The sequence below is a fragment of the Schistocerca cancellata genome, chromosome 11 (genome assembly GCF_023864275.1).
Source record: "Schistocerca cancellata isolate TAMUIC-IGC-003103 chromosome 11, iqSchCanc2.1, whole genome shotgun sequence".
In the NCBI taxonomy this organism is placed as follows: Eukaryota; Metazoa; Arthropoda; class Insecta; order Orthoptera; family Acrididae; genus Schistocerca; species Schistocerca cancellata.
The window spans coordinates 93,502,492-93,646,670 of NC_064636.1; the positions used below are offsets into that span (position 1 = coordinate 93,502,492).

A 144,179-nucleotide genomic window follows, 5' to 3' on the forward strand; every position below is an offset into this window, starting at 1 on the left:
TACTCTAAACCAAATTTATCTGTTGTTCTTATTTAATTGAATTTAACTTGGTTTCTGATAGTCTCAAAGAGTATTGTATTACATGGCCATTATATCGAAGCTTGTTAGCTACTAACTGGCAGTCTCTGGCAGTCCTCTGTTTGAGAACTGAGTCTGTTGACTGTAATCTTCTACTGTCTGTTTTGGCAGAAGGTAAACAAATACCTCTCTATCTTTGCAGCCATTTTTTAAATATAATGAGCAGTTTCGGGTTTTACCCCTTGAGAGTGGAGTGGCATTCACGCACTATCTGACATGTTAAATTTTCTGACAGAATTCCGTATACAAATTCCTCATTCAGTTGCACACTTCCCGCAGACCATAGTTGGGCAGACAGATGCCTGAGGCAGTGGAGATGCTTCCGGCAGGGGCGGCTGTCTGGCCAGGGCTGCTGTGCAGCTGGTAGCAGGGCGGCCCCTGCAGACGCGTTGTAGACGTAATGACTGACAGAGGAAAATGCACTGAAGATGGGCAGAAGGAAAGTGTGGGAAAAAGGGAAAAATTTCTGTAACTTTTTGTAATTTGATAGTGGAGATCAATGTTACATGATACATGCTAATACATCTCCTAAGCAGAGTATTACTGCTCTGTGTTCTACTTGTGATTATATTTCTACAATTCTTTCTTCATTAAAATAAGCTACTACACTTTTCAAATGATTAGCACATAACCTCGTTTGATTATTGCTACAGATGGCACACTGCAGTTATACAGATTAATCACTGAGCTATCTGTTACGCACATACATGAGTCAATTAGTTCCAGTGTTAAAGTCAAGAGCTGGCACGCCAGTCGGGAACTTTAGAGCAGAGAGGGCTGTGAGGAAGACGTCTGCAAATAGCACGCTGACTGACACCTCTCTAAGACGACAACGCGACAGCAGCGGCCTCTGGGCGAAGAGAACTTAAGGGTAGGTCCCGACTGGTCGCGGCCACAGCGTCAAGATTAGGCACTTCAAGACCAGCGACTTAGGAATTGTATATACTGAAGAGATTTTTTTGTTTGCGAGTCGCCCTTTCCTTGCAATACTTCTGTGTTATTGTCAAAGTTAAGTATTGCCATTGGTTCATTTCGTAGTAAAATACTTTAATACTATTTGCTTGAACTGCTGTCTAGCGATCCGAGAAGCAGGTTCCCTAGGCACAATATATTGGGCATCTAGGCATGATACAACATTGGCGATGAGTATTAAGAAGAACTCAGTCCCTGACGGCCACGGATTTCCTTTTCTATTTTACTAGCGCCTTAATTCTGTGTTGGCTTTTCTTTGCAAGGGCGTGTTTACTTGCTTTAACCCTGTGGCGCATAGCGTCCTCTACAGTGGACAGCTGTTAATTGTCGCTTCTTTGGCATTGTCAATCAGTCCTGAGGCTGCTAATGCATCCAGTTCACTGCAGTCGGCAGTCCCTACTGGTGTTGTGCGCTGCATGCATTTGCAGCCGCATGACTGATTGAAAATGCCAGAAAATTGACCATTATAAGTTGTCCACTGCAGTGAAATTCATGCACCACAGGATTAATAGTTTCTCTCATATTGTTTTCGCTAATCAGAGTTTCCAGGTGGGCATTGCAGAGAATTTCTTTGCTTCTGCACTTATTTTTATTGCCTGCCTTGTCTGTTTATTGCAGTTCTCTCTTTCAAATCGAACAACCCACTTCTCCCACCCCTTGGTCCAGCGGCACAGCTGCTAGCGATATCTGCAACGCAGCTGACACAGATGTTTCAGTTTCGGATTCAGCAAATTGCAATTCTACTGAGTACAGTACAGCAGCTATTCACCGCTCAAGCCACTAATGAAGCGCAAAATACCACACCTCTAGCTCCGAGGGCCGTACTGCCTTTCGCCCGCATCTCGTGGTCGTGCGGTAGCGTTCTCGCTTCCCACGCCCGGGTTCGATTCCCGGCGGGGTCAGGGATTTTCTTGCCTCGTGATGGCTGGGTTTTGTGTGCTGTCCTTAGGTTAGTTAGGTTTAAGTAGTTCTAAGTTCTAGGGGACTGATCACCATAGATGTTAAGTCCCATAGTGCTCAGAGCCATTTGAGCTGTACTGCCTTTCCGCCAGTTTAATTAACTAGAGGAATGGCTTGAGTGGTTGCAACAGTTTGAAGCCCACATAATTGGTCACAACATACCAGGTACTCTGCAACCTCATTATTTCTTATCAACAGTAGGAAGTGCAGTCTTTTGCCTCATTCAGAGATTATTCCCTACCGCAACTCGAGTGAGCTTTCCCATGGTAAGGTTGTAGATTCGCCAATTAACTCTTATGACCAACAAGTGAATGTGGTAGTAGCTAGGTATCAACTCTTTCATTGCAGGAAACGGTCAGAACAAACTTATCATGAGTGGATAAGGGATTAGCAGGGTGTGACGAGGAAATGCAAATTCAAATGTGTATGTGGTGCTTTATATTCAGATGTTATGTTGCCTGATGCGATTGTGTACAATGTAACTGATGTCATATTTAGAGAACAGATTTTGAAACAGTCTGATCCAACATTTCGGCAAGTAGTGCAAATACTAGATTAGGGAAATTCAGGTGCCATGTCGGCTGATAAATTTAAGCAACCACCAGTCTGTCAGGTAGAGTCCCTTGCTCTCGACAGGCAGCATCCACTTGCGAGCGCCATGCCAAATAAACAGTTCTCTATGCAGCGTAACCAGCTCTCCACAGAAGCAAACAGAGTTAAGTCATGCCGTTGGTGCTATTCACAAACGCCAAGACTGCTTGTCTAGACAAGCACAGTGTTATGCTTGTGGACAGAAAGGCCACATACAATACATATGTATGCAACAGAAATAACATAAACCAAATTGTAGTCACAAGGCCCATGTGATCAATGCAGTGTACTAAAGCCTGCTGCAGGCATCAGGATAACTAGCAAGCGAACAGTTTCTTCAGTGCAAACAAACAGTTTGTGGGCAAATTTATTGTTCATTTGCACATAAGTGGAAAACATGTGAAATTTCAGTTGTACACAGGTGCCTTAGTTACATCGCTGAATCGTAACTTTTAGGTTCCCCATGCCTGTATATACCTAGCATGTACCTGATGGCTTATAATAGACAAGACATACCCGTTCTCAGAAAATGTACTTTGCCTACCATGTATCGCTCACATATGTGAACTTTAACTTTCACTGTGGTACAATCATGCGATTGTGAGAACTTATTTGGCCTTGATTCATTTGATTTGTTTGGCTTTGAAATTCAGTACAATGTGTTGGCAGTCAAAGCACTCAATGCTAAAGACAGTGTAGCTAGTTTGCTAAAAGAATTCCCTTTACTCTTTTCTGAACGTTTAGGCAAGGCTAACAGTTTAGTTCCACATATTGGTCTACTATGAATGACAATGGTAAACCAAAATTTTATCGTGCTAGTACTGTTCCTATTGCATTACTGGACGAAATAGCCGCTGGACATAAAGAATTGCAAGCTAGCGGTGCTATTGTTCCCATGCAAGCTAGTCAATGGGCAATTCCATTGGTTTTTCTTCCAAACTGTCAGGTCGCATTCGCCTCTGCCTCGACTTCAAGTGCATGGTCAACCCACAAACTGTGATTGATACATACTCCTTAACTCGCTCAGAGGATCTCTTGGATGGATTAGGCGCTGGTCGCTACTCTTCAAAAATTGATTTGTGCGATGTGTGTCTTCAAAAACACTCGATGAAGAATCTCGAAAAGTGTGTATAGTGAATACTCATTAGGGCTTGTTTAAATATTTGCTTCCACACATGATGTTTTCCAATGCTATTAGGAACAGCTGACTGCTCAAGTGCCAAACTGTTCAAACTATTTAGACGATACTGTTGTAGCAGGTCGTACACCTGAAGAACACACTGCAAATTTGCGTGCTTTGTGTGTTACCTGATGCAGGACTGAAGTGTAGACGGGACTAGTGTGATTTTTTTAAAATCAGAGTTACAGTATGTTGGTCATGCCATAAACAGTCAAGGTTTACATCCTCTTCAGTAGCAGTCATACGAGACCTGCCAGTTCCTCGAAATTTCACGGAATTGCAGTCAGTTTTAGGGAAAAATGAACTATTATTTTCGGTTAATACCGAATGCTGGAGAAATTGGAGCTCTATTCGACCACTTGCGTTGCAAGAATGTCCCCTTTGTTTGAACAGATGAGTGCCAAGTAGCTTTTCGAGAACTTAAAGATGCGTTGCTCAGTGATCGATGCTTAGTTCACTTTGATCCTGGCAAATCAAGTGTGTTGCCAGTTGACTCTTCCTCTTATGGACTCGGTGCAGTTCTTTCACATAGATTTGGTGATAAATACAGGCCTGTTGCACTCGCATCAAAAGTGTTTTCCAAAGCTCAGTGTAATTTTTCACAAATAGAGAGAGGGGCACCGGCTATTGTGCATGGTGTCATCAAATTCCACCACTATTTGTATGGCATGAAATTCTACTTAGTAACGTATCACAAGCCTTTGCAGTCGTTGTAACTACTGGTCGAAAATTTCAATGACGGGCTTTGTTGTTGTCTCAATATCAGTACGAGATTGTAAATTTTATGACAGTTCAACATGGTAATGGGGACGCACTTTCACGTCTTCTGATTGACCCTGATACAGACTTTGACGCTTCTGCAGGATCTCTTTGTGACATCGATGGTCAGGATTCTGAATTGCTTCAACCTTTTCCTCTGAACAACAGGAAAATTGCACAGCCCACGGAAGCTGATTCAGATTTGGACATTCTGCTAAACTACATTCGCACAATTTAGCCTCGCTCATAGTGTAGCATTAAGAACTTCGTAGTGCGCCAATACTTTGCACGTCGACATACCCTCGCTATAAAGCGAGGGGTGATTCTTGTTCAAAATGACAGTGGACTGACACTGGGTGATTATTACGAAACAGTTAGCGCATCGTGACTGTACTTGGAAGGGTACGAACAGCCAAATAGAACAGCGTCACGCATGTGGGGAAATTCGGTCCGCTCCACCATAAAAATTCTCTTCTTGGCCTAAGTCGCAAACACCATGGCAACGTGTGCACGTAGATTTTGTGGGATCTTTTTGGTTGCTTGTGGTATACGCTTATAGCAACGGTTTCTCAACTCCTATCGTTCGCATCCACAAGATGGACCATCGCTGGCGGACACTGCTCCACCTGCTCCACCCTCCTCAATATCCGGCGTCGAAGTATGGACGCAGACGGTGGGCGCGAGACGAGATCGTTCGTCGACTTGGTGCTTGCGTGTATCTCATTTCAGGCCCAGACGGATTGCAGTGCCGACATCAGGATCAAATTCGCCACTGTAATGTGCACAGTGATACTTGTGTATCTCTTCGCCCAGATTCACAGATCCAGGGGGCGGTGTGGCCACAACAGCTGTCAAAGGGTGTCGTCACGACACCACAGGACGACCCTGTGGAGACGGAGGCGTCGCCTCCTCCTCTCGTCCTACCCAAGGAGCTGGACCCGCCAACGCCGCAGCAGCTTGCGGCTTCTCCACCTGGTTATGGGTCTCAGGAGTTGGATGCGTGCCCTTCTGTGCGTTTTCCGGGGGACCTGAGCGCAGACCAGATGGCGGGCTACAACTGGAAGCCTGACGTCCGCTGCAGCCACAGTTTCCAGTCCACCGCTGCCTCCACACTCCTGCCTTCCCTGCCGTTGTCGCGCTCCTTATACGACGACCGTCAGTCGTTTTGGGGGGAGGAATGTTATGGCGTAAAGTCGAGCGCCGGCACCCAGTCGGGAACGATAGAGCAGACAGGGCTGTGAAGAAGACGTCACCCAATACCACGCTGACCGACCTCTGTCCAGGACGACAACGCGACAGCTGCGGCCTTCAGGGGAAGAGAACATGCGCACACTCCCAGCTTGTCACGGCCACTTCTACATCAGAGATTAGTCACATCAAGACCAGTGACTTAGGAATTGTGTATACTGAAGAGATTTCTTTCTTGCATGTCGCCCTTTGCTTGCAGCACTTCTTTGTTATGTCAGAGTTAAGTAATGTCATTGATTCATTTCGTAATAAAACTCTTTATTACGATTTGCTAGAAGTATTGTCTAGTGATCCGAGAAGGAGGTTTCCTAGGCCGCCGGTATTCGAGAGCTTGACAGTATACAACAAAATTCGGTCTCGAATCGGAACTAATGTGTCGTAAGTACTGGTAATAATACCAATTTTTAACTGCAGACACAAGTTGCTCGACTGTCAGCACATTAGGTACAGAAGTAAATTCAGTGAAAGATCTCAAATAAAGATGTATTTTAAGTACAGAGGTTATGTGTCGGCAATCTACATATAAGGAAATTCATCAGAGTTTTATATAAGTTCCACATAGCACCAAACATGCGTCTAAAAAGTATTTTTCAGTAAGAAAATATTGTAGAAAACTGGTGTTCATTAGTAATAGAGAATTATTCAGTTTGTTTTGAATTTTCAGCAAAAGGAAAGTCCCTCCTTGAACTTATGGTAGTCCATAAACACTCTTGGTGTTATGGTACTTGCGTCGTTGTATGTACTATGTAAATTAGTGTGCAAACCAAGACTGGAGGATAAACTTTTCTGTATTCTTTATTTTATAAGTAACAAAGATCACATAGAAGGCTTTTTTTTATTTTACTCCAGAGTCGTTTGCACTATATTTAGCTTGATTCTAGGATGTCTATGAGCCACTCGTGGTTGTTCCACTCGGCTAGGTCCAGCGGCGTGTCCCCATCGTAATTCCTGAGTTCCCTGTCGGCCCCTGCCTCCAGTAGCGCAGTCGCCGCGTCTGCTTGTCCACGCCGTGCCGCATCGTGCAGTGGTGTGTTCCCAGTGTGATCCCTGGCGTTGCAGTCGGCAGAGTATGCCGCCAGCAGCCGCACCACAGTCGCATTGTCATTCCATGCAGCCTGATGCAGAGGCGTGTTCCGCCAGCGGTCCCTGGCGTTGACATCAGCTCCTTCCTCCAACAGACGCCTCACCACCTCCGTGTGTCCCTCGACTGCTGCCAAGTGCAGTGCGTTCTGCTGGTTCTCGTCCATCGCCTCCACGTCCGCCCCCACTGCCAGTAACGTTCGCACCTTGCTCACTGACCCCTCCTTAGCTGCCGCAATCAGCATCTTGCCCTTCTCTTCTCCAGAAAGATCCCTGCAACAAAAGGAGAATACTTACAAATATCTCCAAACACGCACGTCTGAGGATGAAACGCTATGGCAGAAGCAGAACTGTGATGAGTCCCTAAAAGTCAAGAAGGTTACCACAATGCACTGGTGTCCAAAATTAAAGCAGCTAACTGCGATTTCCCGTCCTAATTCACGATGTAATCATGCAAACTGTCAACAGATGTCTGCATAACCGTGTTCTACACGGAAGTTAGCATTCCAGTCAACGGACAACCACGCCCACGACGAAGTCAGTGCAGCTAGCAATGGGGTAGTGTTTGCTGGGTACTTCCACATTCGCAATCGCTGTAGACACAGTCACAGATGGTGCAGTATAGTACAGAGTAGACGCATACCAGGCTCTCCGCAGTGGAGGGCCATTGGAAGAGTGGGAGGAGGACAGTCACAACCTGATGTGGCCCGATGGGTTAATGTGAATCGCACTGTTGTTTATCAGATGTGCTGACTGTTTGTAGAGACGGAAACTGTATCTCGAAGACGAGGGCAGACCACGTATGATACGAGAAAGGGAGGACCATTATTTGGTTAAAAGGGCATCACAGTACTGCCTTACTACTGCACGGCAACTGGCACCTCACCTCGCAGGTGTATCTAGGCAAATGTTATACAGAAGATCTCACCAGAGTGCCATTTATTGTCAGGGGCCCGTTGTTTATGTACCTCTGACACTTCACAGAAATAAATGTGTAGAGTGAAGTCGTCAACATCCCACCGGATGGCCGAACAGTGTGCCAACGTTATCTTCACACGTGAGTCCCAAAATGGTCTGGAGCGTGTTTCTCGACGGATTTTCACATAGTGCTAACGTGGAACAGGATTTCGTTACCCAAATATCGTGCAAAAGAGACTGATATCAGGGAGTTTCTTTAATGGTGTGCTCAGCGATTACGTGGGCTACCTGAACACCTCTTCATGACATTGTATGGGTGAATTGGCAAGGCTTAACTCCTGTAAGGTATCGTGACGAGATCTTGGAACCTCATATGCCGTCGTTGCGAGGTGCTGTGGCGTACACTTCGTATTGATGGACGATAAAGGTACGCCTCATAGAGATCAGCTGATTGAAGGTTTCTTGGAAATTGAAGATATTGATCGCCTGGGATGGTATGCTTCACCTCCCAATTTGAATCCCATAGAGCATGTCGCGGATACACACCTCTACCAGAAAACTTCAGTGAGTTTGTTTTTACTCTGCACGCAGAGTATACGAGAGGATGTGGAAAATCGTACATTCAAGGCAACAGCGAAGAGACAAAAGAGAAATACGAAACGTATTGTGGTCTCTATGACGCCAACCCATTCTCCCCGTGAACAATGGAGAAGAAGTCATAACAACAATGATTGAAAATAGAAGACAGAAGTGGTAACACACTGTAGAAAGCGTTAACATAACTCACAGTAGTCGGAAAGTGTGGAGACTGCTCAAAAATTAGATGGTATACCTACAGGTACACCAGGCTTTGTTGACAGTACAGCAAACCAAATAGCCTTCCAGTAGCTGAAAAACGGTAAAGCGAAAGACAGACTGAAGAAAGGGCATGCGAGTAGACTAGATGCTTTCCATGAAGAAAATAATGACACACTCGATCATACATTTACAATATCAGAAGTGAAAGAAGCAGTCAAAAGTTTAACGACTGGGAAGGCCGCAAGCCTAGATGATATTAAAAATGAACAGATGATACGTCTTGGTGTCGGCTCTAAATTGTGGCTGTGGGAGTTTATGAACTGCTGTTGGGCAACTGGATGAATTCCTGAAATCTGCAGACAGGCAAAAATAACTGCAATTCTTAAGCCTGGTAAGGACCCAGAAGATCCTAAGAGTGATCGGCCAATCTCTCTGTTTTGTACAATATACAAACTGTTTGATACTAAACAGATTCAAAGAGCTGATTGAGGGCACCCTAATAAAAGAGCAAGCAGGATTTTGGCCTGGCAAATCTTGTACCAGTCAAGCTCTAAGCCTAACCCACTATACTGGAGATGGGTTTGAGAAAAGACGAACTACAGGAATGTTGTTTATAGATTTTATGGAAGCATATGATACCATCAGTCTCAGAAATCTCATTGCAAAAGTGCAAAAAAACAACAAAAAACCCTCAATTCACTTCTGTACTCAAATCAGTTCTATTTAACAGAAGGTATTTTGTTGAGTTCCAAGGTAACAAGAGCAGTTGGTGACTACAAAAAGATGAGCTACTGCAGGGCAGTGTTCTTGCCCCCAGGTTATTCAATATTTATACAAATGACCAGCATATTAGTTCCTGGTCAAGATCTTTTATTTATGCTGATGATAGGGCAATAGCAGCTCAGGCATAAAACTACATGGATATTGAGGAAATACTAGCTGAGAACCTGGAAAATCTTACCAACTATTACAAAGAAAACCAGTTGAAACCCAATCCAAGTAGGACCAAAACTTGCATATTCCATCTTAACAACAGAGAGACGAAGCAAGAACTGAATGTTTGGTGGAATGACACAAGATTAAACACTGTCCTCTCCCAGTGTACGTGGGAGTTACTCTTGATAGGACACTGTCATTCAAGAGGCACATTGAGAAGAGCAAGGCAGAAATCCAATCACGGAATAACTTACTTGGCAAGCTAACATCAAAATGTCGAGCTAATCCAAAAGTTTTACGCACCACCGCAATGGCACTCTGTTACTCTGCTGCTGAGTTTTCAAGTACTATTTGGGAGCAATGATGCCACACAAACAAGCAGGACACTGTCCTGAACCAGATGTGTAGACATATTACTGGATGTCTTAAGACAACAAGAGTAGAACACCTACAATCCTTGTCAGGAATTGCTCTGCCAAATGTCCGACGTTCAATACAGAGCAGAACTGAACGAACAAAACAGGTTCAAAATCAACGTCATCCGCTCCATGGGTACCAAATGTTACCTAAATGCCTTACGTCAAGAAGTAGTTTTCTCCGCTCAACCCAACCACTCACAGGTTCACCAAATCTTCTAGAAAAAGATTGTGGCAGGAACAACAAGAATATTCACACGATTCTCAGGAAGTGCTGCCATCAGGTGCGGAACTTGAGTGGGAGAGATGGAAAACCGTGAACAGGCTACGTTCAGAAATGGACAGATGTAACAGAAATCTGCACAAGTGGGGAATTAGTGAAAGTGCTTTGTGTCCGTGTGGGAGCATCAAGACGATGTCCGTTAGTAAACCACCCAAGAGCTTGCACGGCCCAAGACCTGATGGCGTGCACGAAGTAGCGAGGGCATATGTGGACTTCTGGAAGAATGACATGTGAAACAAAGACTGTATAAAATTTTATTATACTGTATATAGGTTTCCATGAATTTTATTTTATAAATTAGAATTGTAATATTGTAAATTTTATAGAGTACAAATTATTCTATAACGTGTGGATTTATTGTAAATTGTTTATAGTATGCATACAAAATATATGTAGTAGTGAGACGGGTTGCATCACTCAAGCATCCACCAACAATTCCATAAGACTTGCGAGTAGCTCTGCAGGAGAAATGGTGTTATTGCCTCCACATGAGATTGATGACATCATTTACAGCTTGCCTTGTCGATGTCGGGGGTTGTATGAGCCAGAGGTGGTCACAGCCTATGCTGAGCACATTATCCAGTTGTTGGATTGTGTTTGCAAATCTGTTAACTTCGAAAAAATGAAGAACATTTTTTTCTACCTTTATGCATATTGTAGTTGTTTATGTTCTTTGTTCTTAACATTTTTCCTACTTCACTATCACCTGTTTGTACCTTTTTATGGCAAAATAAACGCAACCTCGCTAAATTTCCGTTTGTTGCTTTAATTTTGGACACCAGTGTACTTCGAATTTCATGCGCTTTTCGTACCATTCAAATTTCTAGGCAATCTGGATCTAGGCTTCGTGAACACACTAAAGACCTAACAGCATTTATGTACACTGTTGAGGTTCTTACGGTCTTCAGTCCAGAGACAGCTTTGATGCAACTCTCCATGCTACTCTACTGTGTGCAAGTTTCTTCGTCTCCAAGTAACCACTGCAAACTACATCCTTCTGAATCTGTTCTGTGTATTCATTTCTTGCTCTCTGATTACGATTTTTAGCCTCCACACTGCAATCCAGTACTATATTGGTTATCCCTTGATTCCTCAGAACATGTCCTAGCAACCGATCCCTGCTTCAAGTTGTGTCACAAATTCCTCTTCTCCCCAATTCTGTTCGGTACTTTCTCATCAGTTATATTATCTACCCACCTAATCCTCTGCAGTGTTCTGTAGCACCACATTTCGAAAGCTTCTATTCCCTTCTTGTGTAGACTATTTATCGCCCAAGTTTCACTTCCATTCATGGCTACACTGCATACAAATACTTTCAGAAACGATCTCCAGACACTTAAATCTGTACTCACCGTTACCAAATTTCTCTTCTTCAGAAACTCTTTCCTTGTGATTGCCATTCTACAGTTTATATCATCTCTGTTTCGTACATCAGTTATTTTGCTCCCCAAATAGCAAAATTAATTTACTACTCTAAGCGTTTCATTTCGTAATGTAATTCCCTCAGCATGAACTAATTTAACTTGGCTCTATTCCATTACCCTCGTTTTGCTTTTGTTGATGTTCATCTTATATCCTCCTTGCAAGACACTGTCCATTTTGTTCAGCTGCTCTTCTAGGTCCTTTTCTGTCCCTGACAAAATTACAATGTCATCAGACAACGTCAATCTTTTTATTTCTTTTAATTCCTACTGCAAATATTTCTTTTGTTTCCTTCACCGCTTGCTCAATATACGGATTGAATAACATTGGGGACAAGCTACACAATCGGATCAAAACTATCTAGACACCTTTATCTAATGTGTGACTGACCAACAAATGTAATGAAAGGACGATCCGCCAGTATAAAAGGAGGCAGAGACACATGTGTTGTCAGCAGAGAACCAGAAATAGAAGAATGGGTTCATCAGGGAGGTTCAGTAATTTCGAATGTGCACTAGACACTGGATGTCACCTCAGTAACAAATGTACCAGGAATGTTTCGACCATGGATGAGTGGAAACGAATGGTCCGGACATTTGAATCACCGATGGAAGGTTCTGTTTTTGGTTAATGACTGTTACCTGCCAGTTTGTGTAGTGCCAGAAGTGAAGGAGTGAGGAGATGGCGTCACATTATGGGGATATATCCATGGTTATGTTGTCATTCCCCTATTGAGCTTAACACTAAATTCGATAGCATGTAAATCACGTTTTACAGCTTTATGTACTGCATACAATACAGTAACATTGTTTGTATTAGCAAGACATTGCTCCTTGTAATAAATCATTATCTGTTACGCGAGAGTTTGTGGACAACATTCCATGACTGTACTATTCTGCCCTGAATTCCGAGCTGAATCCAATGTAACTGCTTTGGGATGAGTTAGAAGCTGACTTCGCTGCAGATTAAAGAGTCCAACGTTGAGGACTAATGGGTTCTCATTTCTCCACTGAAGTTCAGACGCATTACTGAAAGTTTCCTCAGCAGAGTCAAAGCCTTCATAGAGATGAAACTTTGACACATCCCTTATTAATGTTCACTAATGGGTGTCCAGATACTGTCGATGTAACTGAATGTCTACTGAGAAACGGGCCATGTTATTTGCGTGTGACAGCAACACCTACATTTTGATGTAACAAACTGTGTGTTGCAGCCTCGGAAATAATATGTAAAACTTTCTTTGTGAACTAAAGGCAATTAAGTACAAATATAATCTATTAATCTGTCAAATGAGATTATTTTAACCAGTACTTTTCTAATTGGTTTGATGTGGCCTGACACGAATTCCTCTCTTGCACCACCCTTCATCTCAAATAGCACTTACACACTACATCCTCAATTAACTCCTCGACGTATTCCAACTGTCTTCCGACTGAAGAGAAAGACACTCTTCAGTCTTTACACTCTACATCTCCTTCGTCTTGTCAGTATTTCCCCATGTCACTGATTCTGCAGAGTAACCCCCTCATTCCATATCCAACATGTCCACCTAGTTTTCAACACTTTTCTCTAGCACCACATCTCAGACGCTCGTAGTCTCCTTAGTCACAGTGTTTTGCCACTGTCTACGATTCAGTAACATACAAAGTAGTTCTCCAAACATAGATTCTCATAAATTTCTTCCTCAAATTATGACCTATGTTTCATAGCAGTAGAATTATGTTGGCTAGTTGTACCAATTTTGCCTTTGCTAGTATGCTTTTTATGTCCTTCTTGTTATGTATATCATGGGTTATTTTGCTTACAGATTTCCTTAATATTGTCTACTTCATGACCACCAATTTAAGTGTAAAAAATTCCGATATCTGCTGCTTCTAATTAGAAATTTATTTCCGTGGTTCATTCTCAATTAATATTCCTTACTCATCAGACTCTCCATTCAATTCTACAGATCCAATAATTCTTCACTTTCTCTGAGGACAGCAATGTCATCAACAAAATTTTCATTGGCATTCTTTCACCGTGAATTTGAATCCCATCCTTGAATCTTTATTACATTTCCATCATAGCTTCTTCGATGAATAGATTGAATAGCAGGGGCAAAAGACTGCACCCTGTCTTACACACTTTTAATCTGAGTACTTTATCTTTATTTTCGAGTCTTATTCTTCAATCTTGGTTCTTGTACATGTTGTAACCCACCTGTATTTCCCTGTAACTTACTTATATTTATGTAAGACTTTCGAAGCTCCTGCAGAATTTTATATTGTCGAACGCTTTTTCTAGGTAAAAAACTTTTGACTGTATTTTGACTTTTCGTCAGACTTGGTTCCATCATCAAGTACAACTTACGAACTGCCTCTCTGGCGCCTTTACCTCTCCTAAAGCCAAACTGACCGTCATCTGACAGTTGTTCAATTTTCTCTTCCATTCTTATTTACATCATTCTCATCAGCAGCTCGGATGTATGACTTCCAAAGATGATTGTGCTGTTGTTTTCACAGTTATCTGCCCTTGCTTCCTTTGGAAATATGTGGATGATATTTTTTCTGGAAGTGTGATGGTACATTGCCAGTCTCATAGATTCTACACTCGAACTTGGATAGTCGTTGGGGTGCCACTTTCCCCTATGAACTCAGTAGTCATGATGAAATTTTATGTATCCTTTTAGCTTTATTTGTTATAAAATAGACCAGAGCTCTATTAAATATTGCCTCTAATAGTACATCTTTTATGTCTTCCACGCCAACACAGATTGCTTCCTCTACCATGTCATCAGAAAAGTTCCTCCATCATAGAGGCTGTCAATGTAATTTTTCCATTTATTTGCTCTGTCTTCTGGCGTTGGGGATGGAATTCCCATGGTAATTATTGTTTCCACTTTTCTATATTCTGTGTCAGTCCTTCCTACGACTGTTTGTTTACAGTTTTGTCTTAAGTTTTCTACAGTTTTCTACAGCCTTGGCTACCTAGAACATCGTACATATGTCATTCCTAAATGATTCACATCGAGGTGACAAGTTGAGCAAAAGTGATGTGCACATACACAGATAGCGGTAGTAATGTGTACACAAGATATAAAAGGGCAGTGCATTGGCGGAGCTATCATATGTAATCAGGTGATTCATGTGAAAAGTTTCCGACACACAGCGAGAATTAACACTTTTCACATCGAACTGTAGTTAGAGCTAGAAGCATGAGACATTACATTTCGGATATCGTTAAGGAATTCAATATTCCAAGAGCCATAGTAGCAGGAGTGTGCCGAGAATACAAAATTTGAGGCATTACTTTTCACCACGGTCAGTGCTGTGGCTGACAGCCTTCACATAACGACCTAAAGCAGTGGCGCCTGCATAAATGGGTCAGTGCTAAGACAGAAGCAAAACTGCGTGAAACAACCGCAGAAATCAATGCAGAATGTACTATCGACGTATCTGTTTGGAAGTGCGGTGAAATTTGCGTCAATGGGCTGCGGGAAAAGATTACCAGTGCAAGTGCATTTACTAACAGTATGTTATCATCAGCAAAAGGCCTCTGAGCACTATGCGACTTAACTTCTGAGGTGATCAGTCGCCTAGAACTCAGTACTAATTAAATCTAATTAACCTAAGGACATCACACACATACATGCCCGAGGCAGGATTCGAACCTGCGACCGTAGCGGTCGCTCGGTTCCAGACAGTAGCGCCTAGAACCGCACGGCCACTCCGGCCGGCTATCACCTGCAGCTTCTGGTCTCATAACCATATTGGTTGAATCCTAGGCGAATGCAAAATGGTGGCCTCGTCAGATAAATCTCGGATTGAGTTAGTGAGAGCTGATGGTAGTGTTCGAGTGTGGTATTGACCGCAAGAAGCTACAGACCCGAATTGCCAACAAGGCGCTGTGCAAAATGGTGTTGGCTCGATAACGGCGTGGGTTTTGTTTACACGGAATGGGCAGGGTCCTCTGGTCCAACTGAGCCTATCATTGAATGCAGACGGTTATCTTTAGCTACTTGGATACCATTTTCAGCCATTTGTGGACTTCATGTTCTCAAATAACGATATCATGTCAATGGGCCAGAACTGTTCATGAGTCGTTTGGTGAACATTGTGGACTACTCGAATAAATGATTTGATCACCCAGATAGCGCAACATAAATCCCATGGAACATTTGTGAGACATAATCGAGAGGTCAGTTCGTGCACAAAATCCTGCACCAACAACACTTTAGCAGTTGTGGGTGGCTATAGGGGCAGCATGGCATATTATTTGTACAGGGGACTTCCAACAACTTCTTGGGTCCCCACCACCTCGCTTTCGTGCTCTAGGTTGGGCACAAGGAGGTCTGACATGATATCAGCAGGTATCCCACGACTCTGGCCACGTCAGTGAATGTAGCTGTCTTCCTGTCTTTCGCTGAACACTTTTATACTTTCTTCTTTCATCGATCAGTTGTATTTTTTTTTGTTTGTTACCTAAAGTTTCTTTGAAGTTGGCTTCCCTTTATCTGTGTTCGTCTGTCCACCGTCTGTGATTTTACGTTGTAGAGATGTCCTCTCCTCCTGAACTGAACAGTCCACTGTGATATTCCTTACCGCAATATCCATATCGTTGGTAAACTTTAAGTTTCATTTCTCAGTACTGCAGTATGCTACATCCTTCTACACTGATTCTTCTGGTCGACTCTCTTAAACCTCGCTCTACTCTTCATAATTACTAAATCTATGTTTACATCTGGGTACACCTTACATTCCAATATCTGATTTCGGAATCTCTGTCTCACTATGATGTAATCCAGCTGGAATCTTCCAGTGTCTCTGGGTCTTTTCCAAGCTTATTTTTTCCTCACATGATTGATGAACAGAGTATTTGTTATTACCATCTCAATTTCAATGCAGAAATCAATTAGACTTTCACCCCTCTCATTCCTATGCCAAGCCCTTATACCCCATGACCCTATCTTATTTTCTTTCCCCTGCAACTGCATTTCAATTGCATACTTCCTCTTTTCTCGTTTTGCTCGTGTCGTTACCATGTGTACCTGAACTATCGTTGTTGGCGTTCGTTTGATTTCGAATCTGGTGAGAGAAACTCTGCCATAGAGCTGTTGACAGTAGCCCACTCTCTCTCCTACTTCCTATACATAATGAATCCTACTCCCATTACAGCATTTTCTGCTGCTGTTGATTTTACCCCAATGTGTCTTATGACAAATCCTTAGCCTTCTTCGGTTTCACTTCAATGACCCCCACCGTATCTAGCCTGGGGCCTCTGCACTTCCGTTTTTAGACTTCCTAGCTTTCTAATTACGATCAAACTTCTGAATTCAAAGCTCCAAGTCGTAGAAGGTTAGCCCTTCCTAAATTATTCCGTCTCTTTTCCATTGTCACTTCGACCTTGGTAGTCCACTCCCAGAGACCCAAAAGGGTAACTTGTCCGGAACCTTTTCTCAGTGCAGATTGCATCAAGACAGTTTCCCTGTTAACGACGTATGTCCTATGGATACACGTTATGTGGTTTTAATTTATTCGATTCCATTGCCTTCTGCATCCTCGCGTCATTGATCATTACTGACTCTTCTCCCTTTTAAGGGCAGTTTCCCACCCCAAGGGAAAGGGAGTGCCATGAAGGTCTGTCGTTCCTCCACCCTATTTGGCATGGCATTTGTCAGGAAAATGGCGACTTCTTATGCTGGACGTCTTTGCTGACACTGCTGTTAATTTTTGTTCAGAGGTTAAGCAGTGCCTGTGCTGGAACCTGGGACACAGAAAATTTTGACAACTAGACAATGGCGCACTCCCAAGCCATTGGTATATGAAAGCAGACACTGTCCCAACGTTTATTAGAGTAACGTATAAAAATGTGAAGTATGTCGTTCAAGAACTTTTTGAGATTTTGGTAACATTGTTAACAACGTCTTTTACTTTCGAAATAGTACAGCACCAAGAAGAAGCAGTGCGACATAAACGAAAGCTGGTGGGTGTGTTTCTAAATCTGGAATATTATGTTTTTTTCAAATTTCTATGCAGTTGCTCAAGAGTGGCGTTAGTAGCACCACTACGAAGAAGCCAATCAGGCTTGCTTTAAAAAGACGCTGTAACGGGCTTGAGCGTTAGTTACCTTTGAGTTTGGACGCAGTGAGTTGATGTAGGGCAAAAATGCCTCTGAGACGAGAAAGACGCTCTTAATAACATCTCATAGAGACTAAGCGAAGTCTGTACTAGGGCTACGAGATTCTCGTTGTTCCTTCCGTGATGTAGAAATATTTCACAGTAATGTACCCACTATACATGCCTGTTGGCAGCGGTGATTAGAAGAAAATCCGGTCGCAAGAAGACTGGATTCCAGACGGCCACGTGGCACTACTGAGAGGGAAGACCATCCTGTACGGCGTATTACTCTGGCGGATTGTAATACATCTCCAGCAGCAGTTTGAGCAGCAGTTATCGCCAAGTAACACAAAGAACTCTTACAAATCGGTTACTTTAAAGACAGCTCCGAACCAGATGCCCTGTAGCATGCGTTTCGCTGATCGCAAACCACCAGCCTCGGTGCCAGTAATGGCCATGTTTTGATTAGGCCAGTTGGGGGCCTACAACCAGCCTTTCCGTGTGTTAACACACTGGACCTACACCTGGAGTTATGGTCTGTGGTGCGATTTCGTATGACAGCAGGAACATTCCCATGGTTATCCCACACACCTTGTCTCTTTCAATCTGGTGATTCGACCCGTTCTGCTGCCTTTAACGAACAGGATTCCAGGGTTGATTTTCAACAGGATAACGCTCGCTCACTTACCGTTCTTGTAACCCAACATGTTCTATAGAGTGTTGACAAGTCTCTTGTCATTCTCAATCATCAGGTCTGTTTCCAGTCCAGCAGATATGGGACATCATCATACAGTAACTCCAGCATCATTCACCAACAGCATTAACCGTCCCTGTACTGACCAACCAGCTGCATCAGGCATCGAACTCCATTTCAAATACTGATATCTGATACTTGAGCAAAACAATCCATACATGTTTGCATGCCTACATTCGACCTTTTGGAAGTGCTCCAGCATCTCACGTGTCCAGTGGCTTATCTCGCACTTACGTTAACTTGCGATCCTGCAATGTTAATAAGTTAAATATGTTACCCTGGCAAATCTATTCCCGACGTTTCACTGTTCTATATTAACAAATTTTTGGTTTTGTAATTCTTATAAATCCGTGTATTTATGACTGTAAGCTACACTCCTGGAAATGGAAAAAAGAACACATTGACACCGGTGTGTCAGACCCACCATACTTGCTCCGGACACTGCGAGAGGGCTGTACAAGCAATGATCACACGCACGGCACAGCGGACACACCAGGAACCGCGGTGTTGGCCGTCGAATGGCGCTAGCTGCGCAGCATTTGTGCACCGCCGCTGTCAGTGTCAGCCAGTTTGCCGTGGCATACGGAGCTCCATCGCAGTCTTTAACACTGCTAGCATGCCGCGACAGCGTGGACGTGAACCGTATGTGCAGTTGACGGACTTTGAGCGAGGGCGTATAGTGGGCATGCGGGAGGCCGGGTGGACGTACCGCCGAATTGCTCAACATGTGGGGCGTGAGGTCTCCACAGTACATCGATGTTGTCGCCAGTGGTCGGCGGAAGGTGCACGTGCCCGTCGACCTGGGACCGGACCGCAGCGACACACGGATGCACGCCAAGACCGTAGGATCCTACGCAGTGCCGTAGGGGACCGCACCGCCACTTCCCAGCAAATTAGGCACACTGTTGCTCCTGGGGTATCGGCGAGGACCATTCGCAACCGTCTCCATGAAGCTGGGCTACGGTCCCACACACCGTTAGGCCGTCTTCCGCTCACGCCCCAACATCGTGCAGCCCGCCTCCAGTGGTGTCGCGACAGGCGTGAATGGAGGGACGAATGGAGACGTGTCGTCTTCAGCGATGAGAGTCGCTTCTGCCTTGGTGCCAATGATGGTCGTATGCGTGTTTGGCGCCGTGCAGGTGAGCGCCACAATCAGGACTGCATACGACCGAGGCACACAGGGCCAACACCCAGCATCATGGTGTGGGGAGCGATCTCCTACACTGGCCGTACACCACTGGTGATCGTCGAGGGGACACTGAATAGTGCACGGTACATCCAAACCGTCATCGAACCCATCGTTCTACCATTCCTAGACCGGCAAGGGAACTTGCTGTTCCAACAGGGCAATGCACGTCCGCATGTATCCCGTGCCACCCAACGTGCTCTAGAAGGTGTAAGTCAGCTACCCTGGCCAGCAAGATCTCCGGATCTGACCCCCATTGAGCATGTTTGGGACTGGATGAAGCGTCGTCTCACGCGGTCTGCACGTCCAGCACGAACGCTGGTCCAACTGAGGCGCCAGGTGGAAATGGCATGGCAAGCCGTTCCACAGGACTACATCCAGCATCTCTACGATCGTCTCCATGGGAGAATTGCTGCGAAAGGTGGATGTACACTGTACTAGTGCCGACATTGTGCATGCTCTGTTGCCTGTGTCTATGTGCCTTTGTTTCTGTCAGTGTGATCATGTGATGTATCTGACCCCAGGAATGTGTCAATAAAGTTTCCCCTTCCTGGGACAATGAATTCACGGTGTTCTTATTTCAATTTCCAGGAGTGTATTTTTGTTTAAAGCTGTTCTCGCTTTTAGTCTGCCAAAGCCTATATTTATGTAGGACCTCTTACTAGTCACCACAGAAGTCTGATGCCGAAGAAAAAAGGAAGCGTAGGCTCTCTTTCGCCCTGTACATTGTTATTCATATTACTACCATGTTACGCACGATCTGCTCTCCAGGCTGGTTTTCTTAACTCGCTCTCAACAAACTTTCCACTCCATTATCGAGTATTGTCTTAAAATGTTTCATTTACTGCTCTTAATAGTTTATTTCCTCATGCTGATGTTTCTCTGTCGCTTTTTAGCCAGCTTTCTCCTCTTTTTGTATTAGTCTTTTTATGCAGAAATATTTTTCCCTTTCCATGTCTTGTCTCTTATTCAAGAACAATAATTTATTTTCTAATTTTTTTTCAGCTCCTTTTCTACTGAGATTCTGCTAATTTTTTATCTAGTACGTGTAACATAATTTACAGACTTTGCCTGAGATCATATACATTAATTATTTTTGATTATGCTGCATCATCTTACATTGATGAGTTTCTGGTTTATCTACAAAGTATTATTCGTTGTGCTCTCTATCTTTAGTCTTTGCTGTTACACTTACTTCTCGTTGGTTGTCTTCTTATGTCAAATGGCTGATGCTATTTGTATACGACAAATTGGGTAAATACACATCAGGCTCTCTATCTTATAAAATTTCAGCGTACATTCTCTGTAGCTTTCTATATTATCAGACCCGTGGATGAAGTTTTGTTGACTGCCTGTGTGCATAAAGCTTTTAGACTGGGAAAAGTATTCTGACAAGTATTTGCTCAATTTGTGGACCACTCGAGTAAATGATTCGGCCACCTGGATCGCCAGACATCGTACATCTGTGGCTGACCATAATAGGTAATTAAAGCCCGAAATCCTTGAATCACTGGGAGAGAATAAGTTTTATTAAGTCCACTGAAACATTACTGATCCCATTGTCATTGTTAAAATACCTGGTGGGGTTCCTTGTTTTCTCTTGAATGGATACAGACTCCTCTATTGCCCAATAACTTGTTGGATTCTGCTCCGATTAATTGCAAAGGCACATTGAATACTCTGAATTGCCACTTTTGGGCCCGTTGAATTCAGGCATCAACTGAACTGTGTCTTGCAACAATATCAGTTCACTATCAGATGAACAATGGACCTTGTCGTTGGTGGGGAGGCTTGCGTGCCTCAGCGATACAGATGGCCGTACCGTAGGTGCAACCACAACGGAGGGGTATCTGTTGAGAGGCCAGACAAACGTGTGGTTCCTGAAGATGGGCAGCAGCCTTTTCAGTAGTTGCAGGGGCAACAGTCTGGATGATTGACTGATCTGGCCTTGTAACGTTAACCAAAATGGCCTTGCTGTGCTGGTACTGCGGACGGCTGAAAGCAAGGGGAAACTACAGCTGTAATTTTTCCCGAGGACATGCAGCTTTTCTGTATGATTAAATGATGATGGCGTCCGCTTGGGTAAAATATTCCGGAGGTAAAACAGTCCCCTATTCGGATCTCCGGGCGGGGACTACTCAAGAGGATGTCGTTATCAGGAGAAAGAAAACTGGCGTTCTACGGATCGGAGCGTCGAATGTCAGATCCCTTAATCGGGCAGGTAGGTTAGAAAATTTAAAAAGGGAAATGGATAGGTTAAAGTTAGATATAGTGGGAATTAGTGAAGTTCGGTGGCAGGAGGAACAAGACTTTTGGTCAGGTGATTACAGGGTTATAAATACAAAATCAAATAGGGGTAATGCAGGAGTAGGTTTAATAATGAATAAAAAATAGGAGTGCGGGTCAGCTACTACAAACAGCATTGTGAACGCATTATTGTGGCCAAGATAGACACAAAGCCCATGCCTACTACAGTAGTACAAGTTTATATGCCAAGTAGCTCTGCAGATGATGAAGAAATTGATGAAATGTATGACGAGATAAAAGAAATTATTCAGGTAGTGAAGAGAGACGAAAATTTAATAGTCATGGGTGACTGGAATTCGTCAGTAGGAATAGGGAGAGAAGGAAACATAATAGGTGAATATAGATTGGGGGGGAAGAAATGAAAGAGGAAGCCGCCTTGTAGAATTTTGCACAGAGCATAACTTAATCATAGCTAACACTTTGTTCAAGAATCATAAAAGAAGGTTGTATACCTGGAAGAATCCTGGAGATACTAAAAGGTATCAGATAGATTATATAATGGTAAGACAGAGATTTAGGAACCAGGTTTTAAATTGTAAGACATTTCCAGGGGCAGATGTGGATTCTGACCACAATCTATTGGTTATGAACTGCAGTTTGAAACTGAAGAAACTGCAAAAAGGTGGGAATTTAAGAAGATGGGACCTGGATAAACTGAAAGAACCAGAGGTTGTAGAGAGTTTGAGGGAGAGCATAAGGGAACAATTGACAGGAATGGGGGAAAGAAATACAGTAGAAAAAGAATGGGTAGCTCTGAGGGATGAAGTAGTGAAGGCAGCAGACGATCAAGTAGGTAAAAAGACGAGGGCTAATAGAAATCCTTGGGTAACAGAAGAAATATTGAATTTAATTGATGAAAGGAGAAAATATAAAAATGCAGTAAATGAAGCAGGCAAAAAGGAATAAAAACGTCTCAAAAATGAGATCGACAGGAAGTGCAAAATGGCTAAGCAGGGATGGCTAGAGGACAAATGTAAGGATGTAGAGGCTTATCTCACTAGGGGTAAGATAGATACTGCCTACAGGAAAATTAAAGAGACGTTTGGAGATAAGAGAACCACTTGTATGAATATCAAGAGCTCAGATGGAAACCCAGTTCTAAGCAAAGAAGGGAAAGCAGAAAGGTGGAAGGAGTATATAGAGGGTTTATACAAGGGCGATGTACTTGAGGACAATATTATGGAAATGGAAGAGGATGTAGATGAAGACGAAATGGGAGATAAGATACTGCGTGAAGAGTTTGACAGAGCACTGAAAGACCTGAGTCAAAACAAGGCCCCGAGAATAGATAACATTCCATTAGAACTACTGATGGCCTTGGGAGAGCCAGTCATGACAAAACTCTACCATCTGGTGAGCAAGATGTATGAGACAGGCGAAATACCCTCAGACTTCAAGAAGAATATAATAATTCCAATCCCAAAGAAAGCAGGTGTTGACAGATGTGAAAATTACCGAACTATCAGTTTAATAAGTCACAGCTGCAAAATACTTACGCGAATTCTTTACAGACGAATGGAAAAACTGGTAGAAGCGGACCTCGGGGAAGATCAGTTTGGATTCCGTAGAAATGTTGGAACACGTGAGGCAATACTAACCTTACGTCTTATCTTAGAAGAAAGAGTAAGAAAAGGCAAACCTACGTTTCTAGCATTTGTAGACTTAGAGAAAGCTTTTGACAATGTTGACTGGAATACTCTCTTTCAAATTCTGAAGGTGGCAGGGGTAAAATACAGGGAGCGAAAGGCTATTTACAATTTGTACAGAAACCAGATGGCAGTTATAAGAGTCGAGGGGCATGAAAGGGAAGCAGTGGTTGGGAAAGGAGTGAGACAGGGTTGTAGCCTGTCCCCGATGTTATTCAATCTGTATATTGAGCAAGCAGAAGGAAACAAAAGAAAAATTCGGAGTAGGTATTAAAATTCATGGAGAAGAAGTAAAAACTTTGAGGTTCGACGATGACATTGTAATTCTGTCAGAGACAGCAAAGGACTTGCAAGAGCAGTTGAACGGAATGAACAGTGTCTTGAAAGGAGGATATAAGATGAACAGCAACACAAGCAAAACAAGGACAATGGAATGTAGTCAAATTAAATCGGGTGATGCTGAGGGAATTAGGTTAGGAAATGAGACACTTAAAGTAGTAAAGGAGTTTTGCTATTTGGGGAGTAAAATAACTGATGATGGTCGAAGTAGAGAGGATATAAAAGGTAGACTGGCAATGGCAAGGAAAGCGTTTCTGAAGAAGAGAAATTTGTTAACATCGAGTATAGATTTAAGTGTCAGGAAGTCGTTTCTGAAAGTATTTGTATGGAGTGTAGCCATGTATGGAAGTGAAACATGGACGGTAACTAGTTTGGACAAGAAGAGAATAGAAGCTTTCGAAATGTGGTGCTACAGAAGAATGCTGAAGATAAGGTGGGTAGATCACGTAACTAATGAGGAGGTATTGAATAGGATTGGGGAGAAGAGAAGTTTGTGGCACAACTTGACTAGAAGAAGGGATCGGTTGGTAAGACATGTTTTGAGGCATCAAGGGATCACAAAATTAGCAGTGGAGGGCAGCGTGGAGGGTAAAAATCGTAGAAGGAGACCAAGAGATGAATACACTAAGCAGATTCAGAAGGATGTAGGTTGCAGTAGGTACTGGGAAATGAAGATGCTTGCACAGGATAGAGTAGCATGGAGAGCTGCATCAAACCAGTCTCAGGACTGAAGACCACAACAACAACAACATCTGATAGGGTTTCTATTTCACAAAGCGACAGTAAAACATCGGTGACTACCACTATAGATCAATGATTTCAAAGAAGAAATGTGAAGTGATGACGAATTTACGCTGAAACTGGTCTGCGATGAATAAAAAGAACTGTCACTTCGCCTGTAAAACTCCCTGATCTACAGAAGGTTTTACAGCTGTCGATATACGGCTACTGTGTCCATCTCCACTCAACCATGCCCACACAATAGGATTGACCTGATTTTTATTGATCCAAAATGGCCGCCTTTATCACTTGGACACTGACAGGTCCGACTTTCACTTTCGTAGAAGCTCATGTTGCCACGAATGATTTTCAAAAACTCCCAATAGACGTTGTCACATACGTCTCTCGTAGTAGGATAAGCCACGGATCTCAGCTCATTTAACTCCCCCAGCTACGGTGTTACAACACACTCTGTGAGAGAATTTGTCATTATGCCGTTGGGAGAATAATCGTGGAAATGAAAGTGAAGGGTTCTTCCCTACATGGCTAATTCATGAGATAGGAAACCATGTACGTATACGTCTACGAGATTACTCTGCTATTCACAATAAAGCGCCTGGCGGAGGGTTCAATGAAACACCATCAAGCTGTGTCTCTACCGTTCCGCTCTTAAACGACGCGCGGGAACAATGAATACTTAAATTTTTCTGTGCAAAATCTCTTATTTTATCGTGATGATTATTTCTCCCTATTTAGGTCGGTGCCAACAGAATGTTTTCGCAATCGGAGGAAGGAAACTGGTAGTTGAATTTAATGATAAGATCCCGTCGCAATGAAAAACGCGTTTGTTTTAATGATTGTCAATCCAATTCACGTATCATGTCCGTGGCACTATCTCCACTACTTCGCGGTAATAAAAAATGAGCTGCGCTTCTTTAAACTTTTTCGATGTCATCCGTCAGTCCCACCTGATACGGATCCGATACCGCACAGCAGTACTCCAAAATAGGATGGACAAGAGTGGTGTAAGCAGCCTCTTTAGCAGACCTGTTCCACCTTTTAAGTGTTCTGCCAATGATTCGCAGTCTTTCGTTTGCTCTAGCCACAACAATATCTACGTGATCGGTCCAGTGTAGGTCATTTGTAATTGTAATCCCTAAGTATTTAATTGAATTTACAGCCTTCAGGTTCGTGACGCTTATCACGTAATCGAAATTTTGTGGATTTCTTTTAGTCCTCGTGTGAATAACTTCATACTTTTCTTTGTTCAGGGTCAATTGCCACAAATATAAACCAGGAACGATAGAGGGCCTGTAACAATTCCTTGGGGAACGCCGGATATTACATCTGTTTTACTCGATGTCTTTCTGACAGTAAATCACGAATCCAGTCGCACAACTGAGGCAATATTCAATAGGCACGCAGTTTAGCTAGGAGACGCTTTTGAGGAAATGTGTCGAAAGGCTTCTGTAAATCTAAAAATATGTAATCATTTTGACATCCCCTGTCGATAGCACTCATGACTTCACAAGTATAAAGACCTAGTTATGCTCCACATGAACGATATTTTTTAAGCCCTTGATGATAATGTGTCAATAAATCGCTTTCTTCGAGGTAATTCATGATGTTCAGACACAGCATATGTTCCAAAACCCTACTGTAAATTGACGTTAGTGCTATGAACCAGTAATTCAGCGGATTACTCCTATTTCCCTGTTTGAGTATTGGTGTGACAAGAGCAATTTTCCAGTCTTTAGGTGCGGATATTTCTGTGAGCGAGCTGATGTATATAATTGCTAAATATGGAAGTTTTATGACAGCATATTCTGAAATAAACTTGACAGATATACAATCTGGACCCCAGGCCCTGCCTTTACTAAATGATTTAAGCTACTTTGCTGCACCGAGGATATCTGCTTCTATGTTTCTCACTTTGAAGTTATTCTTGATAGGAATTCAGGAATATTTATTTCTTCTTATTTGGTCAAGGCGTTTCGGAAAACTATGTATAATAACTCTGCTTTAGTGGCACTGTCACCAGTGACTTCACCATTTTTATTACACAGTGAAGGTTATTGACTGCTTATTTCCACTAGTGTGCTTAATGTATTACCAGAACATCGTAGGGCTTTCTGCGAGATTACTAGACAAAGTTTTCGCTGAAAACTGAAATTGCTCCCAACACACCAGCACAGTCGTTATTTTTGGGGAATTATTTAGTATTATCTTACGCAAGTCAGCTGTGTTAGGAACTGAAAACGAGTCATGCAACAAACCTGTAGAAGGGTGTATAGATCCCCTTATATCCTTTCCTCGTCGAACGTCACAATTAATGAAAGGAAAAACTTTATACGAGACCTACAACTTCTGCTTCGTCAAATACGTAAAATAGCCATATTCGATTTCTTGACTTTATCACTTGGCTAACTGCCCAACATGTCGCACTGTGATTGTGGACAGTCTACACGTAAAGTGACTGAACTCACCGCAGGCGAGAGACGGCGGCGTCATCAGGCTCTGGAGTCGTCTGGGGAGAGGTGGGGCGCGCAGCTGTGGCTGGGCTCCAGCCGTCGTCGCTGTGGCCACTGTGCGGCTGCGAGGAGGGGCCGGTCCTGCCCTCTCCAGCGCTTGGCGTGCTGCACAGAAGGAACACTGCTTCGAGAAGGGTTTTCACATCGAGTCCACAGTGGTCAGATTACCGCAGACGGTACAGCTGAGGTACTGTCCACACACAGATAATAGAACACACACTGCCAACGACAGTAGTGGCCCACGTAAGACGAATGACAGCATTAAGGTAATCATACATCTTCCTTCTCCTCATTTTCTCATACCTGTAGCCTAGAATATTACACAATATTTGGTACAAAATAAATATAAGATGTGTACAAAGCTCAGCAACTGTGCTTACAACACCCATTGGTCAACATAATTTCAATAGACAACAGCATAAATCACAAAGAAATTTGAATGACAGTAACCCTTAAATGCACTTAATGTGGTACTACCGTCATGAGATGGTGTTTGTAGCTCGTATGTTAAGGGGGTTGGACGTCAAACGGACCGACTTGGAGCAGAAGAGGCACCACAAGATACTAAATTCTACTGTCTATATTTTTACAAATAAATTCATAGAATTTTGGTCAGCATGACCAGGATTCACAAGCATAGCAGTGGAAGTTCAAAAACATAACGAAATAAATTTTTTTTACATGTGAAATTTTATAATTTTTTCACTTACTATAGGTACACTTTTCTTCATAAGTAAGAGAGATTCTTCGATGAATTTTGCACAGCATACAATCCATACATAAAGGTGTATGAAATTCTAGAATTTATTTAATTTTCAAGATAATGAATGACCTGTTACATTTTGAACTTCATGTTTAGAAAAAACTCAAATTTTATAGTTAATTATCTCAAACTTTACCACAGTTTTTAGTAGAGATGGAAAATTCTAGAGTTTTGCATTAAGGAGTTTGTGTTTAATAAGGATACCAAGTTGGAAAAGGAATGGCATATTTATTTTGGGTGTTACATGTATCTGAGAATAGAAATTTGTGTTTTGCAGAAAATGGCCATTAAAGTTTCTGGCTGCATTTGGCATCTTTTAGAACTGTCCAGCACCACAAATAGGTTTTTTTCCATTTTGTAAATCTGTTTTCGTCTTTTCCACATTCCTATGATTCACTCTTTCCGAATTTATCACTTCCAAAACTGATTTATGTGCTTTCACTGCACGCTCTCTGTTTATTGCATATAAAGCTTTGATGCAGTTCACTTTGCTCTTGATTCCCATTTTCTCTAAAATACATATCCGGCTTTACACTCTATCATTAAAACATGTAACTGCATCATAAACACCAACAGCAAGTACATCTCTTCCACACAAAAATTGGTTTTTGGCAATCTTTTCCATGCACATTCATTAAAGCTTTCATTGGCGTTTGAGTGCCGCCATCAAGACATTTCTTCTATGTCAATAGTCCCTTATTACACGTATGACCATCTCTGGCGCTAATATAAACATTAGAATTCAACACAGCGAAATACACGTATGTATGACAGCAGATGTCTGTGGTAAGGGGTGTAGCGCTTAATCTTGGTACCTGCAGTACCTAATAGCGTGCCTTATAATCACTGAAATATATATGTTTTATACATCAAACTTTTCAGAAAGATGTACTCTACAAAACAGACATATTTTCGAAAAGTCGATTTTTTTTTAATTTTTGACTTCCTACCCGCTTAGGAGACAGGAATCCGACTATAGGGGGAATAAATTGGAGATAGGTATCTAAAAATCTCTTTGGGTTCTCTCGTCTCTGTTGTCTGTCAGAATGATGCGAAAATAAACCCAGAACACGAAGAAATGGGATATAAATCAAGAAGGGGATGAATTATGCCAGTGATATGATGTTGTGCAAGGTTGTTAGTTTGTGGGATGTCGCTTCAGAACATTATTGATGGCCCAAAACAACACAGGGACCGCAACGCTCTCGTGACGCGACAGCACATGGGGAATGGCTCCAGTTCCGCCCTGGGGCCACGACGACGACAGCCTAAGCCGCCAGCCGCCCCAGGCAACGCGTCGCCCCCTGGGTGAACGGCAGACAGCCTGGCGGCTGCATCGGGGGTCACCACTGGGTGAGGCGAATGCCGCGCCGAAAACTGGGGTCGACCTCAATGTCTGTGTACAGCGAGAGAAACACGAAAGCGCCGAACTGCTCCTTTGCCAAGCAGACTACCGTCACAAGGGACGTCATTTCCGTCTCGCCGCTCGCTACTCGCCATCAAAGACAACTGAGGCGTAAGGTATTTATGGTATAATGACAAAGTTGATCTATGAGTACTAGAAGTAGACGTATAACATGTAGGGATTAATTCTTATCACTTTACTGTTCCATCAAGTCGTTAGACTTCCACGAGTCTTAGACAGAGTGCTCGCACGCCATTGCCGAGTAATAGCTGCACTGCGAGTTTTTTTCTGTATGTTGGTATTTTAATGCCTCGCAAGGAGGTGACAAAATAGCCAAATACAGTATGTCTACAAGGCATAATGTCGTTGATAAATGTTGCATAATATGAAACGAATGAGGTACGATAGAAAACAGTTACCGAATTTTCAGATGTTTAAGTGAATATCGCCCACTCATGGGGAATAGAAAGAAACGCTTGTTGCTTACTTTCACGTTCCTTGCATAAAATTGCACGATAGATCGTCATGTTGTCGAATGAGTCATTTTAGATGCAAATTGCCAGTTAATTTATACGTCTGATAATATTCTTCTCGGGTATGCAGCCGGATCATGACGTCTTCAAGACACAATATTTCCGCGGTCCAACTGGCCGCCATCATCAGGTGAGAGCGCTGGTGCACAATCTCGCCGGAACTGACTTCCCAGCGCAAGCGGCAGCCCATATATAGGCCGCAGAAGATCCACAACGCGTGCGCGAGAAGGTGCCGTAGCTGCCCTCTAGTGCAGTAAACATGCCGCGCCGCCAGTGGTGGAAAGAGGCCAAATCGAGATATCGCTGTCAAAAATAAAACAAATTTTAAAAAATTCTATTCCGACGAATGAGACGCAGACCGTTGTTTTTTAATGTCAGATAACACCAGGTCCCAAGTCCTACTTAAAAGATAACCCTTGTCTCTATTAATAAGATTGTCAGATAAACGAATCTCTATGGATTCTTTTAAAACACAGTCCCAAATGCGAGATGCAGGGGCAACCATTTGTGTCGCATCATATTGCATTCTGTGTCCCTCGGCGAGACAGTGCTTCGCCACTGCGGATTCCTCGGGTTGAAGCAGCCGTGTGTGCCGCTGATGCTCGACACATCGGTCCTGAATGGTCCGGATCGTCTGACCAATGTAAGCCTTCTCACAGTGGCAAGGGATCTTATACACACCGGGCTTCCTCAAACCCAAGTCATCCTTAACAGAGCCAAGAAACGCTCTAAGCTTGGCCGGCGGACGAAAAATACTTTTGATCTGATATCTTTTTAGAATTCTTCCTATCTTCGAGGAAATGCTCCCAGCAAAAGGCAGAAAAGCCACCGATTTGCAGGTATCTTCTGGTGATTCAGGCGATGGCCCAAACTGGAAAGCACGACGGATCTGTTTATCTGTATAGCCATTCTGCTTGAACACAATCTTAAGGTGGTCCAATTCTTGCGTCAAGCTTTCTCCATCTGAAATGGCATAAGCTCTTCTCGCCAACGTTCGCAGGACCCCCGTACGCTGGAACGACGCGCACGCGTTGTGGGTCTTCTGCGGCCTATATATGGGCTGCCGCTTGCGCTGGGAAGTCAGTTCCGGCGAGATTGTGCACCAGCGCTCTCACCTGATGATGGCGGCCAGTTGGACAGCGGAAATATTGTGTCTTGAAGACGTCATGATCCGGCTGCATACCCGAGAAGAATATTATCAATTATTACGCCGGGAAAGCCTTCGTAGTCACAATTTATACGTCTATTTGTACTCTAAACATCACCATAAAATTACTATCCTTTTTTCCCAAAATGGTAACAAGAAACACAGATTGAGTTATCAGTTCCCACCCATACCTTTTTACACATTACAAACATAGAAAGTCTTCTACAGAGTAGAAGGAGTTCTCAAGCAGAAAGTTTTTCAATTTATTTCCAAATTTTACCATACTGTCTGTTAGACATTTTATATCACAGGGTAAGTGGTCAAAAGTTTTTGTTCAAACCTTAATGGTAACCTAAAGAAAACCGCAATGTTCTGTAATGAATGTAATTTTTTCTTCTATTATTGTAATCATGTACCTCATGGTTCCTTTTGAACTGTAGTAGATTGTTTACAACAAGCTTCATGAGGGAATAACTATACTGTGAAACGGTAGTCAGTAGGCCCAACTCCTTAATCATATGGCTACAAGACGATCGCGCTTGAGCGCCACATATTATTGTTACAACTCGTTTTTGGGCAATGAAGACCTTCTTTCTTAAAGATGAATTACCCCAGAGCATTATTCCATATGACATTACTGAATAAAAAGAAGCAAAATATGTCAACTTACTGATTTATCTCCTTTCAAAATTTGCTATGATTCTAAGTGAAAATGTAGCGAAACTTAATTATTTTACGAGTTCCCAAATTTATGTTTTTCCAATTAAAATTCTCATCAATATGAACACCTAAGAATTTTAAAAGTTTTCACCTTATGTATTACTTCACCACCATGTGTTACACTTATCACTGATGCAGTACCCCCAGAGGTGCAGAACTGTTTATAATGTGTCTTTGTGAAATTCAGGGTGAGACAATTTGCAGAAAACCAAACAATGATACTTTTGAGAACTTTGTTTACCATTTCTTCCAGTTCTGTATTAATACTGTGAGTGATAACAATACTGTTGTCATCTGCAAAAAGAACTAATTCTGCTTGTTGTACATTAGATGGTAGATTATTAACATATATGAGAAACAGAAGAGCCGGCCGCGGTGGTCTAGCGGTTCTAGGCGCTCAGTCCGGAACCACGCGACTGCTACGGTCGCAGGTTCGAATCCTGCCTCGGGCATGGATGTGTGTGATGTCCTTAGGTTAGTTAGGTTTAAGTAGTTCTAAGTTCTAGGGGACTGATGACCAGAGAAGTTAAGTCCCATAGTGCTCAGAGCCATTTGAACCATTTTTTTGAGAAACAGAAATAGACCTAAGATTGAGCCTTGGGGAACCCCATATGTGATTTCCACCCTGTCATAATTATGTCCCTGAATTCTGTTGGTTGAGTTACTACTAAATACAGCTTTTTGCAACCTTTTGGTTGGATGTGATAAGATGCATTGGTTGACTACACCATCAACCCTACAAAATTTATCTAGCAGTATATTATTATTTTCACCATCAAATGCCTTGGATAGGTCATAGAAAATACCCACCAGTGCTGTTTTGTTATTTAATGCTTGTACTATCTGGTGTGTGAACATTTAAATGGCATTCTCAGTAGAGCACCTCTTCTGAAAGGCAAACTGTGATTTGTTGACAATATTATTGTTGCCAAGGTGTGATAATCTTCTAAAATACATCACCTTCTCAAAAATGTAGGTAAATGGTAGAAGCAGTGAAACAGGTCGGTAGTTGCTGATGTCTCTCTTATCTGTGAAATAAAAGGTGTCACATTCAAATTCAAAGCTGAACACTATTCAGTCTATGAATCCAAAGAAGAGTGAAGAGACCGATTGAAACAAGTATACTGTTACAAGTCACTGTTTCAGAATTAATAATGCGATGCGTGACAGATAAATTGAAGCATACCGAAAAAGCGGTGAGATGTCATTCTGGCTTCTTACACAAACACGCCATCAGCTGCAGTGTAACTGATCAGGGTTTCAAATCTCCATGACAGGTAGACCGGACACCACAGCACGTTTATATAATGCCCGTGAACAGTGTCAGATGTTGCGTGATACTTGTGAAGGATACAGAGACACTTTCTATGCATACGTTATCTGCAACTGACATAATTTGGAAGCTGTTCCACTCTTGATCTCCAGTTGCGTGGCTGGTCTAATTGTGCAGCAATAAGATTTTGGGGCATTTAGATGTTACAATGTAGCAGTGTTGAGTTGCACATGACTACGAGGGCAGGCATTATCGTTGTCAAGGTTACAGTCTGTCAAGTCTGGTCAAGACAAGGGAAGAATGCCATATTGCATACTGGGCTCACAGTGACCCCTTTACAACTATTCCTACCATCTGAGACCAAATAATGGTTTTTTTATCAGCAATGTGTTATCCTGCACTTTGGTTCAGAGATTCATTTATTAGTTTATTTATTTATTTATGTCATTTTCTCAATACCCTCTCGGGTGGAACAGCGATCATGGCAATTTATAAATAACAGACTCATTAGCCAGAACATTATGATCACCTGCCTATCATCGATTAAACGTGTACTGGCAATAGCAGCGTCACTTCACGAGGAATGACTGCCAGTCAGACGCACGCACAGTCGATGTAGGATCAGCAAATGTGCTGTCCATCTGTAGATGGGGAAGGTATGCTATACGTCTCAGTTTGAAGGAGGGAATTTTATGATGACCTGAACTCTCATCACGAGCATTTCGGAATGCACGATTTGTTGAGTGTTCGAGGAGCGCTGTGGTGAGTGCCTTCGACATGTGGCGAAACCAAGGTGAAACTATGTCCAGACGTCATGGGGTTGGGTGGCCAGCCCTCATTACATTCTCGAATGTTGTAGGCCGGGCAGACTGGTAGACCGCGACAGATGGTGCAGGCTACAAGTGTGTCTGAACACACAGTGCCTTCAAGACTCCTAACAGTGTGCCTCTGCAGCTGACAACCCATAAATTTGCCAATGTTAACACCATGACATCAGCAACTATGGCTGAAATGGGCACATTAGCATCTCCTGGGCACCTATGCTGTGGGACAGAGAGAAACTGGCGCTGGTTCCACCTTGACATTCATAGGTCCAGTAGAGATTGTTCAAGGCACCATGATGGCCAACAAGTAATATACACTTGTTTCAGACCACATACTCCTCTTCATGAGGATCATGTTTCACGATGGCAGTGGCGTTTTTCAACAAGGTAATGCACCATATCACAAGGAATGGAAGTGATGGAGTATTTCGAGGATGAGTGTTTTAGTCCTTAGTAGGAGTTTTCATTTAGTCTACTGGTTACTGGTTTTGGTACACAGTACCACCTCAGGTCATCCTCTGCCATTCTCTCGGGAAACTACTAGGTACCTCAAATATGTCAAGCTTGTTTTTCTCTTATTTCTTTCTTATTTTGAACATTATAATATGGTATGTCTAAAATATAAGATTTTCACTGTCCTTACTTCTGTCTACTAGTATGCTCCAACATTTATATGGATATCGATGTGGTGCTCTACATAGTGGCACTCGTTATTTCAAATCATCTTGCCTAATTTTACTATTTCATTTTACATATTGCTATTAACACTACAATGAGAACTGATACTGTAATTGCAGTAATAAACAATATAACTCTTACAACTATTGAAAGCCTCTATTAATACTACATCACCATGAATTTTCTCTAGAAGCTACAACTACTACTGTTACTACTATGTTATTACTGGCATTTGCTACTAATATTAACGCTAATACAAATACTTGTACTGCAGTTACAAAAGATAACATTATATTTACTGACTCAGACAGAAAGGTTACTAGCTTACTGCCTTGTATAGCTTTGCTCTTTCCATGTACAGTAGTCTAAGGGGGACACACATACACACGCAATTTATTAGAAGGTGGGGTCAAATAAAAGCAGCCAGAAATTAGAGTTCTATAGTACAAAGCAATACAAGAGAGGAAAGTAAATGCAGCACTAAGATGACTATATCAGCTGTTGAAAATGCTTTTGGGCCCTGGTCGGTAGGTTGCTGAAGGCGGATCGAAGGTTGGATGCTTGAACTGCTGCAGTCTCATCTGGAGTGTTCTGCTGCTGTTCTTGATGACTGTGAGGGTTGTTGTGATTGACTCTGCTCTTGAGAGCTCTCGTGCAGTGTAATAACACACTGACAGATCAGGTGACAAAGGTGGCCAGGTAGGGCCCCAACCAGGCTGACCTCTGCTAACAACTGTGAATCATGAAATTGTGTATCTGTGATCAAAGGTTCGGCTTGCTGTATGACCAGTTGCTCCATCTTCTTGGAAGTAACTGAACACCTTTCCCTCCTCCATTAATGCTGCCACAAATAGCTCCAAAATGTTGGCAATGTGATGGGCCAAAGTCAGCAGCTGATTGAAGAAGGTGAAACCAGTAATGCTGCGTGCAGACATTGCACACCAAAATCCAACCTTATGATCGTGCAAAGGTGTTTCGTGGAAGTTCTGCTGACTCTCTGCTACCCAGGACCTGTGATTCTGTTAGTTGACGTAACAACTCAGCTGAAATTAGTTTCCATCAGACATAAAGAAAAAATCCATGTCCAAGCCATTCATTGTTATCTCAGTGAATGGCCATTCACAATTGTGGAGGTGCTTAGGAACATCTGCTGGTTTTAATGCATGACCAACAGACATGCGATAGGGATATACAGGGTGGTCCATTGATAGTGATCAGGCCAAATATCTCACGAAATAATCATCAAACACTACAAAGAGAGATACTCGTCTAGCTTGAACAGGGGAAACCACATGGCGCTATGGTGGGCCCGTTAGATGGCGCTGCCATAGGTCAAACGGATATCAACTGCGTATTTTTAAATAGTAATCCACATTTTTTATTACATATTAGTGTAGTACGTAAAGAAATATCAATGTTTTAGGTGGACCACTTTTTTCGTTTTGTGATAGATGGCGCTGTAATAGTCACAAACGTACAAGTACGTGGTATCACGTAACATTCCGCCAGTGCGGACGGTATTTGCTTCATCATGCAGTACCCACCTTAAAATGGACCGTTTACGAATTGCGGAAATGGTCGATATCTTGTTGATATACGGCTATTGTGATCAAAATGCCAAATGGGCGTGTGCTATGAATGCTGCTCGGTATCCTGGACGAAATTATCCAAGTGTCTGGACCGTTCGCCGGATAGTTAGGCTACGTAATTTAAGGAAAATGTTCAGCCACATGTGAAACGTCAACCACGACCTGCAACAAATGATGATGCCCAAGTAGGTGTTTTAGCTGCTGTCGCGGCTAATCCGCAAATCAGTAGCAGACCAATTGCTCGAGAATCGGGAATCTCTAAAACGAGTACCATGCAACGCTACATCAACATCGATTGCACCCGTTTCATATTTCTGTCCACCAGGAATTGCATGGCGACGACTTTGAACGTCTTGTAGAGTTCTGCCACTGGGCACAAGAAAAAATTACGGGATGATACTACAAGATGTTTCACTGCATTACAGAATGGCGATGTACTTCCAACATTATGGATGAAAGTTCCTGGCAGATTAAAACTGTGTGCCCGACCGAGACTCGAACTCGGGACCTTTGCCTTTCGCGGGCAAGTGCTCTACCATTATGGAAACATTATGGATGTCTGGCACATACCTCGCGTACGGTTGAAGCGGTATTGAATAGCATACTTCATGACAGGTGGATTGATCGTCGAAGCACTGTCCCATGGCCCGCACGTTCACCGGATGTGACGTCCCCGGATTTCTTTCTGTGGGGAAAGTTGATGGATATTTGCTATCGTGATCCACCGACAACGCCTAACAACATGCGTCAGCGCATTGTCAATGCATGTGCAAACATTACGGAAGGCGAACTACTCGCTGTTGAGAGGAATGTCGTTACACGTATTGTCAAATGCATTGAGGTGGACGGACATCATTTTGAGCATTTATTGCATTAATGTGGTATTTACAGGTAATCATGCTGTAACAGCATGCGTTTCCAGAAATGATAAGTTCACAAAGGTATATGTATCGCATTGGAGCAACTGCAATAAAATATTTAAACGTACTTACGTTCTGTATTTTAATTTAAAAAAACTACCTGTTGCGAACTGTTCATCTAAAATTGTGAGCCATATGTCTGTGACCATTGTAGCGCTATCTACCATAAAGTGAAAAAAGTGGCCTAACTAAAACGTTCATATTGCTTTGCGTACTACTTGAATATGTAATAGAAAATGGGGGTTCCTATTTAAAAAACACGCAGTTGATATCCGTTTGACCTAAGGCAGAGCCATCTAGCGGACCAACCGTAGCGCCATCTGGTTTCCCCCTTCAAGCTAGATAAGTTTTTTTCATTTGACGCTTATTTCGTGAGATATTTGGCCCAGTCAATCAATGGACCACCCTGATTATGCAGGTCTGCGTAATCAGTGTTTCATCCTGGTCTCTTGTGACAGGTGTTGGATTGATTTGGTAGGTCTCTGGAACATTTTCTGGCGCACTACAGCAATGTTTTGTGATGTGCAGGGGAGTTTAGGCATTTTTTGTTTTTACTGGTTCAAAACAGATCCTGTTTGACATCAATTATGGATTAAGCGTTGCATGGTGCTCGTTGCTCACACTTTAACGCCACTAAATTTCGCAGAAAACAACTGACCATACCGTTTCCATGACTTCGTTCTCACATAACTTTTCACAACGAACGCCTGCTGCTCCACTGTGAGTACCATCGCCCCCTCTGCTCTGCTCCACTCACACTGGCACAGCCTGCACTACAATCTGAACTGATGTGGATCACGTGGAGTATCACATGGCTGTATGCATATATTCACGTGCAATCCTATTCATTCTCCCAGGCCACTTTCATTTGCTCCACCCTGTACTAACAGAAGTATCTAATGTCTCTCTAGGTTTGGAGCCAGATTGGCCACGCTATCATGTCCGGCAATATTCTACTGCCTCGAGACAGCATTGCAACGGATCGAAGTGTATCACTTATATTTCACTCATTTTTCAAATCTTCTTAAATATACTCGTGGTCACCTCCCTTAACACTTTTGTTATTGAACCAGCCAATCGTAGTAATGTATTGTTTTGTTCACAGTCCCTAAGACCATGAGCATGTCTTCCTCGTCCCTGCATTGGTGTCAGAGGCCACTAGCAGATGGGCTATGGAATTATTGAGCCACGTGTAGCTGTCATTACTACCAACACAGAAAAGACTTCAATTGGAGTGGTTCTGTCAATATAATGCATAGACTACTCGCATTACAGCAATGAATCACACTTTGTACTGGCCCAGATGAGCATCGTCAGGCACTATTGCGGCGACCTTGGTCGCATTCCTTCTGTTTTCTGGAGACATGCAGCAGTGTTACTTCTGGGGTCATGGTATGTGGATCCACTGGGTATGACCTCAGCTCAAGACTCATAGTGACTGAGGACACTGTCGGCACAATGGTATGCCACTGCCATCCCATGTCCCTCTTTGCTACCTCTCATGCAACAGTATTGTGACATCAACAATCAACAGGAAAATGCTCACCCACACATGGGATGTATCTCCATAAATTGTCTGCGTGATGTTGAAATACCCCCATGCCCCGAAAGACATCCAGATCTAACATGTCGGGTGTCAATCCATAGCAGTGCTAGTAACTGCGATATCAACGACGAGTTGAAACGGTTAATGCCCACTTTCCCTCAGGAGAGGATAAAATGAAGATTTACTTCCCAACAGAACCAACGCATGTGTCCAGGTAAGTGTGGCTGCAATGCCAAACTGTAAATGGGTTCATACCACTAAGTTCTGTGTAAATTTGACTCGATTTTTCAATGACTGATATAATGTCACATACTGCATCAACATGTGAAATATCATTTCGTTTCGTCAGCCCTTCCGAATACTTCAGTTCTTGTTGATGCAATGTATATTTAAACATAAACTCTACATCAAGCGATGTTCATAGTCCTACGTGGAGGTTATCTTTCCAGTCTTACATGCTTCACTTTCTCCAGACTCTACCTTTCTCTTTTGCAGCTGATAAAGTCCATAAATTTATGTTCATGTATGATACTCATATAGCAATGCACCATCAACCTACTTCCACATCCATTCCCTCCAAGATTAATTTGGGAGATATTTAATCAACAATGAAACTAGAAACTCAATCCACTACATTAAATTATACAGAAACTTTGGAAAAGAATTTTAGCCTAGGAAACAATTCCCATACTACCACACTGAATGAACATATTACAAAGAAAGATGTTGTCATCGATTCAAACAATAAGTTTAATGTTAACCATTGCCATCTCTGCTTTTTAGAAACTAAAATTCGATTTTTTCGCCATAATACTTCGCTAACGCCACCCTCCTCTAATTTGTTTAAATGTATGCTTTGACAGAACTCACAACATGCCACAGACGGAGGCTGAGTTGGGACCTGTGGTCTGCACAGCTGCGACGAGGGTCCGGCCACAGCCGCTGTGCTCACTGTGTGGCTGTATATTGGGGGTTGGTCCTGCTGTGTCCAGTGGCTGGCCCACAGTGCAGAGGTAGACTGTTCCGATACATGTATTCACACAGGGACCACAGGGCAGCTATCCATCCACAGATAATGGGACCATACAGCCAAAGGCAACAGTGGGTCGACTAATCCGCTAAGATAAATAACTTACCTAGTGAGACAATCAGTTTACACTCTGCCTCTCATGAGTTCCTCATACTAGCGGTTAAACATACCAAGTTACAATCACTCAGAAATTATATTGGCTAAACATTTAAATTTACTTCATTTGCTACTGTGTCCTTCAGATGGTGTTTGTAGGCCATATGCTACAGACTGGGCGGTAGGGAGAACATACAGTAAATATGATGACAGATACTTCTGAAATGACTGGGGAAGGAAATTCAGAGAAAAATGGAGCACAGTATTTGTCATATTACGAAGCTACTGCACTAAAAATTTAACTTCCATTAAAACCTTTATCACAGAATTGAAGCTTCGGCCAATAGATTTATTTGATTCACACTGGCCAATGAGCACTCACACGAAACAGGTGAACGTTGAATGGTACCTGACTGGGAGGCTGAACGAGTCTACGAGTATGATCAGCATAATAAGCAGACACATTAATTTTATATATATATATATATACGCCTAAGGGCTGATTACAGGTTATTTCTCACTGAAATCAAGCATTTGGTTTTGTTACTGGCTTCAGTGTAATGATTTTATCAGACTGTATTAGTATATGTCATGATACAAGAATGATTGAATATGATTGAAAACCATGAGAAATAGGTTACGTAAGGCAATGCACCAAATATATCTCAGTAAAGATTCATGAAATCATGCTTTCACATAGAAAGTAGAGAAAGTCCATTGTGCCTTCTTCAAGTTACAAGAAGATACAGGCAAATATCTGGAGACTGCAAGGTAGTCACTGAAGTGTTTGAGTGTGTGTGAGTGAGTGAGTGTGTGTGTGTGTGTGTTTGTGTGTATGTGTGTGTGTGTGTGTGTGTGTGTTTTATATTAGTGCATAATAATTTAAATATAAGTGCAATGCACAGACAAAGGAACTATGCTACATATGCCAGTTGATGGAAATTTGTATATAGTGTGATAACGAGTGCAAAAGTTGTGGCTGGTGTTTGGACGACGTGCAATTTACAAGAGGTGCTTATGAAGCAAGTTTTGTCATGGAAAAAGACAAGCATTTCCAGAGTTCTGCAAACAATGCTACATGTAGCAGCAGTGTTCAATGGCAGTAACTGTTTGGAGATACGTGTATCAAATGAGAACTGTGTTACTGAAGATGTGGCAGTTTCTACTTTTGGCACTTGTAGTTGTGTGTGTGTGTGTGTTGGTTAACGTTTGTGATTTCTCACAAAGAAACTGGGCGATGAATTTACGATTGACATAAGAAGAGAGGCTTCTTGTACATGCAGGTAATGTGGATGGATACTTGTGTGTGAACTGGATGTCATGGTAAGCAGATGAATAGGTACAATGCAGTAGTGTACATAGCTTGAGGCAATGAAGAAGTTACTGGTTAGCTCTTGTGACATTCACGCTATTTAAGTTAAGAAGTAGACTTCCCAACTTTATTTGTAAATAATTCGGATAGAATTACATATTTAAGGGGAGCCGGAGGTGCCTATGCTGCCCATATTAAAATCACTAAGTTTGAGGAACATTAATGAATAAACTACCAAATAGAAAAATTTGAATTTTTTTACATATAGAGTGGTTTAGTATTGCAGTTATGACAGAGGGATTTTGGAGTATCTTTTCTAGTTTCCTTCCAATTATTTTGTTATTAATGATCCAAATTTTTTTACAAATAATTGCTTTATAATTAAAGTGAAATGAAACTACTGCACATATTGCCAAATGGCTGTGTTACAATGTAAGTTTGACCACTAGGAGTGCTGTATAAAAATTTCATCCCTCTAGCTTGTGTGGATTTTGAGCAAATGTTCCTTATATTCGAAAAATTCTAATTTGTGGTAAATGGCTATCAAAGTTTCTCAATACATTCCTGCACTATAGAATGGATTATCAGGGTCTTCTTCTTCATCCTCCAAAAGCTTCCTCTTCTGTCTTCTTTTCTGGCCTGTTGTTCCATCCTACTTCATATGCCTTTCTCTTCTTTCTGCACCTCTTATCCTGTCTCTGTCAATATTTCTTAGTGCTCATACAGTGTTCACCCCAGCTGTAAATCCTAATGCCTTCAGAACTTCACACTGTTCCCTTGGTTGTAGGTTGGTATTGCATCACAAATGCCAAAGTGCAGTGTTTTTATGCTTACAAACACCCTTTTAGGAATCACTTTCCTAATCAAATTGTTTACACTCTCATTAGGATTCTGCGTCTTTCCGTGTAGACATTTGTGTAAAATTTCTGGCTGTGCTAAGTCATTAAAAATTGGTTTTATTGCATTTATCACAGCTGCTGGCAAACCATGTTTGTGATCATAGTCCTTTTTTGCATTATATTTGCACCAGGAATCTTTTGGGCACAGGCTGTGTTGAGGGTATTCATTGGAAGAGGCAGTATGAAGGAAGAATGCCCACACTGCTTTTCGCATGTCACTAACATTACTAGCATTTTGCCTTATACCATACCCATAGTATCTCTGTAGACGTTCAATCACCTCAGCAGTAAGCCTGCCTCTCCCTCCTATTGTCTTTCCATCACTGAGCTTACTTGAACCCAAAGTTTGTTTGAGCCTTCGAAGCCGTGCACCCATACGCTTAAGCACATGCCCAATGCATTCCAACTTTTCAACTACAAATTCATTTCCATATGGTTTCAGTTCCTCTATATTCTTGAAACCTTTGGAGTCACCATCCCCAAGGTAGTATTTGTATCTAACGTTGTATCTGGGAACTGAACGTTCAAAAATTTGTTTCACTTCATCCACTTCCATTGCTTCACTTGATCCACTGAAATTTGCTTCACAGGTTCCACTGTGCTTTCCTTTGATTTTATTTTTGCACCTACAATGTTTTGATAATATTGCAACATCTATCACTTTTGCACTAGAACCACAAGTAGCAGTTACAACCCCATTCAGGGATTTATGACCCCTCTTTTGCCAGGAACCATCTAATGCCACTACCAAATCCCTAGACCCACCGTTCATTTCTACAGATTCCTCCACTGCTTCCTTCATGGTTTTCAAAGCCACTTCTTCAACAGAGGATCCTACCAGTTCACAGTAGTACCCAAATTTGCTTGGAGGCTATGGCAAGTTCATAATACCACAAAACAGTTTACCAGCAGCAGACCCTTTTCCAATGGATCGAAGACCATACACAAGTTGAACATTCACATCAAACACTCCAGATCGTCCATTTTCACCAAGGAGACTGGCATGTAAATTATAGAAAATCACTTGATACTTGCAACATGCACAGATTATCTTCATCTCAACAGCTAAACCAAAGTGCTTTGTCATCTCTAGTCCCACTCCTACACTTGAACACATTTTGCACAGAACACTTTCTTTCTGCACAGAAGATAATAATCCAATATTCAGTACTTCGTTAATATCATCACTGTCACTAACATATTCACGAAATCTGTCACTTATACCAGTCAGCTTCTTGCTAGAAGATGTCACAGGGCTATGGCCAGCCATGTGTTGCTCAGCAGAACACACTGTTTCAGTAATTGTAGTATCGCAACTTGGTATTAGTGTTAATTTTCTTTTCTCAACGTTCTCCCTCTTCTTATATACACGGTTACTAAAACGGGGCATCGTAACCAGAACAACGCTTTACACAAGAAGTATAATACTACCAACAACAGGAGCAACACTGAACTAATTCGAAACGGTAAACAGCAAAGAGACGATGTTCCGTGCGCTTAGCGCTTCATTTGTCACAGAAAACAATGTAACCAACCCTTGCACACTCGCTGTATGCGTAACATAAGCCGCTGTATGCGTAACAGGCCGAGAAAATCCCAAGCAGTTCGCCAGGAAGCATGAGAGGGTGTTAGATGCCTTCAGCGGCCGCCCATTTCCTCTGCAGGCGTGGGGGAAAATGGTAATAACTCAACTTCTAGGGCGAGTAGAACAATAATTCAAAGTTTACATTACAGAGGAATGTTCCAATTAATTTTCGGTAGCAAAAAAAAAATCGTCATTTTTTAGGATTTGACCACCTCTGGCTCCCCTTTGGGTTAATGTGTAAATAATAGACATCTTGAAAACATGGCTATGGCGATAAGCATTTTCATTCAAACATTGATTTTCGTTTGTAATCATGGAATACACTTCTGTAACAATAAAAATAAATGAGAAATGAATTATTGAGTGTATTCTAGCCCGAACATTAGCCTTGATGACAGTTCCTACTCTCGCAGACATACGTTGAATCAGGTGCTGGCAGGTTTCTTGGGGAATGCCAGCCCATACTTCATGGAGTGGTGCACTGAGGAGACGTATCTTTGTCAGTCGGAAAGGCCTGGACGATGTTGGTGTTCCAAAACATCACAAAAAGTTCTGTAGGATTCAGGTCAGCACTCTGCGCAGGCCAGTCCATTACAGGGATGTTACTGAGGTGTAACCACTCTACCCCAGGCCGTGCATTAAGAACAGGTGTTTGATCGGGTTGAAAGATGCAATCACCACGTACGAATTGCTCTTCATCATATCCGCCTCCAAAGTTTACTGTTGGCACTACACACACTGGCAGATGACGTTCAGTAAGCATTCGCCACACCCACTCCCTGCCATCGGATGACAACATTGTGTACCGTGGTTCGTCACTCCACAAACGTTTTTCCACGGTTCAGTCGTACAATGTTTACTCTCCTTAAACCAAGCGAGACATTGTTTGCATTTACTGGCATGATGTGTGGCCTATTAGCAGCCACACGACCATGAAATCCAAGTTCTGTCACCTCCCGCCTAACTGCCATAGTACTTGCAGTGGATCGTGATACAGTTTGGAATTCCTATGTGATCATATGGATAGATGTCTGCCTATCACACATTAAGACCCTCTTCAACTGTCTGCGGTCTCTGTCAGTCAACAGACGAGGTCGGCCTGTATGCTTCTGTGCTGTACGTGTCCCTTCACGTTCCTACTTCACTATCACACCGGAGACAGTGACCTAGGGATGTGCAGGAGTATGGAAATCTCGCGTACACATATATGACACAAGTGACACCCAATCAGCTGACCACGTTCGAAGTCCATGAGTTCCGTGAAGCGCGCCATTGTGCTCTCTCACGATGTCTAATGACTACTGAGGTCACTGATATGGAGTACCTGGCAGTAGGTGGTAGCGCAATGCACCTAATATGAAAAACGTATGTTTTATGGGGAGTCCAGATACTTTTCACCACATAGTGTAGATGTTTCCCTGGTCCTGGTAAGGAGCGACAGACCTGCTCCGCTTCTTCATCTTCACTATACACAGTATAACGCCATTTATAGGTATCTCATTCCCAGAAGCAGGGGAGACAACAAACGAGAACAGAGGGTACTTTGAAGGAAGAGGTTTAGGGTGGCATGTACAGCATAGAGAACAGAGTGGGCTTTCCCTAGCTGCCAACAGCACCTGTCACTGTGGTGTCTGTCTGTGATCTGAGCAGTCCATCATTGTGTCCATCACTAGAACGGAACCTGCAGTGGCCACAGCTAATTTTCCTTTTTCTTCAAACACTTCAGGAGCTAACGTAAATAACAGCTTGTTGTACACATGCAATTCAATAGAAATGTTGACTGCAAATAAGACCTAAGTAATCCACGTAGCTATGGAAATCTTGGCTATTGCATGATTGCTAACTTATCTGCTAACAAAAGATTTGTTGAAAATGTTATTAGAATTGAACGAAAGCATTGTGAGCCATCAGAAAGTGCTATTTCTGTTTCCAGTGTCTGTGTTTATGGCTCTACTGTGCAATGGCCTTCAGACATCCATGCATGTTTGAAGAAACAGGTACTGCTGTGAGCTACAGCTGCATGAAGTACGAGAAATGTATTCACAATCGTGAATACGATGACACTCGAACTGTACAGTTTGCTGGTGATGTCAAAAGCTTGATCTCAGACCTGGACTGGAATCTGAATTTCCCAATGTACAAGTATGATCGCCGAACAACTTCGTCTATGCGAGGATGCTTCAATGACCGACCTAATACTCCACATATCACCGTGAGTTTTCATGTCTTGCTGTAGAACAATCACTGTAACTCTCACACAGGAAGAAACTTACTTATTGTTGCCACGACCTCTGCCTGGGCATATGAATACTATTTACAGTGCCTGTGTTTAAAAACCTCCTATGGCATGTCCTTTAGACAAGGATGCATGTCTGAAGGAACAGACCCTGCTGCAGTTCACAGCTGTATTTAGCATAAGAAATGTGTTTGCAGTTTAAAATACGATGAGATTCTCACTCTACAATTTTCTGGTGACATTAGAAGATTTGTGCCAGACTGGGATCCGAACCTGGATTTCCCACTTTATGCGAGCAGTGGCCTTAACAACTTCCAGGATCCAGGTTAGAGTGTCAGTATGGAAGAAATTTTACTATTTTGCCAATATATAGTGTAAACCACCTAATGCTTCCTCCAGAAATATTGCGGGTATTGAAAGTGCTATTCATCTGCTGTTTTCATACAGTGGTTGGTTGGTTGGTTGTTTGGGGAAGGAGAACAGACAGCGTGGTCATCGGTCTCATCGGATTAAGGAAGGATGGGGAAGGAAGTCGGCCGTGCCCTTTCAGAGGAACCATCCCGGCATTTGCCTGGAGTGATTTAGGAAAATCACGGAAAACCTAAATCAGGGTGGCCGGACGCGGGATTGAACCGTCGTCCTCCCGAATGCGAGTCCAGTGGCTAACCACTGCGCCACCTCGCTCGGTTTATACAGTGGATTGGAGCTCGTATTGTTAGCCAATCCATAGATTGTACTAATACCTAGGAAGTGTATTTGTTGTGCCAAGATACACTTTTCTAAATAGACCAACTCCTATTGACATTAACAAACGAAAAGTAGCGTAGATCAGAATGTCAGTGGTGTTTGTTGCAGGATCCAAGTACGAGTCGTTTACGAGATACCATATTTGAAATGTTCGACATCGGCACTTGTTTGTGGCATTCAACCTGCTTAGTTGCGAAGTACAATGTCTTTATGTTTGCTTACTTCGAGCATGTGTGTTCCTTGAGAGCATTCAGACAAGCTATTCTGTTAGTGTGTGACAATCTAACGCAGACAACGCCGGTATTTGTATGACATACATTATGTGACCAAAGGTATCTGGACACCCACAGAAACATTCGTTTTTCATATTAGGTGCATTATACTGATACCTACTGCCAGGTACTCCATATTGGCGCCCTCAGTGCACATTACACACCGTGATTCAGCAGAATGGGGCGCTCCACGGAACTGAGGGACTTCGAATGTGGTCAGGTGATTGATGTCTCACTTGTCATACGTCTGTACGCGAGATTTCTACACTCCTAAACATGCGTAGGTCCGATGTGATAGCAAGGTGGAAACGCGAAGGGACACATACAGCACAAAAGCATACAGGCCGACCTCGTCTGTCGAATGACAGAGACTGCCGACAGTTGAAGAGGGTCGTAATCTGTAATAGGCACACATCTATCCAGAACATCACACGGGAAATCGAAACTGCATCGGTATCCACTTCAAGTACAATGACATTTAGACGGGAGGTGACAAAACCAGGATTTCATGGTCGAGCGGCTGCTCTTAAGCCACACATCGCAGTGGTAAATGTCAAATGACGCCTCGCCTGGTGTAAGAAACGTAAGCATTGGACGATTGAACAGTGGAAAAACGTTGTGTGGTGTGACTAATCATGGTACACAATGTGCCAATCGGATGGCAAGGTGTGGGTATGGTGAATGCCCTGTGAACGCTCTCTGTCAGCATGTGTAGTGGCAACAGTAAAATTCGGAAGCGGTGGTTTTATGATATGGCCGTATTTGTCATGGAAGGTGCTTGCACCCCTTGTTGTTTTGCGTGGAACTATCACAGCACAGTCCTACATTCATGTTTTAAGCGCCTTCTTGTTTCCAACTGTTCAAGAGCAGTTCGGGGATGGTGATTACATCTTTCAACATGAAAGAGCATCTTTTCATAATGCATGGGCTGTGGCCGAGTGATTGCATGACAGTAACGTCTTTGTGAAGGACTGGCCCGCACAGAGTCCTGACCTGAACGCTACAGAACACATCTGGGATATATTGGAACGCCAGCTTCGTGCCAGGTCTCACCGACCAACATCGATACCTCTCTTCAGTGCAACACTCCTTGTAGAATGAGCTGCCATTCCCCAACAAATCATCCAGCACCTGATTGAACTTGTGGCTGCGAGAGTGGAAGCTGAGGTCAAGGCTAAGGGTGGACCAGCACCACACTGAATTCCAGCATTACCGATGGAGGGCTTCATTGAATTTCTAAGTCATATTCAGCCAGGTGTCTGGATACATTTGATCACATCGTGTATACAAGAAAATGGATATCAGTAGTAGTGTATTTTACTGCGCATGCACATCTAATTAAACTTTGTGGTGGACATTGAAGGCTTGTCACTACACACACTTAGAGCTGTGTAACATAGTTGAGCAGCTTGACTCATGCTTACCTGGTGTCTGTCGGTGTCTCTGCAATCAGGTGAGTCAACTCCACAACAGTTTGTGGGTCGTTGACTACAGCTTCAGCCCAGCCCTGCGTCGCCATCACACAGAGCAAGTGGGCCTTTATGAAGGCGACGGCGGCCTGCTTCAGCCTGTTGGCGGAATGCCTAATAGCGATAACACCTGCAGCTGCCGCAGTCTCGACAGACAGCTGGGCGACCACCTGTTGCTCACAGTGCGCTTTCAGTACCGGCAGGCCGTATACGTCGGCGGCGACCAGCAGCTTTGGGGCCATGTTGGGCAGCTGGGGCACCTGCAGGGTGTAGAGGTATGCCAGCACCTGGCGCAGCACAGGACCATCTGTGTCCGAGAGTACGAGCTGGCTGCTGTTGCACTCTACAGTGACCCGACGGAACATGTCCGCAAACACGGGACTCCTGGCGGCCAAGACAGCCCTGTGAGCCACAAGCCGCGTGTCCCCGGCCAGCAGAGTCACCACAGCGCCGTCCCCGGCGTCCATCAGAGCACCCAGATCCACGGCCGTGGCCTCCTCAGCCTCCTGAACTCGTCCCACTGTGAGGGATTCTGGAACAGTTTCCCAAGGGAAAGGTGGGAGTGGCTGCCAGTGTAGAGTTAATCATTTTATCAATTTAAAGGCATTTATAAAGCTGCCATCAGTATAAAATTCACACACAACATAGATTAAAGTGTGTAGATGAAGGAAATAATACTTTTGAAAATATATTACATCTCCTCTTAAAACTTCCCTATTTGCGTGTACAAAATGCCACAGAAGGAATAGGGGCCTCTTTCTACACTTACCTGCTCAAAGTATCAAAATGAATATCTAGCACAAAACTAAGAGCCTACATTGTTCAACACCCAGTCAAGATTTCTGCAGTTATTTAAGAAAACAATGATATTTTATGCCTGAGATCTGTATCCCTCTGTCCTTAACTGCTATACCAGCATGGTTCTCTCGAGGAACTGATACAGGGGATCAAGTAACTGCTGTCACAGTCTGCAATGACTTTCTAGAAACGTGACATAGAGGTGGCAGGCATAGCTAGATGGCAACTTCTGACATATTCCAATTTGACAACACCCAACATTTTGTAGGGTAGTGGCATAACGCCCCCCCCCTCATAAAATTAAATTTTATGAGGAGTACAAATAACTGTGCCTAATTGCGTTTCGCCCACAATACTACATTATTTCTAAAACATCATGTTTATCATGACTATTTCGCAACAATTTTTAGCTATTACATAATTTATCATCAATAAATTTTTATTTTCAAATAATAGAAGTAATGAATGACACAATATGGTGCATGCTACAGCTTGTCAAACGAATGTATGAACTTCATCTTCCACACATAATCCTCCTGCTGCACACAATAGTTTTCACTTTGTACCATGATGGAGAAATCGAGACATATAGATCACATATGCTTCAATATCTCATAAAATTTCTAGGAAATGACTAGAAATTTCTTCGTCACTCACTTCATAATAATAAATGAAAAAATATTAAACTTCAACTCAACACTTACTATGTAATGGCTACTATTGTAGTGTAAGATGTGTACAGTACTTTATTTTTATTATTATTTCTGGCACCTAGTCAGACACAAAGCGTTGGCAAGTTAAAATCGTTCGATTTCTGACACTGCAGAGGTAAGGAGTCCAGCAATCAAGTGATTCAGAAACAGTAAGTAGAGTGCATGTATTTTCACTTGATTGATTTTAAGTAAAGGTGCAGGGTGAGGGTGATGCAAGTGTCAATAGAGATAGAAGTGGTGTAGAGGAAACAAGTTTTGTAACAAGTGCATAACTTCACTGCAGACAGTTAGTTAACTTCCATTTTTGAGTAGTCTTAGACGCAATGAGAAAGGCTACATCATTACAAATAAGAAGTACCAATTGTATAATTACTTTAGTCTGAGGTTTAATAAAACATCTACAAAAGCTAAGTATCATTTATCTTTCATCACTTTCAAAATAAAAGTTTTCAAAGGAAATATTCTTCTTAGTGGAGTTTAGTTAATCGCTAAGGATGATGACTTGGTGTGTGTGTTTGGGTGTTTGGGTGGCTGGGAGGGGAAGGGGGAAGTGGAGCTCTAGCTAGTGTCTGTTTGCACTCTGGGATAATGCTCTCAGAAAGGTTGGGAGCCATTACTGTAGGGGGATATGTTAAAGCCAGTCATAGAGAATATGCCATCTTTTCAACGCACATTCTTTCCATCATTTCGTAATTGATGTCACCCTACCAAATTGTTGCAGATGGTACTGGTAACTGACCTTTGTTGTTGTAAGTTCTTCGTTACAAGCTGTAATTAGCGCTGAAAATAGTCACAGTTCCCGTTACTACATTAGACGATCAGGTTGATCCTTTAAATGACGTTTTAAATTACTATTATTTATTGCAGCTATTTTATATCAGCTAGCTCTGAAAATCTGAGAAACAAGGAAGCCCTGGGAAAGACCATATTCCAGCTGAATTTGTCGAATCTGGAAGAATTGAAATTAGAAATCTGTTAAATACTCCCTTGTGTAACATACAGGAACAGGGGAAATTGCACTCAGACTCTATAGAAACATTATACGATAGTTATTCTTGTCTAAAAAATAAAAAATTACCGAAGTCTTAGCTTAGTCGTAAATGCCACATCAAATATAAGCTTCCTCTGTCTTCGAACAATTGACACACGATTATCAGAAAGTCAGTTTGGATTCGGAAAAAAACCGAATAATCCAAGAAGGAGTAATATCTTTAAACTTAATTTTAAATTGTAAATAAATAGCTTTTGTAGGTATGCAGGAAATGTTTCATGATGTAAAATGGCCAAATAAAGTTTGAGGTACAGAAGAGAGTAGGAATATGCATAGAGAGTGATATGTGGAAGCTGTATGAAAATGGAGAGGACTTCTATTGGAGTTCACTCTACACAGGTTCTACACGTATTCATGAATGAATCCGGCAAGGTAGTGTACTATAAACAATTATCTTTAATCTATTCAACAAACACGTACTTAGGAAGGGAGAGTAGTGTTACATATAGTATACAGGAGAATAGAGCAGGTATGCATGGCACAGCTGTTTTATCTGAAAGTGAATCCAATCTAGGCCCATGCTAGTGGCCTCTGGCTGCATCAGAACCAGAATGCAGCCCCAAAAGTGCTCCTCCAGGATGAATTTGAATAACGAGATTGAAATCATCTTCCATAACCTTCACATACCGTTCGGTAGTTACCAAAGAAATACCGCACCGATTATTCCATGAGTGGACACTGCACACCACACAGTCTCCCGTTGAGGGTGAAGTGACATCCCGATCGCCAAATGCTGACTCTCAGTCCCTCAAGTGTGCCAATTTCACTTACTAAAGCACCCATCCAAATAAAAGTGGCCGACAACAACCTGGGGTGTTCGATGGGCATTCTAATTCCCATCGTGTCCCGCGGCTGGGGCATTGGACTGGATGAAGAAGACCCATTGACTTCCCTCCACGGTCGCCAGATCTAACAGCTACAGACTTTTACTTGTGGGGACCTGTGAAAGATAACGTCTATCGACGTAAGCCACGCACGCTGGAGGAGATTACAGCGACATGTGCAGCGATCTCCACTGTAATAGTGACTGACGTAGTTGCGACGAGCCGGCCGCTGTGGCCGAGCGGTTCTAGGCGCTTCAGTCCGGAACTCCGCTGCTGCTACGTTCGCAGGTTAGAATACTGCCTCTGGCATGGATGTGTGTAATGTCCTTAGGTTAGTTAGGTCTAAGTAGTTCTAAGTTCTAGGGGACTAAGGACACTACATGTTAAGTCCTATAGTGCTTAGAGAGTTGCGACGACCGCTCGTCGTTCTGCTATGTGTACAGCCGTCGACTGTGAACTTTTTAACACTTGAAGTAACCGTATGCTAAGCTAAAGGTTGTGCAACATCTGTGATCGATTATTAAGTGTAAGACAAACACATAAGTAATACTTTTCGTTCCTTATGGTGTGTCTACATTTTTCTGGCGGACTGTATATGAAGAAGTAAGACGTAAATTAGTTACGGAGTTCGGCGTGTACACATTTTATTCAAAATGTAAACGTCACTACATATTTTCGGATTAAGGTTATGACATCTTCGGTGTGACTGCCGTCATAGGCAATGACGTGGCGCAGACGAATAGCGAAATTCTGCGTGACCTGCTGAAGTGTCGGAACATAGATGCTGTCGATGACCTCCTGAATATCTGTTTTCAGCTCAGAAATAGTCTCGGGGCTATTGCTGCACACCTTGACCTTAATAAGTCGATATATTCCGACCTGGACAATATGGAGGCCAATCGAGGCCCATGCCCGTGCCTCCTGGGTACACCAGAGCCAGAATGCGGTCCCCAGAATGCTCCTCCAGACCATCAATCACTTCCCTGCTTCGAATAGGTCGAGCACTATGTTGTATGAATCACATCTTATCGAAATGATCGTAACTTTGGATAATCGTGATGATATCATCTTCCAAAACCTTTACGTACCGTTCGGTAGTCACCAAAAGAATATTGCACTGATCATTCCGTGACTGGAGACTGCACACCACACAGTGCTCCGTTGAGGGTGAAAGACTTCTCGATCACCGAATGCGCAGTCTCAGTCCACCAAATGCGTCAATTTCGCTCATTGGCGAACACATCCAAGTGGATGTGGGCTTAACCGCGAAACGAAACCATATTCACATAAAAGTCCTGTTCGTCAAATCTGCAGACAACAGTGTAGGCGAAACACGACTGCTGTTCCACGGCCCTCGAGCTTAAAGGTTGAGAAGCTTGAATTTTGTATGGGAAAAGATGCAGGTCTTCAACAACTACATGTCGCAGTGCCTCCCAGTTGATTCCCAGCTGTTGTGCAGCTCGTCTGATAGATTTCCTGGGGCTGGTTTGAAACACAAGACTTGTCATGTCGATATTTTCACTCGTTTTCATCCTTTTTGGACGACCGACATTGCGAAAACTGTCAGCAAGCGAGCTACCCGTTCTCTCAAACTAGCGAATCATATCCTTTATTTTTAGCACACACGGACCGCTCGTCTTCAGCATGATCTCGGTCGCACCACTTCCTTTGAGCCGTATTTGTGCTGCTATTGCTAGCGTAGCAGCCCTCCACAAGTGGTATATGTTCAGGTACATTGTACCGTGACGTTTTCTTGTGCACATGGCCGACAACAACTCAGCGCACGCGCATGCACATACTAATTACCATCATTCCCCGCGGCCAAGCATGCAGTTTGAGCGTCATAAAGCAAACCGTTCAGAATGGATGAGGATTTCATTTCATGTCGGTCAATAATTGCACCCTCAAACTTCCTGGTAGATTAAAACTGTGTGCCGGACCGAGACTCGAAATCGGGACCTTTGCCTATCGCGGGCAAGTGCTCTGTCGACTGAGCTACCCAACCACGACTCACGTCCCGTCCTATGGGCTTCAGTTCTGCCAGTACCTCGTCTCCTACCTTCCAAATTTCACTAGCACTCCTGCCAGGAAATTTCCTATCAGCCCACACACCACTGCAGAGTGAAAATTTCTGTCGGGAAACATGCCCCAGGCTGTGACTGAGTTACGTCTCCGCAATATCCTTTCTTCCAGGAGTGCTAGTCCTGCAAGATTCGCAGAAGAGCTTATGTGAAGTTGGGAAGGTAGGAGACCAGGTACTAGCAGAAGCCCAGAAGACGGGACGTGAGACCTGCTTGGGTGGCTCAGATGGTGAAGCACTTGCCCGCAAAAGGCAAAGGCCCCAAGTTCTTGTCTCAGTCCCGCACACAGTTTTAATCTGCCAGGAAGTTTCATATCAGCGCAGAGTGAAAATTTCAGTCTCGAAGTGTCACCCCGTATGAATAAGTTTCCTTCCTGATTTCGATCGTAACCATGTTGTTGTTGTTGTAACGGTCTTCAGTTCAGAGACTGGTTTGATACTGCTCTATCCTGTGTAAGCTCCTACATCTCAAAGTACCGACTGCAATCTACATCCTTCTGAGTCTGTTTAATGTATTCATATCTTAGTCTCCCTCCAAGGTGCTCTCCAGTACTGAATTGGTGAGTCCTTGATGCCCCTAAACATGTCCTACCAACAGATGCCTTCTTCTAGTCAATTTGTGCCATAAATTTCTCTTCTCCCCAATTCTATTCAGTACCTCCTCATTAGTTACGTGTTATACCCATATAATCTTCAGCATTCTTCTGCAGCACCACATTTTGAAAGCTTCCATTCTCTTCTTGTCCAAACTACTAGTAGTCCATGTTTCACTTCCATACATGGCTGCACTCCATACAAATACTTTCAGAAACGACTTCCTGACACTTAAATCTATACGTGATGTTAACAAATTTCTCTTCTTTTGAAACGCTTTCCTTGTCATTTGCAGTCTACATTTTACATCCTCTCTACTTCCACCATCACCAGTTATTTTTCTCCCCAAATAGCAAAACTCATCTACTACTTTAAGTGTCTCGTTTGCTAATCTAATTCCCTCAGCCACAACTGATTTAATTCGACTACATCCCATTGTCGTAGTTTCACTTTTGTTGATGTTCATCTTTTGTCCGCCTTCTGTCTGTTCTACTCGAGTGCTCTTCCAGGTCCTTTGCTGGCTCTGAGAGAATTCCAATGTCATCGGCCAAACCTCATAGCTTTTATATTTTCTTCGGATTTAAATTCCTACTCTGAACTTTTCTTTTGTTTTATTTACTGCTTGCTCAGTATATAGATTGAATGACATTGGGGATAGGCTAAAACCCTGTCTCACTCCATTCTTAACCACTGTTTCCCTTTCATGCCCCTCGGCTGTTTCAGCTGCCATCTGGTTTCTGCACACATTGTAAATAGCCTTTCACTCGGTGTATTTAACCCCTACCACCTTCAGAATTTGAAATAGAGTATTCCACTAAATATTGTCACAAGCTTTCTCTAAGTCTACAACTGATAGAAACGTAGGATTGCCTTTCCTTAATAAACCAAATAACCGTAAACATACGCCAGTGTATTGACCTTACATCTTTCACCTTAGACAAATACATTTTTTTCAGCTTTGGAAGGCAAGAGTCAATGATGAATGAAAAACAAGCGCAGTACTGTTACGTCGTCCGTCAGTCCCTCCCGATGGGGATCGCACACCACACAGCAATACTCCACAATAGGACGGACAAGCCTGGTGTAAGCAGTCTCTTTAGTAAAACTGTTGCACCTTCTAAGTTGAAACGTCCCCTTAGAACAATTTATACAAAACTGTGCTTAACCTGGCACACAATAATTTTAGCGCAACGCAATCTGACTATCAAAAATCCCTGCAAAAGAATGGCCCTGAGTAACATTAAACTATACCTTTCAGAAATCACTTACCTCACAAAAATCTTCGTTACTCGAACTACTGCAATACAGCGAGCGCCACTACTGCCAGCTAAATAAAAGATTCAAACTACTGAAGGCACTAACTACTGATAGGGATAGTTAGCAAATGAAAGATATTAATAGAGAACAAACAATGTATTTACCTTAATATCATCACAAGTCATAATATATGTAATTTCAAAACTCCGCCATCTGTCTCCTCACATCCACCACTGCTGGCGGCTCACCTCTAACTGCGCAACGCTACGCGCTGTTCACATCCAGCTATAGCAGTTCATGACAACAATGGCAGACAACAATGCAAACTAGCCACAGGCTGCACACAGCACAGCCAGTGATTTTCATACAGAGCGCGCTACGTGGCGGCGGCGTTACCAATATAAGAACCTAAACAGCCTACTTACATAAAGAAAACATAAACAGCCTACTTACATAAAGAAAACATAAACAGCCTACTTACTAGCCACAGGCTGCACACAGCACAGCCAGTGATTTTCATACAGAGAGCGCTACATGGCGGCGGCGTTACCAATATAAGAACCTAAACAGCCTACTTACATAAAGAAAACATAAACAGCCTACTTACATAAAGAAAACATAAACAGCCTACTTACATTTCAGCTTTGGAAGGCAAGAGTCAATGATGAATGAAAAACAAGCGCAGTACTGTTATGTCGTCCGTCAGTCCCTCCCGATGGAGATCGCACACCACACAGCAACACTCCAGAATAGGACGGACAAGCCTGGTGTAAGCAGTCTCTTTAGTAAAACTGTTGCACCTTCTAAGTGTTCTGCCAATGAATTGCAGTCTTTGGTTTGCTCTACCCACAACATTATCTGTGTGATGGTTCCAATTTACGTTATTTGTAATTGTAATCCCCAAGTATTTAGCTGAATTTAGAGTCTTCAGATTTGTGTGACTTACCGCGTAATCGAAATTTAGTGGATTTCTTTTAGTACTCATGTGAATAACTTCACACTTTGCTTTATTTAGGCTCAATTGCCACTTTTCGCACCAAACATATGTTATCTAAATCATTTTACTGTTCGTTTTGGTCATCTGATGACTTAACAAGACGGTAAACGAGAGCATCATTTGCAAACAATCTGAGAGAGCTACTCAGATTGTCTCCTATGTCGTTAATATTCATCAGGAAAAACGGAGGGAAAAATTTGGAAGTTTGTGGTAAGGTCTTATGGGACCAAACTGCTGAGGTCATCCGTCCGTAAGCTTACTCGCTATTCAATCTAACATAAACTAACTTACGCTGAGGGCGACACACAGACTAATGCCCGAGGAAGGACTCGAACCTCCGACGAGGGAGCCGCGCGGAGCGTGACAAGGCGGCCCAAACCGCGCGGCTACCCGGCTCGGGAACTACAGATGGCCTATAACACTTCCTTGGGGAACGCAGGATATTACTTCTGTTTTAATCGATGACTTTCCGTTTATTACTACAGACTGTGATCTTACTGAGAGGAAATAACGAACCCAGCAGCACAATTGAGGCTATTTTCCATAATCATGCAGTTTGGTTAGAAGACGCTTGTGAGGAACGGTGTCGAAAGTCTTCTGGAAATCTAAAGACATGGAATCAATTGGACATCCCCTGCAGATAGCACTCATTACGTCTTGAGTAGTTGTGCTTCGCAACAACGATGTTTTCTGCATCCGTGATGACTATGTGTCAATAAATTGTTTTCTTCGAGGGAAATTGATAATGTTCGAACACAGTATATGTTCCAAAACCCTACTACAAATCGACGTTAGTGACGTGGGCCTGTAATTTAGCGGATTACTCCTAGTTCCATTTTTTGGTGTTGGTGTGACTTGAGCAATTTTCCAGTCTTTAGGTACAGAACTTTCTGTGGGCGGGTGGTTGTTTATAATTCCTAAACATGAAGCTATAGCATCAGCATAATCGGAAGGGATCCTGAGTGGGATACAATCTGGACTGGAGGCCTTACCTTTACTAAGTGATTTAACCTGCTTGCTACACCGTGGATGTCTCTCATCTTGGCAGTTGTTCTTAATTGGAATTCAGGAATATTTACTTTGTCTTCTTCGGTGAATTAGTTTCGGAAAACGTGTTTAATAAGTCTGTTGTGGTGGCACTGTCATCAATGAGTTCACTGTTATCGGGCAGTGGAGTTATTGATTGCGTCTTGGCACAGGTGTGCTTCACGTATGACCTGTAGCTGTCCATTTTCACTGTCAACTGTCCTCAGTGCCAGTGATTGGCCGCAGAGTCGCACTGCTGCAGGAGGAACACCTGTTTCTGGAGGTGAGCGGTGCGCCAAGTCTTAAGACAATGGAAAGGGGTTGCTTGGACGAAAATTGCACTCTCGTCTACCTCTCGCTAATGCGTTAGTAAAGGTGGCGTTTGGACATTTAAGCTGCTGATTCAGAACAGCTGACACCATGAACTTGCCTTTCACATATAGGCAGTATTGAAATTGGTATAGCTACAGTCGCAGGTTCGAATCCTGACTCGGGCATGGATCTGTGTGTTGTTCTAGGTTAGTTAGGTTTAAGTAGTTCTAAGTTCTAGGGGACATATGACCACAGATGTTAAGTCCCATAGTGCTCAGAGCCATTTGAACCATTTTGAAACAGGTATACAGAATCACTGCATACGCATATCCATATCTTTCGTGCATGGCCTGTTGGCTTTCCCCTTCACACATTTGTAACCTCACAGAAAACGTTTATATTTGGTGTTCTGTCAAACATTTCGGTAGTTATGTCACTTTGTACGTACATCCACACACGACTTTCAGTGCTTACTCATTAAATGTTGTTGTCGTATGTCTCCCTGTGGCCGCCACGCCTACAGGAGAGCTGGCAGGCTGATCCCTGCAGAGGACAGAGAGCTGTACCTCACCTAGGTCGTCGTATTCCACGCCAAGACAACTTGGTGGCCAAGGAATCAGGGTTTAAAAGATGTTTTGCTCTAAATGCAAGTCCGTCTGGAGACTACACACCCAGTTCCTCGATGCTCAAAAACTCGGTGATGTTTTCACAATTCTTCTCTTACTTTTGTTTCTGCCCCAGGCCATTGCTTCAGTATCTTTCTTTCGTCACTGTACATTATACTGTTGTGTGTATTTTGTTAATTCACTAGGATTTATCTATAAAGTCTGGTCTCACTTCAGAATAACGAAAGACGTCTCTCCTGTATGCATTTTACATCTGTTTATTACCAGATTTTTCTGACACAAAAATTAAAAATTTCTGAGACACAAATTAAAGATTAATATGATTAACTAAAATTGTATAGGCACTTAAGTATTTAGCAACCACATATACTTTTTTCAGCTTTTATATATTTTGTGTACTTCACCGTCGTAATTGTTCGTAAAAATTGAGTACGCCTGTGACTAGACTTTCATTCTGCTTCTACGCATCCACCCTTCAATACTTTATCTGGCGCCCATAGAAAGGTACATTTTCAATTTCTTGCTTTTTCCGTATGTACTTGCAAATAATAACCGATCTAAAACGTACGACCACTAACAGCCATAATTATTAGTCTGCAAATGACGCAAGTACTGATATAATATTATTTAGTACTCTGTTCTCACTCACCAATAGAAATATTTGCACTTATACCCACTACACCATGCATGTCTACATGCAGGAAGGTGTCCGATCTGTACGTATAACTAACTACACACACTAAGCATTTGAATGTTATACGCTGAAAGGTCTCTGTTGGACTCCTTTCATGTTAATTTCTTAAATCTGTTGTCATTTACAGCATACATTCCACTTCAAAATTTACTGTGGTGTTTCTGACTCTATCTGGGAGCAGACTGAGCAGTGGAATGTGTTACTTTTACACATAATCAAGAACGATCTGTCACACTACTACACTTTAAAACACAGTTCATATGTAATTCATGTCACACAGTCTCATACGGAACCTACATCCGCTTTCTTTTATATACTGTATATGATAAGATACTGTCATCCCCCTTCCCTTCTGTGTGAAAGGATGAATGAGCAAATGTATTTCTGGTTGCATGCTTGATGGTAGTAGGGCCAACGTCAGAACAAGTAGCTACGCTTTCTAAAAGCAAAGAGGTTTCTATTCTTAGTATGGTCCTGTCCGTCCCTTGTCATTTTGGCATAGGAAGCTGCCTCTCTGGTCACCTGCGTTTTGTACCTAGAAGTACCGTTGGTAGGGGCCCAGTGCAGTTTGTCCGCGGTGAGCGTCTGAAGTGGTGAGATCTCCGGCTAAGCGCGTCCCTGCTAAGTCCGTAGGGCAATGGATGTTTTAAGTTCAGCCTAACTGAAAATTTAATCACCTTTATTTCAGGTTCAGATCCAAAATATCTAATGTAGTCTTAAATTGCAATGCAGTGTAATTCGAGTGTGAAGTTCAGACTATCTTCCAGTAGTTGCTTTGTCACTACTTTGTGAGTAAAGTGGAACCACGTATGGATGATCCGTAACTCTAAGATCATCAATCTAAAATGCGAATGTGCTTGAGATTATAACGTCTCGTCTTGACAATATTTTTCAATATAGCGACTGTTCTTTATGTTCATCCCACGTGTGGTGTACTTTGCGAGACCAGTACCACGTGCTTATACAATTGTTTGATCCATCAGGTTAATAGTTAGACGATAGTAACCAGTTCGAGGTTTTTCTTTTGTAATTTGTGTTTCGAGGTAATTTATTTTAATTATCAAAATTATTGGGGAGTTACACTCTTTGTGTAAACCAAGCTTACCACGTGAAGCATGTAGTGTAATTATCAAAGTAGCCCACAGCTATTCTTTTCGGGAAGATTTCACAGAGAGTTAGTATGAATTTAGTATACCAGTGTGTGGTAATTTCATGATGGACAGGATTGCGCTACGAACGTAACTTCTTTGGGTGAAAATTGAATCGGTTGGTTGTGGTTAATTTCCTCTTGCATATGTTTCAACGTTCTTCAGGTGTTATTTTATGAATGCAGTGTTGCATGCAGTCTCCCAATCTTGGCTCCATATTTGATGTGTTCCGTAAGATTACAAACTCTCATTTACACAATCCTAAATAATGCACCAGTTTAGTTATGAATCAAGTTTAATATGCTAAAATTTTAACGGAACAATGATCAATGTTAGAATAAATGTCCAAATATAAACTGATGTATTTCTTTTTATTTAAATTGTCTTTTTATATATATATCGCTGGTTATCGTAAGATGACTACTAAAATATTATAATTAATGTTAGTATGGTTGGGAATTTGGTAAGCTAGACTGGACACCTGTTGAAACAGTGGCTCAGTAATGCAAGGTTAACTTCCCCATATAGCTCACAGCTTTTAACCCGCTTTTATTGTCTTGAATATCAGCACCGCTTTCATAACAAATTAATGCATCAACATTACAACACACTGAAGAACAAAAGAAATTTAGTGTAGGGCCCCGCAAGCACGCAGAAGTGCCGCAACACGACGTGGCATGGACTCGACTAATGTCTGAAGTAGTGCTGGAGGGAACTGACACTATGAATCCTGCAGGGCTGTCCGGTTGTCCCTAAATCCGTAGGAGTACGAAGGGGTGGAGATTTCTTCTGAGCAGCACGTTACAAGGAATCTCACTTATGCTCAACATTGTTCATGTCTGGGGAGTATGGTGACCAGTGTAAGTGTCTAAACTCAGAAAAGTGTTCCTGGAGCCAGTCTGTAGCAGTTCTGGACGTGTGGGGTGTCGTATTGTCGTTCTGGAATTGCCAAAATCCGTCGGAATGTATAATGGACACGAATGGATGCAGACAAGAAACTTATGTACATGTCACCTGTCAGAGTCGTGTCCAGACGTATTAGGGGTGCCATATCGCTCCAACAGCACACGCCCCACACCAATGCAGAGCCTCCACCAGCTTGAACAATCTCCTGCTGACATACAGGGTCCATGGATTCCGGAGGTTGTCTCCGTACCTCCATCCACTCGATACAGTTTGAAACTAGACTCGCCCAACCAGGAAATACGTTTAGAATCATCTACAGCCCAGGCGAGGCACGAAGACTTTTGTCATGCTGTCATCAAGGGTACGCGAGTAGGCCTTCGGCTCCGAAATCCGTCATCAATGATTTTTTCTTGACTCGTTTGCAGCCTGACTCTTGTTGATGGCCCAGAATTAAAATCTACAGCAATTTGCGGAAGGGTTGCACGTCTGTTACGTTGAACGAAATGGTTGTACAGGAAATTCTCCACTTCACCGCTGCCTCGGAGATGCTGTGTCCCATCGCAACTGCGCCGACTATAACACCACGTTGAAACTCACTTACGTCTTGATAACCTGCCATTGTAGCAGCATAACCGATCTAACTGCCACCCCAGACACATGTTGTCTTATACCGGCGTTGCCGACCGCAGCCCCATCTTCTGCCTGTTTACATATCTCCGCGTTTGAATGCACAGGCCTATACCAGTTTCTTTGGCACTACAGTGTAGATGACTCGTCATAAATCTCACTGTATACACAGACATAGACGTTCTTTGCGTATTGCCTGTATGACTTTTCCTTTCATACATTTGTAACAACACGGGAAACATTTCCGTGGTAATGTATGTTTGTACATATATCCAGACATAACTTACCAGGCTTAATCGTGAATTTTCTTGCCGTATGTCTTCCCGTGAACGCATACGTACTTCTTTAAAAGCACTGTTCACAGTCAATTGTCTTCCTTTCGTAATTTGTGTTGGATATAAGCAGACAAATGCACTATTTTTATTTCAGCCATGTTAATTACTTAAGGTTCGATTTTCAAATTGTGACGAGTACTGTGCATGCGTTCCATTGTCATTCAAATAAACGAAGTGTTTGTATGTAAGTTCTCTGTAGTGAAATATTTTTCGATACACAGTATTTTTTGTTTCTCCATTTGGCGCGGACACGAATAAATCAAACGTGTCATCAGGCCACACATGTGGCATGTGGGAAGCATGTATTAGCCTAATTTAGTAATCACACTTGCAGCGAAAGTTCCTGTGCTTTGCTGCTGGTTTCTGAAAATGTGAGCTGCAACTGGAAACAACAAACGTTTCAATTCGAATGGCATATATGCTGCAATCATTGGATTTTGAGGCATTGGTATATCTTATCTTGCAATGTCCGCATTTAACATTGTGGTTTTAATGATATTTTCATCCTTTTTTTTTGCAAAAAAGTGATGCAATTGGATAATCGTGGCGGCTTTATGATTCGAAGAAGAATAACAGCCAAGCAAATTTCCAGCGGAAGGCCTGACTAATGAAGTGAATTTAGGAATTTCGTTGAATTTTTTAGAACTTCATTCTGATTTATTGCAGTACCAGTGTATAGATATACAGTCGCTTCGCCCGATATTTTTGGTTTACATGCATACGAATAGCTATGTTTAAGAATGTGTAGTTCACGAACGAACTACTTGAAATGAACTGTTCTGAGAAAGGAACCGTTTGAAGTGGCCTTTCTCTTAGTAAACTGTAGTTCGTTTACTTCTGGTTTCCCCTACATATTGGAAGTTAGAATCCGTGTGAACGAATTTCTCCTCCCTTGAGAGTGAGTACAGCCGTTTCCCAGGAAGTAAATGTCCTTCGTTCTGACCTCCTAATGGTGGAATGTGCGGACTACATCTGATTAGAAGACTGAAACCGTTCTGTCAGTTTGTAGTCTCATTCAGCCTTCCTCCTTCCATCTGTTGTCAACATAAGGCAAAAGTTTCTGTGATGATTTGAGAGGAGCGAAGATTACTGTTAACTTTCTAGATTACTTAGCTTGTCATTTTTAGTTTTCTGCAGTTCTTCTTTTCTGGAGGTCTGATTCTTTGAAGATATAAATGTCACATCAGCTCCTCGCGCTTGGTTTAAACCAAATACATTTGAAGATTATGGTTGCAGCAAGTTTTTTACACAAATATATTTTCTCACATTTTAGTATACCATACAGAATTTTGATATTTCGCATTAACAAAGCCGAAATTAAACTGTTCGCACAAAAATACGTCCGATCACAGACATGCTTACGACTCTCTCACTCTGCAGGAATAGCAATATTCCAAAAGGTTTACAATTTTGGTTAACAAATGAATTCTTACTAGATTTATTTACATAATTAATTTCGATTATTGTTTCATAAATGAATCCAGAAATCAACAAAGAAAACGGTACAGGATTGCGTAATTAATTACAGAAATTGTAAGGGTGACAATAACTCGTAATTTCAAATGTTTGTAAAAAAAATTATTTTAACTATACATTCAGAAGTAGTAGTTATCGATTATGACATCTAAACTAAAATATTTTATAAAGTAATTCCATTTCATAAATTTTTGTTCGAAATATTACGTGCTACGTCTGAAATTATATGAAAGTTTTCAGAAAGGTAGCTGAGATAATATTGACTGGTCCAAGATTCCGAAAATAATACTGGTATCGACAAGTACTGTTATGGAAAAGTAGTGCTAGAGGAGGATGTCCCGTCACATGTCCTCTTACTTAAGTTCAGGCTCCAATTCCGAACTGTGCGAACTGTGTCGGGTAGAAGAGAGAAGCCATTCCATTTGTAGGCTTAGTTCACCTCAGTCTACAGTACCTGTATCTAAATATTTCCTTCTCATGTTAAGAATTAATTTTTGCGAAATACTTAATAAGAGCGAGTTTTCCTATTTCTAGACCTTGTCAGATAGAAAATTAGATTGCAGATAATCGCTTTGGCGAGAAGGAGAATAATTTCATTGTTAGTGCTTCCCACTTGCTGCGTTCCTAACTAAATATCTAGGTTAAAACTGAAAACGCACAGTCCATTGTGCCAAAAAGACTGCATGTAAAAAAATCATAGATATATGCAGTCTCATTTGTTTTTAAAGGTCATTCAGTTTCATAGTCCGCCTCCATGACTGAGTGATAGTTCGGCTCGCAGAGCCATGGCACGCGGATGACTGCTCGCGTCCCGCCCGTCGTGGAGAGCACGCGCGCGGTTTCTCTGTTTACTCCCCACCGCGGCTCCGTGCACTGCTCCCTGTTACGAGCGAGCCGTGGCGCACACTGAACGCCGGATGGCGACCAGGATCAGATTTCAAGTTGAATATGCACGACTACGACCTTTCGAAAATGAGTTGTACGGGATGATCTTCGCCTGGACCCACAGGATGTAACTACCATTCACTTTTCTATTACTGGTAACGTTGAAGGTGTCAATATGCGCACCAAAGAATTCTGTACCGACATTGAGATCCACCACGTGCCAAACGTCAAGTTTAAGGACCCTGACGGACATGGAGGTGCCTCCATTCAATTAGGGTCTCTGAGCTCCCAATTGAGGTCGCACCACATATCGTCATGTCGTCTTCCAAGCCATATGCCAATGTACACAGTCACCAGGCTGGCAGATGGAAAACCTATGATACCTATCCTGTTCTCAACAGTGTCCGTCAACCGAAATTTGAATTAGTGAAGCATGTGCCATTATTCCGAAAGCACCATAGTACAGTAACTGCATTAATCAAAGTAACTAATGACATTAAACATGCTATGGACAGACGTGAAGCTACCATCCTAACACTGCTTGACTTTAGCAAGGCTTTTGATACTGTTGACTTTGATATATTACTAATTGAAATGAAACAGCTGAATTTCTCAAACAGCGCAATACACTGGTTCGATAGCTACCTCAAAAACATAAGTCAATGGGTCGGAGGAGTCATCATGGAAAAACGTGCGCTCTAGACTCCCCCAAGGCTCCGTCCTTGGTCCACTATTCATCTCACTGTACATTAATGATATTTCTTCCGTGATTTACTCCTGCCACTACCATCTATATGCCGACGACATCCAACTGTACACAAGTGCAAGCCCCAAGAACATTGTTGACGCAGTAGCGAGTATGAACGCAGATCTTTGGTCTTTTTCTCGATGGGCACAGAATCTAGGTCTGAAACTAAACCCCAAGAAATCCCAGGTCATTCTTCTATCTCATTAGAAGATAATCAGCTGGTACTTTCGCGAAACAGTCCCTCAAATACTCCTCAATGTTACCCTACTACCCTATCTAAAAGCAGTAAAAGACCTTGGAATAATCTTGGATTAACACCTAAACTGGGAAGAAGAAACTGTCTCAGCTTGCCAGGAATCGCTCTCCTCCCTACATGCAATCCAAAAATTTAGAAAAATATTTCCAACCCACGTTAAACAAAAATTAGTTCAAACACTAATCGTGCCTAATCTATACTACTGTGATGTAATTCAACACGGCACAAATAGTGAAAATTCGAGATGCCTCGAGCTAGTGATGAGTGCTTGCGTTAGATACGTATGCAATATACGGTTGTATGATCATATTAGTCCTTCATACTCCCAGCTAGATTGGATACGCCCACATAAGGTACGCGATCTCTGAACGATGTGCTTACTTCATCGATTTCTTAGTCACTGGTGCCCCCAATACTTATCATCTCACATTAAACACCTATCGTCATTCCACAACCGCAATACCAGATCGGATACGTCTAGCATTTTGGCTGTACCCTTACATAACACAAAATCTTTCTCTGTGTGAAGCTCCATCTCAGCCATACGACTATGGAAAGCGCTCCCCTGTGATCTGCATCTTATCCAGAACCATTCAACATTCAGGAGGGAACTCAAAACTTACATATTAGGGACGGTATAGCCACCATTGTTGTGCCCCTCTCATCTCTTTCTTTCTCCTCGCCATCATAGCTTCGAAGTTTACCATTTTATTTCTCTTTCTCTAACCTAGCTACCTCTTCTATATCTCTTTCACCCCATTCTATCGTCTTATGTCTCTGCTCAATGTGAATATGTCCAAGCTGCAAGAAAATAACGAGAAAATTCCCAACTAGGGATAGGACTGACATTCATAAAAGAAAAATATGTTTACTTTCATATACATAGGCATTACTATTATTATTATTCTTGATTGTTATAATTAATTTTTTGATTGTTATAATTATCCTTGAACTACTGTTATAATCTCTATTTTTTCTTTAACATTAATACTGTATAACACGTGGTATGTCCATGATGTTCTGTACAAACTGAAATTCGTTCAATCTGAGTATACCTGGTTAGGTATGAGAGAGGGCCTGAAGGCCCCTTTCTTGCCAGCTAAAATAAATGCAAAAGTAAAATAAATAAATATACCTGGTTGTAGGAGAATGCAGGGCCATCGTCACATATGACATGCAGCCCCGTACCTGTGCTTGTTGCAACTATGAAGGACATTCCGCAAAAATAGCCCCTGGCTCTGGCTTGGAGAGACACTGCTCAACGACGCTGCCCACATTGCGACGTCCACTGTCCATCCTTTCATCGATGCTGTGGTCACTGCACGAACTGCAGATCTTCAGCACTACTCACATGATCAATTACAAACGATGACTGCCATCGCAGAGACTGATCTGGCACTTATCACGTCTCTGGAACCGCAGCTGTTAACGGGATGAGATACTCTCCTGCCTAGCACCGATGACAACAACACAGAAATGGCTGCTAGTATTGTACCGACTTCTGCCTTCCTTCTGTCAGTCATTGAGCCAATGGACAATTGCTGCCACAACTCTGAAAAGCATGTTTGCAAACAAAAGCCTCAATGGAAGCGCCAGAAATGGCACTGTGACCATTGGTTGACTACCTTTAACAAATGGTGCCTGATGATGACCAAATGTCTGATGACGCCAAGTCCTCTAACACCTTGTCTCATGATTGCTTAATGTCATAGTGACACAGTCGTGCCAACCCTTTTTGCGTGCATCCCAGGTGGCATAACTCTTTTGGTACCGACTCCACTTGTATGCACAGCAGATGACACAACATCTATAGTAATGAGCTTCTGGGAATATGAGGTAGAGGATGACACCACACTACTGCCTTGTGCTACCGAATGGAGTGTCCAGATGGTGGTATGGTGTAGAGCTACAACACAGTGACTGACAATGCTACAGATGCCCAGCTGGTATACCATGCACAGCCACTGACAGAGTGCCTGTAACTTTCCAGGTGGGCATTGGGACTAAATAATACAGGCCATGCTCAATGTCAGTAACATCAATGCGCGCCATAAACTGACGATGTTACAAGGCTCACAGAACACAGCAGGTGCAGACATAGCCCTCCTCCAGAAGATCTATGTCACATATTTCGTCAGCTCTTTCAGATACACCACTCATGATTTCCATACAACTGCCATTGGCTGTGGCATGACGTCCTTCTCAGTGAAGGCTTGATTGCCAAAGATTTCACTTTCCTCCTAGACAGAGGCGGCATGGCGCTCACTCTCCATGGCATCAGAACTGTAAACATCTACACCATCTGCCAAATACACACCATATGAAGCCCTCTCCACGATTCATTAAAATGTAAATGTAGTGTGACTAGTGCCTCCCTCAGGTAGACCATTCGCCAGGTGCAAATCTTTCGATTTGACGCCACTTTGGCGACTTGCGGGTCGATAGGGATGAAATGATGATGATGAGGACAACACAGCACTCAGTCCCTGAGAGGAGAAAATCTCCGACCCAGCTGGGAATGGAACCCAGGCCCTTAGTACTGGCATTCTGTCGCGCTGACCACTCAGCTACCGGGGGCGAACTTTCGATTTGTTGACACGTGGAAATAAGTACATGGTGACAGGGAGGGTTTCAGACACCATACCAGCAATTCCCATCCATATACACGTCATCTCTCTCTCAAGCCCAATTGTTTGGGGAATATGAGCAGCTGAAATATGGTCCATTGGTTTTTCAGACCATGCAGCCTAGATAGGCACTTTCACCTCACGATACCCCTGGAAACTGAACGTATCTCTCCATTTGCCAGAATACCGGCAGCTCATGGAGGCAATATGGAAATCCGGCACCCTCTCAGCTTCCTTGAAGAGTGGAAGCATCAGTGTCTATTGATCCCTGATGCTCCAGAATTCTGACATGAAAATCTTCACTTGACTTTTTACACCACACCTGAGAAGGGTTTCCTGCTTTGTAGTCTCCCACAATCAGGCGTCTTTAGAAGGCTGTCACAACATCTGCACTGCCTTATGTCGGTACTGTAACATTATTGTGCTTAGGCAGACACTGTGTCTGATGGGAGTCTTCGCTTCCCTTGATTTCAGCTAGGCCTTGGAAAGGGTTCATCGCTCTTATCTGGCAGCAGTGAAGCCAAATATGGAATTCCCAGACAGCTGAGGTTCACTTCTGGGATCCTATATGATGGTCGACTTATGCTGTCCATCCTGGTATAAGGATTGGTGTGGTAGATGTTCTTTCCAAAGATGTTCTCGCCCTGGAACCGTTATTTTGCGGCCTCCATTAACTCCTCAGTGAGTCTGTGGGCGACTTGGTCCTTGTCCTGCGCAACAGAAACGATGTTCAAGCAGCACTGAAGTGGGTGGAGTACTAGGGAATTGCTTCAGGCAGTGTCATTAACATTTGCAAATCTCGCGCGTTGCCTATAGGACGTGGGCTGTCTGCTGAATGCATTACTCTGCTGCAGGTCCGTTACATGATAACATGTCTAGGCATTGATTTTTACTGCCAACTTGGAGCGATTTGTCGCCCTTAACAATAGGCGCTTATTATGCTGGATCTGGGCAGAGCTCCTTTACCTCTGACTCTGAAACCTGCACATCTACAATGCACACAGTATGCAAACGTGTGTCTTGCATCGCAAATCCTGCACATGGCCCAAACTTTTCACATCCCGCCGTCAACAGATAGACACGTGTTAGCCGAGCTGGCATGTTGTTTAAGGTCCGCTATGAGTCCCCCACACTCGTGAAGCGCAAAGGAGGCCTCAGCTTTTGTCATCTCCAACATCAAACAACTGCCCTCTTTAAATTCTTGGATGTCAAGATGTGGCAACGTATTTCGACTTGTCTGATTAGCCTATTGACTAGTCTCTGTCGTTGCCCCAGCGCCGCTGACAAACGTCCTTTTCCTGCTGGAACTATTTCTTTCATAAATACAACTACATCTTGACCCCGCTTCTCCCTCCACGTCTACCGACAGCCAAGGTAGTGTATGTCTCACTGCAATTGCAGCTTCTGCTGAATGTGATTGAGGAAAAACAGCCCCTTTTCTCGTGGAATGCTGTATGGAGGGAAGTGCAGGCCCTGACTATTGGGTCAGATGTCCAATCCACCTGATACACGATGGTTAATGGAAAGCAGATATTAAAGTCGCTTCTATGCAGGATACACCTCACAGCATCGCCATTACATACCACACGAGGCCTACAACGATATCTGTGAAGGCGAGGTGAATGATGTTTGGCCTTTGGTCGAGCAGATGTGGGCATTCATCTCACACATGACTCCTGACATCACTACAGTCCCAAAGCTTCTCTTCCCAGGCATGAACTGTTTCCTGTGGACTAAGACTCAATCAGGAGCTTGGATTAGCGGACATGCTGCCTACCACCTGTTTGGTGGTGGTCCCTCGACTTGTGGCAGTACGTTAATGACTGTCATTGAGCAGTTGTCAATAATTCTAAGAACCAACAATATTTATCGAACATTCGCAAGGGTGCTTTCTGTAACCACCTTCGCAAATGGGTCATACATGCTAGAAACAGCGACATACCTTCCTTTCCTCCGTTTTACAGAATCTATCCCCTGAACAGATATTCATACACACTTGTGAAAAGATGTGCGTCAGTGAATTACTAACGCATCCCTACCACCCAGATTCTCTCCCGATGATGCTGAAGGCTATTGCCAGTCTTTGTGGGGATGTGCAAGTGCAGCGGAGATGGCTTAAAAACACAATTAAAAAAGACCTCCGTTGTATCCTCCTTTCCCCTTTGGTAAACGTTAATGGTGTCTTATTAACTGGGGCTACACATGAAGTTGAGGAGACCATTTTTTTTGGGGGGGGGGGGCTTCATTTACGATAAGAGTGGCTGGCGATGGCATTACCTTCTTCTGTCCTTTTATGCCTAGGTATAGTCAAGAATGTTAGAAACATGGTGAAAAAAAGTGGTCAGTGAGGCATAGCTGACGTTTTCTCCACTCAGGGACTGGACGTTGTGTTGACTTCAACATCATATCATCCCAATGGACACGCAGGCGCCGAGGTGACTTCACCTGAAAAACCTTGCAACAAGTGGCTGGACTCCACACAGGTGAGGCTCCTGGCCTATCCACAAGCATCATCAATGTATTCAGTTTTGTAGGCAATGAAATGATTAAATTTTACTTTCTAATTATTGCGGCGCGGAGTGGCCGCGAGGTTTAGGCGCCATGTCACGCATTGCGTGGCCTCTCTCGCTGGGGGTTCGAGTCCTCCCTCGGGCATGGGTGTGTGTGTTGTACATAGCATAAGTTAGTTTAAGTAGTGTGTAAGTCTAGGGACCGATGACCTTAGTTTCGTCCCTTAGGAATCACACACATTTGGACACATTTTTCTAATTATTAGTTTGTGGGTTATTATTACTGCTCTTGATTTTTGCTCATTTGAACTACTTCAGCCGACTAATTCAACAAGAAGAAATACCTCGAAAGGAGTAGTTGTGTACAAAGAACTGCATCGCCCATCTCTCACGATTTTTGTAATTCTGTGGGATATTTTGAAATATTTGAGCATCATTTTGTATATGATTGCTATGGCTTTGCGGTAGTTCGCTGCCAATGTGATGCATTGTGTTGATTTATTGGTTGTCATTCCTCCATTCCAAATACAGAACAATTGTGTTGCATAACGTTCAGCAAATGCATCATGTAGCTGTTTCTCACTGATATTCGTCTCCAAAGTCGGTTTTGCACATATTTCTATAATACCGGTAATTTGGGAAGTGCTTTCACTTCATCAGTGGCTTCTGAATGAGGTACAGCTGAAAGAGCTTTGTCAAGAAGCAGCAGGCAAGAAGACGAGTGGGCCACCAAAGCGCTCTTCATTTTCTCTCAACTCTGAGAGTACGATGAACTCTTTTTCGCTCTGTAGTGCATTCGTCCCTCATAATGAGCTGACGTGATTGGAGTTCTGTACCCATTACAGTAGTTTTGTGGGTACTGGATGGAGATATCGCAGTGTTGAACAGTCGACAGTAATTTAGTTGCTGAAAGCAATGTTTGGCGACTATCGAAAAGAGTTGCTGCAGTTCCAGATGATGCAGCTGCAAGGGTACTACTTTATTCCCACCACATGTTTTCAAAATAAATGAAACGGACAACGTTCTGATTTTGACTCCTGGGGCATGTAGGATATACTGTCAACGACATTGACTTGTAATTGTATGCATGGTTGTGTCATAGCCTATATGTTGTTCTGGAACCAATCCCAGAAGATTCGTTTTAACAGATGCGCCCAATTAGTCAACGTCACAGAGTGTTTCCCATTGATTATTGTGAACGGAAACGTTGTTTGAGGCTCGATTCGGGGCAGCCATTCCCAATAGTTTGTGAGGGACTGATGAGCATATGTCGTCCATGGAAACCAGTACCTCATTATACAGGTTTGGCGTGAATCGAATGTTCGGGTTTTGATTATTAGAATGCATGGATGTTAACCCTCAATTGGAAGCAGTATTTTAACGAACATAACTATAATCTCTGGTCCAGATGGACCCTTGAATAAAAATTCAACACAATCCCCCAAAAAATATAATTCATATGTAAATGAATAATGATTTTGTTAAAATAAATTTTATTTCAAATGTAAATAAACTTTTATTGAGTAAAAATTTTACATTGTGTTATTTGTTTAACTTTAAGTCCTATGTTTCACATTTTACAAGAAGTTTTAGTATGTTACTTTGGAATACTACATGATTGCTTACATCAAAAAACCTAGATATACTATGGGGTTTCTCATAACCTCCGCTTAACATAAATAACGACTCTACATGCCACCAGTCATAAACAAAAATAATGGAAACGAAACATGGAGGTGTCCAAATGTTATCTGTATCAGTACCTGAACGAAGAATGGCACTTAATACACAACACTGCTTTTCCTGCATGCCGTTTACAGATGAATTTAAAACAAGTATCGCATTTTTGTGATTGTTTGCTGTTAGTTTTAGGACCACATAAATAACATTTTCCTCTTTTTCGTGATCCACATTGATTACAATGTGAATTTTCTGGTCATTGGTCATTTTGTGGTTCATCAGCTGCCCCTAGAAAATTATCTATCCTGCTCTCAAATCTACTGAACCTGAATAATCTTTCTTTCTGTGATAAAGGGCCTCATCAAATTTAGTCCAATTTCTTTTATGTAATGATTACTTTTCATACGTTTTACACCATTTGATGCCTTCCATAATACGAATCCACTTGCACTCTCAATATTCAATGTTCTTATAGAGACAATAATTGGAGAATTTCTGATCTCATGTATCAACACCACCTTTCATTCTCTTGTAAAATTCAATTATCTCTGGTTTTCGACTAGTTTCATTGACTGAATTCTCATGGTGCAGTGATGAGATCTCCACTGCGCTTCGATCCTTTTTCTGGACATAAGTTGTCAACGTTTTATCCTTCATGAAACCAAATAACGTAGATCCTACTACCTGTTGTTTATTGGCTAAAAATTCTGGTGGTATTTCCCTTTTAATTTTGTTCATCATTCTAATGAAGGTCAAACCATTTTCAATCAGTTTGTCAACAAGCTCCACAGGAGGAAACCCACTATCGGCAGTTATATTTCTATTTGTTCCAAATAAAGATTCTGCAAGCTGCAGTACATTCTATATTGGAACTGAAAGTTAGCTTGTTTTATATGTAATTGCTTTGCCTGTATAGATAAAAGCATTGTATAGACAGTGTGTTTTAGCGTCGCAAAGGCACTTACTCTTGCTGCCATGTTTAGCAGACTTCGAGTTCATATATAGCTTGAAAAAAGATTTCCGTCTAAAAGGGAGAGGCAGTTTGAAATCTCAAAGCAGATAACAGGCACATAAATCGCTTTACTGACATCGTTCTTCTGAATATATCTCGGCTTGTTGTTTCCCATAAACCTTGTTTGTCTTCATGGCCAGATTTCAATACACTTGATAATAGTAACAACCCAAAGGATGCTTTCATTTCCGTAATACTCACATGGTTAGTGTAAGTAGCATTATTTTAATACTTTTCTTAATATTCTGTTATTTTCTGATTAGTGTGAGTGCAAATACGTGCGATCATTTCATCTGATATCAGCAACTGCCATGATTGAATTGGTGACATGATCCGTTTTTCACGAACTGTATCCATGAGACCAGGCAGGTGAGTGATGATGGTGTGGCTTCTGACTCTGTACCTAGCTGGTGGATTTACTCCAAACATTTGGACTACTTGCGAGCCGGCTAACTCTCTCTACTGAATCACCAGACGATGCATTACTTGAATCAGAAGAAATCTCTTGTTGTGTATTTTCATTGTCTCTTATGTTCTCTTAATCACAAAGTTGAAAACCGCTTAAAGATTCTGTATCTGAATAAATTTCGTCTAATAATAGTTCACAGTTTTTTTTTTCAGTGAGGCCCCGCTGCATATTGGGAATAAAGTGCTTGGAAGACGACAAAATAACTCAGTATACACTGACTAAAAGAATCCCGTATCTGGAATTGTCGGTCAAATTGGACGTTGAGTAAATTTCAAGTAGCGAGCTCCCCATCCCTGGTGCACCTCACAATGTACTGAGATTAAACTGGCGCACGAAGCAAACTCCATGCGTTTCCGTTGTTAGACGGTTTTATTGTTGTCGTCGGGTCCAAAATGACCCACGATTCCAGTTAAGCATGACGTGAACTTTACTGCAGATAAGCTGTGTTTTTGCTATGGTTGAGCGATATTCGCTGCATCAGAGAGTGAAGTGCCCTTATGTGCCTCGTTTTAAAAGCGATTATGTTGTTTACGAGCTCCAAAATAAGCGGAAAGTAACCTACCTGACCATTGTCTCTTCTCAGTTGTTGGAAGGATATCGGTCTACGCACGGTGATTAACAGTAATCGTAAACAAAAGCATTGTGCATTGTTTTGGTGACCAGTATACAAGCGGCCTAACCCGTCGGACGACTACAAACTAGGGCGTCCTGCAACTGCTGTACGTTGTTGGCGACGTTACAACATGTTCGCTGATGTTTTCTGTTACAGTCAAGCGCCGGTATACCTGTCGTCAACGATAGAGAGGAGATGGCTGTGAGAAGACGTCGGCCAATCGCACGCTGGCCGACGCTTCTCCAGGATGACAACGCGAGAGCAGCGGCGAAGACGACATTAGCGCCGCTCCCGACTGGTCGCGGCTCAACTGAGTGGTAGCTTCAAGGTCAGCGAGTTCTACAGCAGCTTCGCGATTAGGCACTTTTATGTCAGCGACTTAGGATTGTTTATACTGAAAAAAAAAAAGGTTCAAATGGCTCTCAGAACTATGGGACTTAAGATATGAGGTCAGTCCCTTGACTTAGAACTACTTAAACCTAACTAACCTAAAGACATCGCACACATCCATGCACGAGGCAGGATTCGAACCTACGACCGTAGCAGCAGCGCGGTTCAAGGCTGAAGCGCCTACAACCACTCCGCCACAGCGGCCGGTGTTTATACTGAAGATCATTGCTTATTTTGCATGTCGTCCTTTGCTTGTGACTTATCTGTGTAACTGACAAAGTTTTGTTATCTTTTCCTATTGTAATAAAACTCGCGAATACGATTTGTCTGAGTGTTGCCCAGCGATCTGAGAAAGCAGGTTTTCTACGCACCCCGTATTTGACGACTAGGCTGGATTTAACATTTTCCATGTGTAGTATGTTGACACGTGAGAGTAAAATTACGGCTTATCAAAAGTAACGGCCATGCATAGTCAGAAAAATGCAGGTAACACAGTTCGAGGTGGTGACAATGCCCCTGCACTGCATTTTCTGTGTGTGAAAGACACGCTCTGTCCATTTTGAATGTCAACTGTCAAAGGAAAAACTATGTCAATCGTGGCTTGGAAGAGAAAAAAAATGCACCATACAGAGTCACTGCTACAGGGTACCAGTTAACATTGGTCGATTTTATTGATATATGCTTTCCGCTGCCCTATCACTTCTTTTTTCGCCTGGTTCACAAATGTAAATGATCCATTTTGCCAAATTCCACTTCTCGCTGTTGGTGTGAGGCTTGCACGTTTTCGAGGACAACGCTGAATGTAGTATATCCTAATGATTAACTACTTCAGTATTATTGTTTCATAGTTTTAAAGTGATCGATTTTCAGGTATCTTTAGTCAATGGTCGACGACAAAATTGGTATTCGTCATTGCCAGGTGTGGTCTCGCCGACAGTCACCTTTCGTTACTTTTCCTGCATTTCCCGACGGGCATGTAAGGAGAACCGGTGTTGCAGAGGTCATATGGACTATGAATCATGTTTTTGTTGAAGACTTCTATTAGATATGGGTCAATGGCGATTTCTGGTATTTGTGCTTCTGCTGATGAGTTTGAAGTGGCCTGGATTTTGTGGTCAATAAAATCAAAATGTATTCGTATGATACTCCCCTACTTTGCCGCTCAACGGAATACATCCAGCAGCGTGTCTCTCGAAAACCATGATGATCGGCGCAGAAAATTATTCAGAATTTCAATGTTTGTATTAAGTCAGGCGCAGAAAATAATATGAGATTCAGGTGATGACCCTCCAGTGAACCTAAGTTGTTTTGCTTCATCCCATGAATGGTTGCATGTGAATATGTTAAAATAACCTGAGTGGCTATTTGTGCAAACAAATGTCACTGTAACTTGTGTGTATCATTCATGTGCTGTGGAAAGCCTTGTCACTAATATAATTGTTTTCCCAGTTCATTGGCATTCCGTTGACATCATTAACAACTGAGTGACGTAACTAAGGGAATTATAGTCTGTAAACTCAAGAGCGAGCAGCCCTTTTGGTGGGGGAAGTGGCCTTTCCCGGAAGAACGCTGACACCGGCCTACAGGGGCACCCAAAATCTGTTGCCCGTTATCGGTCTAGCGGTGTAGATCGGCGTGCAGTGGTATACGTCGTTTCTGTTTGTGGAATCTTAGTTGTTAGCATCAGTGAGTTAACTTTGTATACTTACTGATGTACTTCGATATCCGGAAGTGATGGATAATAGTCTAGCATTGCGAGAAAATATGCAGAATACGAAGAAGTGGAGGTATTTGCGGAGTAACGAGCGTTCGATCGTCTCTGATGTTATTACAGCGTGTATTAAAGAGGCGACCTAAAGAGAACTGTTGGCTTACATTACCAGTCTCTATTAAAGGGCAGCAATCTATGCAAACGTCAGCCTCACCCAGTAGGAGACATAAGTTAGGAACGGAAAAATAAGCTGCTTCGTTTACTGGAATCGCCACGAAGGAAAACTAATAATTTTGGGAGAAAAGCCATCGTTATAGACAGTTTCAAAACCAGACAAAACCTTTGATGCTTATGGAACACTAAATCTGTATCTCGGTCACTATTCGCCTGATTCTAAGACATACTACTTAAAACATGTGCGCAATAGCTGTTCTAAACCCTGCTGAAATTTGATTCGCAACATGTACACCGATCTTGGACTTCTGGGCAAAAATCTTGACATTCGAGGTGCGTTCACAGATTCATTTTTATTTTTTGGTAAGAACTTCATTTGTTAATCTACAGCAATGTTATCCTCTTCAAAATATTCCCCAATGCCGAGTTGCAGTTTGAAGTTTATAATTAACACCACTTATAACGTCACACACGAACTGAAATGTCATTATCTGTGTTTAACTCACTTCACATACTTCATACACACTGAAACGCAAGAACTGCAGCTGAAGAATGTGACACACACAAATATGTTAAAAGGCCACGCGCACCACCTTTTCGAAAATAAAATTTGGGTACATGTCTATCGTAACGCCTCAATGTTGACGCACCTGCACACACGGATAGCGTTTTCGCCTGCCGCCACTTGCATTCAGTTGAAAGTTGGCAGCTTTCGAGATGCCTCTCAGTTACATTTCCAATGTGTGTTATTGTTGTTAAAATGTTTGCTTAATTTTTTTCATTAATTGCTCATGTTTTTTCTTGGCGTGTTTTTTTCTCGACACTTCCAGTTTCTAGATTTTTCTTCAACAACTTTAGTACAATCCAGAAATCTCCGTTTGTTGACACACAACAAATCAGCAAAGTTTATCGCAAATGATCGAGTAGTATAGAATCGAATGTGCTACCGGAGCAGTTGACGAATATGCGCATCAATCAGGTTACGTAAAGCTGAACCGCCGTTTTCGGGTATGGAAAGCTACTTGGATGAATAGCCACATTTGTGCACCACGCCTCCTATGATCTCGTCCTTCCAATTGCTTATTACGAACGTGCTTTGCCATTGCCATTCTGTCAGATTTATGTTTGCATCCGCTGCTCATTTTTAAGGTGTTTTGGCGTGATGGAATACATCAGACACTAATATGTCGTAGATTGCACAACTCGAGCCACATTAAGCTACCACATGCGACAACAGCAAAAGAGTTCTACGTAGTTGCAGAAATTACTGTTTCTCGGCGGACTTGAAGTTATCTTCCCCATTCTTCCTCCTCTATCAGTGTGGTAACCACAGTCCACATTCTTTCTTACAGAAGTTTAGCAATCCCGCCAGCTTATTCAAAGGAATTGTGCAGAGAGTTTGCAACACAAACTCTTCTGGCAGAGAGGTTTGAGAGTCTCTAGGAACTTTATTCTGCCGTGATTGGCAACAAAACGCAACAAAATATGCTTTATTGGTGCGAACCGACTGAACGATCAAAGGGAGCTTCGCCTATTCGTGCTACTTGGAGGCGAACGCATGGGCAGTCGGTCGACGCAGGTAACTTGGTCGGGCGTGATGAACTGGGATATCTCCTCTAGACAGGGAGAAGCTGCTAAGACGGGCCTTTAGCTCATTATACGTAATAAAGTGATTCTGGAGAAACAATACGGCACGTAGAATTTCATCTGGAGTTAGCGGCAGTATGGATCCATGTCATTAAGCATTTCATATTTTCGTGAGATGTCGGGGTTTCATCACAGACGTTTCGCTCTAATTTTTGCCACGGCTAAATATATAGAAGTTTGGTGGGTGCGCAGGCCAATTTGCGCTTCCTGAGCTACTGTTCCGATGCTCTCCAAATATTCTCTTAGGAACGTGTGTCATTATTCACTGATGAGCTAAAGAAACCTGTCATAGGAATACGTATTCAAACACAGAGACATGCAAAGAGGCAGAACACGGCACTGCGATCGGCAGCGCCTATATAAGACAACACGTGTCTGGCGCAGTTGTTAGATCGGTTACTGATGGCACAATGGCAGGTTATCAAGATTTAAGTGAGTTTGAAGGTGGTGTTATAGTCGGTGCACGACCGATGGGACACAGCATCTCCGAGGCAGCGATGAAGTGGGGATTTTCCCTTAAGACCATTTCACGAGTGTACCGTGAATATCAGGAATCCAGTAAATCATCACGTCGAAGCCATCGATGTGGCCGGAAAAAAGATCCTGCAAGAACGGAACCAACGACGACTGAAGAGAATCGTTCAACGTGACAGAAGTGCAATCCTTCCGCAAATTGCTGCAGATCAGTGCTGGGCCATCAACAAGTGTCAGTGTGCGAACCATTCAAAGAAACATCATCGACAGGGGGTTTAGAGTCGAAGGCCCACTCGTGTACCCTTGATGACTGCCTGACACGAACCTTACGCCTCTCTTGGGGTCGTCAACACCGACGTTGCACTGTTGATGACCGGAAACATGTTGCCGTGTCGGACGATTCTCTTTTCAAATTGTATTGAGTGGACGGACGGGTACAGGTACAACCGCGTGAGTCCATGGACCCTGCATGTCAGTTGGGGACAGTACAAGCTGGTGGACGCTCTGTAATGGTGTGTGCCGTGTGCAGTTGGAGTTATATGGGACCTGCGATACGTCTAGATACGATTTTGACGGGTGACACGTACATAACATGCAGTCTGATCACCTGCGTCCATTCACAACCATTGTGCGATCCGACGGACTGGGGCAGTTCCAGCAGGACAATGCGACACCCCACACGTCCATAATTGCTACAGAGTGCCTCCAGGAACACTCTTCTAAGTTGAAACACTTCCGCTGGCCACCAAACTCCCCAGACATGAACATTATTGAGCATATGTGAGATTCCTTGCAACGTGCTGTTCAGAAGAAATCCCCACCCTCTCGTGTGGACAGCCCTGCAGGATTAATGGTGTCTATTCCCTCCAGCACTACTTCAGACATTAGTTGAGTCCCTGATATGTCGTCTCGTGGCACTTCTGCTTGCTCATGGGGGCCCTACTCGATAATGGGCACGTGTACCAGTCTCTTTGGCTCTTCAGTGTGCGTCCAGAATGGGAGGGACATCCGTCGTGTTGGTACCACACTGATTGCCTTGTTTTCAGTAGAATGTGTTCCAGTATTTGTGGGCAGCAGCTTATCAACTTAATTGAGTGTACTTAGACGCAAATCAGTAAACCGTAGGTCTTGAGAACCACGCATCAAAAGTTAATGTAGCAAGAGGGCAGTTTTACATGTTTTTTTGAGTTAGCGTGGAAGTTCAACTGACGATAAGTACACATTGCAAAGATTGGCTTGTCCATGGTTTAAAATGATGTTTATCTTTTAACACAATTTGGCGTAGGTACGCCAGATCACTTCGCACTTTCCGTAGATGATGTTCAGAGAACTGTAACCAATCTGTTGCCATGAAGTTGTTGATGAAGAGGATGAAATGCGATTGAATGTAGAAGTGACAGAACACTTGTTCATGTTAGTGACATGGTGAATGGGCGTAGATACAATATCATCCACGTACTGAAAACTTTGGCGTTGGGGATAAGTAGTCTTCAGGTCGGTGACATGAAGGGTGTATGGTAAGGGACTCAGTATCGCATCCTGTGGAATGCCACAAGACATCACGTGAGGCCCATATGACACTTCTTTCTGGTCACTGATGTAAACGGTATGACAGGCTAGTAAATCATAGATAATTCGTTAAAGTGGGAGGTGCAGCAGTAGTACAGTCATAAGCTCCTAAAAAATCAAGAAATTATGTCACAAGGTACCCTCAAGTGAGCAAGATTTTCTCAGTGTCCACTGCACAGGATGTGAAATTGTCAAAAATACTTCTACCCTTAGAAAATACGTATTGCGTCTGGGGGAGCTTTTCCTGTTTTTTTAACTACAATTCTAATCTGATAATATACCTTACATGCGGTGACTTCTCGCTGGGGAACGAGGGAAATGGTGCATCCATTACTGCACAGTACCATGACCAATCCGCCTTCAGGACGAGCCATTTCAGACGTGACCTGTTGACCGTTACAGGGATCTGTGTGAACACTGATACAAGAAGACTGTCGTTACTCCATCCCACAGGATGAGAATAGCAGTCCATGCAAGAAACAAGGGAATAGAATACAAGGTAGGCGGCTGAGGGTCGGTGACCCACTAACAGGGGTAATGTAGTCGAATCGCCACTGAGAATGACAAGATTGAACTCCTCAAGAATCTTCATAATCTCGGCACCCAGTTTATCATGCAACACGCTGGCCCAAAATGTGTTGCGGTCATTAAAATCGTCACAGATTAGGAAAGGAGGTTCCAGCTGCTCTGCAATGCATATGACTCGTCGGTGGAAATATACGACAGCAGACAGCTACAATGGTGATTCGACCAACTGGACACGAGAACCTGACCGCTACCGCTTGAAAGCTGCGGTAGCGTCGTGGTACATCAGTAGTGGTGTGTGGCACAGCACACCACTGATGAAGAGCGCAACTCCTTCTCGGTCTCGCTCTCTGTCTATTCAGTATACCTGATATCCCTAAAGGGGGCTGCCGTGTCAGCTTGAGAATTTGTATCACAGATGGTTGCCAGTGCTGTTTTCCACGTCCAAAGGTCTTGTGGGAGTACATCCTCGTTGGTGATCACAGATAGCGCATTCCATTTTGTACCCTAAATCCTGCCATTGCCGCTAGGAGTTGGGAGGGGCGTCAATCATTGTCATAGAGTCACAATCGCATTATTTATTTTGCCGCCAACCGGTTTCGACCCGGTTGGCGGCAAGCAACCAAATGGTATAAATTGCCCTGAAGATGACCCCAACGCGAGTTGAAACCGGTTGACGGCAAAATAAATAATGCGATTTTGACTGTAATTTTGAATAATTGATTATAAGTAAATTAATCGCAGTTTATCTCCAAACACATATGTTCTCTAAGAATTGTCGTATGGGCCGTATTTGTAAAGTGGCAGGGGGCTGTCTCTTTCCAACTGGGATGCCAGTGGCGGTGGTGACGGTCTCGTGGAATAGTTTTTTTTAGCGATGGGCGGTTATGCCGCAAACCGTGGAGTTAGTGGTGGAATATCCGGGCATATTAGTGGAATGGGAGGCTGTCGTACACGATCTGAGTGTGTGTACTGTGAGCTACCAGTTACCCTTCCGACGTGGCGAAGGCCCTTATAGCTCTTGTTGATGGAGAGATACCACACATGGCCCACCTGAAACTGAGCGCTGACCAGAGCATTTCAAGCAAAGTGGAACCGTCGCCTTGCACGAATCGCCACACCTGCTGATGTACTGGTTCGCCAGTGACGAAAACGTCAGAAATTTCTACACGATTATAGAGGCAACCTAAGCTTCATCACACTACCGGTTCTTTCTCAATTAGTAATATACCCTAATGTTCCTCCTGACAAAGGATTTTAATTTGACCGTGACTGTGTCTAATGGTCAAGGAATGGGACTATTTTCGTTTCTCTAAGCATTCCTATTGCAAGGAGGCAATAACAGAATAAACGAGACTAGAATCCCGTGCTACGGCCGCAGGTTCGAATCCTGCCTCGGGCATGGATGTGTGTGATGTCCTTAGGTTAGTTAGGTTTAAGTAGTTCTAGGTTCTAGGGGACTGATGACCACAGCTGTTAAGTCCCATAGTGCTCAGAGCCATTTGAACCATTTGAACCTAGAATCCCAGTTCTATTAATAATAAAGTAAATTGCGATTACCCGCAAGGAGACGATCGCCAGCCTAATTAGGAAAAGTGGTATCAAGAGCGAGCACTGTTGCTAAAGGGAGTTAACTATTGGGATCGACTTTACTTGGTACTGAAATTATGTTTTGGAAATAAGACACCGAGCAGTGGCTCAATTTATCAAGCAATGTAACAGAAGTTTTGCTTGAACAACACAGAAGGGTACTAACCGTTTTTGCAACAAGTTGCCCACAACAACACTTACATATGAAGGCTGACACCGAATGATTATTACGAGTGAACAATTATTAACTGTGGAACAATGTTAATTTCTACAAGAGGTTCTTCGATCAGCTTACTTGTGGGAAAATAGTGTCCTTGAAACATTTTCTATTCTCGCTCAACAGGGAAGCAGGGATTGAGAAGGGAGTGAGACAGGTTTGTAGCCTATAACCGATTTTATTCAATCTCTATTTTTGAGCAATCAATAAATGAAAACAAAGAAAAATTTGTATGCCCAAATAAAGTAAAGAAAGGAGAAATAAAAACTTTGAGGTTTACCTATAACGCTGTAATTCTGTCAGACAAAGCAAACGAGTAGGAAGAGCAATAGAACAGAATGGACTGTGTCTCGAAAGAATGATATAAGATGAAAGTCACAAAAGCGAAACGAGGGTAATGGTAGTCGAATTAAATCAGGTGATGCTGAGGAAATTAGATTCCGAAATGAGCCACTTAAAGTAGTCGATGCGTTTTGCTATTTGCGCAGCAAAACAACTGATGATGGTCGGAACGGAGATGATATAAAATGTAGACTGGAAATGGCCAGAAGAGCATTTCTTAAGAAGAGAAATTTGTTAACAAGTAGTATAGGTTTAAGTCTAAGGAAGTCTTTTCTGAAAGTATTTGTATCGAGTGTAGCCATGTATGGAAATGAAACGTGGGCGATAAAGAGTTTAGACATGTAGAGCATAGAAGCTTGTGGTGTGAGATGTATTTCCACACCACCACATTTCATCACACAAAACACTGATTTGAGTAATGAAAGAGGCCAAGAGTCATTTATTTGCCAATGTATAATATTTAACTATGCATTGTGATGATGTATTTTTGACGATTTACAAGGAGAAATGAAGCCAGCACCACTGACGCTCCTAAGAAACCATAGAGTAGCTCTTCGAGCATGTAAAACATCGATATTAAAGACATACTCTGAAGACTTTTGAATATTAAAGAAAAACAAGCGCGCAACCCATCTTCCACTGCCGGACGATATCAGTCTCTTTTTATCTCCTGTATAATACGGACGCACCATTACATGGGCTTCTTTATTAGACTTGTCATTTGTTAAACCCTACAGATAAATACTGTCATTTTGTTGCATGTGGGACTAGCATGAGTGAAAAACGCATATTGGTTAATGAATGGACAATTCTACGTGATTTGTAAACTTTTCAAACCACTCAAGTTCTGTCATTGTTATTGACGTAAGTGTTAACATGTTATATGTACGTTAAGTCCAAGTTCGTAATTATAGTGTCAATTACCCTAAATCTGTGTTTGCGTAATTATTTACTTTTTATGTGCCAAGTTTTTTTACAGAGCCAACCGTGTCCGACGTGTCATTGTGCAGATGGAACATTCGAGGCCGACGTTAACGTACTACTTATATTCCCCCCTTGTAATAGTCCTCAAACTCAGTTTTAAAGTGGCCCTTAGGTACATTTTCAGTGCGAGTGACGTCTGGGAATTTCTTAGCAAACTTTGCTTCTCCAACCGCACAAAGCCTCACTGTTCCACAATGGTATGCGGCACTTCCTAAACGGGAACGGGAGGCACGCAAGTATATGTTGCTTCCCCTCCTCAGTCTGATGCTTAATAATAATAATAATAATTCATCACATGAGATGTGGCACCCGAACAGCGACTTGAATCAAAATCATAGCTGATCCTCTTGTTTTTAATATCATGTGGGACCGGAGACGGAACTTTTCTGGAAACGACGGACGTGGATCATATTCTGGTGACTACCAACAGAACGATAAAATACAACTGGTGGCCGTAATTGCAGTTGCGAGTCGCTGTTTCAAGACAACGCAAAGTGAGTAGAATCCTTTGTGTTTGTGAAAACCCTGCTTCTGTAGTGCATTTTCTGACATTCAAGTGCTGCGCTCATTTAAAATCCAGCTTTCCCGCCAAACCCCGCTTCATTTCGAAAATTTATTCAGATTAACTATCTTAAAAACCTTTCTTTGAAATTTTTAAAGTCAATTTTGTTGAAGTGCAAAATTTTTATTGTTTGACTGTAGTTGTCTGTATATGTCCTCTTGTTGTCGTTCTTGTCATTCAAATCCAAGATGTGGAAATAGAGCGTTGGTGAGGGACAGCAGCATTGTCTTCAATTGTTTACATTTGGTGGATTCCAAATCGTCTCTTTTGGGTCGTACTATTCAGTTTTCATTGCCGCCAGTGACAATTGACTGTTTTAGTAACTCAGAGATAGACACCCGGTGTGAGCAGTACAGTAGTGTATCAAAAAATATTACCAGTTGGTCTATCGCGAAATCTTTGGCTGCAAACACCGCAGAGACAAGCGAGTGGATAATTCCGCAGATGAACTTCCCGAAACAAACGCGGGTACATACCACGTCCGCTCGCGTATAATTTCTAATCGCCCGGAGTCTCGGCAAGGCGTGTTAAACATTGAGGACGAGGAGCGTGAGCTAAGATTCGGACAAACATCACAGATGAGTCAATCGGATAAACTTGACATGTGTACTGAAATGTGCCAGAGAGAAAAACGGGAACGTGATGAGAAGGAAAGGCAACGCGAAGAGAAGGAGTGGGACGAGGAACCAGCCCTCTTGTTCTCCAACTTAAAATCGGACATGGAAACTGAATTTGATTCTACGGGAGGTAACTTAAAGGCAGATGTACGAGGTAAACTTGACTAAACGACGAACTAAAAGAAGGTCTCAAACGTGAAGTAGATGCGATTAAAACCGACTTACGTGCAAAAATAGATAGTAACATTTCCACGGTGGCAGATCAAATTGTGAAGTTGGAAAATGGCATGAAATCAATCGCCAACCAACTTCAGCTTCAAGTAACTGCTTGCCAGTCTGAAGCGGCGAAGACGCTGAAAAACTTCAAGGAAGTATCAGGACAGGTCAATAAGCTTGAAGATAATATCAAGAAAATAGGCGATAAAATGACAGAATTGTCAGATGACATGTCTAAGTTGAATAATTGAAAGTAAAATAAATTTCCGAAGAAGTAACGACCGAGCTCAAAGACACCATAAAATCAGCCACCTTAGAAGTCTTAGCTGCTCTCTGAAGTTCAGGAGACACAGTTTGTAGCGAGTTAAGACACATTCGACGTGTCTTCATGAGAGATTTACAAGAGTGGAAACGCAAACTTGAGGGTCAAATTGAGACAATGCTACACCAAAAGCGAATTACCAACCGTAAACAACTCGACGGAATATTTCGACCACCAGCAACAAACCTCCGCACGATCAGTACCGAAGCAGGACTACCAACCTTTACAGCTGGAACAAATAGCTCAAGTATCGCTTCGGGAACCTATTGAAAGACGAGTGTGTATTGAAGCATAGACTCTTTCAAATATTCATACCAGAGAAAAGAAACATTCACCATCTCGTATTTTTAAAAGGATTTTCTGGCGTATTTCCAGAAAGTTGGTCACACAGCCAAAGCATACAGTTTGTTATCGGATGCATCCAAGGAGACAATGTGTTATGGGGAACAGAGATGGTCGATAGATGTCATACCTATGCCGAATTCAAACACAAATTTTTGCATTAGTTTTGGAGCTCAGGAGTATGGCAGAGACTTCGGAAAGAAGTGAGTAATGCTGAAGCTTTTCATGCCAAGTTTGTGAGTCTAAGGAGGTATTTTGAGAGGTACTTGAGGAAGATTCGCTCTTGGGGTACACCAACCACCATTAAAAATGTAATGACGATTCTCAAATCGAAATTGCCTATATCGATAAGGGAAAAATTAGTAAACGTTCCGGATGAGGACCAGGAGATGTTCTTATCCGTGTTGGACAGTTTAGACCTCATCTATAAAGACGCGCGTGTTCAGGACAACAACAACTACGGATATCAGACGTCAAGCGCACAGGCCGCCGAAATACACGGCACCAACAGGTAAACGCTAACTGGCAGTCAAGCGACGGAAAGAACAATGGCAACAATGGGAATGGCAACCAGCGGAACAGACGTAACAATAATTACAGACTCGACCCCATTTATAACGAAATACCGAAAAACTATGGCAATGGCTACAAACGAAGTAGATACGGCAATGGTTACCAATGTAAGAACCACGGTGGGAACCGATAGGGGAACAAAACAATGAAGGCTACCAAAATGGGTCGCGAAATCATAACAGTTTTCAGCAGCAGGACCAAGTCATGCAATACCAACAAAATGCACCACCACAGCGAGCAACGAATGCAAAATATCAGCAGCAGTTTAAACAAAATCAGAAGCCGCGTGGAGCATCCAGTCCGACCATATTCTACACCTAAGTCAGGCCGCCGCCGAACTACAATTTTTGCAACCAGCCGGGATTCGTACCAACGGTAACATGGTATTCAAGCTCTATCGTGACGATAACAGAAGACAATAGCACGAGCGCTACATCAAGCGGTAGCAGCTCAGTACAAAGGGAAGCGGAAAACCGGAAGCAGCTGGTCCAGGCCTCCGTGGGTTGGCTGCTGAATGCGCAGGGGGCGACTTCATGTCGGAGTTAATAAGTCTCATACGCAGAACTCAGATATACGTGAACAATTAATAGGAGAAAAGGTGACTAAACCAACAGAAGACGTATGGTAAGACCGAGTACAAGCTTCTGCGCAGATCTATATATCGCTCATTTACCCATCATAACAATTGTAGATACAGGTACAAACGTGAATGCAATGTCGTTGTGTGTTTTCAGAAAAGTATCTGCCATAATCAAAGTACCCACTTTACCGGTTCAAGGCTGTACAGTTACCAGTGCTGTGCGTTGCATGATTCAAAGAGTAAACCAGTCCGAACAGAATCAGTGACAATTGCATGTGTGTGCTTAGTCGTGAAAAATCTATCCATTCCTTGCATACTCGGTGTGGAGTTTCTCCGCAAGACAAGAGCAGTAATTGGTATTTATAACGGTACACGGGTACCCGGGTTCGATTCCCGGCGGGGTCACGGATTTTCTCTGCCTCGTGATGACTGGGTGTTGTGTGCTGTCCTTAGGTTAGTAAGGTTTAAGTAGTTCTAGTTCTAGTGGACTTATGACCTCAGATGTTAAGTCCCATAGTGCTCAGAGCCATTTGAACCCTTTGAACCTCAACACCAGTTAGCGAAATGTTACAAATTACTTGAAGGAGTATTAGTTCATCGGACAACAGAAACCGGAAGAAGGTGCGTGTGCCTACCCCATGCGTATGTGGAACATTTGTTATGGTATACCCACCTGTCTTGGGGACACTTCGAACCTATAAAATGCAAGGAGGAAATATCGATGTATTGCTACGTTCCTAATATGCATCGAAAAAGGTTACACAAACTCCTAAAAAGTTGTCTAGAATGCCAGAAAGCCAAGCCATTTAATCTGTCTAATGCTTTGCCATTAAACCCCACATTAACCCAGAAACCAGGGCACGTAGTAAGTATAGATCTCGATGAACCACTCCCGACAGTAAGAATAGGTGCGAAATAGCTTGTGGCACTTCTAGATCTGTTTACAAAACGTATACGTACGCGACGAAGTCGTCAGGCACGCAGCCGACTATAAGAAGAATAGAGCAGGATTACTTCCCACGTTTCGGCAAACCGGAGGCCATACTTCCAGAAAATGCCTCGAACTTTAGCGGCAAACAATGGAGAGGTTTACTCGCAAAGAACAACATCAAGAAAATTTTGATTTCGAAATTCAGACCACAGTCAAACTTGACAGAACGCGTATTTAAGGAATTCCACCGATTCATCCGCACATAAATTTCGACACGCCTAACAAAATGGGTGGAATTTGTAACCCCGTTGGAGCCGATAGTCAACAACCGGCCCCACATGTCAACCGGTTACACGCCACCAGAACTAATGTCGAATCAAAGGGAACACAATGAGTGAATCAATCCTATACCTAAACTTCAGAGTGATGAAGAAGAACTCGATGTAAAACTCAGACAGGCCATGATTTCACATACTGTTCATGTGAATCCCAGAAAGAGAGCACACGATAAGAACAACGGGAAGTGGTAGACTACAAACTTAATCAAAAAGTACTAGTGCGGACGCATTGCAAACCTTCAGTACTGTACCGTCTAAATAAAAAGCGGAGGTACTTGTACGAGGGTACGAACATAATTTTGCCCAAACGACACAATGGTAGCTATCTCATATTCGATCCCCTGTCTGGAAGAATAAAGGGTCTATACTGCCATTAGTACATTAAGAAGTATGCTTCGAGCCAAGAAAATAATAATGACCATTGAGGAAGATTTTCCCGATCACATCTACAAAAAGACCGCTGAAAGACAAAAAGGAGAATTAATCCAAGACTCAAGACACTGCCGCACAGAAAACAAGAAAGAAGAAAAGAAAATTACTAAGGAAAGTCGCCGACCACATTTACAGGAGAAATTATGGAATTCGTTTTGAGTTTGTTATTAAGAAGATGAAGTCCTACGCGACTGCTGGCCGTGGATGACGATTTATATTGAGGTTTTATTTGAATACAAAGAAAAGACGCAGCCGTTGAGCCGACTTCAGACATTCTACATGATGAATTTTGTAGGATGTAAGACGAAGGAACAGACGGCGCGACACGATGGAGAGAGAACAATTATTCGTAACCACCGCATGTAAAGACAGATATAGGCGTGCGGACGATAAAAGAAACTCCAGCGGCAAGTGAGATAATGAACCACGTGGACTGAGCGGTAAGAAGAAAAACAAGGCAATGTACGACGTGACCCTGACGGAAACATTCACAGAATTTATCAGTCATTTGCCCCTTGGCACGCCCAGCTTAAATATTTGCGGGTCACCGCGCGAAGTGATTACTACAGAGCGCAGGAAGACGGGATAATGCGACCACGCCTATTCAAAATGAAAGTTTCCACTGTTAAAGATATACCTCTCTGAGAATGCTAGTTCATTGACTTTAACAGTGGCAATTCAAAATATATACACTGACATTTCCCCGAATATAGAGACCTATATAACAATAAATGCGTCAGAACTAAAGACTTATGTCAAGTACCAAGTGTACACTAAACACGAACAGTGGTATATCGTTCTTCAATTTCTCCACTCGTATTTTATGACGAAATAAATCTCTGGTGAACAGCCTCGTATGAACGTGCATAGGATACAATATTTCGGCAATCGACCACGTTGCCATCATCAGGTGCGCTGATGCACCCGAGATTTATTTCGTAACAGTGGTACAGTCAAAAAAATGGCTCTCAGTATAATGGGACTTAACATCTGAGGTCATCAGTCCCCTAGACTTAGAACCATTTAAACCTAACTAACCTCATCCATGCCGGAGGCAGAATTCGGGCTGCTCCGCTCTGAAGCGCCTAGAACCGCTCGGCCACAGCGGTCGGCTGGTATAGTGATTTCGGAGCGGAAATAAGATATTACTGAACAATGTGTAAATGAAGTGACCGAGTACTGACGCTACGTTTGTAAATCTGATGTTCACATCCTTACCCCTTGCCCTAATAGTGGTGTAAGCTTAGTGTTAAGCATTACCTAAACCACAGTTTTTTTATTGTTTCATGATAGAAAATAGGCACCAAAAGGAACAGAAGTCACGGACATTTATCCACATGGATGAACATTTAACATAACGAGACTCCAGCTTCTTGATGTCCTTGTCTCGCCCACGTAACTGTAACGGGACTTTGAATTTCGCCGCGCTACACTCGTTCCCTCAGACATAAATTATACCGTCGCAGCGGTATGAGCGCTCGCCGGCAGAGGAAATACTAAAATTGTAACTCTTTTTTTGTTTTCTATCCGTCTATTGTCTCTCGAGCGCAGAAGCTTAATGCAGACGTAAAAAACTTATTAGCTAGTCTTGATCTGATTTTAAAGTGTAGACATATTGAGGTCGTTACGAAATCCGGGGGATGGAAGTAGCAAAGTAAATTAAATTGCATTCAGTATCAAGATGATTTTAATTGGCATCAATTAGTGATTCCTAGACGATTGCAAGATTTCGGAGCAGACTTTTCACGCAGAAATAAAGTAGGAGATTTTTGAAGACCTGGAAGCCGCACGAAAGATGACATGTTAACATGGTAAAAGATGAACTCTTATCTATGCCATTTCCCCCTGTCAGTTACATTTTGTTATTCTCTGTTCTTTTGCAATAATTTTTGTAGTGGAAATTGGTTGACCTTTTGCTCAAAAACGCCACAGGGACCCACCCAACAATAGCTTTTCCGAATCACGAAGTCCGATAGCTTTTTCTCTAATACGAAGTCCGATTTGCATTTCATTCTTTCCCTTTTTCACGGTCATTTACGATTTTAAAACCCCCTTTTTATTCACCATTTCTTCCCACATTTTCAACCATTTCTTTTCCTCTCTTCTTTCTCTTCTTTTGTATTAACCACTACAACTGGCGACCGTGACGGGACAGATTGCCTGGTAACGCCAGACAATCGTCAAATCGATAAGTTTTGCGAGCCGTACGCTCACGGAGTGCGAGAGGTCGTACTCTGCGACGAAGCGGGAGGCTCTTGCCGTTATTTGGGCATTCCCTAAGTTTCGCTACTTTCTTTGGGGTAAACATACTCGCATATACACAGACCGTCAAGCCCTTTCCTTCTTGCTATCATGCAAATTGCTTCATTCACGACTCACCCCGTGGTGCCTTTCACTCCAAGAATACAGCTTCTAAATTATTTACATTAAAGGTAAATCAAACGTAGTAGCCGATGCCCTGTCCCGTTTGCCGCAAGGCATACGGGATTTTTCGATTTTAAACCTTTTCTTTTCTTTTCTTCTCTTCTTTTTCTTCTTTTGTATTAACCACTACATAACCATGTCAAGATGCGGTGAGACCAGACCACAAACTACCATCGTCAACCCACGGCGTTGAACGTCAAAGTGTTTTGTGTTCGTGTGCAACATGCAAATTTATTAGTGTAAATTTAAGCGATAAGTAAATACGGCGCAATTCACACAAAAAAAACCTACAAAAGAGACAAAACCCCTGAACTAACGAAAACATCGTACAAATGTACAGACAATGATTAGTGTATAAGCAATCTACCTTTGACTTTACTGTTAGGTTATACGTTTCTCTGTTTTCAGCAGCACTGAATTTATTAGATAATATGGAAGCTAGATCAAAGTGTTGTACAGTTACTTTTCAAGAGTGAAGGTCACCGCCTGTGCGTAGACAGAGGCACACAAATGACCGTGGCACCGACCACAATGAACTGAAGCATAATAGTGCGAAAACAATGGACTTTAAGTTCAAAGCATAAACACTTCTATGCACTTATTTGATAAATATTGTGGATATTATGATATATGTGTTATGTTAATTAATTTAAGAGTGTGATTTTGACAATTTAGATGAATGCATGTACTTTGTGCAACTACAACATCACTGGAATTACGTACATTCTCCACACGGGAGGCGATGAGATGTATTTTCACACTGCCACATCTCGTCACACAAAACACTGATTTGAGTAATGAAAGAGGCCAAGAGCCATTTATTTGCCAATGTATAATATATAATTACGCATTGTAATGTTGTATTTTGACGATATACAAGGAGTAATGAATCCAGCACCACTGACGCGCCTAAGAAACTATAGACAAATTCAGCGCGCGTCTAAAAACATCGATATTAAAGACAGACCCTGGAGACAGTTGAATACTAAAAAAAAAACAAGCGCGCGCCCATCGTCCACTGCTGGACGATATCAGTCTCTTCTTATCTCGTGTATAATACGGACGCACCATTACATAGGGGTCATTATTAGACTTGTCATTTGTTAAACCCTACAGATAAATACTGTCATTTTGTTGCATGTGGGACTAGCATGTGTGAAAAACGCAGATTGGTTAATGAATGGACATTTCTACGTGATTTGTAAACTTTTCAAACCACTCAACTTCTGTCATTGTTATTGACGTAAGTGTTAACATGTTATATGTACGTTAAGTCCAAGTTCGTAATTATAGTGTCAATTACCCTAAATTTGTGTTTGCTTAATCATTTACTTTCTATGTGCCAAATTTCTTTTTCACAGAACCAACCGTGTCCGACGTGTCATTGCGCGGACAGAACAGTCTAGGCCGACGTTAACATACTGCTTTTATTCCCCCATTGTAATATTCCTCAAACTCAGTTTTAGACTGGCCCTTAGGTACATTTTCAGTGCGAGTGACGTCCGGGACTTTCTTAGCAAACTTTACTTCTCCTACTGAACATCGCTCGCACGAAGCCTCACTGTTCCACAACACATAACCAATGAGGAAGTACGAATAGAACTGGAGAGAAAAGAAACTGGTGGCACAACCTAGTTAGAAGAAGGGATCTGTTGATAGGACACACTGAGACATCTGGACATCACGAATTTAGTACTGGAGGGAAGCGCAGTAAGGGGGCGTGTGGGGGAGGGGTTAGAGTCATACAGGGATACCAAGTAATGAATACAGTAAACAGGTTGAGAGGGATGTAGGTTGCAGCAGTTACTTGGACACGAAGAGGCCCGCACAGCATAGAGTATCGTGGAGAGCTGCGTGAAATCAGTCTTTGTACTTAATACCATAATAACAACGACCTTACTATTATTTCAGTTTTCAAATAACATTTGCTTCTTTATACTATTTATCACAAATGGGATATGTGGTACCTGGATGTAATATAATTTCAATAGTTGGAGACAGTTGCTTATTATAGCACACAAATATTAGAAAACTTGCATGTGCACATACCTAATGTTGTAATTGTTACATGAAACTAAAATTTGCTTCAGCTGTTAGCATGAGGACACCGAGACTAGTCCATCAGTAGACTCAGATGAAGGCTGTACATTGTAGTAATAACACGATATGAGATACACTATTAACTATGTATACATGACATCATAAACACTTTAACTTCAGACCTGCACAATCATCATTAAGCTTGCCCTTCAAGCCTAACCAGTCACTGTTATGAATTTAGATTTTACACTGTACTGTACTAAGAGTTTAAGACGAACAATCTTTAAGTTCGATACTTGAAATATATCCTTGGCAATTACACTTTAATAAAAAATCAACTATCCTTGTACAAAAAAAAACGTGGAGTACGTCAAAACTTGGCCTGACTGAATACTTATAGTGTCAACTACTCCACACAAGTTATTGGTTTTTTTTATGGGAGGTAATTAGTTTTCAGTTCAATGCTGGGTTTATTACAGCACTTGGAATAGGACCTTGTTTAAGTAAATGATTGCGCATAAAATAAGAGTGCCCAACCCATTGTTTAGGGAACAAAAACTTATTATTCCTTAATAGAACAGATAAGTGGTCTATGCAATTAGTCAGTACTCAAATGATTCTGTGAGATGCAGGTGGTGGCAGTGTCGATCTCATGTGGCTATTCAAAAAATGTGCCAAAAATATCCATGGCTCTTGCTGTATATTCTCTTCTTGGTACGGTATTTCAGTGCTAACCAGTAAATAACTTGAAAAATGAGACTACGTTTTTCGACATGTGAGGCTACATTAAATAATTTTGCCGCTCTTCTTGCGTCGTTCAGTTCACAAGGTGTGAACACTTTGCGTGCTAGCCACCAATTTACTGTACGTGCAAAGGAGCCCTTCTTTCAAGTTTCAGACGATTACACACCTACTTCCCGCTTGCATGAACCAGTGTTTCAACTGAAGTTCTAACGTTTCAATTCTTTCACAGACTATTAATGTTAGAATTACATCAAATTCGAGTAGCAATACACTTACATTGTACACACTAATTTCTCTCCATTAAATCAACACGCAGATTCCTCCCTAACAAATAAATCCTCAGTTAAGTCACAAATTTCGCATCATACCCCATATAATCTTACTTTTGGTAATAAGTGTGGTTATGGCAGTGAGCCAAATGATTTTATCGAAAATCGAAATTACTGCATTTACCTTACTGCCTTCATTATAGCTTTAAGGATGTCATGAAGGAAATGTGACATGTGAGAGTTTTCGAAATCCATACTGATTGGCAATGAGGTACATCTATTCAAGGAACCTCATTACGTTTGAGCTGAGAATATGTTGAAGAATCCTATAAGAAATGGATGGCAACGATATTGCATGGTAGTTTTGTGAATGACTCCTGCTGCTCTTCTACTAGATGGGTGTCTCCTCGAACTTCTTCCAACTACGGGGCACTGTTATTTGTACTGGAGATTTGCAATAGATTTTGGTTAAGAGAGGGGCTAAATCAGACGCAAATTCGGTGTAGGGTCTGGTAGAGATTCCATCGGGCTGGGAGCCTTGTTAAATCTCAGCTGTTTCTCGACACTAATGACACTAATGGTACATCTATATCTGTCATCGTCACAAATTAGAGCAATACCCCACAATACCACCTCTAAAGAAACATTTCGGGATACTAATTCAGAGTTTCTGATTTTGCTTTGCTATTCTTAATTGCTCTCATTACCTGGTCTGCGAGTGTCTGAACACTAAATTTGGTACCAGCTTTACATAATACCGGCATTTCCTTGGTTTTGTGAGAGATCCTTCCTATTCTGTTACAGTAGTCTTAGTAGGAGTGAAATCATGAAAAATCCAGGATGGAATGTGACAATATTATGAAAAGGAAGTTGCAACTCACAACTGACAAGAAATTCTGAGTTGCAGATAGGCACAACAAAAAAGTCTCAGAGTTAAAGCTTTTTGCCAATGAGGCCTTCGTCAACAGTAGACACGCACACGCACACGCACACACACACACAAGCACACACACACACACACACACACACAAACACGCAATTCACACACATGACTGAAGTCTCAGGCAACTGAAACCACATTGTGAGCAGCAGCACGAGTGCATGATGGGAGTGGCGACTGGGTGTGGGGAGAGGAGAAGACTGTGGCAGGGAGGGGAGCAACAGTATGGTGGGGTGGTGGACAGTGAAGTGCTACAGGTTAGACAGAGGGCAGCGGAGAGGTGGGGAGGGAGGGGAAGTAGCAGAAACGCAGAGAAATAAAAGGACTGGGGGTGGTGGTGGAATGACGGCTGTGTACTGCTGGGATGGGAACAGGGCACCTTGCTGGATGCGTGAGGACAGTGACTAACAAAGGAGGACGCCAGGCTCCTACCCTATTCCCATTCCATCACAACATAACCGTCATTCCACCACCAAAGACAGTCTTCCTATTTCCCTCCTTTTCTGCTACTTCCCTCCCCCTCCCTACCATTCCCATTCCCACCATCTAACATGCAGCACTTCACTGTCCGCCGCCCACACATACTACCCCTACCCCTCCCCACCCCAACCTCCTCTTCACCCCCACCCTGTCTCCACTCCCATCATGCAGTGGTGCTGCTGCTCGCAGTGTGGTTTCAATTCCCTGAGAGTGCAGTCGTGTGTGTGAGCTTCGTTTCTGTCAGTACGTGTGTGTGTGTGTCTGTGTGTGTGTGCTTGTTGTCTATTGTTGACTGCAGCCTTAATGACCGAAAGGTTTAATTATGAGTCCATTTGTTGAGCCTATCTGCGACTCGGTAATCTTAGTAGGTTAGACGAAATTCTCTTTCATCAGCCAAATACATCTCATTTAGCATCTTTCTACATGTAGCCCCACGTTTTGCCTAGCATTCATTGACCAGTTGTCTCTTTTTTTTTAGATGTTTCTTTAAAATGACTGCAGACTGTGGAGTGTCCCTCTTATCATGAACTGCTCTACATATGTACAAAGTGCACAGCTGACTGTTCTTATAAACCTGAACCACAATTTTTCTACATGTTTTCCTCCAGAGCTAAATATTTCGAGTTTTGTATTCAAATAGGTCACAGCAGCTTCTCTATCTGTTTTCTGAACATATATGTATTCTGCTACTTGTTTTAGTTGCCATTTGTACGTTGTAAATCATTGTTGCTTCATGGTCATTGATACTAGTTTCTGTGTGAGCTTCCTCAAAGAGTTATGGTCATTTTGAAACTATCAGATGCAATATCACTAGTGGGCTCCCAAACAGTCTGTTTTAGGTAATTCTCAGACAACTCATTTAGAGGTGTTTCACCAGACGTCTTGTCAGCCCCACCTCTTACTAAAATGTAATTTTCTCAGTCGATTGTTGCACAATTAACATCTTCTTCAACAATGAGAGTGTGACTTGGAAACTTATGTAACAGTGCTTCGGCTTTCTCTATAATATTTTGTTGCATCTGGAGTAGATCTAGAAGTGAACAGAGGGACCTGATTCCAAATCAATGCCCACCGATGATACTGAGTCTTTCCCAGACAGCCTCACACGCAGTTTGTGTTTCTGTTTTGGTTGGTGCAATTTGTTTGTGACCTGGGACAAATGCCCTACTATCTCCATGTATATTTTCAATACACGCTGAAATTTTTATCAGTATCTCACTGCTGTCAGTTCCGCGTTTCCATCAGTCTTCTATACCGGGTATTATGTGAGCTCTACTGGATCTCCTTCAAACCCTGGCACGTTGTTATCGGTGATTCAGAAGTAGATCACTTCAACTGTAATACTCTCGCCAGTATGTGAGTCTTCTTTGGAACTATTACTGACACTTTCAGGTCCCTATCGTTATCTGGACTGGATGAAGAGTAGTCTAATCTGAAAACCGTTGTGTCCACTGCGCACCCAAACAGCTACCTGAGCAGCAGCCTCTGATGTGTACCAAACACCTGACCCATTTACAGTATCTATAGAGTACTCAACCCCTTGACGCAAGTCCAAGAAATTTCAGGCTGCTTTGTCACAGAACCTTTGAGTCAGTAGTTACATTCGATTCAGAACGTGGGAGGCACGACCAGTTTAGCACTGCAGCAAATTGTCTCACTGAAATAAGATGAGTGAGACCACCATTCTCAACCTTCTCTGACAGATGAATGATCCAAGTGTGGCCGAAGAGCGCGGCCAGCTGCCGGTAGAAGCACGTTCCCTCAGCAATTGAGGGAATGGCCTCTTCAGCAGGCTGAATAAGGCTTCCAGCCATAGACAGTGAGTACACTTAGTCTTTCCTCAGATCGTTTCTTGCATTTACCCAATGGATACATTCACTTGCCGTACATTTGAACGTCTTACTGTTAACAGATGCTATCCTTTCGTGTATGCCTCTTCTTGACACTGCACATACCATATTACTCAAAAGTTGTAGTCAGTCTCACTGACTCAGTTTCGATTTCAGTGGAAGCCTGCACCTCCTATTTGTTGGTTAGGGTGATAGGTACCGCGTGCTGAGTCCTCCCTGGTCCCTGCTCCACTGTCCATGCAGCCTAGTCCTACCAATGGCAGACCACTCACAGCCAAGTGGATGGGCGGTGACAGATCATGTACTTTCTGGAGAAAATGCTGACAGCCAAGTGGATAAGCAGTGACAGATCATGTACTATCTGTAGAAGCTGTTGACAGCCAAGAAGGATGAGCGGTGATAGATCATGAAATTCCTGTGCAAGCTTCTTACAGCCAAGTGGGTGAGTTTTGATAGATCATGTACTTCCTGTAGAAGCTGCTGACAGCCAAGTGGATGATTGGTGATATATCATGTACTTCCTGTACAAGCTTCTTACAGCCAAGTGGATGAGTAGTGACACATCATGTACTTCCTGTAGAAGCTGATGACAGCCAAGTGGATGATTGGTGATATATCATGTACTTCCTGTACAAGCTTCTTACAGCCAAGTGGATGAGTAGTGACACATCATGTACTTCCTGTAGAAGCTGATGACAGCCAAGTGGATCAGCGGGGACAGATCATGTACTCCGTGTAGAAGCGACAGCAGGAGATGGTAGTAACTCAGGTATCAGTGGCATATCTGATACATTACTGCTGGTAACTCTCCAGAAACACCCATATACAGCAGCTTCCAGGCGACTGATCTTAACTTATGAACGTCAGCTAACTCTTCCCACGTTCGAGGACGGTGTTCACAGTAGGGCTGCAGTGTGACTGGTGTAATGTTTTTCAGGACAGTAAACAAGTATCATTGAAGTAAGCCTGCAGATCCTTTCTTATGCTCTGGGATAGTTAAGCTCCAAGTACAACTAGTTACCGTTAAGATCTGAAGCAGTCCGTTCTCAAATCGATGTTTCCTTTATAGTGCAGTAGCATCTTCTATAAACGCTACTTATCTCGTGAAATATTTAGAGGTTGTAGTCGTAAACCAAATGAAAATTATCGTTAGTTTACAGTAAATGCAGACAATGGGATACATGTTACTTACAACAAGCGCTACAGAAACACTGATTTTATGCGACACACGTACTACACATCACTGGTAACTTATGAAAATTTTAAAAAATTTACGTCTATTCACTTTGATACACAATTAAAGATTGGATAAATGTTTCTTTGAATGAGGCTGCTACTCCGATAATTTTTATGGAGGATAAATGTTGATCGCAGCTGATGTTGCAGCACAAAATACGTACCTGATGGTACATAGCGTACGAAATCGGAATATATTACAAGTCAAGCAGGATTTAAATACAGTTAACACGAAAAATGTTTAAAATTGATGTGAAGTTTTAGGACGTGACTCTTAGAGGAGAATTTATCTGTCATATCTGATTTTACTTGGACACGAAGGAAATAGAGGAAGTCGGTTGTTACATTTTGAACTGCGCGTCCAAGATTAACTCTGTAACATCAGTATGTCTCTAAAAAAAAAGGTTACGGTGTGGAACATAACACAGGTAAGTAAACCTTTGCGAAAATTCTACCGATACGTTCCACAGACAGATTACTTTTATCGCTGTAAGGGTCTATGGAATATACAAGATGATTTTTTCAACCATGTAAAAACTCTAGTGATTGATCAGTGAGAGGATAAGGAACAAAAAATGTCTGATGGTGCCCAGAAACGCATGATCCGTATGCCAGAGACCATTTATTCAGTCGTTCTTTGTTACAGAAGCTGCAGTGTAATACCATGCAGCTACAGTTACGGTATGCATGATATCCTCACAGAGGGTGGTACTGTTTATCGCACACCATGAGCTAGGATGCAGGAAGTCGTGAAGGACGTACCCGAAATGACCAGACACTACAGTTGGAAGAAAATGTAATCAGCAGTGTGGAAGGCGACCGCCATCTCAGTAGCAGGCAGCGGACCGGCCTGTACAGGGTAAGCCAGACGAGCGTGTGGGACATTCTCCATGACGATTGTTACTACCGTTATCACTTACAGTGTGTGCAGGGCGTACTAGCGACAGACTTTCCACGTAGGGAACAGTTCTGTCACTGATTTGTTCACCAGGCAACCACGATTCCGGGATCTGTGTAATCCATCCTGTTCACTGATGACGGCACCTTTACGTGGAGTGGTATCTTCAACTCTCATAACAGGCATCTGTGGGATGGTACGCAGAACGCCCATGGTATGGTGACAGCGAATCATCAGCATCGGTGCAGCCGGTATGTGTGGGCCGGGATAATTGGCGGCCGTATTTTGGGACCAGCCTTCCTTCCACATCGCCTAATAGGCCTGAACTATGGGCGCTTCTTGCGGGCGTCTTTCTGGAAGAAGTGCTATTGATGATTCTAATGGTTATGTGGCTGCCACACTTTGCCGTTAACATCCAGACGCATCTCAATGGCGTCTTCCCTGGTTGATGGATTGGAGAAGGTGGTCCAGTTGCATGGCCTGCCCGTTCACCGCATCTCAATCCGTGCGATTTCTGTTTATGGGGCGAGCTCAGGAAGTGTCGTGCACGCGTAGCCAATTCCAGATGTGGAGACACTGGAGCAGCGTATTCAGCCCGCCTTCGACGCTGTTCGTATGCAGCCTGGCCGATGCGAGCGTGTGAGACAGAGCACGCTACGGCGCGTATACACGCATGGATTGAGGCACATGGAAAGCATTTTCAGTACATACTGTAACAGTCGCTGCGTGGTACAGCGACTATTAGACTGCAGCCTTCGTAACAGTGTATGATTGAATAAATGGTCTCTAGCGTGGAAATCATTCATTTCCGGACGTAAGTTCATTAGGCCTTTCTTGTTCCGCATGCTGTCATCGATCAATCCCTAGAGTTTGTACACGGTGGTAAAAAACACCCTGTATACGCAACATGATGACCAAATGGCATTCCAACTGGAGCTTTCTACAATACCAAAGGCAATGATACACTGACACCCAACGCTGTTGCGCAGTTCCCTCGCAGTATTCCTATGACTGCCCTGTGACCCAAAGCAGTTACCCCAACAAGTTCACGCCTGTGTGTACCACGGGTGGGTCACGCCCATCTCTGCCAGTTATGTTACTTGCATAGCAATAACGTCTGACGTACGTATTGCCTATCATGCAGGAGCAACGAACTGTACTGAATATAAGTTTGTGTGACCCTTGGACAAGAGAGATTTCTGAACAATTGATGTATATTTATTTTATATCTTCTCTCGCTGTTCTAAAAATAGAACCTCGATGTATTCAAGTAGGCTACTAGTCTAGTGTGTCTGAATAAGACAAGCTGGGAACAGGTGGCGCAGGCAGCTGGAGGGAAGCTCGCACACGCTCCCCTCCCCACGGCGCCGGCGAGGAGGTCTCAAACCAGAAATAAGGATACCGTGATTAAATAAACTGGCACCAAAAGGACCACTTGGACCATGAGTAACGGATGAAACACTTACCTGAGTTGTCGGCTGTTACACTATGTCCGCTGACTTCTGTATACGATTCTGGAAAATAAATTCGTAATAATCTCAGTGCTAAACTTAAACATTTACTTCATTACTTCACAAAAAATTGCTGTCCATTATCATACCCAGCCTCATAGGAATCGAAAAAAAATAATTTTTACCTGTAACGGAATCTGGGCGACTGTAGCCACTACATATGACCACCGCCACAAAAATGCGGATGAACCAACAAGCGTTTCTGCGGAACATCACGGAAGGTCGCAGGTGTCGGGCCAAGTAAAAAACTTTTCCCTCAAAACAACTTCACCGAACTTGCAGTCTGCTGAACAACCTGAAATGTTACGAAAAGTGTAATTACAAAACGCACTTTTTTTTGCAGCTACCTGTATAGTAAATAAAGAAACGTAAATTAATCTGAATTACACCATTTCACAAGATGGATGCCACTCCGTTGTTCCGAATATACAGGGTGATTCACGAAGGTATGCAAATGTTTTAATTTGTTGTTCTACAAGTAAAACTAAAGAAATACGTTCGTGTGAACACAGGTCTGCAATTGTTCCTCTACGGAGTTACGGCTAGTGGGAGATTTTGCCTGAAATTTACCAACTTCGGTAATATGAAGCCATCGCAAAACTGTACGAGGTTACAGTAAAGCACGATTTCCATTTATTTTGTTGTTATTCATCTGGTGAAACTAATAAGAGATGCTCCAGGCGCGTATCTGCAGTAGTTTTTCAGAACATCCAGTGAAGCAAAGAAGTAATTTCGTAATAATTTTAATTTATTACTTGGCCCAATTGGTTTTCTTAAATTCGAGGCGACTGCACAAAATTTTCAGCAGAAGTTGTGGAGAATTTTATTTTGAAATAATGATGCTAATAACTTTAACTGAAACTGTATGAATTTGTCAGATGATCTGCTTTTATTAATACCACATCACACGTGAATTCATGTTACAGCGGATATAACAAAGCTCAGTGTTAAGGAAGTCGTACAGGGGGCACACAGTTTCACAATACACTCACAATAAATGTTCAAAAACGTGTCCACTGAGTTCAATGAATTTAGCTACACATGTATGAACTGATTTTGTTGCTCGTTTCAGTTCCACAGAGTTGTTCTTAATTTTGCCTATTGCATTCACAACGCGAACGAGTAATGCCTCACGTGTATTGACTTTGTCCTCATAAAGTATGTCTTTCAGCCATCTGCATACAAAAAAATGCATTGGTGTTAAATCGGGCGATCTGAGTGGCCACAGACGTGTACCATCTCGACCAATCCATTTATGGCGTAAATGTTCATTTAAATGTGTAGTGACGGGCTGGCGAAATGTGGAGGCGCGCCGTCCTGTTGAAAGCACATATGCAATCGCGTAGCAAGTGGAACATCTTCGAGCAAGCGGGGTTTTCTTCTTGAAGTAATTATAAGTACGTCTCGTCAGTTAGACGTGCTGGGAAAATATTTTATTAGATTCATCATATCAATGACGACGAAGTGAATGGAAATCATGCTTTACCTTAACCTCGTACAGTTTTGCGATGGCTTCGTACTAGTGAAGTTGCTAAATTTCAGGCAAAATCCTTTATTAGCCGTAACTTCGTAACTAAACATTTGCGGACCGATGTTTATATGAACTTTTTCTTTAGTTATACTTGTAGGATAACATATTAAAATATTTGAGTATGTTCAGGTACCACCATGTATACTGGCTCATCAGCTGCACTCTTTAAGGCAAATACTGTCGAAACAATTTAAGAGATCGTTATAATGTTTGCACCCTATTAATTGCGAGAAACTGCTGTATGAGCGACGTATACTCCGTTCTAATACTCATATTAATTGCAGGAGACAGGGATCAACTTCGCTTTTTCAAGTGAAACCATGGTGTATGTCAATACGTGGTGATCTGGTATGCAGAGGGAGAGAAGGACGGGGCTGTGTCTCGCCTACAGCAGGGGCGTTAGCCGGCTAGACGAGCCTCAGGCGGCTAGGGACACGCCAGCGGGTGCTTCCGAGTGTGGTGCTGGCGGGAACTGTGCTCCAAGAAACGTAGGGTGAATCAGAATGCGTCACCCGATTTCAAAACTATCGTGACTGTTATGTTATTTGACATATGTGTATGAACAACTTACTTGTGGAAAGTAGAGATGGGCAAAACTGTTCTTTTCAGAGATCGGATCAGAACTGTTCACTCCCTGAAATGAATTAGCTCTTTTTCATGACTCACCACTCATTTACAATAGAAAATAAATGGAAGGCACATTGCCCTTTAAACTTGGTTTATTCCAGTACTATACCTGTATTTTGATCTTATTTGATCCTATTTTGAAGTAACACAGGTAATGAGTAAGAATTTTGTATTGTTTATTGAAATTTCCACGATATGACAAAGTTTTTGATTATTGATTTATTTTGCACTATCGTGGTTTTTTGAGTGATCGGAAAATGTTGCAACTTGAGATTTACATTAACAATATACACTCCTGGAAATGGAAAAAAGAGCACATTGACACCGATGTGTCAGACCCACCACACTTGCTCCGGACACTGCGAGAGGGCTGTACAAGCAATGATCACACGCACGGCACAGCGGACACACCAGGAACCGCGGTGTTGGCCGTCGAATGGCGCTAGCTGCGCAGCATTTGTGCACCGCCGCCGTCAGTGTCAGCCAGTTTGCCGTGGCGTACGGAGCTCCATCGCAGTCTTTAACACTGGTAGCATGCCGCGACAGCGTGGACGTGAACCGTATGTGCAGTTGACGGACTTTGAGTGAGGGCGTATAGTGGGCATGCGGGAGGCCGGGTGGACATACCGCCGAATTGCTCAACACGTGGGGCGTGAGGTCTCCACAGTACATCGATGTTGTCGCCAGTGGTCGGCGGAAGGTGCACGTGCCCGTCGACCTGGGACCGGACCGCAGCGACGCACGGATGCACGCCAAGACTGTAGGATCCTACGCACTGCCATAGGGGACCGCACCGCCACTTCCCAGCAAATTAGGGACACTGTTGCTCCTGGGGTATCGGCGAGGACCATTCGCAACCGTCTCCATGAAGCTGGGCTATGGTCCCGCACACCGTTAGGCCGTCTTCCGCTCACGCCCCAACATCGTGCAGCCCGCCTCCAGTGGTGTCGCGACAGGCGTGAATGGAGGGACTAATGGAGACGTGTTGTCTTCAGCGATGAGAGTCGCTTCTGCCTTGGTGCCAATGATGGTCGTATGCGTGTTTGGCGCCGTGCAGGTGAGCGCCACAATCAGGACTGCATATGACCGAGGCACACAGGGCCAACACCCGGCATCATGGTGTGGGGAGCGATCTCTTACACTGGCCATATACCATTGGTGATCGTCGAGGGGACACTGAATAGTGCACGGTTCATCCAAACCGTCATCGAACCCATCGTTCTACCATTCCTAGACCGGCAAGGGAACTTGCTTTTCCAACAGGACAATGCACGTCCGCATGTATCCCGTGCCACCCAACGTGCTCTAGAAGGTGTAAGTCAACTACCCTGGCCAGCAAGATCTCCGGATCTGTCCCCCATTGAGCATGTTTGGGACTGGATGAAGCGTCGTCTCACGCGGTCTGCACCTCCAGCATGAACGCTGGTCCAACTGAGGCACCAGGTGGAAATGGCATGGCAAGCCGTTCCACAGGACTACATCCAGCATCTCTACGATCGTCTCCATGGGAGAATAGCAGCCTGCATTGCTGCGAAAGGTGGATATAAACTGTACTAGTGCCGACATTGTGCATGCTCTGTTGCCTGTGTCTATGTGTCTGTGGCTCTGTCAGTGTGATCATGTGATGTATCTGACCCCAGGAATGTGTCAATAAAGTTTCCCCTTCCTGGAACAATGAATTCACGGTGTTCTTATTTCAATTTCCAGGAGTGTATTTGGCTATAATATATTAAAATTTCATTAACCTCACACAAATACATCGCAAGCCATATATTTTTAAAGTGAACGTTTCCTTCCGAAGACGCGTAAAATCGCAAAATCCGTACCAGAATAAGAAAAAAAAATATAAATTTGACTGTAAAACGAAAGTGCTGCATATAGCCTTACGCTGAATAAAACAAGGAAAATATTGGTGTATCACATTTTGCGATACGTTTATCGGTTCGCTCGTAATTAAAGCGTAAATTCGATTGTCCATAATAAAAATCCTATAGTAAAAGGAGTCGTCAGGAACCTAATCTGATCAGTTTAAACAAATAAAAATAAAATAAAAACAAATGATGTATACATAACATAATAATGTAATATACATAGCGGTATTACTACGAAGAACAATATCCAGTAGAGACGAACTCCGATGCAGAAGCACTGAGTCGAGCAGGTCGAGCCGCGAGCTGTATTACTGCGTGAGCTAAGACCGCAGAGACCAGAGTGACACCTGAGTTGCTTTGCTCAACGCTCTGGCTAGAGTCGAGAACGGTGGGGTAAGCGTTGAGCGGGCGAGTTCCGAGGGTGGGGGGAGTGGTGAACTCACCCGCTCCGAGACAAATCGTCCATTCCCTTGCGAGCAGGTTGTTGCAAGTAGTTCCTATGTTATCCGCTAGGTGGCTCTCTGTCCTGTTGCTCGCATCAACTGCCCAGAGGGCAGGACGTGCGACTGAAACGATCGCCGACAGAGTGCGATGCGAAGTTAAGCTGCGCCAGACACTGCACGCGGCAGACGACGCACAGAGATGGCACGGCATATGTGAAACACAAAATCCAATGGGGCACTGCACAATGCAGGCAGCCAAGGTAGAAGCAGGGCAAAGGCCGGCGCTGGCTGTGTTGTGTGGCGTGCACTGTGCTGTGACCAGCGGAGGCGCTGCTGATATGCTCCGTCTCTCTCTCTCTCTCTCTCTCTCTCTCTCTCTGCCGTGGGAAACGTTTGGAGCTACCATTCTTTTTTTCTGAATCACTGATTGTTCACTCCTTTGAAAGATTCAACTCTATGAATTAGTTCAAGAGCGCATCTCCCATCTCTAGTGGAAAGAGCAGTCCCGAGTTTTACACCATTTCAGCCAGTCAGCAGCAGTGTGCGCCCATTTCAGTTCCAGTAAAAATGGTGTCAGGACAACAGAAAGCGCTTTGTGTTCAAAGTTTTGCGCACTGCGAGTCAGTAATAACCGTTCAGCGCGATTTTCGTGTGGAACATCCTATAGCACAGATCGTTAGACAATGGGATGAACAATTCCAAGAAACAGGTTGTGTGTGTAAAGGCAAATCGCAGGGCCGTCCCCGAGTGTCTGACGAAGACGTCGAGCGCACCCGCCACAGTTTCACAAGGAGTCCGCAGCGATCCGTTGGCCGCACAGCACGACAGCTCAACGTGTCCCCGATGTCCGCCCTGGCGTTTGTTGCGTAGACGTTTACACACGAAACCGTACAAAATTCTGCTACGGCAAGCTTTTCGTGAAGGTAACAAACGACAACGTGTGGAGTTCTGTAATTTCGTTCCTGGAAAGATGGAGGATGACAGTTCTCTTCCACACTTAGAGCTTAGTGACGAGGCAAAATTCCATTTAAATTGACAATTTGGATATGATCTATGAGGACGTGCGTGCGACTGCGCGGAATAATTACAATAATGGACCACACGCTTCGCAACAGCACATAGCAAACTGTGTCAACGGAATGTCGTACCAGCATAACAGGGGACAAGCAAACGCTCAGGGTTACAGCAGTCGTAATAATTTCAACCGTCGCAATGGAAAACTATATAGCAAATTTCCACATCAGAATAGATACAACCTGATTTATGAAAACACACAGCGACAATACGGTAACTCACAAATAAATCACAACTGTAATTACAAGCATCCGAACTACTGGAAATGTAATGGAAAGCGTCACAAGGGAAAGAAATGGAACAATAATATCGGACCACAACAGTATTGTCAGCCAAGTCACTTCACTCTCTCACATCAAAAGAATCCTTGCAGCCTCAAAATGCGACACTTTCTCACCAACTCAACCAACAGTTCAGGAGCAATAATCAGGACAATCCGTCGCATGCTTTTCTTAACACCGCCAGTCACAATAGCCGAGGAAACCTGACAATTTTTTACATGCAGGCGAACCAAGCATCAAACGCAATGTCAAATGACACGCAATTAAGTGATGCACATTTCGTATGGTATACGAACGCAAGTTTTCAGCCTACTACTCAAGTAAAATTAACTGACATTTCAACTCCACCTAAGTCGGAAAAGTAGTAGCAGCTTCTTTATGCCTTCACAGGGAAGCTGCGGAACAAAATTACAACACCCTGAAGTAACATTAGACGACAAGTTAAGACAAGCTCTCATATCTTTAATCACTCATACCAACCTAAGAAAAAGGGCGCATGACAAACACATTACGAAAGTCTTATCGTATCATGTAAATGAACGAGTGCTTTTAAAGATCGACTTCAAACCATTTTTGACTTATCATAAGAATTGCAAGTGGCAGTACTTGTATGAAGGACCATTTATTATACTAAGAAAGCCGCACATTGGTTTCTATCTGTTAGCTGACCCTGTGTCTGGATGAATAAAAGGATTGTTTCATTACGCAGACTTATATATATATATATATATATATATATATATATATATATATATATATATATATATATATATAAAAAAGTGTACATAAGAATATTGCACAGGACTAACACCCTGTCCACCTGCCTCCACAAGAGAAGTTATTTATGTGTGTCCCTGAAATAAAATAGATTTATTGTAGGAGAGAAAGATTTGCCTTAGATGTAAGTGTTAAGTTAATTGAGCCATGAGCAACCACAGCCAAAGAGCTGAAAAACAAATAATATAGGAGGGACGTGCTAAGTGCCACCTGATACCACTAGTTTTAAGTATAACAAAGCTCTCTCCTCTTGAGTGAAATAAATTAAAATGATCATTCGGACCAGAATGATATCTCGTAAATAAAATTTGATTAAGGTCGCTTACTCTTATGAGGGAAATGTTTTGTTATGTATAAGGGGTGTTTGATAGCAATTTTTATGAGACCACCTGTGAAAAGCAGTTGATACAGACCGCAGCTTAGCATATATGTGTCAAATAAATCAATAACTATCCAGGTAGCAGGAAAGAAGTGTGCAACTCAATTACTCTTATTACAGTACCGAGAAAACCGTATGCGCTCATAGGAATTTTACGGCAGAGGGCAGCTGAAATACTTGCAAAGATCAATTATAAGTAAAATAATTTAGTACCAGAAGTATTTTTTTATATTTTAAAAAAGATTATTTTTGGGAACACAATTTTACGATACCCAGAACAGAAGACAGCTAACAGACACTGTTCACTGCTAATGCATGGTCTAAGTAATTGTAGATATGTATAGAGAAATGCTTGGAGAGCTGGATCGGACGATACTGAGACTACTGTATCGATTTAATTACGCTAACTACTTATCATGGAAAACTAGCGTGATGAGGCACAATTTATGTGACGCTCATCATTTCACACATCATTAAAAGTTTGTCTTAAGATCTCTTCACCCCATAAAAGTCTATTGTGTTTTCCTCTAATCAGTATCCTTATCTTCCTACCTTATCTAGTAGATAAGTGAATTTTACGGACTGACAGCAAGCTTGATACGTACAGACTGTACATATGGATGGTCGTGACACTTTAGTTGTTGACAGAATATGCATATTCTCCGCGAACCGCGAATTCAATTGAAGTTTGTTATGTGCAACAGCACGACAGAGAACACGAAGCTTCCCAATTTCCCTAGTGGAAACTTGAACATGAGCTGTTCATCCCATAATCGAAGCCATAATGACTATGTCTTCAAACAAACGACGTAATTAACAGAGAAAAAATAAGAGCTGAACTTGAGAAAAGAGTAATTATTGTAAAAAGAGAAGAGTAAAAGTTTTCGAACAAGGTGTATGCCCTAAACCTAAAGTACTTTGCAAGCACAAACTATGAATAAGAGACACTGTTTTTCGTCAGGCCTTATAGTCATAGAGATTATTTTTCCTTTGTAAATAATATTTAGACATAATATGTATACCGAATGTTAATTCGGTAGTAGGTGACTATGGATTGGGGGTAAGAAATGAAAGAGGAAGCCGCCTGGTAGAATTTTGCACAGAGCACAACTTAATCATAGCTAACACTTGGTTCAAGAATCATAAAAGAAGGTTGTATACATGGAAGAAGCCTGGAGATACTGATCGGTTTCAGATAGATTATATAATGGTAAGACAGAGATTTAGGAACCAGGTTTCAAATTGTAAGACATTTCCAGGGCCAGATGTGGACTCTGACCACAATCTATTAGCCACGAACTGTAGATTAAAACTGAGGAAACTGCAAAAAGGTGGAACTTTAAGGAGATGGGACCTGGATAAACTGAAAGAACCAGAGGTTGTACAGAGTTACAGGGAGAGCATAAGGCAACAATTGACAGGAATGGGGGAAAGAAATACAACAGAAGAAGAATTGGTAGCTTTGAGGGATGAAGTAGTGAAGGTAGCAGAGGATCAAGTAGGTAAAAAGACGAGGGCTAGAAAAAATCCTTGGCTAACAGAAGAAATATTGAATTTAATTGATGAAAGAAGAAAATATAAAAATGCAATAAATGAAGCAGCCAAAAAGGAATACAAACGTCTAAAATATGAGATTGACAGGAAGTGCAAAATGGCTAAGCAGACATGGCTAGAGGACAACTGTAAGGATGTAGAAGCTGATCTCTCGGGGGGGGGGGGGGGAGATAGATACTACCTACAGGAAAAGTAAAGAGACCTTTGGAGAAAAGAGAACCACTTGTATGAATATCAAGAGCTCAGATGGAAACCCAGTTCTAAGGATAGAAGGGAAAGCAGGAAGGTGGAAGGAGTATATAGACGGTCTATACAAGAGCAATGTACTTGAGGACAATATTATGGAAATGGAACAGGATGTAGATGAAGATGCAATGGGAGATATGATTCTACGTGAAGAGTTTGCCAGAGCACCCAAAGACCTGAGTCGAAACAAGTCCCGGGAGTAGACAACATTCCCTTAGAACTACTGACAGCATTGGGAGAGCCAGTCCTGACAAAACTCTACCATCTGGTGTGCAAGATATATGATGAAATACCCTCAGACTTCAAGAAGAATGTAATAATTCCAATCCCAGAGAAAGCAGGTGTTGACAGATGTGAAAATTACCGAACTATCAGATTAATAAGTCACTGCTGCAAAATACTAACGCGAGTTCTTTACAGACGAATAGAAAAACTAGTAGAAGCCGACCTCGGGGAAGATCCGTAAAAACACTGGAACACGTGAGGCAATACTGACCCTACGACTTATAAGCTAGATTAAGGAAAGGCAAACCTACGTTTCTAGGATTTGTAGACTTAGAGAAAGCTTTTGACAATGTTGACTGGAATACTCTCTTTCAAATTCTGAAGGTGGCAGGGGTAAAATACAGGGAGCGAAAGGTTATTTACAATTTGTACAGAAACCAAAAGGCAGTTATAAGAGTCGCGGGACATGAAAGGGAGGCAGTGGTTGGGAAGGAAGTGAGAAAGGTTTGTAGCATCTCCTCGATGTTATTCAATCTGTATATTGAGCAAGCAGTAAAGGAAACAAAAGAAAAATTCGGAGTAGGAATTAAAATCCATGGAGAAGAAATAAAAACTTTGAGGTTCGCCGATGACATTGTAATTCTGTCAGAGACAGCAAAGGACTTGGAAGAGCAGTTGAACGGAATGGATAGTGTCTTGAACGGAGGATATAAGATGAACATCAACAAAAGCAAAACGAGGATAATGGAATGTGGTCATATTAAGTCGGGGGATGCTGAGGGAATTATAGTAGGAAATGAGACACTTAAAGTAGTAAAGAAGTTTTGCTATTTCGGGAGCAAAATACCTGATGATGGCCGAAGTAGAGAGGATATAAAATGTAGACTGGCAATGGCAAGGAAAGCCTTTCTGAAGAAGAGAAATTTGTTAACACCGAGTATAGATTTAAGTGTCAGGAAGTCGTTCCTGAAAGTATTTGTATGGAGTGTAGCCATGTATGGAAGTGAAACATGGACGATAAATATTTTGGACAGGGAGAGAATAGAAGCTTTTGAAACATGGTGCTGCAGAAGAATGCTGAAGATTAGATAGGTAGATCACATAACTAATGAGGAGGTACTGAATAGGATTGGGGAGAAGAGAAATTTGTGGCACAACTTGACTAGAAGAAGGGATCGGTTGGTAGGACATGTTCTGAGGCATCAAGGGATCACCAATTTAGTATTGGAGGGCAGCGTGGAGGGTAAAAATCGTAGAGGGAGACCAAGAGATGAATACACCAAGCAGATTGAGAAGGATGTAGGTTGCAGTAGGTACTGGGAGATGAAGAAACTTGCACAGGACAGAGTAGAATGGAGAACTGCATCAAACCAGCCTCAGGACTGAAGACCACAACAACAACCACTACAACTCCACTTTGTAGTAATAATGCAGTCATCAATTAATGGACACGTATATGCTGCTGCGTGTGAAGCGACTATAGACAAGCAATAAACGGACACATATAAAACTTATGCGTGTGGACTTTCACATGACGACCAAATACATGTGCACACGGAATAATAATAACGTCTGAACTGAAAAGGTGATAACTCCACGGACACGTGTAGAATTCCATGTGTGAAGTAATGTTATAAGTACTTGCACCACGAAACCATTATGTAGAAAACCGAACTGTGCAAGTGAACAAGTGTTGTACTTATCGCAACCGGTATTGTACGCCTTTCCACAGACACATTCTTCGACACAGCTACGGGAGTTGCCGCATCTGACTGCTTCCGTAATTCCGAGTCGATGAAAAACTGTAAAAACTCACGACACGGCTAGTAGGCACCAAACGTTCTGCCCCTCTCGGAACACTGCTGCTAGCGTTGTGAAGCCTTCAAGTTACTATCACGTGACTATGACAAACGGACGTGACACAGAGCACGCTGCGCTCAACAATCCAGTTTCCTTTGCACAACGATCGCGGACTCCAAATGTGTTTGAAATACTTACAATATAAAATCTGATGAAACCATGAGTTAAGCACTTATATACCTTATAAAATCACCAAGACACTAATCTGAAACGTCTCAAACTCGACTTTGACAATTGCTACCGGACTTATAGGCCAGGCCAAGTAATGACGAAAACTTGTCGACCCAAATAAAACCAGAAAAATAAATAAATACGATAACTAAGCCCTCCTAAGAGAATGAGACCTTATGTACACAAACATTATTGTTATCCTTACCTAATCCACTTTTCTTTTAGACTAAGTTATTAGTAAATAAGGACATTCAAATACAGATTTTCTCTGTATTTTTCATGTACGAGAATATGACTGGAAGCTCGAACATGCATCAAGTGAAATAGAGACCGCCACCAAACGGCTCAACACGTTGCAGAACCAGTCTTCCAGTTCCTGATCCACGATAAATTTCCAACGCACCATCATATCCAGACAAACACTTGAACCTCCACAGTGAAACTGATGCCCTACGTTTCCTCCACTATGAAAGTGCAATCAATTTCCCTCACTCAAGTGTAGTGCTGCCATTTATACCTGAAGTTTTACCACTCCCAGTGCAAGTCATACTTACCCAAAGCGCAGTGAAACTTTTTTTTTTTTTTTGCATGTCATGAAAGCCATAAATCAGTAAAGCGCTAAGAGCTTAGCGCTAGAAATTTACGTCCAGACCACGACAAAAATATTCCTATAAATGGTTCAAATGGCTCTGAGCACTATGGGACTTAACTTCTGAGGTCATCAGTCTCCTAGAACTGAGAACTACTTAAACCTAACTAACCTATCACACACATCCATGCCCGAGGCAGGATTCGAACCTGCCACTGTAGCGGTCGCGCGGTTCCAGACTGTTGCGCCTAGAACCGCTCCGCCATCCCGGCTGGCCCTGTAAATGTCACTGTATAACAAGAATGTCAGTTCTTTGTAATATATTTTTCCAAGAGTGCACACTGCTCCCAGACTTCCTGCGAAGTCAAATTATTTATTTCTTTGTAATTTTTTAATATTTATTATGCCATGTATAATGTATCTATGTATGTGTATCTTTAGCCTAATTTCATTGTCTCTTACCGAGAAATGAACACCTGTTATCCTTGTATAATACATTAGAACGAGTCCGGCTCAGCAGTCATGTAATTACTCCATGAACAATTTACCATCAATTTCAGTCGTACGAATATATTTACCTGTTATTCTTTATGTCAACCACTCTGCCTAATGTCATATATGAAATCTATTCTAAAGAATTCTAGCAAGTAATACTAAATTGATTGATGAAAGCAATAATATTACAACTATGCGTGAGTCGCGATGATCCTGACGGAGTCATCGCGCCGCCCCGGGGTGGCCGAGCGGTTCTAGGCGCTACAGTGTGGAACCGCGCGACCACTACGGTTGCAGGTTCGAATCCTGCCTCGGGCATGGATGTGTGTGATGTCGTTAGGTTAGTTAGGTTTAAGTTGTTCTAAGTTCTAGGGGACTGGTGACCTCAGAAGTTAAGTTCCATAGTGCTCAGAGGCATTTGAGCCACTTTTTTTATTTTTTTTTTATTTTTTTTTTATTTTTTTTTGGAGTCATCGCTCCTCACTCGGAAAGCAATGTAATATTAATGGATTTCAGATACTTTGCAAATGATGTATTTGTCATAAATATGCTGAGCATCACAGCGCGAGAGTAAAGAGACGAAATATTTTTGTAACGTGCACCTATACCAAGACGCGCGTCCAGCGTTTAAATACTCTAAATAAACACTATGACCCGCTGGGCGCAGATATTTAAAATTACTGCCGCAGCGCTTGATACAAGAAGCAGCGAAACAGAAGAAAGAACAATCTATCTTTTGTTAAGAAATATTCTAGAGACTTCATTACTCTGGTACTTTTGGTCGCTGACATGTTAAGACGTACTACATAGCATTGCCACCAGTTGTATTTTTATCTGATGTAAAAATTATGTGAAACAACGAAGAAACGTCTCGGTAACTCGGGTGAAGAAGGAACGGACTGATAAAGTAGCAATTATTCGACTGCGCCATGTACAAAATAAATATCAGCTGTAACCCATGTACTTCTTCTGTACTTGTCAGTGTCTAGAAGTTTAAAGCCAATTTGTTCAAGACATATTAATATTTTACGATGGAGTAATTTTCTTCTTATTTTTTTCTTTCACTAACCAAAAATGATGTTCAAATTGTATATTTGCTTTGTACAGGTTCGCTCTTTATCGCAGTGTCTCGATTGTATTTGGGAGACCAGTAATGTGTTAAACTTCCGATCTGTTAATCTTTCTCTTACGAAATTCGACTAATTTGCTTTCATTTCTATTTTTATATTCACATAGGTTCCTTAGGTATTTTCATCGAAGATTCTAAAAGCGTGAAGGCAATCCAGGTGAAAAGGTCAATTAAGAAAACCCCTTGGCGTAATCAATCAGTACGTCTCCTGAACACAATCGAGAACCGACGCATCGGTGATCAATTAATAATCCCTCTCTCTTATTAAGTCGTACTGAAAACCGGCCACACAGGATAGCTGTAAGTACACACTTTAGTGTTAGGTTTTATTTTACCAGTAAATATTACCAATTAACAGTGACAGCATCACTATTATTATTTACTACTATTTCTTATACAGAATAAGCAAGTTACTAACGCCAGAACAGGAAGTAAAAAATGGCTAATCAGTGATGGCTACAGGAAAAATGCGAGGATTTAGAGGTATACATTACTAGGGGTAAGATAGATACCGCCTACAGGAAAATTAAAGAGACCTTTGGAGAAAAGGTGAATCTGAATGAATATCAGGAGCTCAAATCGAAATCAATTCTAAGCAAAGACGGCAAGGTCGAGAGGTGGCGAGACTATGTAGAGGGTCTACACAAGGGCCATGTACTTGAGGGCATTATTACGGATATGGAAGAGGACGTAAATGAATATGAAATGGGAGATATGATACTGCATGAAGAACTTGACAGAGCACTGAAAAATCTACGTTGAATCAAGGCCCCTGGAGTAGACAACATGCCATTAGAACTACTGACAGCCTTGGCTGAGCCAGCCCTGACAAGACTCTACCATCAGGTGAGCAAGATGTATGAGACACGTGAAGAACCCTCAGACTTCAAAAGGAATGTAATAAATCCATTCCAATCCCAAAGAAAGCAGGTGTTGACACGTGTAAAAATAACGGAACTATCAGTTCAATATTTCACGGCTGCAAAATACTGACACGAACTCTTTACAGACGAATGGAAAAACTGGTTAAGCCGACCTCGGGGAAAATCAGTTATGATTCCGTAGAAATGTTGGAACACGTGAGGCAATTCTGACCCAACGATTTATCTTACACTAAGGAAAGGCAAACCTACGTTCCTAGCATTTGTAGACTTAGAGAAAGCTTTTGATAATGTTGACTGGAAGTCTCTTTCAAATTCTGATGGTGGCAGTTCTCAAATACTGGGAGCGAAAGGCTATTTACAATTTTTGCAGAAACCAGTATGCAGTTATAAGAGTTGAGGGGCATTAAAGGCAAGGAGTGGTTGGGAAAGAAGTGAGACAGGCTTGTATCCTATCCTCAATGTTCCATTGAGCAAGCAGTAAAGAAAACAAAAGATAGATTTGGAGTAGGAATTATAAACCATGGAGAAGAAATAAAAACTTTGACGTTTGCTGATAACATTGTAATTCTTTCTGAGTCAGCAGAGGACCTGCATGAGCAGTTGTACTGAATGGACAGTGTCCTCCAAGGATGATATAGGATGAACATCAAGAAAAGCAAAACGAGGATAATGGAATGTAGTTGAATTAAATGACGTGATGCTGAGGAAATTATAGTAGGAAATGAGACACTTAAAGTAGTAAATCAGTTTTGCTATTTGAGGAGCAAAATTACTGATGATGGTCGAAGTAGAGAAGATATTAAATGTAGACTGGCAATGTCAAGGAAAGCCTTTGTGAATAAGAGAAATCTGTTAACATCAAGTATAAATTTAAGTGCCAGGAAGAGTTTTCTGAAAGTACTTGTATGAAGTGTAGCCATGTAAGAAAGCGAAACATGGACGATAAATAGTCTACACAAACAGAGAATAGAAGCTTTCGAAATGCGGTCCTACAGAAGAATGCTGAAGATTAGATGGGTACATCATGTAACTAATGAGGAAGTACTGAATACAATCGGGGAGAAGAGGAATTTGTGGCATAACTAGACTAGCAGAAGGGATCGATGGTAGGACATCTTCAGCGGCATCAAGGGATCATGAATTTAGTATTGGAGGGCAGCGTGGAGGGTAGAAATCTTAGAGGGAGGCGAAGAGATGAATATACTAAGCAGATTCGGAGGATGTTAGATGCAGTAGATACTTGGAGATGAAGAACCTTGCACGGGATAGAGTAGCGTGGAGAGCTGCAACAGACTAATCTTTGTACTGATGACCACAACAACAACACGTTTCAGTTACGACGAAGTTGTTTTAAAAGGACCAAGGTAGACCATTACCTTGGGGCGGATGTTTGGCCACCTAAGTTCCTGAATCCGAGAGAGCGTAAAAATTTGATCCACACAGTGCTGGCGCGTGTGACAACAGGTATAATTATTGGTCCACTATCTTAATCTCTACATTAGCACACTGTTTCCTTGTGTTCTGGGTGCAAGATTAATTACTGTAGAGACTAGGCGCCTTTTAGCGTGCCCGTTTGATGTGTTCAATAATAGATTGAGCCAATAGGTCGCCGGTTTGAACTGAGTGGCTTATCATGATTTTCGGTACTGATTTGTAACTTCAGACTGTCTCTCGGAGCGAGGACTGTAAATTTTAAATCATGTCAGATTCCTTTAACAATTGTGTTGGAAAACCTAATGAGTATAAGCAGCTCTTATTTCAGATTTTGCTTGTACAGAGCATCTCCATATTGTTCATGAAGATATTTTGGTTTTGTTGTCTATGTAACTAGTAAACCTTTTTCCATTGGTTAGTGTACTAAGAATTTATATGACTACAAGCCTGATATACATTGAATTTCACATACTGATTCTTTCAGTTTTTGACCTATTATTTCATTCTGTTTGAATTTAACTGAATGAGTCACTCGGTGTTAAGTTCGAAGCAACCGCTGTTGTTGATCTGTGAAGTGTGAGTAGTGTTGCTAGACGGCCTTAGAGTAAAAATACAGTTAAATTTTGTTAACGTTTCATAGGCTGTGGCTCATGTAACATGCAAAATTCATTAATCACGGACCTCTGTAATTTTTCAAGTTATCGAGTTTGTTTGATGAATTCGTATTGTGTAATAGACTGTTTCATTTGGGCACCAGCACCTAACCCCTCCAACCTAGCTCCCTGCCACTTGAAGTATTGTACGCAAGAGATAAACCGAATGAGGTAGCACTGTCATAAACAGACTGGCCTTGTATTCGGGAGGGTGGATGCTCTACTCTTCATCTACTCATCTAATTTAGATTTTCGTGGCATCCGTAAATCATACCCGGTAAATGCTAGGTTTATTCCTACTATAAGGTCACAGGTAACTATTTGTCGCACTCTGGCCATTCTAGACCTATAAGCCTGCAAATGTCTCTTTATGTGACTTACAGTAATTTATCGTTCCTAAATTGTAATATCAAGACGTGTCCAGTATGCCTGTAAAAAGTGATATACTAATTAAAGACTAATACTACTACTACTACTACTACTACTACTAACGTCATTACTACAACAACAACACACAAGTGCTAAGTATTCTTACATACCTGTTCAACACATGCATGGCATGGTGATCACGAATGTTCTGGACATAGTGCAACACACTCATGTGGGCATATTACCGCAGTCGTTCCTCAGTTTATCAACATTCAGAGGTACAGTTTTCAGTTCTTCCTTGCCTTCTACCGACAATGGTCGATCTATCGTAGTCGCTAAGTAGCATGCAATGCAGCTATAACTGCTGTTACCAAGATCGTACCCGGTACCTGAGCTAAGGGCCAATTTCTACTAATTTTGTGGATGGGGAATGTGTGGAGAAAACAAAAACCTGGTTAACACGTGTGATCGACGTACTATCATGTCAAGCTCTGCCATAGCAAGGCTGGTTACTTACGCAAAGTGGTAACAAACCCAAGAAAGCAGCAATAGGTTTATTTCTGGAACGAACTTGCAGATTAAAACTGTGTGCTGGACCGAGACTCGAACTCGGACCTTTGACTTTCAAGTGCTCTACCGACTGAGCTACCTAAACACGACTCACGACCCCTCCTTACAGCTTCACTTCCGTTAGTACCTCGTCTCCTACCTTCCTACTTGCCCGCGTAAGGCAAAGGTACCGAGTTCGAGTCTCGGTTAAGCAGACAGTTTTAATCTCCCAGGAAGTTACATATCAGCGCACACTCCGCTGTAGGGTGAGAGTTTCATTCTGGAACTCTCGCCTGCTTCAGTTGTCATTTGGATCCGACAAGTTTACAAAAAAGCAACTTTCGTTCAAGAACCACTGCTAGTAGCACCAATACATAAATTGTGCTGTAAGAAGCAATAATAAGTAACTTTCAAAGCTAACGTTAGCCTATACGGGAGTTCTTAATAAGAACTGTCGCGTTACAGGTCGCGGAAAGTAATTTAGAAAAGAGAGAAACATCTCGGTCTCCCTTTAGTTTTCCCCCGCTTTCATAGCCGCCGCTTTTAAGTGTGGATAACACTGAGAACACAAGAATGTCCAATAGAGGGAAGTTACACGCACAGTATATATATATACCGTACGTTGATGGCAGGAGTACGTGGAGACTCACCAGACAGGTCGGGCGCCGCGGCAGCCAGTGCAGTGGTGGTCGGCAGCGAGACTCGCCTCCTGTGCTGGACTGGCCTGCCGCTCCCCACCCACTCTGTCCGCAGTTTTCCTCGACACCCCCTCCCTCCTCCACTCCTTCCCCCTCCCCCCTCCGTACCGACAACGATAACTCTTGCATAGGTCTGACGTTCGAAGTATTTCTGCCATCTGATCTTAGCCGAAGCACTAAGAAATCTTGCTCTTACGCAAACCCAGTGGGTGAATTCAAGTCACATATCGTGTCACCCAGTGGCCACACTGGCACCGTAATGGAAGATGATGCACTCTGTCTCTCTAAAATGTTTCACCGGAAATACGGTCGCTCCTTCCAATCACTGCATGAACACTGAAATTGCAGAGACTGAGATAAGCGATCGCGGAACAGGGAACCTGGAATCGCTTACTAGTAAAAGCCCTGTGCGCCACATCAGATGCTGCTCATTCCCAGGCTCAGTCCGCTCCATTCTCACTGCGACGTACTTTGCCAGCAAGAGGTGTTCATTTCCCTTGCCTTTCTCTCTCCTTCTCCGGGATACGCAAGCCGGACAGAAAACTGTTCCCTCTCAGGAGGCGCGTCGCACTTGCCGTCAACACTACGACCATAAATTATATGAAACAATTCGTGAGATGATATCATATTTTAAGGGTATTTTTCTTTGCATAATTAGAGAAAAAATAGTGAAAATCGAAGTAAATTGTTCCAACGCCTGCAGACATTTTAATTTTCATTATTTTCACTTGCGTTGAGGTTCATATTCTTAGAAAATAAGTTATTAAAGTAAAATCAAAACCTTTTTGATTTCATATGAAAATTGGAATGGCTATGCTACACACAATTCACTACTCACAACCTTCAGCGGACATCACAGCATAACTCTGTTATTTTTGGCTGAAATCATTCAAAAAATTCACAGAAACTATTCGAAACATGAATGAAAATTGTCAAAATTTGATTAAATTGTAATTAATTCCTTGCACCCAAAACAAAATCCCAAAAACTCTGTCAAACAACATCTTAATGTGGTTTCCCCCAATAACCCGAAGAAAAGGTATCAAGGAATGGTATGAAATATAAACTCAAAACATTACAGCCATTAGTGTTGAATGCTCTAACGGCGCAATTAGGCGGGCGTTCTGTCTGCTATCTGTGGAGGATGCATTTCACGCTAGAGATTGTTGTGTGGTGCTTTGGGATTCTACATCCTACTCCACACATCAAAAACAATTTTGCATCAGCCCGGTTCCCAGAACTCCTGAAAACAGACGTTGACTGTGGGTAGTGTATCACAGACACAGTCCCTTTGACTGGTCAGAGCTGTCACTAAACCCACACAAAGATGTAAGCAACCATGAATGACCAGCGCCTAATAGGTGGAGGCGTCCGACAGCCGATCAGTTCCAGTCATTCCTCCAGGAAGGAGGTATACAGCTAGTTTTGTCTGTAGTTAAACCATGCCTAGACGGTCAATACAGGGTTCGATCACGTGTGCATTGTTACTTTGTACCAGCAAGGGCTCTCAACAAGAGAAATGTCCAGACGTCTTGGAGTGAACCAAAGCGATGTTGTTCGGACAGGGAGGAGATACAGAGAGAGATAGGAACTGTCGATGACATGCCTCACTCAGGCCGCCGAAGGCCTGCTACTGCAGTGGATTACCGCTAATTTCGGAATTTGGCTCGGAGGTACCCTGACAGTAGCGCCACCATCTTGAATATGCTTTTCGTGCAGCCACAGGACGTCGCGTTAGGCTGCATGATGGGCAACTTGACTCCTGATGGCGAGGTCCATCTTTGTAACCACGACGCCATGCAGCGCGTTTCAGATGGGCCCAACAACTAGCTGAATGGACCGCTCGGGACTGGCACCACGTTCTCTTTCCCGATGAGTGTCGTATATGCCATTAACCAGACAACTGTAAGAGACGTGTTTGGAGGCAACCCCGTCAGAATGAACGCGATACATACACTGTCCAGTGAGTGCAGCAAGGTGGAGGGTCACTACTGCTTTGGGGTGACATTATGTGGAGCTGACGTACGCCGCTGGTGGTCATGGAAGGAGCCGTAATGGCTGTACAATACGTGAATGCCATCCTCCGACCGATAGCACAACCATATCGGCTACATACGGGCGAGGCATTCGTCTTCATGGATGATAATTCGCGCACCCATCCTGCACATCTTCTGAATGACTTCCTTCAGGATAACGACTTCTCTCGATTGGAGTGGTCAGCATGTTCTCCAGACCTGAACCCTATCGAACATGCCTGGGATGGATTGAAAAGGGCTGTTTATAGACGACATGACCTACTAACTACTCTGAGGGATCTACGCCGAATCTCTGTTGAGGAGTGAAGCAATCTGGACCAACAGTGCCTTGATCTTGTGGATAGTATGCCAAGACGAATACAGGCATGCATCAACGCTAGAGGACGTGCTACTGGGTATTAGCAGTACTGGTGTGTGCAGCAATCTTGACCACCACCTTCTGAAGGTCTCATGCAATATGTGGTTTTAACATGCAATAAAAAGGGCAGAAATGAAGTGTATGTGGATCTATATTCCAACTTTCGGTACACGTTGCGGAACTCTCGGAACTGAGGTGACACAATTTTTTTTTTTATGTGTGTATATCGTGGGCCCAGTAATGCTTTTTAATGTGAACAAAACCCACGGTGTTTATTCCAACGCAGTGTTGCCCTCTCTTCTGCATCCTCCAAACGTTGCGCCATCGGTTGACTGGATGGACATTATCATCGTTTGACAAGAGGCCAAACGGCGAGACACCTGAGCACACTGCACGGCCCCAGGCAGCTGCTGCCCATTCACTGTGGTCGCCGGCCAACAGGTGGTGTCCAGTCGTGAGTGCGGCTGTGGGAAACGTCTTCACTGCGAAGGGTCAGATTCCAAGTGTGCTCTCTGTGCAGTCCCCTTCTCTACGTTCTCTGGTAAACTTTTTGATAATGGTACTTTTTTTTTTGGTCATCAGTCTACTGACTGGTTTGATGCAGCCCGCCACGAATTCCTTTCCTAACCTCTTCATCTCAGAGTAGCACTTGCAACCTACGTCCTCAATTATTTGCTTGACGTATTCCAATCTCTGTCTTCCTCTACATTTTTTGCCCTCTACAGCTCCCTCTAATACCATAGAAGTCATTCCCTCATGTCTTAGCAGATGTCCTATCATCCTGTCCCTTCTCCTTATCAGTGTTTTCCACATATTCCTTTCCTCTCCGATTCTGCGTAGGACCTCCTCATACCTTACCTTATCAGTCCACCTAATTTTCAACATTCATCTATAGCACCACATCTCAAATGCTTCGACTCTCTTCTGTTCCGGTTTTCCCACAGTCCATGTTTCACTACCATACAATGCTGTACTCCAGACGTACATCCTCAGAAATTTCTTCCTCAAATTAAGGCCGGTATTTGATATTAGTAGACTTCTCTTGGCCAGAAATGCCTTTTTTGCCATAGCGAGTCTGCTTTTGATGTCCTCCTTGCTCCGTCCGTCATTGGTTATTTTACTGCCTAGGTAGCAGAATTCCTTAACTTCATTGACTTCGTGACCATCAATCCTGATGTTAAGATTCTCGCTGTTTTCATTTCTACTACTCTCATTACCTTCGTCTTTCTCCGATATACTCTCAAACCATACTGTGTACTCATTAGACTGTTCATTCCGTTCAGCAGATGATTTAGTTCTTCTTCACTTTCACTCAGGATAGCAATGTCATCAGCGAATCGTATCATTGATATCCTTTCACCTTGTATTTTAATTCCACTCCTGAACCTTTCTTTTATTTTCGTCATTGTTTCCTCGATGTACAGATTGAAGAGTAGGGGCGAAAGGCTACAATCTTGTCTTACACCCTTCTTAATACGAGCACTTCGTTCTTGATCGTCCACTCTTATTATTCCCTCTTGGTTGTTGTACATATTGTATATGACCCGTCTCTCCCTATAGGTTACCCCTACTTTTTTCAGTATCTCGAACAGCTTGCACCATTTTAGATTGTCGAACGCTTTTTCCACGTCGCAAAATCCTATGAAAGTGTCTTTATTTTTCTTTAGCCTTGCTTCCATTATTAGCCGTAACGTCAGAATTGCCTCTCTCGTCCCTTTACTTTCCCTAAAGCCAAACTGATCGTCACCTAGCGCGTTCTCAATTTTCTTTTCCATTCTTCTGTATATTATTCTTGTAAGCAGCTTCGATGCATGAGGTGTTAAGCTGATTGTGCGATAATTCTCGCACTTGTCAGCTCTTGCCGTCTTCGGAATTGTGTGGATGATGCTTTTCCGAAAGTCAGATGGTATATCGCCAGACTCATATATTCTACACACCAACGTGAATAGTCTTTTTGTTGCCACTTCCCCCAATGATTTTAGAAATTCTGATGGAATGTTATCTATCCCTACTGCCTTATTTGACCGTAAGTCCTCCAAAGCTCTTTTAAATTCCGATTCTAATACTGGATCCCCTATCTCTTCTAAATCGACTCCTGTTTCTTCTTCTATCACATCAGACAAATCTTCACCCTTATAGAGGCTTTCAATGTATTCTTTCCACCTATGTGCTCTCTCCTTTGCATTTAACAGTGGAATTCCCGTTGCACTCTTAATGTTACCACCGTTGCTTTTAATGTCACCAAAGGTTGTTTTGACTTTCCTGTATGCTGAGTCTGTCCTTCCGACAATCATATCGTTTTCGATGTCTTCACATTTTTCCTGCAGCCATTTCGTCTTAGCTTCCCTGCACTTCCTATTTATTTCATTCCTCAGCGACTTGTATTTCTGTATTCCTTATTTTCCCGGAACATTTTTGTACTTCCTCCTTTCATCAATCAACTGAAGTATTTCTTCTGTTACCTATGGTTTCTTCGCAGCTACCTTCTTTGTACCTATGCTTTCCTTCCCCACTTCTGTGATGGCCCTTTTTAGAGATGTCCATTCCTCTTCAACTGTACTGCCTACTGCGCTATTCCTTATTGCTGTATCTATAGCGTTAGAGAACTTCAAACGTATCTCGTCATTCCTTAGTACTTCCGTATCCCACTTCTTTGCGTATTAATTCTTCCGGAAAATGGTTCAAATGGCTCTGAGCACTATGGGACTTAACATCTATGGTCATCAGTCCCCTAGAACTTAGAACTACTTAAACCTAACTAACCTAAGGACAGCACACAACACCCAGCCATAACGAGGCAGAGAAAATCCCTGACCCTGCCGGGAATCGAACCCGGGAACCCGGGCGTGGGAAGCGAGAACGCTACCGCACGAGATTCTTCCGGACTAATGTCTTCAACTTCAGCCTACTCTTCATCACTACGATATTGTGATCTGAGTCTACATCTGCTCCTGGGTACGCCTTACAATCCAGTATCTGATTTAGGAATCTCTGTCTGACCATGATGTAATCGAATTGAAATATTTCTGTATCTCCCGGCCTTTTCCAAGTATACCTCCTCCTCTTGTGATTCTTGAACAGGGTATTCGCTATTACTAGCTGAAACTTGTTACAGAACTCAATTAGTCTTTCTCCTCTTTCATTCCTTGTCCCAAGCCCATATTCTCCTGTAACCTTTTCTTCTACTCCTTGCCCTACAACTGCATTCCAGTCGCCCACGACTATTAGATTTTCGTCCCCCTTTACATACTGCATTACCCTTTCAATATCCTCATACACTTTCTCTATCTGTTCATCTTCAGCTTGCGACGTCGGCGTGTATACCTGAACTATCGTTGTCGGTGTTGGTCTGCTGTCGATTCTGATTAGAACAACCCGGTCACTGAACTGTTCACAGTAACACACCCTCTGCCCTACCTTCCTATTCATAACGAATCCTACACCTGTTATACCATTTTCTGCTGCTGTTGATATTACCCGATACTCATCTGACCAGAAATCCTTGTCTTCCTTCCACTTCACTTCACTGACCCCTACTATATCTAGATTGAGCCTTTGCATTTCCCTTTTCAGATTTTCTAGTTTCCCTACCAAGTTCAAGCTTCTGACATTCCACGCCCCGTCTCTTAGAACGTTATCCTTTCGTTGATTATTCAATCTTTTTCTCATGGTAACCTCCCCCTTGGCAGTCCCCTCCCGGAGATCCGAATGAGGGACTATTCCGGAATCTTTTGCGAATGGAGAGATCATCATGACACTTCTTCAATTACAGGCCACATGTCCTGTGGATACACGTTACGTGTCTTTAAAGCAGTGGTTTCCATTGCCTTCTGCATCCTCATGTCGTTGATCATTGCTGATTCTTCCGCCTTTAGGGACAATTTCCCACCCCTAGGACAAGAGAGTGCCCTGAACCTCTATCCGCTCCTCCGCCCTCTTTGACAAGGCCGTTGGCAGAATGAGGCTGACTTATTATGCCGTAAGTCTTAACTGACAATAGCAACCCCTGTCGGCTTTGAAACCGACTGCCATTGACAACGTGTGGCCCTCTTATTGGGTCCCTGTCAGTTAGGATCTTGTTACGATCACTGTCCTTTCACCGCAATGCGTGGCTGCGTGTAACGTACCATTCCTCTTTGATACCTATGTACAAATGAACCAGATTCAGACAACGTACGGACAGAGGCAATTACAAAAACGATAGGATCTTTTTGCCAATTTATCACGTCCCGACATCGACCAACCGTCTTGTGCTCATTGAATACAAAACGGCCGGCACTTTCAAATCGATTCGCTGCCTCTACTGAAGTTACGTTTTCCAGCATTTCTCAGGACTCCAGACTGATATTTCCCGAGGTGGCCTTCTCTTCAGAAGATAATTCATGTCATATCTTGCAGCCATGCTGATGGTTCAATAGTATTCACACCATCACCTACTTTCTTAAGTATTGCATTTATTGCATTATTTACGATGTCTGAGGATATTTTGTCTGTCTCATTTGTCCTGCTCACCACATGGAATAATTTGGTCATATCTGGCTGTCCCACGCGCCTCAATAATTCAGAAGTAATGTAGGTCTACGCTAGGATCATTGTTTCGAGTTTAGGACTTCCACAGATCTGTGAAATTGTTATCCCAGTATAGTATCTCTTATCACACCTCCTCCTACTTCTCCTAGTCTTTCTGTAATGGTGTCCTCAAGATTTTTTTCCCGTTATATTCATTTGCTTATCCGCCATCTGTTTACCAAGCTACGTGTTCAATCCACCTCCATTACAAACTCAATGCAGTCGTAATTCCACCTTTCACGTACGCCTGTACTCAGGTACATTTATAAACTTAGGTTTTCGCGGCCATGGTCACATTCAACAACATTTTTGTGGGTTTGCGACCGTATTGTCAATATATATAAAACTACCGACGGTTCCTTTCCTGTTGTAAGCCACACCTTCTTCAGGATATTTTTGGTTACTGCTGAATCAGAAAACATTGTTTCTTATATACCTGCAGACATGGCTGTTATCTACTTCTGATAGGCTCTCCGGTTTCCACCAATGAAAAGAAATAATAAAAACTCCCACAGTGACTTCTAACATCCCTCCCCTTCATCCTCAATAGTCTCAAACTCTGGGAAAAGGAAGTTCTGAGTCATATCGAGATATGTGCTTGAGTGAACAGTGTTCTCGGCGAAGAAAAATGGACTGTACACCTTCTCCTGTGAAACAACACAAAACACCTCAAATTTTGGAGAATTCCTGTCATGTTGTACAACTTCATGTGTTTGTTCCGTGCCCCACATTCAGACGACTTCATTTACCAACAGGATGGGGCACTGCCACGCTGGCGTCTTGAAGTGTGGGGATTTTTAAATCAAAGAATCACCGAACGATGGATTGGTCGCGATGGACCGTATGATTCAGCCCTACATTACGGCCCTACATGGTCACCGAACTTGATTGTATGTCATATTTCTTGTGGGGGTTTATAGAAGACTCTATGTGCCTCGGTTATCAACATCAATGAATGAGCTGAGACATCGCATAACAGCAGCTGTGGAAGCTGAAACTCATGACTTGCTCGCTGTAGTGTGGAACAATTTGAATACCAGGTTGACATATGCCATTCACCTAAAGGGTGTAAAATGAACACCTATGAAAAGGTATGAAAAAAAGACTTTCTGAGTTTCCCGTTAATTAAAAAAGAATATTCATTGTAACAGTGTTGTTCAGTAAGTGATGCCCCAAATTTTTTTAAAAAGCCATTCATGTACATAAACAAACGTCCTTGTTGCTGCACCACATTTTATTTTTGTTCTGTGTGCCGATGAAGTTGAGAAGATATCACAGCCTTAGTACAGCGTCTAAATGGCGTCTACATACGATTCACGTTACAAGTGGCATGCTTTTATTGAATTATTGTGTGCAGAAAAAGAAACCGTTGTGAACATCCATAAACGCTTGTGTGCAGTGTATGGCGATGCTGCAGTTGATGGGCAATAGGTAAATAAAGTTACAGCCCCAGGAAAAGCAGAAACAGAGCTCTATGGTCAGCCACGCTCGAGACGTCCTGCCACAGCTGAATCGTGAGGATGCTATTATTCGTGCCGACCGGCGCATCACAACTCGACAATTGGCTCTACAGTTGTCGGTCAGCAATGGAAGTGCGTCTGCAGTGATCGAGACTCTGGGATATTGAAAGAGGCGCTCACGATGGGTTCCACGAGTGCTCACAGCGGACCACAAGATTCAAAGAAAGGCCAGTTCATCTGAATTGTTGGAGCGTTTTGAGACCGACGGAGAGGCCTTTCTGTCACGGATCGTTACTGCGGACGAAGGCTGGGTCCGCCACTTTGCGCCGCAAACAAAAAGGCAGTCCATGGAGTGGCATCATCCTCGTTCACCACAAAAGAAGAAATTCAGGACAATGCCCTCTGCCAGAATAGTCATGGTTACAGTCTTCTGGGATTGTAATGACGTCATTCTCATGGATGTGATGCTTAGACGGTCAACCATTAATTCAGAGGCATACGTAAAGACTCTGAACAAACTCAAGATCCGTTTCCGACGTGTTCGATCAGACAAGAATCCGGCAGAAATATTGCTCCAACACAATAATGCACACCCGCACAAAAATCAGAGAACACGTGAACATATGGGCAACTTAGGTGGGACACCATTGCATCATCCATACTACACTCTAGGCGTGGTACCCTCGGCTTTCCATCTCTTTGGGCCACTTGAAGATTCTCTATGGGGAACACACTTTGAAGATGACGAGAGTGTCAATGGTGCAGTGAAAACATGGCTACGCCTACAGGGAATAAATGCTCTTCCACAACATTGGCGCATGGCCATTGGTCGTGATGGAGTCTATGTAGAAACATAGGACATGAACAAGACATGTTGATGTATATTGTTACCAAACTCTGACTCTAAACAATAAATATGTTCTGAGACAAATAACGTGGGGCATTACTTATTGAGCGACCCTCGTATATGTATATTAGTTTCAAATATGTTTTTCTTGTTGTGGTCTTCAGAGACTGGTTGGATGCAGCCCTCCATTCTGCTCTATACTGCACAAGCTTCTTCAAGTAACAACTGCAAAATACATCCTTATGAATCTGTTTAGTGTATTCATGTCTTGGTTATCCTCTATGGTTTTTGCCCTCCACGCTGCCCTCCAACACTAAACTGGTGATCCCTTGATGCCTCAGAACACGTCCTACCGACCGATCTCTTCTTCTAGTCAAGTTGTGCCACAAATTCCCAATTGTCGTCAGTACCTCCTCATTAGTTTAATTGATCTACCCATCTAATCTTCAGCATTCTTCTGTAGCACCACATTTCCAAAGCTTCTATTCTCTCCTTCTCTAAACTAATTATCACCCATGTTTCACTACCATACATGGCTACACTCCACATAAACACTTTCATAAAAGACTTCCTGACGCTCAAATCTATACTCGATGTTAACAAATTTCTCTTCTTCAGAAACGCTTTCCTTGCCACAGGCAGTCTACATTTTACATACTCTCGACTTCTACCATCATGAGTTATTTTACTTCCCAAATAGCAATACACATCTAGTACTTTGTATCTCATTCCTAATCTAATTCCCTCAACATCATCTGATTCAATTCGACAACATTCAATTATCCTCGTTTTGCTTTTCCTCCTTTCAAGACACTGTCCATTCCGTTAAACTACTCTTCCATGTCCTTTACTGTCTCTGACAGGATTGCAATGTCATTGGCAAACCGCAAAGTTTTTATCTCTGCTCTATGAATTTTAATTCCAACTCCAAATTTTTATTTTCCCTCCTTTACTACTTGCTCATTATACAGATTGAATAATATCAGGGACAGGCTACAACCCTGTCTCACTCCCTTCCCAAACTATTGCTTTCCTTTTATGCCCCTTAACTCTTATAACTGCCATCTGCTTTCTGTAAAAATTGAAAATAGCCTTTCGCTCCCTGTATTTGGCCTCTGCCACCTTCAAAATTTGAAGGAGAGAATTCCAGCAACACTGTCTAAAGGTTTCTCTAAGTCTACAAATGCTAGAAACGTAGATTTATCTGTCCTTGACCTACCTTCTAAGGTAAGTCATAGGGTCAGTATTCAAAAATGTAGACTTGCCAAATCGGATTATTCTTTCAGATACAGCATGTATAAGTAAAACGGTGAAATAATTTTACGTGAACCTGTGCATTGAACATTTCATAAATTATGCAAACAGAAGTCCTCTGTACATCCTTTTTCCTCCTCCGCAGACCCGTTCTCGGAAGAACAGTCAACAAATCATTGGGCCACAGTTACGCTGTTTGTCTGTTGCTCAACTGCACTGGTGGGTAATTGCTTCTTACGAAAAAATAAATAAATAAATAAACGTTGATAGCGACTGTTAGCGGTCTGGGGCAGTGGTTCGCTAGAGATATGGGGCGCCTCGCCTTCCTTAAATCGACGGCTTCCTACGTCACACCGATAAGGCGTGACCGCAGAGGCTGTTTCAGTTCGCAGAGGCACAACGTGTCGAGCGCGGCAGGAACGTAGCGGCTCATTCGTCGTGTACTGTACTCGTTTCTTCTTTTTGTTTGCCAGCCCCAGGTCGGCGATATTTCCCAACTGGGGCAAAAACTTGATAGTGGCATCTATCCTCCCCCCAACCCATCGTCTGTTTGCGATAGGACGCTAAAAATAAAAAAATAAAAAATCGATTTTTGAAACATTGTAAGACGTGTATATCTCTATTGTCTATTGTCAAATCACAATTTATGAAAGATGTTTATATTTTATTAATTGGATTAAGTAGGAATAATTAATATTTTTCATGTTGGAAATAATTGTGGTAGCAGGGAATATCTGCACCAAAGTATTATTGATATAATTTTAAAAAGGGAGGGAGAAACCGCGTATGGATACATTTTAAGAAAAGAGCAGGAAAGACCGCGCATTGATACCTTTTGCAATGGTAGCAGGGATTGTCTGCACCAGAAAGCATTGTTGGAGGGAGAGACCGCACTTTAGCCTACGTAGGAAGTCAGTAGTAAGTGAGATGTGAAGCGAGTTGGTAGCAGGTCTGATGCGAGAGGTTGAGAGGTGTGGTGTGCCTGCCAGCCACCAGCTATCATTTACAAGAGATTATGAACAGATGTACAGAGACATCAGCTAACTATTATAATAAGAGGAACTAATATTACTGAATTAATTCTTTGCGAAACTCAAGACTACTGAAGGTATGTTTGCACAATGCTAGTTGTAAGATGATTGTAAAAAGTATGTCCCATTTGAACGTTTGTAAAATCATTTCATGACCAACAGCAAATATTTGAAGCGTTTCCAGAATATAATTAATTTTTGCCAGCAATGTTGTATTACTGATTATAATTCATCCCAAAAACCATCAACATAGAACTTTGCAAAAATTTTATTGGTGTCACGAAAAAGTGTAACTATGAATTACGTAACTTCAATCAAATTAATTAAAGAATAACGTCAGCTTTGCTATTAACGAATAACGTCAGCTTTGGTAATAAATACAGGCACTTATTATGACAGCCCACCAGCAGTTAATAGAGTATAGTAAAACGGAGTAAGTATATTCATGTTGCAGTTCGATGTAGCAGTCAGAAGGCGATCCAGTAACAGTAAAAAAGGTAAGGAACAGTTTTGGGTTATTGCAGATAATGACTGAGGGCCACGACGACGACACATTCTATGTTTCGTCGAAATAATCAGAAAATCACTTTTAATAAGCAGCAATTAAATTTGTATGCGAAGTTTGAGAAAGGGAATAAATTTCAAAGGGAAGATTTCATTTGTTATTATTAAGCAAGAGATAGAAATCCTAAGGGAATGTTACTTAGGTTATTGTAAAAGGGAAGGTTATCATTAACAGAAGAGGTATAGAGGAGACGGGAAGGTTTCAACATGCGTTCATTTTTCAGCGCGCATCTTTCTGATGAGTTCGAAATATGGAAGATATACGTTCGAGGATGTGTAAGACATGTTATTCGGTCTTAAGTCTGCCAAAGTGCAGTGCCACGCCTCTTCACACAGCAGTCTTCTCTCGCACGACGCTGTATTCCGCTCCATGCTATTAAAATTTGTATATTTTGCATTGGAAGCCAACAAGCGTATATTCAGGACAGTGGAAGCTGAAAAGTCCTGTGGTGCCTCTCCTGCTCACAGTCGACCGTTTTGACATCCTAACCCTCTTAAAAAAAGAAAAAAAAATCTCCCAATTAATACTTGGTTGCGTTATATAAGAACTCTTCAGAACATTTGCACGCTTAATTGCCTACATCTACATCTTCGTGATTACTCTGCTAATCACACTACATTGCCTGGCAGAAGGTGCCACCTTCAAGCTGTCTCTCTACCGTTCCACTCTCGAACGGCGCGCGGGAAAAACGAGAACTTAAGTTTTCTGTGCGAGTCCTGATTTATCTTATTTTATCGTGATGATCAGTTCTGCCTATGTAGGTGGATACCAAAAGAATGCTTTCGCAATCGGAGGAGAAAACTGGTGATAGAAATTTAATGAGAAGATCTCCTTTGTTTTAATGTTTAATACTCCAATTCACGTATCGTGTCTGTGGCACTATCTCCCCTATTTCACGGTAATACAAAACGAGCTGCCCTTCTTTGTACTTTTTCGATGTCATCTCTCAGTCCCGCCTGATGCGGATCCCACACCGCACAACAATACTCCAGAATAGGGCGGACAAGCGTGGTGTAAGCAGTCTCTTTAGTAGGCCTGTTGCACCTTGTAAGTGTTCGGTTCTAGGCGCTCAGTCCGGAACCGCGCGACTGCTACGGTCGCAGGTTCGAATCCTGCCTCGAGCATGGATGTGTGTGATATCCTTAGGTTAGTTAGGTTTAAGTAGTTCTACGTTCTAGGGGACTGATGACCACAGATGTTAAGTCCCATAGTGCTCAGAGCCATTTGAACCATTTCTAAGCGTTCTGCCGATGAACCGCAGTCTTTGGTTTGCTCTACCGAAAATATTATCTACGTCATCGTTCCAATTTAGGTTATTTGTTATTGTAATCCCTCGGTGTTTAGTTGAATTTACAGCCTTCAGATTTGAGTGACTTATGACCCCCGAAATTTAACTGATTTCTCTTATTACTCATGTGAGTTACTTCACACTTTTCTTTACTCAGGGTCCACTGCCACTTTTCGCACCATACGGATATCTTATCTGAATAATTTTACAATTCGTTTTGGTCCTCTGATGACTTTAGAAGATGATAAATGAGAGCATTCATCTGCAGACGATCTACTTGTTAATAACTTTCTGATTAATGTGACACAAATTTAAATATAGGAAACATAAAACCAGTAAAAACAAGAGACAATGAAGACAGTACAAATTTCTTCAATCCGAATGTCCCGGCACTTTTATTGTCACTAATCTCGCTACAGATTTACACTCCGTGATTGCATATTTGTGAAACAATCCAGTACCACATCAAAGTCCGTCAAACGTTTTCCTATATGAAAAATGAAAGTATTGCTGTCTGATACTGAAAAAGCTGTGTTAACACAGATATTACCCAAGACCGGTGTGGTTTCTCGATTTGATTACGTGTATTTCCCCACTGTCTGCTACATAAAAGGAAATGGGCCTTCCTTATATTGCAGCATTTGTGACAAACACCAGATAAGTGACACTGTTTTTGTATAAATGGTCATTTCTGTGTACTTCATTTAAATAAATAACACAGCAGAAGATAACTCATGAAGTACTAATATAAAATGCCTATTATGGCCTACTCCAGGCAAAAAGTCTGATATTAAGAATTAGTTTCACATTTCGTTCATACGCTCCACTTCCTCAAGCATGAGATCGACAAGTCGTAGTACCGAATTTTTCATACAGTTTTGGAATCGTCAAATTCTTCCTTATAAGTTGTGTGGTGTCCCCGTTTCTTCTCCTTCCTCGTTCTAACACACAATCTTTTCATCACAACTGTTGCTGCCATTGTCTAAACTTAATCTCTGGTTAATTTCAGGAACCCTGCCAGCAACACAGGCTCAGTTATCCCGCTTTTATCCGCCGGTTAGGCGTCATTACGTGTTCGTACGACGCGTTTCCCGCACTTTACCGAGAACAGAACTTAATGCGGCTACTAACCGGGCAGTAACAACTGGTAATGTAGCGATTTGGCAAACACTTTCTGTCAAAATTTCCTTTTCTTGGATACACCCAGAACATAATAAGTGATCTTTACAACCTGATAGTCTGACTTTATGAATTTCGCTGGTAATAATAACAACGCTGATCATTCGCGCACCCAATCAACCATATAAACAAACAGGGGTCGGCATTTATCCGCTCGGGTTTATTCGGCTCAGCTCGTATACCACCATCCCCTTTTTTTATTTCCACACGCGAAGGGATTTCCCTGGCAGACACACCACGTAAACTATGCATGCATTAGAAAAAACTTATTATTCGTTCAGAAATCAACTCAGAATTTGTTCAAAAATGTTCTAGAAACAACTCGAATGCGTTTCAAAATCATATGAATGATCGATAAACAACATGCGGTGGATGATAAGGTTTTTTTTTTTTTTTCAAGAATATGGCTGGGTGCCCAGTGAAATTGCGGTCTCCCCTAGATCCAGGCCTGAAACTTTCTCGTCCAGCCGTTTTAAACTGCGTGCAACATTATGCTGATAATTTTCACGTTAGATCGATCATATTCAAGTGAATAAACGAGTTTTATCAGGTCATACGCCATTATCCTGTTTTAAACGGCGTTGTTGTTGGTAGGGTTTGGGGAAGATGTTCCAAATGTTTTCATGTTCTGGATTTAGATATGTTCTTCTCCTTCCTTATATTCGAATTTTTTCGTTAGATCAGAACTGACTATCTGAAGGTTCCCTTGCCTCATGTTATCTTTTGAAGATAACACGGAGCAAACGGGTGTTCATACTGTCAGTGGCGTGCTGTTGAAAATTGCAATGGCAGGAAGTTGAAGAACAGCGCTGAAACCTGAACAAGGACGAGCTGTTTATCGTAGGTCGTATGGAGCAACCAAGAGTAGCTAGCGACTGAAAACAAGCGCAGGGCATTTTCATTTCGAAGGAGGACCATAAGACCGAGGTAAATATGATACGCCTGTATCGTTGACATCAACCAAGAATTATGGAATATGTATTACGCTCACAGAAACCTGCTATATAAAAATCAACATGGATTCCATATATAGAGACCCTGCAGTACTCAGCTCGCTGTGTTCTTCCGTGAGGCCCAGGACGGTGTACACACCGGTGGCCAGGTGGCTGACGTTTTCCTTGACTTCAGGGAGGCATCCGACACAGCCCCACACTGCCGTCAGTGAAAAAGCAAAATCGGGGCTGTTACGGTGGGAGACCAAAGACTTCCTATTTAAAACTCTGCACGAGCGTCTTCATAGCAGCTGCAGTGTGCTGGTGAGCATTCTCATGAAAAGGAACATTGCCTAAAAGACAGCGTTCCTCTTCGCTTGTTCTGAACTGTCCCTTACGGTAAATTTTCTCGAATCGCCTTATCCAATCAGTGAACATGAACATCAGCTGACATTCGCTTCTTTCCCTGACTACCTGCATGATGAACATCCTGCTTCAAATATCTCGCATGACTGCCACTCCTTGACATCACACGTCACGGCTGTTTCTCCTGGGCCTCATGAAATCAGGCTGAATCCCTCAGCATAATGAAATCAAATTGCAGCACACACTCCTCACTTGGAGCGTGTGTCTGTTTTTTTAGCCGTCAGTACGTGTTCGTTTTGTGCTCAGAACTGGAAAGTGCGACGAGGCGCGATATATCGGGATACGACAGACACTGCACGACACGTCTGAGCAAAGTTGTCTGAAGTCCATTTGACGATAAAATCCAACAAATCACCACGATTTCTCCGGAAATATGTGCAACCACCGGCTGTGCAGCGAACGATAAAAAGGATAAAAAGAAGCAAGTGCAGAAAAATCGTCCAAATCAACCTTAAAGTGATTGGGTCCAAGCTTCAGTTAATACTGTTTACATTGATCACAATTATGAGCATTTAAAAGTTCCACAAATAACAGAACGCAAGTACAGAATCTGTTATCTGTCCCATCACTATGTCCAGATATTACCAATAGATTCTTGCAACTCTTGCTTCTAGATTTACGGTAGCATAAGGCCTAGAATGTTTGGTTGCTGTTTCGTCCGCACATTGGCCGTGAAACACGCTCTCCCACATTCGTTCACACTTGTCACATTTCTTTTCAATACATCTTGGAACGCACAAATTGTTATTATACTTTTGCCAGTGTGATCAAATCTGCCTCAGCTGCGCTTTCAGTGAGGGAGAAAATATCTGCGAAAGTACATGCAACGAGGCAAACTGGTATCTTGAATCCTGATTTCAAATCCATGAGCAGAAGTACAGGGCTGTTCGTCCCACGCATATGCTGCTATTCTGTCCTTGAAAAGTGAAACCAACTGATTGCCATATGAGGATTCCACCAAAAGATATGCCGAAGTGTACGACGTGGCTGATGCTCGAGGCAGTCGTTTGTTTGCTTTCTCCTGTAGAGCCCATGTGATTTTGGTTCAGGTGGAATGAAAGTAACAAGATGATTTAGTGTAATGATTATTAAAAAAATTGATCCTGTTGTCACTTATATTGGTGTAATGAGCTGTTTTCAATCACGCTAAACTTGTAGCTTATAATTTGTTTGTATGAAATTATATTTGTAGAAATTAAGCTTATCATAAGTCTGCAGGACAAAAGTGTGTATTTTGTAACATGGAGACAATTCCAGGGAAAATATTCAAAATCGCTATAAAATAACAGATTTGTGTAATATAAATTTAAGTACTACAAATTGAATGGACTTAATAAAATGAAAGCAGCGAGAATTGCTAGCCTTGTAATACAGATGCTGGAGAAGTGATTTTTTTTAAAGATTTTCTCCTCGTTCAGGGATTCTTTGCTTTTCGTAGAAGAAGGAAAATCTTTCACCCGCAGATGCAGAGTCTGAGTCAAAGCAATTCGCGAACTTCATTGGTGAGTGACTTCCTCTGAGGAAAAAATAAAGACGCTGATTTTCCGGGTCACGGATCGGGGATGCTGGGTCGCCAGATATAGGACGGGCTTCGCCTGCAGTGAAGCGGAGTTTTTTAAAATGCAGTGTCGCGTGACGTAAGCGGTGGCTCTGGAAGGCAGCCTCAGCCCGCGAGCGCAGCAGGGGTGTCTGGCGACAGGTGGCTGCCCTGTGCGTCCTGTACTGATCTCGTTTTCTCTTTAATTTCAGATGCTATGTTTCCCTCATTGGCGTGTGATATGTTGTTGGCAATTTTCACATTACGGAACCGAATAAAACTAATTTTACCAAGACATTCTCATTTCGCCATTACAGGGTGTTTCAAAAAGAATATATTTACTTCGAGTGCATATTTTTATGAAACCTTACGAAATACAAGTATGAAACTTTACACTCATATTTACAAACCTCTCAAGTTCAGATTAAAGAAGTTCAATATGTCCTCCATCAGTGACACGAACAGTAGCACATCGATACTCAAATTCCTCCCATATTTGGGCAAGCATGTCCTTCGTCACTGATGTTACAGCAGTACGGATCCGGTTCTTCAACTTTTCCATGTTCTGTTGGAGTGGTCGTACATACACGTTGTCTTTAACGAAACCGCACAGGAAGAAGTCAGAGGGTGTCAAATCCGACCGGTGACTGTGGAGCCCAGCTGGGACATGCTAACGCGCCAGCTCCTTGATGTCCAACCCAACGGTTCGGTAGAATTTCATTCAGATATTCACGTACTTGGCGACTACAGCCAGTGGGTGCCCTGTGTTGTTGAAAATTGAAGTTGTCTTAGTGCAGTCTCAGAAACAACCAGTTTTGTAACATAGTGACATACTACTGACCGTTAACCGTGTTTCCATCACAGAAGAACTGGCCGTAAACAGATGATCGGCATATCGCACAAAACACATTGACTGCGGGCGAATCTCGTTCAGTGGCTGCATGCGGGTTCTATGGCCGCAATTTCGAACACTCTATTTGTTTACCTGACCACTAACATGGAAGGTCGCTTAATCACTGAACACGATGCGTTGTGCGAAAATGTTGTTATTGTCAATAGTGTCGAGAATCTCTTTACAAAATGCCACACATTTGCGTTAGTCAACAGGACGCAGAGCTTGTAACAGCTGTAAGTTGTACTGCTTCATAACCAACTGACGTCTCAAAACACGCCAAATTGTTGTTGTACGCAGTTGTAACTCCCGACTGGCATGACGAGTTGATTTTGAGAGACTGTGTTTGAAAGCAGATTGAATTCGTGCAACATTTACTTAGAGAACACGAGGACAGCCAGGACTCTTTCCTTTACACACACCGCCTGTGTCTAGAAACTGTCGATACCGTCTGGACCAATTTGTTACCTCAACCTGAAACGTCTTTGCACTGTAGTCACGGAACTGCACTTCGCAAACTCTAGAACTCAAAATGATTTCAGCTGTGGAGTAACCATGTTAAACATATCACGCTTACCAAAGAAAATAGGAGACCTTTGATATGTAGCGGCTATTAATATGAACTAGACTATGTATTCGTTTCTCCAATAGCTGAACCAAGGCGCAGCGATCGATAGTTTGGACTAAATAATCCTTTGTAATACATATATTCTTTTCGAAACATCCTGTATTTTGCAAAACGCTTCGTCAGTGGTGAGGTTTATGGATGCTGCCATTCTTGTGTTCTGGGCTTAATGCAGATTTGCTGTGTGCCATTCGAATTTTTAGTAGCAAAGGACTGATAATATGAACAGTCATTCACTGCGTGCTATGTTTCCAAACAGGGTAACTCTCGTTTCACTACACTTTCCGCAAACGTGACGTCATCTCGATGTCACACGCAATATCGACGACCTCATCATCGGCTATCAACTTTCGGTAGCCTTCGATACGGGCCACTGACAAGAGTTAATGCCCAGGCACTGAAGATTTTCAAAGCCACGTCATTCTCGGATAGATTTATTATAATTACTGCAATCATAAAATGTTACATAATGATTTATCGATGGTTAATGTCTTCATATAAAAGTGCTCTCTCAGAAGTGACTTATTATCGTCAATAATTTCCAGATTAAGCATGGAACACGTTTGTTTTATAATTTGTGGTATGTTGTTCTAAGCTAGCAAAGCACTGAAAATTTTTTACAAACACGTTGTCATTATCGTATAATGCAACTTAAGAACGGACCAACGATGTATATACTGTATATTCAGGAGAAAATATGAGACAGACTTCACATGGTTAACTGATAGTGTAACAGATAACGGCGGGGTTTCTGCAGTCGGAAATTGTGGGTTCCCATCCCATGATATGCAAATAATTTTGTCATGTTATCGCTGGTAGCACATTCTGCGACTCTCTTGTCGATGTAATACAAGTAACTTGCGCAATAAAAGATGTTATTTACATTTTGTGTGAGGGTGAAATACATCGAAATTTCCGAGTGCGCGCCTATGCAGGAACTTATGAGGACAGCTTAAATTGGTGCGAGTGAAACAAGTAACCATAACATCCATATTCCTCTCTCTCGTAAATATTTGACTCTCTATTTCCGAATAAGTGCCGTGTTCGAGTGTGAGGTTAGGCTGGAACCTAAGAGCAAACTTTAATCTTCTGCAAGTGAATCGACGTGGAATAACATTCATATCCTCCCTTGTCACAAAATCGATAGCCGATCATGCGGTCATCCATATTGTGACTGACGTCAAAATGAGGTCACGTTTGCGGGAAATTCATGAAACGAGATTTACCCTTTCAAACATCCACACAAATCTTTCCACCGATTATTCCTTTCAAAAAATAAAAGCGAAATGTGCATAGCCTCACAAAGTGCATTTCTTCTTGTTTCTGTCAACCGTTGCCTAATGCTCCATTTGGAAATCTCGACGACCAGTGGTATTTAAAATTTATCAAACACCCATATGCGAAAATCCACACCTTCCCGGAATTTCTTCAGTATTGCTAAATGTTACCAACGATTAAACTATACCTTGTCCCCGATAATTCATTTGCTATGCTGTTGGTAGTAGGGTACTCACATTCAAATCTTCTCATTTATTATTAGCTCTATTTCATTTACTGCTGGTAATCTCATACTGACCTGACTTGATCTTCATGTTACCGCATTTCACTTCTACACTACATCCAGCTTGAACGTATTCACCTCTCTTTTTAAATTTTCTAACCTATCTACCTACTTAAGAGCACTAACACCTTACACTCCGACCTGTAGAATTCCAGTTTCGTTCTTCTGATTATGTGCCATTTTTGAGTAGTCGCAGGCTGGAGATCGGTTTTGGCTATTATTTTACGTCCGTAATGTTTTGTCTGACAGTGTACCATCACCATTTAAGGATGCAGCTCAGGTACATCTTCTTGGAAAAAAATAGCAGTTGTAGTTTCCTCTCGTTTTGAGACATTCGCAGTAGCAAGACAGCATGGCCATGTTGGCTGATGTTACAAGGAGACACCAGTCAGTCATTCACACTGGTGTTACAAGACCAGTCAATCGTCCAGACTGTTGCCTCTGCAGCTGCTGAGAAGCCCTCCGCTGCTTGTCAGAAGCCATATGTTGGTCTGGCCGCTTCACATATACCACCACAGTGTGGTTCCACGCACAGTAAAGCTATGCTAGGTGCAGGCAAGACATTCCACCTTGGGAATTCGACGGTCCATATCACCTACAGATTTTATCATTTATTTTTCGTGCCATACTGTATACGGACAAAAAGTAATATTTTGGTAACTGCCGTTCTTCGAGGTGTTTCCATTTTAGTGGACTGCAGAATATTTACCATAGCAGCAGCCGCCTGAGATGTGACGAACCTTGTTAGGTAGGGGTGCATCTTACTGCTATGCCTCGAGCATGTGTTCCAATTAAAAGAATTTAGGCTAAAAATCCACTGTAGCAGGAACAAGATACTGATAAAACCTAGAGCTAAGGAGCGAGCTCTATCTAATTCCGTGGGCAGGCTGCAGAGCAAAAACCCCGTAATGTGCAGGGCAGCAAAATCCTCCAGTCTCCAAGAACAAGTCGAACGACGCACGAGTATCGGATCATACACAGTTTACGCCATCGACAGTCATTCGTAGAAAAATCACTGCGTTCGTTTAATAGGCGAGGTTAATTTTTCTGAAATACTGTAGAATTTTTCAGATGGTAAACGTGATTCTTGTGGTAGTCGTAACGAAGTTTGAACTGGATGCGTCAGGCAGTTAATTGATGACTGTAATCTGAAGATGACACTGTATCAGTTGATTCTTTAAATGAGTAGTAAAAATGTCGCACTGTTATTAAACATTTTAGTTTGAAGGATTGGGCAGCCGAACAGATAAAATCTGAATGACGTCAAGTCCGAGGGACTCTGCACAGCGTGTACTACCAGGAGCAGAGCTGCAGGCGGAACGCGCTTTGGACACTTAGAGACTTCAGCAGAGCAGGAGACGGCGACGACACCCTTCATGTCGCAACACATAGTGGCTGACACGGGGTGATTTTCCACTGAGAATACAAAGCAGTGTCGGGGAATGTTTAATATCGATGTGCAGGGAATTTTACTCCAAATCAGAGATGAAAAAGGAGACAAAACATCGGACATGGACCTTTGAAGTGTGCCAAGTGGAGGCTGAAACCATTGTGTTAGCTGATACTACGTTGAGCAGTATGCGTACAAAACAATGGCAAATCAATTCCATTACGAGTCATGGTTTTCTCTTTTCAGTGATTTTACTGGGCGCTAAGGGTTAATCTTTTGGTAAATGGAATTATGATTCGTTACGCTTAAACATTTGAAACAGAGTCACATACATCATCTAAATATTTAAGCGCAACGGAATATAATTTCATATACCGGAAGATTAATCGGTAAGGCCCAATAAAAGCACGCAGGAAGACATGACTAAAGTTCGCATTAAAATTACTTTAATACATTGTAACCACAAGTGCATATTGCACAATGATTCGGATCGGACATATGAAACAAACTAAGACTACGACCACTATATGAAATACAAGAAATTCAGGAACAGATCTAATAACAAATAAGAAAATTACAATGTGGGTAAGCTGCTACCAGCAGCACTGCGAATTAATCACTATGGATAAGGTAACACTCACCAAAAGTGAACAACTTCATAAGCCTGATGTCTCAACACTTGGTGAAGAGACTTAGACGGTGTATGTTGAGATAAATTATTCAAGTGGTTAATGGGGACCAAAATTTGTCATGCATTCTATTAGAGGAAGAGAAAGAAAAATATTAGGAGAACATGGACTGGCCTGGTGGGTTTTTCCTGTGAGCATAGTTAAATCGTTGGTAACACTTACTAATACTGAAGAAATTGTAGGAAGGTGTGGATTTTGACATATGGGTGTTTGATAAATTTTAAGTACCGTTGGTCGTGGAAATTTTTAAATGGAGCGTTAGGTAACGGTTGACTGAAACGAGGAGAAATGAACTTTTATTTTCTGAAACGAATAATCGGTGGCAAGATTTGAGGATGGTGCATGTGATGTTTGAAAGGGTAAATCTCGTTCACGAACTTCTTGCAATCGTGACGTCATTTTGACGTTCCTCTCGATAGCAACGGCTACATGATCGGCTATCGATTTGGTGACAAGGGAGGATATGAATGTCATACCACCTAGATTCACTAGCAGCAGTTTAAGCTGTCTTTTTGCAAAGATTCCAGCTTCGCCTAGTACTCGAAACACGGCACTTATTCGAAAATAGAGAGTCAAATATTTACGAGAAGGAAGAATATGGATTTTATTGTTAGTTGCTTCAGTCGCTGAAATTTAAGCCGTCCTCTTATTTTCCGACCTAACCACGCACTTGGAAATCGCTATTTAATCCATCCTCCGTTCAAAAACCTGACACTATGTAAATAACATCGATTATTGCGCAACGTACTTGTATTACATTGATAAGATGGTCGCAGAACGTGTTAGCAACGATAACATGAAACAATTATTTGCATGTCATTGGATGGGATGGAAACCCACAACTTTCGACTCGACAAACTCCACCGTTATCTATTACGCTAACACTTAATCATGTGAAGTTCGTCTCGTGCCCCGATCTTCATATTGTCTCTTGAATGTATATATCTGTAAGTGTCTACGGGTTGCACGCAGCTGTACGGTACGTAACACGTGCTCGCCAGCCGACCTGTCTGGAGTGCCGACAGTCTGCTCGGCCAGTGCACGTGCGTCCGGCCGCCGTGTGACGCAGGGAGTAGGCCACTGGCCGCCGTCTGCAGCGCGCCGTATTAAGTAGCGCGGCCTCGGGCGTACATATGTCTCTCTGTCTTAGCTCACCATGGAGCCTTGCAATACAACCATAATTATGTCAGACACAATGATGTGGTGCGCGTTTTATAATCAGCCTTTGCTAATAAAACTGTTTCAACTTACTTCTCGGCATTCGTGTATTGCCGCACCTAAAGGACCCACTGCTCACAAACCTTGACAAATATTTCCTCTAATTATCATCTGGAACAAGAACACAAACAACCCCCTTATAGAAGTGGTGTCAGAAGTGGGATTATTACCGAAAATCCACTGTCCTGAAGAGGTGCAGCACAACGTGAACTTCGAGCAGTGGCAGCATGAAGATCTTCCGACTACGCGGGGACATCCAACGCTGGAATTCAGGTTGGTCTTCTCCAGTTTGGCTACAATACGAAAGGCAGTGATGGATTTTTATTTTACATTTGAGTGACTCATTGGCGTTAAATTAGCCGAACTGACGCAATCCAGTCAGAGTAACGTCGTCGATCTACAAACTGTTATTACTGAACTGCAAGAAGAGATTCGGCAGTTAAAAGCAGAAAAAAACAAGCCCAACATTCCGAGAGACTTGTCAAATGATAGTTCATGCAGTACAAGTACAACTGCAATAAAGAATTTTTCATTATCGCCATCAGGACCAGTTTTTAGCGGGAAACCCGAAGATGATGTGAAGCTGTGTTTTCGTAAACTTGAAGGTGCCGCCCTGTTAGGATCATGGACAGATTGCGATAAGCTAGTGGTTTCCAAATTAAGAATTCAGGGAGCAGCACAAGATTTAATTAGTGCAGAGCCTGCTTGCGTGAAAACAGAAGATTACAATCAGTTTAGAACGATTGTTGTTCAGAGACTTAAACGTAAAAACGCGATCGGATTTTACAGAGAGCAGCTTTACAGTTTGCGAATGTGACGAGGCGAATCTATCGAGCAGTTTGCCGAAAGAATTCGAAACATCAACGCTCAAAAGTACAAGTTAGTAGAAGATGAAAATGAAAATCGCGTTCAGTTGTTCAAAGCAGAAAAGAGAGTCATGGACACATTCATTCATGGGTTGCACAGAGAGGAAGTAAGTAAAGCTGTTAGATTGGCACGATGTAAAACGTTTCAGGAAGCAGTAG

The 144,179-nt window shown here is 42.4% G+C and overlaps 1 protein-coding gene across 1 annotated transcript; it reads right to left on the minus strand.

Annotated features, from left to right (window-relative positions):
• Positions 1–6,563: 6,563 nt before the first annotated feature.
• Positions 6,564–119,306, minus strand: LOC126108653 (ankyrin-3-like). Its single transcript, XM_049913966.1, has 5 exons — positions 119,250–119,306; positions 101,584–101,753; positions 48,222–48,798; positions 27,178–27,327; positions 6,564–7,141 (listed from the first exon to the last, which is right to left on the minus strand). Exons 2-5 carry the CDS (start codon positions 101,669–101,671, stop codon positions 6,655–6,657), a joined length of 1,302 nt encoding a protein of 433 aa, XP_049769923.1. The 5' UTR covers positions 101,672–101,753; positions 119,250–119,306; the 3' UTR covers positions 6,564–6,654.
• Positions 119,307–144,179: the final 24,873 nt, after the last annotated feature.

What these genes read in the sequence shown, in the direction of transcription:
- LOC126108653 (XM_049913966.1), bottom strand. Translation starts at nt 101,671, where the DNA reads ATGTTCCGCAGAAACGCTTGTTGGTTCATCCGCATTTTTGTGGCGGTG. An exon ending in GAGACACCGACAGACACCAG is followed by an intron (nt 27,328 to 48,221) that starts GTAAGCATGAGT and finishes CCTTCTGTGCAG; the next exon opens with CACGCCAAGCGCTGGAGAGG. An exon ending in GCCGCCGTCTCTCGCCTGCG is followed by an intron (nt 7,142 to 27,177) that starts GTGAGTTCAGTC and finishes CTTTTGTTGCAG; the next exon opens with GGATCTTTCTGGAGAAGAGA.